Source organism: Eulemur rufifrons, chromosome 30 (assembly GCF_041146395.1).
Source record: "Eulemur rufifrons isolate Redbay chromosome 30, OSU_ERuf_1, whole genome shotgun sequence".
NCBI lineage: Eukaryota > Metazoa > Chordata > Mammalia > Primates > Lemuridae > Eulemur > Eulemur rufifrons.
Genome location: NC_091012.1, coordinates 62,708,444 through 62,852,622, shown reverse-complemented (window position 1 = coordinate 62,852,622; position 144,179 = coordinate 62,708,444). Strand labels below are relative to the sequence as shown.

At 47.0% G+C, this 144,179-nt stretch overlaps 1 protein-coding gene and 1 pseudogene across 1 annotated transcript; both read left to right on the top strand.

Moving 5' to 3' along the window:
* The first annotated feature begins 65,853 nt into the window (after window positions 1–65,853).
* On the top strand, window positions 65,854–124,872 carry FRMPD3 (FERM and PDZ domain containing 3). Its single transcript, XM_069464041.1, has 14 exons — window positions 65,854–66,008; window positions 69,202–69,304; window positions 72,368–72,413; window positions 83,354–83,458; window positions 87,592–87,699; window positions 90,150–90,281; window positions 91,738–91,857; window positions 97,136–97,272; window positions 97,606–97,732; window positions 100,124–100,213; window positions 101,888–102,067; window positions 110,309–110,453; window positions 119,140–119,961; window positions 121,796–124,872. Exons 1-14 carry the CDS (start codon window positions 65,861–65,863, stop codon window positions 124,870–124,872), a joined length of 5,340 nt encoding a protein of 1,779 aa, XP_069320142.1. The 5' UTR covers window positions 65,854–65,860.
* Window positions 124,873–130,541: 5,669 nt separating this feature from the next.
* On the top strand, window positions 130,542–130,641 carry LOC138379303 (U6 spliceosomal RNA; annotated as a pseudogene).
* Window positions 130,642–144,179: the final 13,538 nt, after the last annotated feature.

Here is a 144,179-nt window from a genome sequence, read left to right as displayed (position 1 = left end):
AGGGGAGTGCAGCGCGTTCATTATGGAGCCTTTGTGTGCGCGCCGGGGCTGTGGGCACAGTTGGGAGAGCTGGCGAGACGCGGGGCCTGGCTGCTGGGAGGTGGCCACTTAGCCGGGGTGCCCCGCGAAGCCCGAGCCCCAGGGCTGCCAGAAACAGCTGTCTGAAGCATGTGCGTGGTTCCCGGGGCCATGTTCACAAGCGGACACGGACGCGCACACACACGCACACACAGCCGCACCACATACTCGGCGCTCAGCCACACAGTCACCCCCATCCAAAGACAACACACACACACACACACACACACACACACAGAGCTACACTTGCCCCCTCCCATCAGGATGCTAATAAAGCAGTCACCCAAACATATATACGGCAGCACGCACCTCCCCCCAGCGCTGCTAAAACATGTACGTACACACACATATACACACTCCTCTACTCCCCAGCCTGGTGCTTTGGAGCTTGGAGAGTGTGTATGGGAGAGTGTGTATGTGAGGGTGTGTGTGTGTTTTCTCAGAGTGTCCCTGAGAAACTACATGACAACTGCACATTACTGCAGATCCAGTACCTGCTGCCGCCCCCCCCCCGCGCCCCCTGCCCCAGCAATCCCCCAAGCTGCTGTAGACACCTCTGCCAGGACCCTTAAGAACTCCATTCTGGCAAAAAGCATGCCCAACTCTTGTAGTCGTAACCCTCCACACCAGAGCTCCTGGGCTTCCTTCACATACACACACACACACACACACACACCCATACACACACTGAAACCACTGCACTAGCAAATGCTTGACACCTTCCCCCAGAAGCAGGTGGCACCCCCACCCTGGAAGCTGCCACTAAACAGCCCTTGGTCACAGCGAAGGAACGCTGAATTCTGCCAGACCTGCCCCCCACCCCCACCCCGACCCCCACCCCGGTTTGTATCTTGGTCCAGCTGCAGAACCTTGGAGTCCTGGGGGGGGGGTGGTCTCAGCATCCTGCAGCTCTTGCGGAGGGTGGGGCAGTCTCTGGACTTCTGCTCCTTGGAGAAACTGCTATAAGAGCAAGATTCCCTTGGGGGCGCCCTTCTCGGAGTGGAGGGTAGGGGGCTCTATGCTGACTCAGAGTGAAGCCCCCAATGAGTTTTCTCAGCTGGAGACTGGGGTAAACATCGGCACACACCTGGGCCTAGAGGGCCTGGGGCAGTGTGGCAGTTCAGCCACCCAAGGTCCTCCACTGGGAGGCCCTGCCCCTCCCTCCCCTAACCTGCCCGTCAAGCTCACTGCAGGAGAAGCAGGGGGAACCCAGTTGGCAGCTTCCTGGGAGCTGAGAGAGGCTTCCCAGGAAGCCCTTGCTATTTCCACTAAGCAAAGGGCTCTCCGGCTCTCCCTCCGGAGACCTCAACAAGACTTGGCCATGCCCATGAAGACATGCCGGTGTCTACCCTATTTCGTGGCTGATTTTTTTCGTGTGAGTGGACCAATTCAGCCTCTGCAGCTTGGCATGAGGGTACCTCTGAGGTGAAATAAGGCATAATTTGTGTGTGTAGAGGGGGAAGCAAGGTTGGGGGGTAGCAAGGACTAGCAGGTTTGACTGGTTTAAGTAGAGGCTCTGCAGTAGTCAGACTGTAGCCCTCGGTAAAATCAACGTCAGAGCCCCTTCCCTGCTCTTGCTCCTCCCATCAGCTGCTCCTGTCTCCTCTGGGTCCCCTCCCCCACTCCCTTAGACCGGTTAGGTGGGGCTTTGCTCCCTGCTTGGTCAAATCTGACGACAGAATCCCTGGCAGGCCAAGTTGTTTATAGCTGATAGTGGTTTACTGCCTACACCTCACAGGTAATGTTTGCATTTTTTAAAGGAGGCAGAAGAGTGACTGTTGGTGGGGCTTCCAGGCACCTGTGGCAGGACCCAGGCAGGAGCAATGGGTGGATAGTGTCGAATGCCTACCTACTATGTCTGGGCCGGACTTATACGCGATGTGTGTGTGGGAGTGGGGATGTGGGAAGGTGGGATGTAATTATGGAGGGCTTTGAGGCCCACAGAGAGAAGGTTTAATTTGATTTGAGAGGCAATTGGGAGCTACTGCAGGGTTCTGAGAAAGGAGGGGATATGATCTAAGCAGAAGAGAAGCACTCATTGCTTCCAGTGGAGAGATCCTCCCCTCTCTCTCTCACTGACACCCACTGTCACAATTGCCTTGCCAGTGTGGGCTGAAGGCCACCAGAGAGAGGAGGCCAGCCAGGGCAGAGTGATGGGAACCCCAGGCTCCTGGCTCTGAGCCTCTTCCAGATATCCAAGGTATCCTACAGAGTGGCCAGGCTATTGGCCTGTAGCCAGTAAGTGTCCCCCAAAACATAAGCTAGTGATGCTGTTGGTGCTATGGTTTTGGAACGTGCAATGGAGTTTCTGCTCCCCCTCCACCCTCAGAGGTCTGGGGACTCCTATGAGGCTGCAGGCTTCATTTCGGGTAAGTCAGGGTACTTCTCCTTCTGGTAAGTGGCACAGTCCAAGGGTCTTGAGAAGTGATCTGTGTGGCCTAATTGGGAAATTTTGTCACCAATGACATCTTTTGGGAGCAACAGTAGGTTGAAAAAGTGTAACAAAATCTTGGGATTGGTGGTGGGGGGAGAAGGGAGTACAGGGATCTCCGGGTGGGGTGGGTGAAGGAGAGGCACTGGGCCAGCACTGTCCCACTGCAGTAATCCTCACTTCAGCCCTTGGGGGAGCATGGGTGGATGCAGGACAATGGAAGCACTCTGTACCCCACCCCCACACTATACATAAGCAATTGAGGTCGCTGGCCAGCACCGGACAAGGCACCTGGAGAGGGCAGCACCAACGCACCAGAGGAAGGATCCCTGTTTTTGTGGAGCCTGCAGGCTAGCTGGGGCCATAAGAGACACACGCACACATACAAATCACTCACAGTACATGCATGCTTCATGCATACCCTCACACATACCTGGGTTGTGGCAAATTTTGAGAAACGAGGCTCGTGCAAACAAGCTTGGCTTCTGGGGGTTTATGCCTTCACATATGGGCCCTAGCGATTACTTCTAGGGGGGCTGGGATGGTACCTATTGATGCTGGGTGGAGACCCTTAGCTTGGTCAGGCCCCCTGTGAAAGAAAGCATGCCTAAGTCAGCTTCAGCTTGTGGGCTAGCCTTAGGGCCATTAGCATTCCCAGCTGAAAACTGTTCTGGCTTTTCTCTCAAGGGCTTTTGTTTTCTTTCTTACCATAAATTCAGAAAGAAAAACATTCTCTTGCATTATCGGCAGCCACAATGAAGGGCTCTCCAAATGGGCCAGACCTGGCAGTCTGCTGAGAAATCCGAGGGCTAGGAGCAAAAGGGTAGGGTAGGGTAGAGAGCACATGGAGAGAAACATGCCGTCTTCCCTCCTTTCCACTCCCCTTCAGCTGAGCTGCTAAGAAAAGGGCAGCGATCTTGGAGTTCTGTATTATTTCCCACCTATGACAGGCAGTGCCCCCTTTTCTGAGACCAGAGGCACCATGCTTACAACGGAACATTAACAGCCCAGTGGCACACTAGTGCACATTCCCTGATAGTCAGAAAATGAGCCTGGAAGTGGGAATATGTGTATGACATGGCAGTGGAGGAAGGAGAGAAAGAGACAGAGAGAGACGTGTTACCTGTGTATATGTAGAAGCAAATGTGCCTGTTGGTGTGTGTTTGTTAAGGAACATGAGAGCGAGCAGGTGTATGCACTCTAGCAGCTTTCTCAGTGTGCAGCCATAGCCAGTAAATGGCCTTTCTCGGAGCTTCAGCCTCATTTTGCCATTAGCCACACTACTAGCCATCCCTCACCCTGGCAAGAGCTCTCTGCCTGGTTTTCCCATTTAGGTCTCCTTTCACCCAAATGACCCCTGCTTTTTTTTCTCATGTTTGCTAGTTTCTCGTCTCACCCCTCAAATCTGGGTGTTCTCCAGCTCCTCTTGCTTTCTATTACACTTTATTGACAAGGACACATAGCCGTGTTGTGGCTTCCCCTTTCACCTCTTTACTGGCCATTCCCACTTCTCTAGCTCAAAGTTAACCCTGCACCTGAGGTTCAGTTCTATATTTCCAGCTACTTGCTAAACAGTTCCCCTTGGATAGTCTGCCATCATCTCATACTCAACATTCACAAACCCATCTCGTTATCTCTCAGAGATGACTTGCTCTTCTAAACTCTCTGTTACTTCAAGCCTTCTAGTCTCCCAGACTGGAAACCTCAGAGCCATCTCTGACTCTACCCCTATATCCCAGTCCACCCTGCCCCCTGTCACCATCTCATGTCCACACTGCACTAGTCTCCTTCCTATCCAGTCCATAATACACCCACTTGCCAGATTATTGTTCTGGAATCTCTTTTATTCATGATGCTTCTGATCACCATCCTTGGAGAGTGGATACCTGATTGCCTGTGGGATAAATCTCAGCCTTCTTAGCCTGGCATTCAAGGTACTCCTTGAGTGGGCCTAACCCTGTGTATTCTTCCAACCTTATTTCCTACTCTTGGGCCACATTATTGCTTTGCAAATTTTAATGTGTCTCAAAATCACTTGAGGGAATTTGTTATAATGCAGATTCTTGGGTCCCACCTCCTGAGCTTCTAATTCAGTAGGTCTGGGAGCTGGAGTCTAGAAATAAGCATTTTAACAAGCTTCCCCAGGTGATGTACTTGATCTATTTGAGAAACACAGCCCCACGTGAACCCTCTACTCCAGCGAAGTTTCTTTCCTTAGGATCTTCTAAACATGTCTTGTACATTTTTTCATCTGTGCTTTTGTCCATGTTATTCCATGTACCAGGAGCACCCTCTCCTCTCTGCCCATGCTCCTCTCCTTTCTAATAACCACTATACCTATCCTTCAACTCTACATTCAAACTCTCCTCCTCCGTGAAGTCTTCTCTAATCATTCTAGACTAAACTCTCTCCTCTGAACTCCTGTCTCTAAAATACATTTGGCAAGTATATCATGTCTTTTTTATCCCCGTAGCATACAATGCCTTACATATGATAGGTGCTCAACAAGGGTTTGTTGAGTTGAACTGAATATTTGTTGATTCGTATTAGACAGAAATTCTATCACATCTCTTCCTGCACATTAGTTCAATAAATATTTATTGAGCACCTATTATGTGCAAGGCACTGTGCTAGTTGCTGTGGAGAATATAAAGATGAAGGAGGTTCCTCGTCCTCCTCATGCTGAGCATGCTTGTATTTGCAGTGCCTAGTGCATAGAAGAGGTACTTAATTAATATTTGTTAATCAAACAAATGAATGAATGCATGAGTAAGTGAAGGAATGAAGTTCGGACACGAAAAACTTGAGGGAGAACATAGCACAGCTGTGTCATAGAGAACTAGGGTAGGAATGGAAGATAAGGCTGGGAAGGTAGACTGGGGTATAATGGATGACTATTGTTTTTTATTCTTTATTTTCAACATATTTAACCTCAAAAAATAGAGAAAATAATATAATACCCATATGCCCATTATCCACATTAAGTAATTATATCAAGACTATGCCATATTTGCCTTTTCTATCCTTTTTTTCTTTGCTCAAGTATTTTCAAATAAATGCCAAACACAAATCATGCCATTTCATTCCTAATGCTTCCTTATGCATCTCTTAGAAAATGCACATTTTTCTCACATAACCACAGTACCATTAACACATCTAACAAAAATAACAATAATGCTTCTATACTACCCAGTCCATAATCAAATGTTCTCAATTGTCTCAAAATATGTTTTACAGTTGGCTTATTTGAATTAAGATCCAAAAAATTCCACAGGTTACATTTGATTGTTATGTCCCTGAAGGCCTTTTCAACAGCCCCGTTCTTTGACTTGTTACAGAAATCAGATTGGTTGTTCTGCACAATGTCCCACATTCTGGCTTGTCTTTTATTATTCTGGTTTTCCCTTTTATTGTCATTTAGCTTGTTCTCCTATCCCCTGAATTTCCTGTAAATGGAAGTTAGCTCTGGGCTTGATTAGATTCAGGTTCACTTTTCCTTTTTTCTTCTTTTTTTCCCCTTTGGCAGATTGATTAATAGGCAGTAATCACAAGGGCAGGAAGATCAGTTAGGGGGTTGTTACAATAGCTGTTTGGGGATAGAAAGAAGATGGGTGGATGGATTTGAAGGTAGGGCAAACCTGATTTACCTACCAATTGGATGAGTGGGGTGAGGGAGGAGGAAGAGTCAAAGATGATTCCAAGGCTTTGAGCCTGCATAATGGGTAGGGTAACAATGCCATCATATGTGAAGGATGTGTTTTTAATGAGAGCAGCAGGCATCATGGTTAGATTAAAGGAAGAACTTTCTCACAGTAAGAAGCCATCTGCTCTGTTTTTTTCCCAGAAGAATTTTGATTAGTGGTATAGGTAGATATGTGGGCCCTCCAGAAAAAAATTCTGAAGGGGACTAATTTTTTGTTAACTGCCAAATAATTCAATTTCCAGCCCCAGAGCCTTAAGAAGAAGGATAGTGTGTACAACTCTGGATAGAGAGAAGGTAATGCTGATACCTTCCTTGCAGATCAGCCTACTGCCCCATATCCTCATGGGTTTCTGAGTCATCATGCTCGGTGGAGGAGTAGAGGATACAAGAGCTTGGGATTTCTGTAGACTCAGCCAACAAGCATAGCTCAAGACCCAAGTCTTTCCTTGAGGTTCCTTGAAGTCTGCATCCCACACCCACTTCTCCATTCAGTGTGGAGCCTGTGTGGACCCTCAGTGGATCATGGCAACAGTGTTCTTGCCAAGGTCAAAGATTGCCCAGCAGCCCCTGTGATATTCACTGGACTCTGAGAAAGCCTCAAGATTGTTTAGTCACCTCGGTAAGAAGAACTTGCTTAAGCTGTTGAATTGGATCAAGTGAAAACTACTCTCAGCTCCATCCTATCATATCCTCATTCATAAAACCTTCTCTCCCTCTTCCTTCCCCCAGCTCATCTTTCTTCCTGCTTTCTCTTCTGCTCTCCCTCCCTGCTCTGTCTCTTCCAGCATACATTTATTCTCTCGAGTTAATCAAACACTGGCCCCTGCAGCCCATTGTGTCTCAGATTGATCACTTAAGCAGCATTATTGATCGCCCAGAAAACCTTAGGAGGTGGGAGTGTTCTGAAAGCTGGGATCTGATGCAGATTGGCTCCCTCTGCCTTGCTGGGCAGCCTCAGCTCCTCTGCCGCCTGGAACATCTTTTGAGAAAGGGGAGGGAGAGGACAGAGGAGATCCTCAGAGGGTCTTCATTTATCTCATTCTTCTCTCATTCTGCAGTTCAGGCATGGGAACAGGAGTCTATTGAGCACTCCTGGGTCTAGCGCTATACCAATGTCATGGTGAGAAGGGGAAAGCAAAAGCCCTGCTCTTTAGAAATTCATAATTTAACGGAAAAATAGTACTTATTCATATGAAGCAACTAAGAATAATACAAGATGGAAAACAATTACGTGCCACATTATTTGCTCTAAATAGTAAGCACCGTAGGGGCTCACAGCACAGAGAGAAAGAGAGTGTGGGCCGGAATGGAGGGAGAATTTTTCCCAGAAGAGGTTGAACTTGAGTTAGGTTTTGAATAATGTGTGAGATTGAGATTGTTGACTAGAAAAAGAGCAGGCTTCCAAGGGGGAGGCATAGTATAGGGAAAAGCCTAGAGGTGGAGATGGTCAGGGAGTGATTGAAAAAGGGTCTGACTAGAGAAGAGGCTGTATGTAGAGGCAAAGTGGAGAAAAAAATGATTGGCTGGGTGAGGGGTACCCAGATTTGGAGGGTCTTTCATGTCAGAAGGAGGATTTTGGACTTGGGGAGACCCTGGAGGTCTGTTGGACAATTACACACAGTGTTTTAGGATGTTTAGCTGTGCAATAGGAAGCAAAATTGATTAGAATAAGGAGAGACTTGAGACCAGCATGTAAGATACTACAGCAATCCAAGTGAGAGGTGACTAGCGTGGGGCAGTGGGTATAGAGAGGAGGTGAAAACCAAAAGGCACTTAAGGCATTGATGTGGCTGGTAAACCACCAAGTTGATTCTCTTAGCTTGTTTTTGTCTTACTCCCTCCTTCCTCTTAGCCTCAATACTTACATCTTCTTTTTCCCAGGCCCCCAGGACCTTCAGGTGGCAGAATTCACTGTAGCTAAGATGAGAATGGGCTAATCAGTTAACTATTCCAAGTAAAGTAGATTTGCATGGGGGGCCTTCAGTGCCGTGACCCGAAAGAGTAAGCAATGAGGAATCTGGCTGCAGAATGTGGCTGAGATGATAGCCAAGTCAAGGTGGGGTGCTGAGTGCTCCCTTCCCCAACAGGGAGGCTGGAGGCAAGCGATGCCATATTTGGTCTGTTTCAAGCCCCTAGGACTTCTGAGCACTGCTAGAGTGAGGAGACACCTTTCAACTTCCCTGGTAGAATCAGTTTTGAAAACTCCTCTGAGCACATAGGAAGCATCCCAGTGGAGGTCACACCTGTGCCAGGGCACTTTGATGCCAGCTGGAGCCTTCTTATTCCAGCTGGTATGAGAGAACAAAGTGAGGCATCCACAGGTAGGTGGGAGGGTGACAGTCGAGGCCTCTGCCTGCTCACTTGCCTCCCCCACCAGCTCTCCCCTGCCCACCCAACCTGCTGATTGTCAGTCTTGGACAGGTATCTGGGCCAAGTCTCCCATTCCTGGGTTAGAGGGGAATAGAGGACTGTAGATAAAGAGATATTTGTAAGATTTTCATCCTCTTTTACTGGTTCTTCTTGTGGGAGGGTATGATGCCTTCTAAAGATGAATGAGTAGAGGTCTGCCCAGGGTATGGGCTCCTAACTGCCAAGGGAGCTCTGCTCTGGGGACAGGACCACCCAGTCAAACAGCCTCTCTTTGCTTCTAATCCAACCCCACTGGGAAAACAGAGGAACAGATGGCTAGACTGGTGGATGGACACACACATGCACACACACACACACACACACACACACACACAAGCATAGTCTGTCAACCAGTGGCCCCCAGCACTTCCCTGCTGAAGATTTCTGTTTTGATTTCCATTTCATTCAATCTTATGCTTGTAGATTTGAGGTAGGGGTGGTGGCTGGGAGAAGGATGACTGAGAAGTGGGCAAGTGTCCAGAGTGGAAATGCTTATGCAGGTGGAGGATTGGGAAGAGAGAATGCAAGTCGCTGACTAGGGTGATTATCGTATTTACTCCCCTTCTCGTGGAAAAGCTCATTGAAAGCAGAAAGCAGCTGGCGTGGTGGCAACAACTGGCTTAGGAATCAACCAGGTAAGTGTCAAGATCTCTCAATTTGGAAATCCTGCTGCAATCTGCACTCACTGTTTCTCTCCCAAGTTTTGTATTTGGTCTATACACTTTTCCCTTCAGTAATTGTTCTCTTTAATCATTCCAACATCTATTAAATAACCTAGACCCATGCAAGTCAGTTTCAGATGCTTTGCCAGTCGGCACGGGGGAAACTGAGGTACCCAGATGATTTTTTAAATGAGACTTGCCTCTGATCCTGCGTCAAGGTGGCTAGAACTCTGGATCTTGCTTTTGTGGACTGGGGCTCTGAAAACCAGCCCCCTCGCAAGGCTGGTGATGGCGCTGTGTGTCGCACTGGCTCTGTTGCCACCATCAGTGAAATCGCAGAGAATGCAGATATGATTAATAAAGCGAGTGTTGTTCCATATTCATCTCATCACCTACAGTCAAGCCGTAATCTTTCTAATATGTAGGGAAATCACTCACTGACAGAGAAAAAGGAGGGGGATCTTTAAACAGACCCACTAGTCTGCTGCTGCCACACCATTCAGTGTCTGTCACCTGCAAAGTCCAAATCAGAATTGGCTATTGGGTCTGCTTTTTTTCCTCCCTCCCCCCACCTTTAGAGGTTTCCACATTTAGTCTAAATATAGCTTGCCCTGCTTTGGAATTCTAGGTGATTGCTGGAAATGATAAAGCCTGGCCTTTAACCTGAGCTCCAGTTCCATTTCATTATTACCTTTAAGGACATTTTCTCTTTGGAGTTTACCATCATTTTATATTCACCACAGCTAAAAACCAAACTCTGGATCTCCTCTCGAACCTTACCCTCCCCTCCTGCAACGTTCCCCAGCCTCTGCCCATTTTCGGCTGTATCTCTGTCTCTATCAATGACACCATCACTCTTTCATAGCCCAAGGGCTGAGCCTTGGAATCAATCACCCCCTCCCCACTGCAGTAAGTCACCACTTGTCTTGCCAGTTCATCTCTCACAGGTGCCTCACGAATCCACCCCTTCTTGACCATTGGCACTGCCACCATCATACCCCATTACCTCATGCCTGGAGTACTGCAGCAGCCTAACTGGTTTCTCTGCATTCAGCCTCCCCATCCCTGCTGAGTGATCCTTCAATGCTGCTGCCAAAGGAATCTCCTTAAAACATCTTTCATCATGTCACTCCCTGCTCAAGAGCCTATAATAGCACCCTTTTGCTTACTATATCAAATAGAATAGCTCCTCTCCCTGGTATTTGAGGCCTGCCTTCCACAACAGCTGGGATTCACTATATTTTCTATATGTACGTGTATCTATTTTATATATATATATATATATATATATATATACCATCTCTCTCTCTCCCACTTCTTCCCCACCCCCAGGCTCCCTTATTCTTTTTACACTCTCTGCCCCACTGAACGTCACTCAGTGTTTACTTTTCTTTCTGAAATCATTTTTTTTCTTTGCTATCCCCCCAGCCTGCAGTGGTCCCCTTTTCTCCACCTCTGCAAACCCCTCCATCACATCCTCTAAGTAACAAGCTCAACTCCAGCCTCTGCTGTGAAGCCTTTCCTGATTATTCTAGCCCTCCTTGGCTGCCCTTGTTTTTTAAATTATAATTTCCGTGATTATAGAAGAAATACCTACGCATAGTGGAAAACTTTCAGAATACAGGAAAATACAGAGGAAAAAAAAGGTACCCACAATTTCACCTCCTCCTTTTTGGAATCTGAACAGTCTTTCCACCATAATTCAGCACTTACTTCCACCGCCTCTTATTGCTTTGACTTTCTATGGGTTCACCTTTTTCCCCAGCTAGGGAGTGAGCACTTCAGGGGTCTCTTTCATCAAGGTATCCTCCAGGGCCCAGGGGGACACACCTTGCAGGGGCTCAACAAACACTAGTTAGTAGATGATGGGGAGATGAGCTATACATCATCCAGGCTGTAGCCACCCCCCAGTCATGGCCTAGGGGAGAGGGTGCATGCTTCGGAGGCATGGCTTGAAGTTTCATGCCCCACACAGCCATGGCTCTGCTACTTCCTCTTCCAGGTGAGGAATGCTGCACCTGGAGAGAAGGGAATGTACATCAAGAGAGCTGAGAGCTCTGGGTGCATAATGCCCTGGAATTCTGCCTCCTGTGGCACAATCCCTTTGCAATTTTTGCCCCTTTAGGAAGCCCCCGGCTTTGAAGCTGAGAGGTTTAATTCATCCTAGTGGCCAGAATGAGCTTTTCCTCATATGTTGGCATTAACTGGCAAGAATTCACAATTTCTCCCCTCTGCCCAGCATATTAAATGAAAATCTCTCATTCTGGCCTTCAAAGATTATCTGCCAATTCACTTGCCTTCCCTTTTCCATCTCACTAAAGTGTCTCTCCTGGTTTCTCTAATTAACCCCTTCATTTTAGCCAAGCCAGCCAGTGTGCCATCTCCTCCAAAACTGAATTCCATACCTCACAAATCTAGATCTTTGCAAAAGTGGGAAAAAACAAACAAACAAACAAACAAAAAAACCCTGAATGCCAGAGTTATTTGCTATCTGCCATTTCTCACCTCAGCCCCAGGCCCAGCTCAACCTAGTCCCTCTCCCATAAATACTGTCCCTTTTTCTCTCCACCACTGAGGTTCATGACCCCCACCAACATGTTCTGCCATTGACCTCAGACAGTGTGCAATCTTCTGGGTACTTGTGTAATCATTTTGTTTTAAAATATTAATGTGTACTTGCTATTATATTATTATATAAAAATGTTCCCCAGCTATTTCCCATCTGGGCTCTATAACCAGCATTAAGCAGAGTGTATACTCTGGAGTTGGACTAGCACTACTTATTGTATTTCATAGTTTTGAAGACACATTTTTTAACATTTCTGAAACTGAAATGCTTCTTACAATCCATGGTGCATTGTAGTTAGTTGGCAGCATTTTTTCTTTCTTAGGGAAATCTGAGAAAATGCTGCCTCTTACCATTGACAGCATCTTAGAGTCAATGAAATGCAGTACCAAGTTACTTAACCTCTCTGAGACCCAGTTCCTTTATCTGCAAAAACCCTGTCAGAGGGTTGTTGTTGTGAGAATTCAAAGATAATATTTATATTATCGAAGTGCTATACTCCACACTCTCATGAAGGCTCAATAAATGTTAGCCATTGTAATCCCCCAGCTATGTAAACTATAAACCCCTCAAGGGCAGGGACATGTGTTTCCTCTTCTAGCAGATGGTCTGACAGTGAAGGGTGGAAAAAGGTTCCCTTTCCAAAAATATCTCCTTTGCTAGACTGCCAAACAGCTGAAATTTCAACATTAATCACTCCTTTGAGTTAAGGCATTATCTCCAGAAGACCTCTGTTAAAATGCAAATATGTCACTTGGGAAAGTAATGCATTAATTCATTAGCATTCCTGATCCCATTAGTGCAGATTAGTTTATCAGATTAACTAGCTGTCACCCAGCAAACCCTGAGAGCCCTGGTATGGGAGCTGGCAAGATGTGATGACTTCAGGTGCGGGTGGAGTGAGGGGACCAAGTTTTCTGGAGCTTGGGGCCACCTCTGTTCTGCTCTTGCCTTTTGGGGTTTGTCAGTAAGATTGTGACTCTGGTCTGCAATAAACTAGGAAGGATCTCGGTGACATAGACAGAAATACATGGGTGGGAGGAAATGTGAAGTTGGAAGGGTTGTCAGACCTTAGAGATCATGTAGTCCACTCTTTTCCTCAAATTTTTAATTCTCATCACCAAGGCATTTGTCATCTAAGGTAGTCCATTCCATTGTTGAACAACTCTAATTAGAGCATTTTTTTATATCAAACTGAAAGCAATCTTTCAGTAACTTCTTTCCTCCCTCTTCCTCTTGGCAGCCCCTTTAAAATATCTGAATATAGCTATCACGTTTCCCCAAGTCTATCTTTTGACTTTTCTTTATTTTCTTTTTTTGGCTAAATCTTCCCAGTTTGCTCAGTGATTCCTTTTGTGATATGGTTCCACAGCTGAGCTTCTTAACCTGGAAGTCCGTGAACCTCCTGAAATTTTATATAAAACTTTGGCTTTTAGTACCTACGTGTCTAGAAAATGTCCTAGCCTATTGACCTAATAGCATATTAGTCACTTTCCTTTGGCAACACTCCAATTTGTGAGGCTCCCTCTTAGGGGTCCTTCCCAGAACTAAGCACAGTACTCCTGGGGTGCTCTGACCAGCACAGAGTACAGTAGCCACATTGCTTTTATTAGCAGCCTGATATTGCACAGTTGTCACCTTTGGAGAGCTCTCAGTTTAATAGGTGAGAACTTCTTATTCTCAGGTAGCTGACCCTTCCCTAGATTAAATCACCTGATTCAAAAAAGCACCCTGGTGCCCACCCTGCTCAGCTCACCAGGTTGAAGAGCATCTCAGCTATTTCGAGGGGAGCTAGTGGAGGTCCCTTTCAGGGACCTATCTAGTCAGGCCACCTAATAGGCTAGCAGAGGAGCAGTGTAACTGGGTACACGCCTCAAGTTCTCTCCAATGCCTCCCATTTTTCCAATTCCGTGCACTGTAAAGAAGTGATCAGCTCATGCACTTATATGAGAGAACCCAGAGAAAGGACTGGTGCTTACAGGTAGCCCTTCTTGAGGCAGCAAGCCCAAAGAGCTTTAGAGAATGGAGTTTGGGGGACTGGTGGTGTCAGTGGAGTACAAGGTCACAAATGTCAGACGCTTCAGGAAGGAAGCTATCAAACATGAGTGTGTCAACATGAGAAATAGACATGCCTTGGGGAGACAGGCTCCTTCTATTCCTTCCATACTAGTCTCCCAGACACAGCACAACAAAGCTAAGTATTAACACATTAACTGCCATGAGAGTTGTATTTAACTGCCTCTAGTTTTGAACCCAGGGCCATGGGAAGCATATATAAAATCTTACTTGTTGATGTTCTTATTGTTACAATCAATATTGATAATTTAATTCTAAAAATGTGGATGAAATGAATAGAAGTCAGTAAATTTCATTTTTATATCTATGTTTACCTTTAAATTGCACTCAAAGTTTTTATTCTATTTTCATAATAATATACTGTGGCCCCAAGGAAAAGTTTCTGATTTTTTGTGTGGCAGTCAATGTGTTGAAAGCACTTGGGGCCGGGCGCGGTGGCTCACGCCTGTAATCCTAGCACTCTGGGAGGCCGAGGCACGAGGATCGCTTGAGGTCAGGAGTTTGAAACCAGCCTGAGCAAGAGTGAGACCCCGTCTCTAACTAAAATAGAAAAATTAGCCAGGCGTGGTGCACACCTGTAGTCCCAACTACTCAGGAGGCTGAGGTAGGAGCATTGCTTGAGCCCAGAAGTTTGAGGTTGCAGTGAGCTCAGATGATGCCACTGTATTCTACCCAGGGCAACAGAGTGAGACCCTGTCTCAAAAAATAAATAAATAATTAAATAATTAAATTATAAAGGCACTTGGGACTGTATGGGTTGGTAGCAGGCCAATAGGGAAGTGGCAGTCACCTATGTGTGACATGAGACAGCCATATCACCATGCTCCTCTGGTCACTACTATCTCCCCTATGGCCTGGTGGTTGACCCAGTCTAACCATCACTGCCTTCCCTAACTGTAAGGGTGCCTGGCTTTCCCACCAGGGCGGACACTCTTTTAGGTTTAGTTAGGCATTAAGAACTGTTGTGAAATACAGCTAAGTCATCTGAGAGGGGAAATACATTGAAGAAAAACTGGTCCTGCAAGCTGCTCTACCAAAAAAAAAAAAAATCTGTGGCCAAATAAGTTTAAGAAATGCTGTATACCCCTCTTAAAGCTTCATAATGCACATTAGCATATTAAAGGCTCTGAGAAGTCCTGCAGTAGAGAAACCTGCTACAACATTGTAGTTTAAAGCTTTCAATACTTTTTTTTAAGAGACAGGGTATCACTGTGTGTGGCCCAGGCTGTAGTGCATTGGTGCAATCATAGCTTACAGCAACCTCAAACTCCTAAGATCAAGTCATCCTCTTACTTCAGCCTCCTGAGTAGCTGGGACTATAGGCATGCACCATCATGCCTGGTTAATTGTTTTTTTTTAATTTTCCGTAGAGATGGGGTCTTGCTGTGTTGCCCAGGCTGGTCTCAAACTCCTGGCCTCACGCGGTCCTCCCACCTCAGCCTCCTAAAGTGCTGGGATTACAGGCATGAGCCACCACGCCAGGCCATAATACATATTTGACCATAGATCACCATCCCCCTCTTTTCTTCCTCAAACACACCCTAGTAACAGCCATGTAACAGCTGTGGGGAATGAAGCTTTCAGCCATGACCCACCATTTCACACTTGGGTGCACTGAGGGGTCCTCAAAATGGAAATGAGAACAAGACAGAGGATGCTGGAGACCAGCTCCCTCACCTCACAGTTTTGCCACTGGCCATTCCTGGTAAATGCTGTGTTCTCAGCTCTGAGCCAACAGTGAGCAGAGCAGAGCAGCTTTGGCTGGGCCAGGACGCCGCAGGGCCATTTGTGGCCATGGGCCTCTCAGCTGGGCCCTTTCCACTTTCATTCCCTGCCCCGCTGCTCTCCATTTCCCTCCCTGGGGCTCTGGCGCATTTTCAATTTCTCAGTCTACTACTTGATTCATTTCATTTGGGTCTTGTTCTTTCTTCTTACTTTCAGTGAGACTGAGGAAGCCTTTGAGTTTGCTGCTGCCAAAGGGAAGGAGAGGATGGGGTGGGAGAAAAGACAAAGAAAAGAACGTGGCTTCTTCTGCAGGGTGTGGAGCAAGTCTGTATTTTCCCTGGCCCCTCAGAGCAGGAATAGGCCCTGCAATAGCCATCACTGGGCCTTGGGGAGGTACCGTAGATACCTCTGGAGGCAGAGAAAACTCCTGCCTTTAGCCAAAAGAATCTAGAAGGGGTTCAGTCAGAAAGGCCAGGGATGGCCCTTTGGGAACCAGAGGGATGTGAGGCTGAAGAATTCCAGCTGGTATCTATTGAAATTCACTCAGGTTGGAGGTGTGTGTGTGCGTGAGAGAGAGAGAAGTATACATGTCTATCTCTGCATATGCCTGTGTGTGTGTAAGGGTAAATCTGCAGGTTGAATTTTTCCTGACTGGGAAGGCCTAGGGGACATCTGGACCTTTGCAGGGGTACATCAGGATCACAAAAGTGACTTGTCAGTAGAGAAAAGGGATACAATCTGTGTAGTACGATAGCCCTTTCATCATCAAGGTAACAGATGAGCCCCCGTTTGACGGAGCATGGTTATTTCTTTCCATTCAGGGTGAGAGAGAGAGAGAGAGAGACAGAGAGAGAGTGTGTGTGTGTGAGAGAGAGAGAGAGAGACAGAGAGTGTGTGTGTGTGAGAGAGAGAGAGTGTGTGTGTGTTAGAGAGAGAGAGTGAGTCTGTGTGAGAGAGAGAGAGAGAGTGTGTGTGTGTGTGTGTGAGAGAGAGAGAGAGAGAGAGTGTGAGAGAGAGAGAAAAGGGTGGAGGGAGGGAGAGAACGCATATGAGGTGGCCTCTGAGGACTGACCCCAGCACCTCCCCCCTCCAACCACGGATGCAAAAGGCTTGCTGCTACTGAAAACCCCGCTAGGATCTGATCCTGCCTAGTTTGAATGCCTCTAATACCAATGACTCAAGATCCTCGCTAGGCAGTTTATTCCGCCCCCTAACTGCATTAAGGTTAGGAAATATTTTCCCCCTCTCTCACTAGATTCTATTTTTAGATGTGAAGAACCTAGGCTCGGTCTCTCTCTCTCTCTCTCTCTCTTTCTCTTTTTTTCTCTGTCTCTCCTTTCTCTCCTTTCACTCTCCCACATCAGGGTCACTGAGGCCTATAGTAGTAGTCTACGTTCCTGTTCAGAGACTCCCAGAGTTTACTTTGCAGCCTCAAAATGTCCTGACCACCTTGCAGTTTGGGTACCAAATGCCCCCTCCTGTTTCAGGACCAAGATTTCCTTTTCTCCAAATATGTGGATGGGCTTCAGCGTTTGCCTGTCAGGATAGGCCCTTCTATCTTTCCTTTTGACTTCCCTGTGCCTTCCCCCTACAAAGACTCTCTCCACTACCCAGAAACTGCAGAAAACCTGCCAACTCCCCACTCCGACCTCAGGCTCTTGCAGGTCACCCCTTTGGAAAGTTCAAGACTAGAACTTTGTACAGTCAAAAAGCTCACCCCTACTCTACTTCTCTGCATCCCTGGCAGCCCAGTAAGGCAGGGTGGGTGGTTAAATAGATGGAAAAACTGAGGCACGGGCAAGACATCCCAACCCTTTTACTCCCCAAGTATGGTCTCAGGATTTACTAGACTCCACAGAAGACTGAAGACAATGACATGGGCCTTGCCCTTAGAAAACTTGTTCTATAGCTAGGGAAAATCACACCAACGAACTTGCAGGTGAAAATTGTTTTTCATTCAACCAACATCCAACATTCATCGAGCACCTCCTATGTGCCAGGCCCTGTTCTAGGTATTGTGGATACCGTGGTGAACAGGACAGACAAAATCCCTGCCCTGCTGGAGCATGTGTTTCAGCGGGGACACATATTTAAAAGTAAACAAATAAACAATCACTACTTGTATTGATACGCTCTAGGAAGGACAAAAACAAGTGGCTGTGAGGGGAATTACAGGGAGCTACTTCAGCTAGGGCAGTCAGGAAAGGATATTCGGAAAAGGTGACGTTTGAGTTAAGTGAGCCCATGTAGGTAAAGCACCAATAAATGGTAGCTGCCCTTATACATCCAGCTCTGACTTGGGGCACTTACAGACCTAGCTCAGCCTGTAGTCTGTTGCCACTACACTACAAGTGTGCCTCACACTACAAGTAGTGTCAGATTTCAGAGATGAGAAAAATCACATGGGCAGAAAAAACTGGGGAGAAGGGGTTTGGCCAGGTACAGTGCATGGGACAGAGCTTTGGTCACTACCTTTGCAGCATTGGCCTCACTTTGGCCAAACTGAGAGATACACCTTCAGTTGAGTAGCGGATTCATAGTCTTCTCTTTGGAATTTGAGACAACTACTGTACAAGGAAGGGCCTTCAGCATTTCTCCAGATGATCTGACTATAAAACCCTTTTGTATGTCATGCCTAATTATTTCCAAGAAACATTGAGGCTTTTCAGGTGAGACAAAATCAGAAAGATGGCTTATGGGTGAGGGAATCTGGGGATTATTGTAGCTACAGGGAGAAGTTATGTGGTGGAGAATAAAGTTGTGTAGGATGCGGCCAGATTATGATAAGGATTACAAAGAGGACATTAGGCTTGATCCAGTAGGCATTGAGAAACTGCTGTAGGTTTTTGAGTGAGGAAATGAAGGGAAGAAAAGGAAAGAAAAGGTCCTGATACCTCTTCATAATGAGAATCCTTCCTCTGCCCAATACCTGCGGACTCCCCTAGAGTAACATGGTTATGAGCATGGGCTCAAATCCCAGCTCTGCCACTTACTGACTCTGAACTTGGACAAGTTACTTAACTCGCTGTGCCTCAGTTTCCTCCCCTGTAGAATGGGGTGGTTATGAGTATTAAATGAGTTAATAATTGTGAAGTGCTTAGAACAGTGCCTGATATTTAGTTAGTATTCAATAAACTTTAGCTATCATTATCCAAAGAGGAAACTGATATGAGGGGGTACAGTTTGGATACTGCCGAACTTGGATTATTTTGATCAAAGTTTTGTCAGCTGAGGATTCTAAGAAGCCATGAGCATTGCCTCGACTCAGGACTCAGTGTATGCAAAGTAAGTATGGGCCCTTTGCCCCAATCTTTTCCATTAACCTTCCACCAGCATATACAATCCTCACTGTTCTTTAGTAGAAATCCAGAGACTTAAGCATTTTTAACTGAATTAAGGCATCCTCTTATCTGGCAGTAAAAAAAAAAAAAATGGACATTAGATCATTGGGATAAAGCAGAGCTTTGAAGGAATGGGTACAGGGTGGTATATTAGTTATCTATTTCTGTGTAACAAAATATCCCAAAATTTAGCCATTTACAACAATAAACATTTATCATCTTACAATTTCTGTGGGTCAGGAAACAACTTAGATGGGTGGTTCTAGCTCAAGGTCACTCATAAGGATGTATTCAAGTTGTGGGGGCTGTAGTATCTGAAGGCTCAACTGGGGCTGATAGATCTGCCTCCAAATTTACTCATGTGGTTGTTGGCAGGCTTTGGTTCCTCATAGGTAGTTGGACTGAGGGTTTCAATTCCTTGCCATGCCATGTTGGCCTCTCTATTAGACTGCTGACAACGTGGCAGCTTGCTTCCTCCCACATGATTGATAAGGGGGGAGAGAGAGAGTGAAAGCACGAGCACCTAGGCCAGCCCAAGGCAGAAGCCACAGTCTTTTTACAACCTTATCTTGGAAATTATATCCCATCGCTTCTGCAATATTCTATTCATTAGAAGTTAGTCACTAGGTCCAACCCATACTCAGAGGGGAAGGGAAACACAAGGATGTGAATATCAGGAGATGGGAATTATTTGGGGCCATTTTAGAAGCTGCCTACCACAGATGGATAAGTACTGATGGTAGGAGGTTAAAAAAAAAAAAAAAGGCCCTAGTGAAGTGGAAAATTAGAATCCTCTGGCAAGTTGGGGGCCAGCATCAATAATTACTGGACTTACTGGTAGCCAAAGATGTTGGGTACCAAAAGGGCAAACAGAGGAAACAAAAGGTGTGGTGGATGGTCGTTGAAAGGTATTTGATCCACATCTGGGGTTGCCAAAGTCCTGGGACCCTCTTCAGATCCAAGCTCAAATTTGCTGTGCTGAGGTATCACCTGTCCTTGCTCACAAGGCCCAGCCCTGTGGGTGTGGCCAGGGAAAGAGAAGGGAGCTGGGAGGAGGCCCAGGAAACCCAGTGGCAGCAGAAGCAGGAGTGGGGAATGCAGGTTCAGCAACTGCATTTGTTTGCAGTTGGGAAAGTTGTTAATTTTAGCTTCACACAAGGGGCTGAAGCAGGAGGGTTTGTCATTTCTGCTGAGCTAGCCCTTGGCTGCCTCCCACAGGCCACTGCCGCCGTGTCAGCTCCCAGCCGCTGTTTGCAGGGGGTGAGCTTGGATAACAGTAATGAAAGGCTGATTGGGCTGCGTTGGGCCTGATGGGGCTGAGGCCTTGGGTAGAGGGCCCAGCCAGCCCTGGGCAAACCAGTGCAGTAGGCCAGCAACTGCCTGCTGCCACCTCCTTTTTCCTTTTATCACTCCTCTGTTCCCATCCTGGCTCTACCACTTGCTGATTTTGTGACCTAGGGCAAGTCACTTTATTTCTTAGCACCTCCATTTCCTTCTCTGCAGAATGGAGATAAATAGTCCCTAGCTTACTGAGTTGATGGGAATAATCAGCGAGCTCATGTAGGTAAGGCACCAATAAGTGGTACCTGCTCTTACTTTCATTTCCAGCCCTGACTCGGGGCACCAAGCCCAAAAGAGGCAGGTCCCTCCCAGCACAGGACCCCCTTTCCAAACCAGTCGGAAACGCTCTCTGAGTGTAAGTGTCTTCTTTTGCTGAGGACTTTACATGAGTCAGGCACTCTAATGATCTCCAGTTTATGTAAGAAGAAACTGAGGCTCAGAGAGGTGAAGTGACTTTCTCAGGGGCACACAGCTAATAGTAAATGGCAAAGTTGAGACTGTGACTCAGATCCGTCATAGTCCCAAATCTGACCTTTTTCTAGCCTACCCCACAGTTGGTTGGCTCTGAACATGATTTCAGGATGTGATGAGGATAGACAGCAGTGCCAGAGGTTGGCTACAAAGGTAGAAGGCTTTTGGAGCCCCAGAAACTTGACTTCACAGGGAAGTTTCTACTCCACTTCCACATGGCAGAGCCAAGAGTAGAGGTTCTAATTTGTGTAATGGCATTCTTCCCCCTCACCCCCAACACATAACACACTTTTATACCAAATGGCCAATTTCCTTTTGAACATGTTTATGAGTCCAAGAAACAAGGAAGCAGATGTTGAGTGTATTTGAGGGTCTGTTCAAAATGCTAAGCTCCGAGAGCACAGTCTTTCTCTCAGAGATGCAGGTAACCTCTCCCTGTTACCATGGGAACCTCAGTCTCTGCAGCAGGAGGTGGAGGTTGGGGGTGGATGCTGGCCACAACTTGCCCTGGCCTTGCAGCTTTGGGCAGCCTCTCCTTTATCTACAATAGCTGCAGAGAAGGAAGAGCTTGAAATCCTTGGAGCTTGAGGCAAGGAATTCAGAATAGAGAAGATTCCAGAATTGAGGCTTGGTCTGGAGAGAGGGAGACTAGGTGAGGAATATATGGGTCTGAGAGGTGGAAAGAGAATGATGAAGAAAAAGCACAAGGATTGAGAGGTAGGATAAAGGAAATGGAAGAGGAAATCAAGGAAGAGAGAAGTTTGAGAGATATGAAGGAATGGAGGAAAAATAAGGAGGGTAACTCAAAGAGCAAAATGTAGAGAAATGCTAAAAACTATGAATGGCCTCCAGAATTGTCATATAGGAAGAACTTGGGGGCAACAATCTCACTGGCAGCAGTTTAGGAGACTTGTCTGGAAGCTCCCTTTGCATGTGGTTTTTACTTAGGTTGCATATTTATTAGGAGTAGCTTGTAGGGGCACGTGGGGGCAAGTGATGGATTAATGGGGGAAGACTGATTCCTCCCCAAGCCACCCTTGCCACCATTACCACTAATGAACAACATTGACAAAGTGCCTACTCTGTGCTGGAAAAGTTGAGATTGAAGAAAGGTGGAATAGCAGAAAGTAAAGAAAAAGAAAAAAAGCAAAAGGCTGGAAGGCTGCAACAGATTAAGCTGCTCTGGTAGGGTTGGTGATGGGGGGCTTTGTGCTCTCCAGCCCAAGGAGGACAAATCGACTAAATAGAGGCTTGGTATGGGAGACTCCAAGAGGAGAAAGGGTGTATATTCCAGAATCTTATTTTAGAGAACTATCAGGTCCACCACCAATGGCAGGACTAGCTGTGAATTTAGAGTATAGGACACGAAATGTGTCTGCATGTGTTTGTGTATGTGCGTGCATGTGTGTGTGTGTGTGTGTGTGTGTGTCTTCACAGAGAGGAACATTTTCTCTCCTGGTACACAGATGCATTACACATCTACATATAACACATGTCAGTGTGTGTGTTAGCTCTCTGTCTGGTGTCCGGGTATCAGTAGGTCTTCATTTCGCCTGTAAAGACCACCTTAATCCCAGCTCTCTTCCCTCCTTGAGCTATTTTCAAGTGTCTCCTCCGCTCTGTGGAAAGGGGGCCCTGGCTGGGGATGTGTTTTTGTTTTCTGCGGTTCCTTTTTCTTCAGCCCCAACCTAAGCCTGAGCTGCTATTTCCTCAACAACATCCAAAGGGGGAAGCAATCATTGGTTTGAGAAGAATCTCTGAGCCAATGAAATGTCAGCTCAGCTATTGTTTCCAGATGCCTAAAGGAGAGTTATCCATAGATGGAACAAAACCTCTGTTGACCAGAATATTCAAGAATGGGCAGATAATAACAGTTTTCTGGTGAATCGAGGGTTTTAATTTTGATTCATTGTTGAAATTCTCTCTACAATATGAAACCTCTTTCTTGCCATAGGGGGTCAGGCCCCAGTGAAATGGATTCTGTGTTTGATGACTAAGGACCTTGCTTTCTGAATATCAGCCCTAATGTTTCATTTCATAGAAAGGTGGTATAGCAGTCAGAACACTGAATTCTGAGAGTCAAAGGATGTGGGTTCCACTTTGAGTGTAGCCACATACTAGCAGGCAATTTGGGGCAGTGGCTTATCCTTTCTGAGCCTCTATTTCCTCATTTGTAAGATGGAGTGGTGTTATTTTTATAAGATGGAGAAAGTATAGGTGAAAATGTGTACTGCACACAGACCATCCCTTGGAAATTACTTACTTGAATTATTTCCTCATGCAGGCTTATTTCATTATCCTTTGCCTCTTTTTCCAAACAGCTAAGTGCAGAAAAAAAAATGTACATGACCAATTGATGGATTGGATAGATTGGATGTTTGTTGGCTGTATTTTTACCATTTATCCCATTTCCTCACTAGAATGTTACCCCTGAGAACATACTGTGTCCACCCAAACAATTCAAACCCCTTAGCTCCTGGTTGCAAACACCTCACTGAAGCTTAGTCATGTTCGGTAATGGGGCCAGTGCTGACGCCTTTGTCACCCCACCACTGGGCTGAGCTGCAGGCTCAGACAGGATCCTCGCTTTAACATCTCTAGACTAACACAGTGCCTGGCATTCAGTGAGGGCTTAATAAATGATAGCTGCTTTTCTTGGTATCATTATTCTTTTGGGGCTACCCCAAAACTGAGGGAGACAGTAAAAATGAACACAGGATGTCCAATTCCATTGCAATTGCTGGAGTCATATGCAGAATCATGGTGAGAGGAATGTTAGATCTGGAAGAGACCTTACAGATGAAGAAATGAAGGCTGGATAGTCCTAAATCAAGCCATATGCAAAAGGCAAGTCGAACCACTCTCTCTTCAGAGAGGAAAAAGCTGAAGAAGTTTGTTACCTTAGTCCAATCCCCTCCCCCAGCCCTTTCCCATCTGCCCATTGGTTGAGATTACTTCACCTGGTTAGGCTGAGGGTTTGGGATAGAGGAGGAACTGGCCTCTGGGGTAGGATTCCAGACCTAGGTGACTTAAGGGAACTTGGGGCCTTGATAAAGGAAAGCAGGGATGAGTGGGGCACCCAAGCTAGAAGGACAGCTAGAGGGCATCTAGCCAGGGACTGGGGCAGGGGGTGGTAGTGGTGGCACATGTGTCTCTCCTTAAAGACATCCAGCCTACTCCCCAATTTTGCCTGAGGGTATAGGGTGCTGGCTTTGCCCCAAGGAATCCCTTTGGGGCCCCAGGAAACATGAAAAGTCAGCTGAGTGCCCCAGGGCTATTGGCATCCTGGCTAGATGCCTCTGCAGGCAGAACTGAGCTGGTGGCGGGGAGGGGGGGAAGCACCTACTGCAGGGAGAACTGTTGGGGGAGAGGCCAGACAACTGGCTCACCCAGGATAGGACTGTCATATAGAAATATTCCCATCTGGATAGTTCTAGAGAAGCAAGTCTGGGTAATGATAAACTATGAATTTTATGCATGAGCTGAACATTGAAAAACTTCAGCCCCAAGCTCCCGGCTAGCATCTGAGCCAAATCCCACTCGCACAGCATTTAATCAGCTTCCTGACAGATCCCAGTAAAAGGGAGATGAATTTACGAGATTGATTAGCTAATACCCAAGTGTTATGCTTACTCCGTGATCCAGGAGCACCAGGCTGGGCCTCTAGACTTTCTGCTGCTCAGATTCTGCAGCTGCTATAATGGTAGGTGGGCCTGGGGGCTGCCCCTGGAGAGGGGGGACTGTTCCTGCTCTCAGGCTCACTCCCCAGCCAAGGATGCATCTGGGCCTTGGGAAAGATTTATTCTCATCTTTGCCCTCCACCCCCTGTTATAGCCTCAGCCAGTTTATTACTCATCTGCACCTTATGCCAGAGATGCCCTCTCCTCGTCTGTACCAATCCAAAGCATGCCTTTTCTTTAAGACCCACCTGGAGCCTCACCTCCTCCAGGAAGCCTTCCCTGACTATTGAAGTCTTCAGTAAGCTTTTCCTTCTCCCAACTCTGAAAGCTCTGTATCGTCCAAACCACAGATAATCACAGACCATGGTAACAGCTAAACAAGAATTTAGCCAGTTCCATCCATTCCCATTTGTAAATACTAGATTTATTTAACCACAAAAGTAATATATGCCCACTATAACAAGTCAGAAAATACAGAGAGGTTTAAAGAAGAAATTAATCTCCCTCTCAAGCCCCTCAATTCCCATCCTCTCAGAAAACCAATTTTACCAGTCTCTACACTCTGTCTCTGTGCTCAGACAGACTTGTATACAAAGCCCCTTCATTTTACAGGTAAGGAAACGGAGGCCCAGAGGGGTGAGGTGACTTTTCCAAGATCACACAGTTGACTGATGTCATGTTTAGTGTCTGAGCTGGAAGTAGGACCCATGTGTCCAGGCTCCCAGTTCCCAGGCCAATTCAGTTGTAGTTCAGTTGCCTCCTCGGAGAGTCTTGTCTTCCCAAGTGAATTGTAAACTCAACTGATAGTTAAAAAAAAAAAAAGAAAAGAAAAAGCCATGTGTTCTCTCATGCATTTCCCACAACACCTAGCACAGTTTCGAGCATCTGGTCCAGGGTGTTTACTAAATGTTTGTCTCCTCGTTTTAAATCCTTTCTGAAACAAGACACAGTATAAATAAAGAAAAAGAAAATGTTTGACTCAGTGCCTGGTTTCGCTAGACTGTAAAGCCAAGCCATGCAATCATACAGAAATTGATTGTTAAGATGGCTGGGGAAAAAAAAAAAAAAAGCAGCTGTAAACTCAAGTGATTAGTGACTGTGCGCAGATATCTGGAGGCAGAGATGAATATGGAGACTCAGGAGCTCAAATGCGTGAGGGGCTTGTGCTATGTTAAGCTAACAGAATCAAGAACCTGGCATGGGGATGGGGTGGGGGCAGTGCTGGAGGTGGGGTGTGAGGCCGCTCAGCACCCTACTAAGTTCTTAGGTGCCTGTCTCTCCACCCCACCCCCAAACCAATGGCCAAGTTGACTGCTGCAGTCCTCCCAGAGTTGCTGAAGCCCCCCCTTGGCTGTGGCCAAGTACTTAAGGCTCCTTTTGTGTTTCCTTTTGATTCTGGAAAACCTGCTTTATGGCCTTTATACTCCTTTGTGGAGTCAAAGTGCTGGGATTTGTGTGGATTTATTTGATGTATTTGTTTATTGCTAATCAGTTGTGAGGATAGAGGAGGCTAGGCTGGAATTAAGGCCATTGGTTCCATCCATAGGGATTGTCTCCCGTCCTTAGGGAGCCGGGGAGGGGTTGAGAGCAGCCTCTGGCCACATCAACTGCTCTGGAGGCGGAACCCTTTGGAAAATCATAAACACTAATTGAATTTTCGAGCTGAAACAAACTTTCAAGATCATCCAATAAGATTATTAATACCTCACATTTATATGGCACTTCATAGTTTATGAAACGACTAAATGTGACTCATTCTCCTCATTTTAAGTGTAGAAACCTTTGTTTATTTTAAGAAGACCCTGCCAACTGGATAGTAGATTGCTGTTAATTTCTTAGGTGTGAGAATGGTATGTATTGTGGTTATGTAGGAATGTTCTAATTTTTAGGAATGTTCTAAATATGTGGAAATGATGAAATACTTAGGGGGTGAAGTGTCATGATGTTTGAAACTTTAAAATTGTACAGCATTTAAAAAAAGATATTACTACAAATAGGGGATGGGGGATGGGAAGTTAATATTTAATAGGTACCGAACTTCTGTTTGAGATGATGACAAAGTTCTGCAGATGGATGGTGGTGATGGTTGCACAACAATGTGAAGGGACCTAATGATACTTTAAAAATGATTAGAATGGTAAATTTAATGTTAAGTATATTTTACCACAGTTATACACACACACACACACACACACACACACAGAGCATAAAACTGGCAAAAATTTTAATAAATGTTGAGTCTAGGTGATGAATATAAAAGTGATTACTGTATTTGTCTTTAGGCTACTTCAGCTGCTCTGTATATTTGAAAGTATTCATAATAAAATGTAGAGAATAACAGAAACTCTTGGATGTGGGCAGGCTTCTGGAGAAATGGAGACCCGGCTATCTGTAACTGCCAAAAATTGTGCCAAAGATGAGTCACAGCCCCCAGGAGCATGTGGCAGATTGGAGCGTTGTGATGGAGAGGAGGCAATGGATGGGTTGCTGTGTTGTTGAGCATTGTTGGTCTATCGACAGGTAAAATGGCAGAATGTCTATTCTGGCTGATACTTGGGGTGAGTGACAGAAAAGTTGTTACATGGAGGGTACTTAGGTTGTGACATAACTCAGGTCATAGTTAGGGCTTTGAGTTACTCGGAGGCTGACTATCCAGTTTCTGCCTTGCATCTCCTACAGGCCATGGTGGTGCTTGTGACTTTTCCATGAGTGAATGAAGCAGAGAAACAGACATTGCTGAACTGTCATCAGTTCACTTAGGTTAGTTTTGTGCCACCCAGCTCTACTCTCGAAATCTCATCAAACTGCACATCCTCTAGGTGGGAGTCACATGGGCTTTCTGAAAGGTAACCCATAACGGCTTAATAGCCCAAGGTTTGGTGAGAAAAGACACCAAATGGAAGGACCTGTGACTCAGTCATGCAACCCTACCCATGTGTGATCTATTGGCCATTTGAGGCTTTGCTGATGAGGGAGAAGGGGAGGATCTGCCCCAGCACTGGGGCCCTCCAGATGTTCTTCCCTAGAAAACATGTGGAGGTGCCATCCATCTCATTGCTGGCAGGGCCTGAGGGTTAGTTCAGAATTCAACAGTCATTAAATTGGGGTCCAGCCCCCCGCCAACCACATGATGAACCAGAATTTATGGGGATCACTTTGTCCCTGCTGTTCCTTTGCTAGACCTGCCTAGCTTCCACCCCACCAGGGCCTCATCCCTCCTCAGCAGACAGAAAGGCTTTTGACCCTCCCAGTGCACAAGGGAAAGGGACAGGGACTTAATTTGCATTTTCCCTTGGCCAGCATTTGCCTGGTGTCTACATTAATCACCATAAAGGATAAATGCCACCAAGAAAATGAAGCAAGCCAGAGAGAGAGAGAGAGAGAGAGGAACAGAGAGAGCAGGAGAGAGCAAGAGCGAGCACTTGAGCAAACAGTGGGGCCCACAAGGGAAGAGCAAGCTGGTCTGGAATAGAGCAGGCTAGAATGAAGCTTTGTGAGCTCTCACCTCATCTCCTGGACCTCTGGGACTTCAGCCTTCTTGAAAATTAGATCTCCTTCCGAGTCATGTTTGACAGCCATGTTCCCAAATAATTGAGGTTGGGTTTAAAAGAAACCAGGCTCTATGCAAGGGCTAATGCAGTGTAGTTATAACAAATGAATGTAGGTGAGAGTTTGGATAGACTAGGATAGGCTAGAATGTTAGAGATTATTTACTAGTCCAATTCCCTCCCTAATTTTGCACATAAGTAAACCAAGACTCAGTGAGGGGAAGGGACATACCCAAGGCCACCCAGCTAATTAGTCCAGGCAGAGCCCCTGAATCCCAATCCAGTCCTTTTTAATAAATCATAAGACACACTGTGCTGGCAAGCAAAAACCCCATGAGCTGAGAGTTCTTTTTCTCTCAAACATCCTTGCAAGGCGGCACTGACTGAAACCCTGTCTTGGAAAAGGCTTCCGCCTCCTCCTTCCCTGTCTTACCACAGCAAGGTGGCCGTGCTCTGGAGTCAGGCCAAGCTCCAGTAGGTCCTTGCTCTCTCTCCAGCCCACTCCCCCTCCCTCTCCTTTGTCAGCAGAGGCTTACTGGAAAGGCCTTTCTGAAATGAAGATAATGTCAGTGAAGTGCTTGTTAGTAGGTAGCCGCTGGCTGACTACAGGCTTGGCCATTTCCCTTGATCTCAGTCCGAGATTCTTGATCTGTGTTGCACCCACTCCAACTCCTCTTACCTTTGACTTGGAGAACAGGGGTCACCAGATTCTGCCTTGCGGCCCATATTTTTCCTCACCCCAGCTTCTAGGACCACATGATCCTCTGTTGGGTCGCTGGAAGGGAGGACCATGGAGCAAACCTTGGAGCAGGAGTAGTGTAAGCTTCCCAGAGTCTCAGGACCCCAGAATAGAAAGAGACCTTAAACTGTGTCCAATGTATAGATAGGGAAACTGAGGATCACTGTTGCAATAGTATAGCTTAATTTTCATTTTAGAGCAGTGCATGAGGGAACAGGGTCCCCAAAGAATTTGCCTGAATAAGAGTAGTACTGACACTATTGGGCAGGGAGGTTAAGTGGCAGCTCTTGAAGAGGTGAGTCCAAGGGAGAGGTTGGAGGATGCAAAAGACATGCATTATTTTCCTTATAAAATAAAACACAGTAAAAACGAAAAGTTGCAAAGTTGTTGATGGGCAGAAGGCCCTGGAAAGTAACCACCTCAGAAACAAAAAGGCATTTCTGGGCTGTGTGCAGTGGCTCACGCCTATAATCCCAGCACTTTGGGAGGCCAAGATGGGAGGATTGCTTGAGTCTAGGAGTTTGAGACCAGCCTGGGCACCACAGTAAGACACCATCTCTACCAAAAAAAAAAAAAAAATAGGAAAGAAAGAAAAAGGCATTTCTACCTTAGCCGCACAATGTAGCTTCCCACAGGTCTGGTGCCCCAGCCGGGTTCAACATTGTCCCTGTCCATAGACCCAGCCCTTTCCATGTTTGAAAACCAATGAGGATAGGATGCGGGCAAGGCCTTGAGCAGCTCAGTCTCCCTGAGCCTCAATATGGGGGGAGGGGAGTTATTTGCTGCAGTCAGGGCTGCCACATACAGTTGTGCAGGTTATGAGCTGCATCAAGGTATTTGGCTGAGAGGGTAAATAGGAGTGGAAATCCAGCCCTTGCCCTGCTCCCCAAACCACGTGCCCTGGTGTAGCACTAAGTCTACCTGGATGAAGGGGTACATTTTTTCTCTGACAAAGCCATACTCCTCATGGGGCTGCAATCACCCAGAGGGAGTAGCTTTTTCTAAGCTTTTTACACAAAGACACTGACTAGATTACTTGTGTCTCTGGCTGCCATGGCTGCCATTACTTGTGTCTCAGGCATGGGTTCCCCGTGGTGACCCATCTCTAAGCTCCTAAGTTCTGCACTGAGGCTCTCCCCACTGTACCCCCTGGACCCAGGCCGAGGCCTTTTGTTCTTGCCAGCCACCTTCTGAGCATGAGGGCAGAAAATCCAGTGAAGCAGGTCTCTTGGATCCGGGGCCCTCCCTCATGATGACGTCTAGATTTCTGAGCTTTCTCAACCCTGGATTTTCTGCCCTTGTGCTCTGCCCACCTGTTTAGCTCAGCCATCACATCTTGGATGCCCATTTCCTTCCTGGTAGAATGGTGCCAACTGTTTGTCTGCATCGTGACTCTGACTGCTGTGTCCCCTGTTTTCTGTGCCCTGCCCTCCCAGCTGCCCCTCTCTAATCAGCCGTCGCAGCCAGAACACATCCTGGGCCGGTAGGGCCCTAATGCGGGGGTGGAGTGAGGGTGGGGCTCACCGAGCTCCCTGCTCTTGCTCCCTGCCTGCCTGTCTGGATGGAGGTCTCCTGTTGGTGCTTTTCACTGCAAAAGAACATACACACCGGGTGTGCAGAGAGAACGACAGTGGCCAGGGGCTCTTAGCTGGAGAGCTTTGTCATGTCCATGCCATGACAAGAGCCCACCAGACACCCACCCATCCTCCCTCGGCTGCAGGGGAGGGGCTATGGAAGGGCCAGGAACAGGCTGTAGAAACCTGTGTAGTGAGAGTGGAGGGTAGGGGCAGGTGAGTCCTCAGATCAGAGTGGCTCCTTCTGGCTATGCTCAAGCCCCCCCATCCCCAACCTTCCTGACAGCACAGGCCCAAGGCTTCCAAACGAGCTCCCAGAGGCCAGTGGATTATGGTGCCATATGGACCTGAAGCAAATTGCCCCACAGAATGCTGCTGGGGAAGAAAGGGGCCTCAAGTCAGGACGAACTCTGCGCCAGCCAGTGGGGAGGTGACCGGAAGGGGGCCAGATTCGCAAAACCTCTCCACCCTGAGAGGGAGGCCAGCATCTTCTCAGCTGAGCCCCTTCAAGTGAGGACTAGCAAAAGCCCTTGAATAAAGAAGAATGTGAATGGAACAGCTAAGCATTCTCCCTCTCCGCCTCCTCCCTCCTCCCCAAATCCCAGAGTGGGAAGGAGCCAGACAGTGGAAGAAGGGGCGGGGAAAGAAAGCAGAGGGCCTGCCATCAATCTCCTGCCCTGACAAACTGCGTCATCACTGGCTCCAGCTGGCTCCCCTGGGGCAAGGGGGAGGGGAGCTTGTGTGGGTCTTGGCCAGGAGGAGCAGGGGAAAAGCGAGATGCAAGGCAATCCAGGCACTGGGTCTTAGAGCCACGGCAGAAGGCTGGGGTATGCATCCAGGGGTAGCCAAAAACAGAGAAGTCCGGTAACCTGGGGTCCGTTAGGAAGTGCACAGACCAGGGCAGGTCCAACTGAATGGATACTGTAAGGACAGCCAAGCTGTGTAGAGTCTCGCAACAGTCTCTCTGCTGTCTCTGAGGAATAGCAGCTGCTGGTTTCCCCAGTGCCTGCTTCACTACCACCCTCCACCTCTGGGACTTCTAACAGCTGAATCGACCTCCCAGAGGTGGGTGCCAATCCCAAAAGATATGATTAGCTAATCAGGAAGGCCAAAGATCTGATCATGCCAAGATGTGAGGCTTCTAAAGAAAACAGAACCCCAGATTCTGTTTGCTCTCAGTCAGAAATGTCTGCTTCCCAGTCCTTCTGAACTCTCTTGGAAAGAGCCACACACCCTAAAAGAATGTTCCAATTTAGTCACACCAGTGGGCTAAGCCAACCAAGTAATTTGGTAAGGGGGACGGAAAGGGGCAGGCATTATGGAATGGAAGTGAGCTTCTTGTGCATGGAGCTTACGTTCCTCTGCTGGTCAGGCAGTTCTTTGGGAAGCTAGTTTGGGGCTGTGTGGGTCTTTGCAGGAGCCCCACTGTGGGAATTTGCTGGTTGGGGTTTTCTTTTCAGGAGGTGGTGTGGATCGGGGCGGGAGGTGGGGGGAAAATCTCCCGCTACTGAGAAGGATCCTGGACCAAATTAAATGTTTTAGTTCTGTTCAGATGTAGTGGCTGTTTAAATTGTGCCCCTTGCATTAGAAAATATGGAAGTTTCTCCTTGGATTTATTAATAATTGGCTTACTAGGTTTTAGGAAGCACCTCAGTTCTGTGTTTGATGAGAAAGATATCTGTGAAGTTTGGTGCAGCAAATTGACAGGTTTCATTCTGATTTAGAATGTCCAGTCTGCTTGATTTTAGCTCCTGCCTCTGAGTAAATTATTCTGGGCAATGGGAGCTGTGTCCACTGGGTCCCTGCCGGTAGCGTCTGAGGCCCCGCCTTATCTCATCCCCCCTGAAGCCAGGCCATCGCCCCAGTGCCGAGAGCAGGAATGGAGGGGAGCAGGGGTATAGGGGAAGGAGAAGGGGCCCTCCTTGCTTGGTTCTGTCCCACTTAATGGTTTTCCCACTGAAGAGCACTCATTTTTCACATTTAGCTTCAGGAGGTGAGGCAGGATGATCCATCCCTGAGGCCTGGGCCTATAAAAACCAGGGAATTGGCACCCGCAATCTGCCATTCTCTGCCTTTGCCTTCTCTGGCTGTGGCTAAACTGCTGCTAAAATGCTGACTCCTGCCTTGTCCATGATGGAGTGAGCTTTTAACTGGTAGCTTGGCCTGCGAAGCTTACTTTATTCAGTGCTGCATAAAATACTAGAGAGGTAAAGAGCTCGGAGGGACTGTGGAGGAGTGGGGAGGAAGACACTTGAAGTTGGATGCAAAAAGAGTCCCAGGAGGCTGTGGCACGCCTGGGCCTTTCCTGGGTGCCATCTCTAGCGACCCCAGAAGAATGGACCCAGCTGTTCCAGATATTTCTCTGACTTGGATCTTCAGTAATCAGCTTTATGGTTATCTACCCACATGACAGCTCCTCACACAGTGTGCTTTGAGGACCTCCACAGGTCCCTTCTGACCACAAAATATTTTCTCCATGTTTTGCCGTGATCCCTGAAAATTATTGCCTTGGGTCAAGGCATTGTCTTCCAAAGACCTTGCTAAAATGTATGTTTTTGTTTTGTCTGCGAAGTTTTCATGTATCAGGTTCACTGGCTTTCACCTGTCAAAGAGCAAGTTCACAAAGAAATGGGATTTAGGGCAAATAATGCTTGATGGGAAGGAGAGAGAGATGCTTGCAACAAGGTGAGGCATATGGCTTAGTTGAGTTGGGAGACATAATCGCTCGGGTGGGGAGGGAGGTCTGGACAACCAAGAGGGAAGTTGGAGACAAAGGCATCAGTTATTCCTGTTATCCGGGTGTCCACGTGGTCTCCCCTGTCCTTCAGGTTGAGAGAAGGCTCCTTCAAAATTCATGCCCTCCTAGATCTCTACATTCCCAGGGAGGGCTTCCCTTCTTCTTGTCCACTACCCTCACTCCAGGCTACTAGCACCTGGTTCTCCCGAAAGAGTTCCACGGAGACCAGTGGTTCTAAATCTCCACTTGGGGAGCCTTTACGGTGTTGATGTGTTGCCCCACCCCAGACAATGGCATCAGAATCTCTGATGGGAGGCCCTTGAGGGCATCTCTAGGTTTTAAAAACTTCCCCAGGTGATTCTAATGCATAGCCAGAGTTAGGAAGTGCCAGTTCAGATGATCCATCTGTTGCATCTTTTCATGTCAACCAAAATGTGGAACTTTGCCCTCTTCCTTAATCCCACCCAAATAAGCATTCACCCAAGGAAATGTATGTAGGAGGCTTTAGGAAGACAGGATTTACCTTGCAGCAGCACAAACAACTGAAACTTTAAAGTTAGGAGTCCTGGGCCTAAGAAGTCCCTTGGTCATTTTCTCAGTCAGGTTCTAGCCTTACATCCTGTTCCTCAGTTCCCCTTTTCACAGGCCAAGCTACCTTTCTCTTCCATTTACTCCTCCCCTCTCTGTTCCCCTTGCAACCTCAAAGTCCTGTCCAATTTACCACACAGCATTAAGCTCTTTCCTCTGTTGCCTTGGCTCCTGCCTACCCATGCTGTCAAGGCAAGCAGCTTATCAAAATCTTTTCCTAAAGACAGTCCCGGTTCCCTCCCTAAGAAGGATTCTGGTGCCAGCTGGTGAGATGATTGAAATTTCACCCTAGATCCACATGGTTTTGACAAGGACCCTGAATGGCCTCATCATTATATCTCCACTGGCTCTGAGAACCATCACAGATGCATGCTCTGCTATTTCTGTCCAAAGAAGCAGGGCCCAGATCTTGCAGGGGAGGCCCAAAGTTGGCAAAGCATTTGGAGAGTGACTGTCTGTGTATCCACTTGAGGGAGTCTTTGTGTACTTGTGGGTGTCTAGCCCTTATGGCTAATATTCAAATTTGGCCCATTTGCAAACTGATAGGACTTTCCCAAGTGCAGAGAAAAGCATCCTAAAAAAATATAGATACTGTCACCACAAAAATACTTTGAGATGAAAACATGACGTTTTATTCAGTGGATATTTGTTGTGCACCATCATATGCCAGGCACTGGGCTAAGTGCTTTGGCGACCCAAACCTGCATGCCTGGCATTTACAGTCTAGTGGGTTTTATTAATTTCTTTTTTGAATTCTTCTTCTTGAGCTAAAAGGCACTCTCTGAGAAAAAAAAAAAAAAAAAAACACTTTAAGCCCTGAATCAAGAATTTCTGCGCACTGGAAATTCTCCTCAGCAAACAGGCAAGTTTCTGTATGTGGCCCTGAACATGTTATTTCTGTGTGTGTGAAATGGGAACATGTGGAAAGGCACGTGGTATGTATGTAAGCCTTTCATGATCCTGTTTATGACTCTCAGACTGGACTGTGAGGGCACCTTTACCCCTGAAACTTTCCTTCCCGGAGCTCGTTCAAGTTCTCTGATGCTGCATCACTAGCTAGCTAGTCAACAGCTATCGGTGCTTACAATGTGCCCGACCCCACACTTGCCACTTCACAGGCATCATCTCGTTTCATCCTCACAATGGTGAGCTTGATAAATTATTATCTGTATTTTACAACTGGGAAAACTGACCACCTACTATTAAGTAGTAGAGCCAGGATTCAAACCCAGGACTATCTGACTCCAGAGCCTTCCAAAGCATACCACCTGATGCCAACCTCCAAAGCAGGGCTGAGAGAAAGCAAGCTCCCTCATCATCAGTAACATCATCACTGTCATGGTCATTGTCATCATGTCATAATATCAGCTATCATTTGTCAAGTACTTTCTTTATATTAAGCACTGTACTAAAATGCTTTTAATAATAATAAATAATATTAATAGCAGTTAATAGTTATTGAGTTCTTATTATGTGTCAGGCACTGTCCTAAACCTCTTATATGGATTACCGTAATCATTCCTTACCATACTGCTATGAGATAGATACCATTCTTAGCCATATTTTAGAGAAGAGAAAACCGAAGTTATAGACTGGCTAATTCACCCCATGAACTCACAGCTAGTGAGTAACAGAGATGGGATGTGACCTCTGTCTGACTCCAGAACCTTACTTCCTGTGCTGTACTGCCTTTTATGTTAGGGGTTCTGCCTACAAAGAGGTTTCTTTCTCTCCCCTTTTACCCTTTTGGGAGCACTGTCTGCCACTGGCTTCTGATAATTGGAGAGCTCTCTCAGACCCATCTGCAACTGGGAGAGGGGCTGGAATGGCGGGCCACCATGGGCATGAGCAGATGCCTTCTTGATGAACTGACAACCCACACCCTTTCCATCTGGCAGCCGGTGCCATGAGAATAAGAAATCTGCCCAGAGAGGGCCTCCCGGCCAAACAAATTGTACAACAGAACAAATGTAGTAGCTGAGACCCATATAGGTGGAGGCCAGGGTAAACAACACAACTCTTCTCTTTGTGTTTTCTTCCTCTGCATTTGATAGAGTTACACTTATTCCCTAAACTGTCATATTACTTTTCGGAGTAATTATTCTTTCTTCATTACACCCCTAGGATACCCTGTCCACTAGCATCTCTTGCTGATGCCTACTTCTTCCTCCTTGCCCTTTTCTAGTTTCAGCATCATTTGCTCTTTGTGTCTCATTTAATTCCTCTTTCAAAAATGTCCTCTTTCAAGAAAGGCTCCTCTCGGCTCCAAATCTCTTCATTTTTTCCTGCTTTCATTTCAGTTCAAGCCACATTAAGGTTGTAAAGCACTTTGGAAAGTAGTGAGTGTGGTAGGATGGTAAATAGAGTTTTATGATATTTTGCTGTCATTGAGTTTGGAGTCTTTGAAAACCAGTGGCAATTCACAGCCCTGGCATACCTGTGTCTCTGCAGAGTTATTAACTAGCTGTAGATGAGGTTTATGGCCATGACCCAAAATGTACATTTTGCAGATGATGTGAAGTCACTCCAGGTGGAGTAGTATTAGCTTGACTAGCATTTTCCAAATTGGCTTCCATCATACCCTGAGTGTGAGGGATTAATAGGTACCCTAGGGAGAAAAAAGTTTCTGGGTACCAATGAGTTTGATAAATGCCAGGTTAGATAAACTAAACTTTACTACAGGATTTCACAGAGCCTTTAATATACTAATAAGAATTGTGAATCACCAAGAGGGCATTTAGAGCCTTGCCATTCAAAATATGATCTGGGGGCTGGCAACAAAAGCATCACCTGGGAGCTTGCTAGAAATGCAGGATCTCAGGCCTCCACCCCAGACTTTCTGAGTCAAAACTGGCATTGTAACAGGATCCTCAGGTGACTTGTATGCACATTAGATTTTGAGAAGCACTGATTTAGAGTACACAGCATTTCTCAAACTTTTTTGTTCATTGATCCCCTTTGTGAAGCCTTTTATAGGACTGGTGTTCCCTGGAACATGCTTTGGGGAAATACTAACCCTAGAAAGCCCTTTGTAGGAATGTTATTGATTGGAGAGCTTATAGAAACACATTAGCCAGAGCAACATTTAGAAATTGGGGGATTGCTTCATTATATGTTACCCAAAGATTCGTTTTACAGACATTCCAAGTCTTCTAAGTCTTGTGTTACCAGAAACTCTTCCCATACCCCATTGCTCCCAATTAACTCATTTCCTGGGGCATTTTTAAGCAGTGTCATAGCTCTGCTTCTTGGTCTGTTCTCTGGTCTGGATTAATCTGTTTGTTTCTTAAATCCAGCAGCTTCTCCGGAGTACTAGAGCTCAGGATCCGAACATCCAAAGAATGTTGCATGGTCCCCTGCTGTAGACGTTATAAAGACGATTTTATAAGAGCTGGACAACTTTTTAGTCCGGTGTATTGTAATTGTTTTTCTTTTAGGCCTTTAAGCTATTGTGCCAAACATCAAAATAATGCTGGCTATTTTGTATTCAGATCCTGCAACTCATTTGGGGGCATTGTTAATATTTTATAAGAAAATTCTCATTTTTTCCATCCACTTTATGGTTTTCAAGTGTGTTGCTACATTGCATTCATAAACATGATTTTTATTAAGTCTTGGGGTCCCATTTTTTTTGCCTGCAGAGAAACACATCTCCAATTTTATGTTAAAAGTTAAATGAGAAATAGGCTTTGATATGTGAAATTTTGATTTGTGAGAAAACTGTCCAGGCTGTGTCCATTCTGTACAGTAAGGTGCTGCTATGCCCAAGGTCTGGTTAGGACATGAGCAAAGCTCTCTCAGCAAGATTTCCTAGAGGTTGTCACCAAGCACCTTCTCAGTGGCCACTTTCTATGGCTGGCCAGGATTGTCTGTTCAGAGTGCAGGTAGAAGAGGTGAGATGAGCCATCAGGATGGTACCTAGTGAGGAAGACCACACCATTAGGCACCTAGGGCTGGAAGATCTGCCAGCCACTGAGGTTGCCTGCTGTGCATTTGGAACAGTGATTCTGGACTTTCCCACACTCTCATCAGAGCAGAAGCAACAGAGTAAAGGTGAGAGAAACTATGGAAACCCTTCCTCACTCGATCAGGAGATCCAAGGCTTCATTTGAATTTCCCACCTGCTCAATGATGCTAGAAATACTATGGTTTAGAGCTCCATCAGTTTGAAGCTAAATGCAAACCCATCTGGAAAAGGTAACCATTGATGCCAATAGTTTCTAACCTTCCTAAGTATCAATCCCCATTTATAATGTTAAACATTTAGGATACGTTCCACAATAGCAATTCTACTTGATTTTTTCACTGTACTGAAAATCCATAATTGGTGTATTCAAGAATTTTCCTTGTAGGAAATCCACAGGCCTTTCAGGGGACTGAAGGCACACAGGTTGTTCTCTATAACTCATACCTGGGTGTGAATGAATAATAACAGCTACCATTTCTTCAGCACTTATGATGTACCAGGCACTGGGCTTAGCACTTTACATGCAGTATCTTGTTTAATCTTCACAATACCTTATGATCACCCCCATTTTACAGATAAGGAAATTGAGGCTCAGAGAAGTAGATGACTTACCTACCCAAAGAAAGTTGCACAGCTAGTAAGAGGTGAAACCTGGAGGCCAGCCCAAATCTGTGGAAATCCTCAGTGCTCTTTATTCCTCAGACTGGGAGTCTGGCTTTGATAGCAGACAGCACCGCAGGGGCCCAGAATTCTGAGGGAGCAAATGGGCTTCTGCGGAGGCAAAAGAAAGGACTAGAGGGTTGAGGATTGGCAGACACATATGTTTGCCTCATAATTTTACCTAGGACTATCCCTGCAAGCAAGTGAGGTTAAGGTGGCCCTCATAGCCCACTTGGAGATCTAATGACAGACCCCACTCCTGAATCTCTACATGTACAACCAATCACATACATTGTCACAGACAAACTCTTCCAGCAACCCTAGCCTTCTTCACAGTCTTTGCACGTGCCACTCCTTGTGCGTGCCAGGCTCTTCCCCCATATATCAATGCAACTTGCTCCTCTCTTCCTTCAGCTCAGCTGTCACTTTCTGAGTGGGGCCTTCCCTGACTACCCTATTTAAAGTGGCAGCCACTCATCCCCAAACCTGTATCCCCTTTCCTTGCTTTATTTTTCTCCAAAGCACTTATTCCCTAAACTATCATAGAATTTTGCCTATTTATTTGTTTATTGTCTGTGTCTTCTCACTAGAATGCAAGCTCTGTGAGGGCAGCAATTTTTATCTGTTTTGTTCACTGAATATCTCTGGTGTCTAGAACAGTGTCTGGCACATAGTGGGATCACAGTACATATTTGCATAATGAATGATTGAATATGCAGATAGCCATAGACATAGCCTCCCACCCCTGCCATATCTACAGAGACACACAGGGCCTTTGAGATGAAATAGAAGGTGAGCAGATAAGAGAATGTGTGACTTTGTGGGTACAAAGACATGGGGTGGGAGTACTTTATGCACAGAATGCCTATGGTTCCCAATCTGGCCAAAGCCAAGAACCTATATTCTGGATACTTCTTGACAGCAACTTTACTCATGGTATCCATTGACTGAGAAACACATAATGACCACAAACTAATATGAATGTAATGATCTTTTAAAATGAACATGTATTTTCTTAAACATTATGACATCTGCCTAATGTTTGGAAAATAGTCATACAAACACGTATGAGATGTTCCAGGATGGTGCTTCAATGCCTAGTCTCCGGATATGTCAGCTAGGGTTTGATTTCTGGCATTGCCACTTATTACCTTTGTGATCTTGCACAAGTTGCTTAAGCCTTTGCCTCAGTGTCCATGTCTGCAAAAGGGGGCCAATGATAGTACCAAGATCACAGAGTTGTTGTGAAGATTCAATGAGGTACTGCATGTAGAGCTCATGTAAAGTGGCTGGCATGTAGTAAATGCTCCCCAAATGGAAGCTGTTCTTATCATCATCATCACAAGTTATTGTTTGAGTCCACAGGAAATGCTTTCAGGTATATGGATTTGCATCCCTTTTGCAGTACTATACTCTGCAGCCCCCGGGGTCATGGGTCTACAGTTCTGGGAATGGGTGCAGCAGATGCTAAGTGTTGTTGGCAGTCACAGAAGATGGGCTGGAGCCTGGGTGGATAGGGGCATGTGCATTGTGAGAATGGGAAGGTAGACAAGAGTGAGAGTGGCCATAGGCATCATCTTGGACTGGTGGCTAGATCTATGCATTCAGAGAGGAAGCCAGCAGCTACACTGGAGGCCTTCTAACACTGAAATCCTAACTTAGCTACAGGTTGCCCAGGAAGACAGATAAAGACAGTTATTACCAAATGGCCCTGGTATAAGTTTTAAGTGATTCATCACCTCAGAGTGTTAGCTCCTCAAGTGTGTTGAAGCTGCTCTGATCATCATCCTGTTTGCCTGTGCATTCCAGGAAGAACTCTGAGTTCCAAGTGGCAGTCCATTAGTGGAAGGTTTGGGTCTGGGTGACCTAAACAGTTTCTCTGCAGTATTTCCCTGCACGGAGAAATTTCCCTGCAGCTCTCCCCCAACCCCAAATGGAAACTCAAGAAATCTGTTCTGTGGGGGCTGCGGCTCAAAGAGCAACCACCTTAGGTCCCTGGGAGAGCTGAGCCAGGCAGCAGCCGTGGGTAGCCAGCGGGCAAGGATGTTCCCCTCTCTGGCACTTCATTGCTGTGCCATGCAGAGCAGGAAGCACAGGGTGGATTTACCAGGGATTTCAGTGAGCCCTGGTGGTTTAAGATATCAAACAAGAAAGAGGTCAAGGATGGAGCTCAGTGGGGGGAGGGAGGAGTGGCCGCCCCCTGAGGCTACACATTATTAGACAGGAACCAGTCCACCCGCAGAGAGAGCACACAAGCTGTGCCCATAGGCTGATTGATTTGATGAGGGAGTTGAGTACGTTCTGTGATTTTTGCTCAAAATGGGCAATAGAGCCAATTAAACTTCACCTTCCCAGGGAAGAAACTGGGAACCCCAGCTTTTGGGTTTATTTTAGGAAGCTAATCTTTCTGGAAAAATAAAAAACTCTAATGGCACTTGGCAATATGCCACAAAGAGGCTGCTTCTTCTTGACCTTCAGGTGGAAAGCCCAAACTCTTGTGCAAGTGAGGAGTTTTCATCTTCAAACCATGGACCTTAAAAAAACAGCTGTCAGTCCTGTAAAAATTGGCTGACGCCCCTCCCCATTTCTCCTGGAAGCCTTGACTCCATTCTCATCACCATGCAGCAGACCATTTGTAACTGCCCAGTACGTTTCTGGGCCTGATGGAGAGTTCTGCTCGGGGGCTTCATTTGCATAGACAAATGCAGACTGGCATCTGTCAGCCTAGCACCACAAGCCAACGATCTTGAGCAGCGACAGGCAACCTTCTGGACAAATACCCTGGATATTGGATTCAAAAATGACAGTGTCAAATTGGGACTAATTTGCATAGGCTTATCAGGTTAATTACTACAATGTCTCCAGGAACTTAAAAATCCTTGAATTCTTATGCAACCAGAATGCTCAAAGTCTGTTGCTATGAAACTTGGAGTGTAAATTACCATGAATACCATTAATCTGTTCACTAGGAGGTTAATTTGCAATTTGTTGGCAAATCACATGTGGGTCTTATAGCAAGAGTGTAGGTGGTGTTTTTGTGCCAACGTGTGGCCCCGCCTGTGTTTCTGAATGTGTGTGTGTGTGTGTGTGTGTGTGTACTCGTGCACACGCGCATATGCCACCGGGATTGGCACTCTATGGGAAGTCACATCCTGGGTTTTCTCACTGCTCCCTGGATCTCACCTGGCTCTTCTGGCACACCTTGGGTCTGAGGGCATGTGTTCCCAGAGTTGGAGGGCTGCTATGCAGAGCACTTCTCGGCCCAGTGCCAGCCAGCTTACGAGACATTAGTTCCTCCTGAGACAGAATCGCAAAGGTGTCCGTTAATGCCTTAGAATCATCGGATTTTTCAAAAAGATGCACTTTCCCGGTAATGGCTCTTGAGTTGTTTTTGCACACAGGCAGGCTGCTTCTGGCAAAGGAACTCAGATCATAAAGGAAACAGGACAGGAAAGTTGTCATGAGATAGGAGATGGTGACCAGGACCACACTGGTTGCGGGTGGGAGGAGAAAGACCGCTGAGCAGGGCTGAGGGGCTTCCATGGCTACCCTGTGGTACCATTAATGGAGGTGGCAGGGTTGGTGATACAAATCTCACCCAGCTGTATTAGCCTGCTCTTCCACAAAAGACTAGTACTTACAACAAATTGAGGAAAATCCCCTCCTGATTTAGGAGGCAGACTGTGAAGTGTGACTGAAGGGACATCAAAATCCCACTCACCCAGAAATAGCATCCCAGTGCTGGAAATCTCCTTTGAATGGAGGCATTGGAGATTCAAATATGTTGTCCAGGAAGGAAGACCTAGTGGAAAAGTAGCACCTGAAGGGAATGAGGACATAAAACATCTAAGTTTTGGCCCTCTTGTTATGACAGTGGGGACTGTTCGTCGTCTATGGAGAATGTATCTTGCTCTTGCGCTGTAAACCTATCTTGTCCTTCCTCAATAAACTCTGTTTCATGTTTGCAAAAAAAAAAAAATCTAAGTTTTGATGCTCAGGAGGGATCCCCAGGAAATTCTCAATGCTTTGGGATACCCTGCATAACCTAGGGGTGGGGAGCACATGGATCCATCACAGTGAGGGGCTGTTCAAAGGAGTAAGAGCATATTGAAAGTTGGGAAAGGCTCTGAAAACAGTCACATCCACCTACCCTACAGGAGAGGCTTATTTTTATTATTTTATTTTATTTTATTGTTCTAGTTCTCTACAGGAGAGACTTAGAATAGGCTTGTGAGGGGCATAGAGATTTTATGATGTTAGTTTGAAGAACTTGAGGTGTTAGGCAGAAGCAGAGTTAGGAGTTAGGAGGTCTGCTGGGAGCCAGAAAGCCCCAGAAAATGTGGCTGCTAAGGTATCCTCTCGAACGCTTTTCTTCCCCACATCCCCCTCATCCCAGTTCACTCAAAGAACATTTACTGAGAACCTATTCTCATGCTAGGCTCTGGGCAGACAGTGAACAAAACATATGCCCTACCCTGCCCTCAACTGGCTCACATTCTAATGGAAGGTACCCTTTTAAATTAACTCTACCTAGGGAGGCAGATGAGGTTCAGAGACAGTTTCCCAGACAAGGTGACTCCTGAGCTGAGTCCAGAAGGATGAGTAGGAGGTTGCCAGGTAGACAAGTTGGTGGAGGGCATTCTGGGTAAAGAAGCAGCCAAGCGTAAAAGTATAGAAGTATGAAAGCCTGGTATGGTCTCCATGAAAAAGGCAAGACAGCTTTCTCCCTAGAGTAGAAAATGCCATCTTCCTTAATAAAATGTCACCCAGAACCTCCACAATTGGCCCTAGAAGAAGACTGTTTCAGTGAAAACAAGCATCTGTAAGATCCCCCATTCCCTATAACATTGACTCATCATCAGAGTCCTTTAATACTCCACCGCATTGTTTAGATCAGACTGAAACTTTCAACAAAACCATATTTTAAAGGCTAGGGGATGAGAACAGAGAAATGAACATATAGAGTAATAATAATAAAAATAGCTAAACATCTGTTGAGCACTTCCTCTGAGCCAGGCACTATTCTAAATATATATTTACAGATACACATGCATATACTCATTTAATACTCATAATAACCCCATGAAGTAGACATGGTGCTGTTCTTATCAGTATGCCTATTTTACAGATGAGGACCAGGAAGCTAGGCTAGACAATTGGTCTTAGAAGGCATAATTCAGTTATCTTCCACTACTGGGGTCCCCTGGGGGCCCATTCGTCCTTCCCAACTCCTGGCTTGTCTCTGTGGGCCAGAGGCCATCTCTAACGCTAGCCACCCATATGTGCCCTCCCAAACACTGAGACTCTGGGAAGGCCAGGCCAAGACCAAAGTACCCAACTCTCCCTCTCACCATGTTAAAGAGGCAGTGGAGGGGAAGGATTGTAAACCCAGATGCCTCTGGGGCTACACCCAAATGAGTCAATGTACTCACTAGGGGAAGATCAGATGTATGCCCAGTGTTCCACTTTCCTCTTTATTATTCTTTTAATAAAAACAGCAACACAACAGTACAAGCACGATATGAGGGCACTAAAGAAATAACCAGGGGCTCTCATCCCTCATCCAAAAGGGGTTGTGCTATTTAGCTCCATCTGATTATTTTGGGGTAGGCCCTTAAGGCCCAAGGTTGCCAGGTAGGATTTTTCAAGACAAGAGTGAAATCCGGATTCTTATATCAAATCTGAGGATTTTAAAGGGTTAACAATGAATTTTAAAAATGCTTTGAAAACATCCTTGTATCCTAGCTGGGTGACCTTTGGGCAGGTAACCTCTTAAGCCTCAGTTTCCTACTATGTAAAATAGAGATAATTGCAATACCTACTTCAGAGGGTAATTATGAGGATTAAATGAGGTAGTGTAACTGAAATGCCTGTCACATAGTCAGTGATTAATACAGGATAACTATTAGAATAATTATTATTCCTAGGAGTTTCAATTCTTACCTGAGGAACCTCTTTTTCTAATTGATTGACAGGAAAGTCTCTACCCGTCACCTCCAGATAGACCCCATGCCCTCCCTTAGTCAGGGCAATTTAGCTTCACCCTTGCAGGCAGAAAATACTAAAGATACACTCACACAGTAATTGACAAGTGTATGCCTAGTGGTGAGGGAGGTACATTTCTTTCTTTATACCCCTTCTCACAGCAAATGCAGTGCTGATGGATTTACAAAGCCAATCCAGGGCTGGGGAGGGACTGAGCAGGCCTGTAGAATGATATCCTCCAGGCAGAATGGGGGAAACTGAGGCAGGAAGCTAGGCCATAATTCACATCCACTTTACCTTCTTCTTACTGGGAACGCCCAAGGTTTTTAAGAAAGCTCTTGGCTGCTACAGACAATTCTCTTGTCTCTTATTTCTCTGTCTCCCTTATAGCCAGTGGCGCTCACCCCTGGCTGCACAGTAGGATCACCTGGGCAGCTTATAAAAAAAATACTGATGCAGGGGCCTGACCCTCATAGGTTCTATGACCCCTCACACAATCACAAGCAAAATTGTATATGCACGTGTGTGCATACATACACTTTTCTGGGGACTCTGTTGGGGCCTCAAAGGACAGTCCAGAATCGGAATGACACAAGCATGTGGGGTACTACAGGAAAGAACTGGGTCCAGGTCTGTTTGGCCACCACACAGCAGCTATCCACGCAGACAGGCCCTCTCAGCTCTCCTCACCCACCCTACAGGGATCAGTAATCACTCCCGCTCAGGCTCCTCTGGTGGTTGTGAGGATGCAACGAACTACTACATCATGCACAAGAAAGTGCTTTGAAAAAGCCCAGCCCCCTCTCCACAGGGAAGGGCCCGTTATTACAAGGTTAAGGAGGGTGTGGGTGGGGAGGTAACAGAGGCAGCAGGGAGCAGCGTTACACATTGAGAAAAGGCCATGCGCACATGTTAACAAAGCAGCTCACAAATGAGAGCAAATTAATACCGGGCCCAGCGAGAACAGAACATTCGCACGGCAGGGGCAAAGCACCCATTGGAGCAGCTAGGTCTTGGCAGGGAGAAGGAAGTGGAATAGCAGAGCGAGGAAAGAGAGAGGAAAGAGAGGGGCTGAGTGAGGGGGGTTTTCAATGCTAGGGAGGCTTGCTCTGGCTAAGAGCAGAAGGAAAGGGGTCGGCTACGAAGGAGGGAATGACAATAGTGAATACCCCAGGTGGGCCGGGGGAGCACCCTCAGGGGAGGGGACCGGTGTTGAGGGGGTAATAGCTGGAAGGCGTGTTCCTCCAATTTCAACACGTTTGGCTTCATCCTCTGGCAACTAGATCCAGACCATAGGACAGAAGGTCACCAGGGCAGTTGCTACTAACCACAGAGCCAGTCCTCTCCCCGCTGCCACTCCTGCTGCCTTCTTTTTCTTCATTCTGTGAAGCAACCAGGGCCCACCTGACTCAGAGGCAGGGAGTCAGGCATTCCTCCATTCAGAAACACCCTTGACAAATCTTCATACAGAAATGGCCTGGGAAGAGGGAGGGACATTGGACTGGAGTGGAATCCTAGACTAGGGTGATACTAAAAATCTTATATCATTTATATGGCCCAGCCACTGACCAGACGGAATGAACAGCCCTTAGAACCGGAGCAGTGTTCTGCAGGCCCCCTGACTGGGCCAGGCATTAACCCTTTAGTCACTGGATTGGAAATAGGGAGGGGCAGGACAGTTGGGGGCACTCAGAGGAGCTTGGGGCAGCAGCTGTTTACCCATTGCTAAGTAAGGAATGTGAGATGTGAACCAGTGGGATGGTGGCACAGGTGTTCACTGGGGAATGTCAGCCCTGATGCTGGGGCAGATGGAGTCAGTCCTAGAGGAGGGCATAAGGGATTCGCAGGCAGATAGCTACTGCTGGGAACCTGAGGGGTGCAAGACAGGTTGGGAGGCAATGAACAAATTCTCCCTCTGCTCTCATAGCAAAGGGTGAGTCAGACACTGGCTGCATCATTGAATAGCAGCACCAGGCCCAGTGTCCTGGAATCAGGCCCCACTCTTGGAGGAACATTAATTGGTTTCAGTGTCAAAGAGCTTAGGATCTAAGCTTATTAAAACAGGACGGGGGCTGGGCGAGGTGGCTCATGCCTGTAATCCTAGCACTCTGGGAGGCTGAGGCAGGAGGATCACTTGAGGCCAGGAGTTCAAGACTAACCTGAGCAAGAGCAAGACCCCGTCTCTACTAAAAATAGAAAAATTAGCCAGGTGTGGTGGCATGTGCCTATAGTCCCAGCTACTTGGGAGGCTGAGGTAGAAGGATCACTTGAACCCAGGAGTTTGAGGTTGCTGTGAGCTAGGCTGACGCCACTGTACCCTAGCCCAGGTGACAGAGCAAGACTCCATCTCAAAAAAATAAAATAAAATAAACCAGAAAGGAGCCCTGAATATCAGCTAATTCAGTGTTCTCTTGACATATGGGGAAACTGAGGCCTAGAAAGGGAAAGTGGAGGACCATACATCTAATTAGTGCCAGAGCTGGGATGAGCAGCAAGATGTCCCTGCTCCCAGCCTGGTGTATTTTCTATTGCCTTCTTTGCTATTATCCCAAGTCTTCATTATATTTGAAGGAAAATACCAGAATATCCTCAGGGCCAGCCTTACACATAGGTAAACATGATGTGATCAAATATGTCTCCTCAATTGCCTGTCACTGTGCCTGCAATTTCACCATCGGTGATTCATTCCTTTGGAACTTGAAGCTTTCTGGTCTTTCAGGGGGATATATTGAAAATTGCTGAGAAGAAGGCTTTGCAAATTAGACCCAGATTGGGGGAGAGCAGTGGCAGCTGGTCCGGCGAAGAAGATATAGGCCAGGGTAGGCATGGGAACTCAGGGCAAGAATCAGAATCCAGGTCTCAGGCCATCCTGATGGGGCAAAAAAGGAGTATTTGTTACACCCACACCCAGAGCATCCGTCAAGCCCTGGCTTGAGTGCTCGGGAAGCATTCCCCCCGGAGACTGTACCGTGACCTGGGAGGCCTGAATCACTGCGGTGTGGCCCACGCTGGGGAGAAGGGCGGGAGAGTGAAGGATAACATCAGCCTGTCTGGAGTGGCCGCGGGGGTACTTTATTAAGAGGAGCAGCCTGGGAGAGATGGATGTGACAAGGGAATCTATGAAGACATTGAGAGGAGCCTCAGCCGCAAGAGAGATGGGTTCTGAGACTGCCAAAGGAGGCTGGGTATGGAGTCCGTCTGTTCTGCACTTCCCCCAGGGACCTGCTGGCTGCAGGTGCCCGGGCTCAAGGCTGGGGTGCTTTCTGTTGCTCTCTCTGACTTCCCTTCTAGTTCTGATCCAGAGCTGAGCAGTACAACTCTGGGCTTGCCTGTGCTTCTCAGGTTTCTGAGCCATCCCTGTTTTGCCATCAGTTCTAGCATTTTTATATCCAAGGGGCTTCAGAGTGACAATCTGGTGTTGGGGGGAGGGGGAGGGAAGAGACTAGTGGATTTGTCTGGAAACTGGTTTTGTCTGGCGAGACCCTCTGTTTCCTTAGAGTGTGTGTTTACTTGGGGTAATAGAGGGTAGGGGAGAGTGCTTCTGGAAATTTGGGAACTTGTCTTGAAGCCGTGTTTGCATAGCAAGTGTAGTATTGTAATTTAGATTGAAGGTATATTTGGGGTGGCTTTTAGGGGTGAGCTGGGTAAGCTAAAGATCCTCCCAAAGTCTCCACTAGTTCTGTGGAGCCCAGAGTTGCACAGATGTCATTGTCAAGCTATGTATGCAGAATACAGAACCCCCAGCTTCCAACAAAATAAAGCATACACCCTCATGGACAACCTCTGCCATCTGACATGAGCCCTGTGCTTCCTGAAGGGGGTGTTTTGGGGGGCCTCACGAGGTTTCTACCCAGACACCTACAGTCCTGGGGTTGGGTGGGCTCAGGTAGGAGGAGGAGGCTGCTATTGCCGGGAATTAGAGACCCAGAGCCAAAACTGTCTCAGTGGTTCTATTCAGGTCCTCAAAACAATCTCCCCGGCTTAAGGCCAGGTCATCACTAACTCGTGTGTCATGAGCACTGCTGAAGGAGAATGATATTTCACAGAGACTCCCACCCAGGTGCAGGCTCAGTGATTTGAGGAAGATGGAATTTAGTGCTATCAATTTCAGAGAGGCAGCCAGGATTTCTTTTAAGCTTTACTTCCCAGCAGCCCCCTCCCACCTTGGAGACAAACTAATCCCTGACATTTGTCTAGTGGCCTTATACTTTTCAAAGCTCCTTCACATCCATTATCTCCATCAAGCCTCACAAACACCTCTGTGAAGTAGGATGAGAAGGTATTATTAGCCCTGTTTGACCAACAAGAAAACTGAGGTCCCAAAAGGAAGCATGACTCATCCAGGGTCACACGGCTATTTAGTCAAAGAACTATGACTTGAAATGTGTTTCCTAAATCCCAGCCCTGTGATCTTTCCACCTCCCATGTGGACTCTTCCCACATAACTGTGGCGGTCTCTGCCCCTAGCCAGTGCCTAGCTCACAGGAGATGTCAAGAAATAATTGCTGAATGAATGAATGGATAAGTAGTGGCAAGGCAAGAAGAAATACAAGTTCTAAAACTGCTCTTTTTAAAATGATAAGAACAGAAGGACAGGAATGCTGTGTTATTTCATCATTTTGACCAGTAAGGAAGAAGAGATCATTCCCATTTCACAGATGCCATTGTCAAGGCATGAATCTTAGGGTAGCTCCCATAGGAAAGCCATGAGGCTCAATCTCCCAACAAGGCTGCCTTCCACTCATAGATCCTTTAAAGAGGAAAGGGTGGTGTGGGTCCTTATTCCAGTAGTAGGAAGGAGTCGGAATCAGCCCTGTGGGAAATGTTCTCCCTACCTTGTCTCTGCAAGCCCCTTCTCTCCCTATGTCCCCTCCCAGTGGCTCCCGGAGGAGGGGTGTCTGGTTGCCCACTCCTTTAGGACCTCTGCACCACCACCTCCTTGACACTTTTAGCAGAAGTCAGACCTCACAGGTCTGTGCCTGTCTCCTAGATGGGCACCTGGACTAAGACTTTTCCACCTCCCTCAGGGCCTAGCACATAGTACATGCATAATAAATGTGAGAAGAATGAATTGTCTGAGGTAAAGGGGGATGGCCACTCCCTGGCTCTAGGAACTGCAGTCAAGATCCGCCTCCCGGGGCCCCACCTCCACAGGCAAACGGACCTGGGGTTGCCATTTGTCCCTAGTGCGGTCAGAAAAAATGGGGAAACCTGAAGTGGAGGCTCAGGTATTCGAATGCTGCTTTGCAGTAGCACCAGGTGGCTTTTGAGGCAGGCAGCCCTGAATTTAAGGTCCTCAGGTTTTAAATCTTGGCCCTACCACTTATTAGTAGTTCATATATGGGGGCTATTTGCTTTGCTCCTCTGAGCCTCAATTTTGTTTTCTGCACAATGGATTGGATGCTGGAATGAGAAAATGGATGTGAAGCACGGTGCCCGGCACTTAGTAAGTGCTCAGCAAGCAGTAGCTGGATTATCTGAACATCTGTGTCCTCCGAGCCTCCCCCTCCCCAGCTCCCCGGCGGGGGGGGGGCGGTCCCCGGCGGGGAGGGGAGGCGTCCTCCGGGGGCGACGAGTGCTCGGCGGCTGGATTGCTGGATTGCTGGATTGCGGGCGGGTGCGAGGCAGCAGACGCCGTGTTTACCAGCTCCTTCGCTAGTTCGCCACCTCAGCCGCGGCTCTGGGGCCGAGCCAGTCGCCTCCTTCTTTAAGATTCTGGTCACAGCAGGGGCTGGGTTTCTAAGGCAGGCGTGATCTTTCTCTTCCTACAGACGCCGCTGCCGCTACCGTCGGCGCTGGCACTGGCCACAGCCGGGGGCAGCACGAGAGGGAGACTGCGAGAGGGTTCCCGGGCCGGGCAGTCGCCCAGCCCCAGCCCCGGAGAGGGCCCCGACAGTAAGTACCGCACTCCGAGCAGCCAGGTTGGGGGGCGCCTGGGCAAGAGCCAGAAAGCCGAGAGCCTGGCCCTTGAGGCAGGGGTTTTTGAGGTGGAGGGGTCGACAGCCGAGTGCTAGGGTCCTCGCCGGCCCCTTAAAGTGACTTAGGGTTGGCGCTGGCATGGGTCCCCTCCTCCCCTGTGCGCACCCGTTGGGCGCCTGCAGTCGTTGGACGGAGTTGGCGCGTCGCGAGCCGACATCCCTCTCCATCCTCCATCCCGACCCCCCCAAAGATTCATTCTGGTCGCCAGGCAGCCCGCAGGCCCCTTCGCGGCGCCACCTAAGAGGAAATTGGAAGGCAAGATGCGAGGGGATGAGGTTTTGACGCCGGTGGAAAACTGGCGGGCGCGAGCGGGAAGTTTTCCGCCGGTGTGGGGGAGAGGGTCGTGGAGAGAAAGGGTGAAGAGAGCCAGAAGCTGGGAGAGAAGCCACCAGGGTGGGGCGGGGGCGGCCCCTCCAGGTGCTTGGACCCCCTCTCTTCCCTCTCCGCTGTTCTGGCCCGCTGTTCTGCCCTGGGCCTGAGACCCGCGTCGCCTGTGGCGTAGGAAGTGTGGGGGGTGGGGGCTAGGGGGGTGGCGGGAGGGGGCTTCTAGCCGCCTCCCCCCACCCTCCAGCGCCTCAGCTTCCCCAGGACCCGGTACCCTGGCTGGCCTCCCGGGGATGTGGTGGGGGGAGGTGAGGCCTCAGCATTCACGAAGCTCTGTGGGGCTGAGACGGAAGACCACCCTACCCTACGAGGTGGTGCATTAATTGCAGAAACGTTCGCAAGTGGGAAATATGCAGGAGCACACCTGTCACTTTCTTTTCTCAGGCTGTGTAAAATTCATGGGAGAGAGGGGGCCTGAGATTGCAAAGGCGCTTTTATCCTAAATCACTTAGTCCCTTTTCGGAGAACACCCAGATCTCCCATGTGTTCTTCCGCCCCTAGTCATTCATTTTATTGAGCGTACTGATGATCCTAGTACCTACTATTACTATGTGCCCAACATTGTGCTAAGCTCTTTACCTAGTAGTAAGAATTCATATACAATAAGAACAGTAGTTGGCATTCACTCAGCGCTTTGTGTGTGCCAGGCAGAGTTTGTAGTGTTTTACATGCATCATCTTATGTAATCTTCACAACAACCCTGTGAGGTAGACAGTAAATATCATCCCCATTTTACAGATGTGGAAATTGAGGCACAGAGAGGTCTATAAGCCCAAGGTCCCACAGCTAGTGAGAGGCAGAGCTTGGATTTCAGTCTCACTTCACCACCCACCCTCCCCACCCCCGTTAACTACTAGAAATATGATGAGAGGTTGGCTTTAATGAAGTAGTAAAATAGAGTTTGATTTCTCTATGGCAAAGCTTATTTATTCTGTAGATCTGAAGTCAGGGCCCCAGGTCTGAAGAGTTTTGAATCAATTTTCAGATCACCCCCATTACATCCTGTGAAGAAAGGCAAACTGAGTGGACCATAAGAGGACAGCAGATCCTCTTATAGACATTAGTATGTGTCTACTAATAATGATAGTAATAATTGCTAATAGCCATTATTGAGTGCTTACTTTGCACCAAAACTTCATGTATATTTAACATTCTTGTAGGTACTTTGAAGTAGGTACTATCATCAGCCCCATTTTATAGATCAAGGAACTGAGGCTCAAGAGGTTAAGTAACTTGCCACAGAGTTGGGATACCAGCCCAGATCTCTTAACACCAAAGCCCAGGATGGGGTTACCCTTTGGCAGATTTGTGCATGAGGCAGAGGTTTGCCTTCCCTAGGGTCCTCTCCCCCAAGCCAGTTCCCAGAGCTCTGCACTGTCCTCTTCATTCCCCAGCTCCCCTTTGCACTAAGGAAGGGATTGTGCAGTTTGGCAGAGAAAGGGCTTCCTAGACAAGATGGAGTGTTCTGCATAGATTTGGGTTTTGTTGTTGTACTAAGTGCTATGCCTGTAACATCAATAAGTTGTTCTGCTTTATAAGTTTTATTAATTAGACAAGTGTCTGGTCTGCTGGCTTGGAGTTGTTAATCCGATATTATGGCTTTATCTGAGTACCTCTATTAGGAATTATTTTCTGAAAAGTTTTTAGAGCCTTGCTTGCAATGCTGGGCAAAGCTGTCTTCCCACCTCCTGGGGAGGGAGGGGGACTTGTTTCTAGGCTAGGACTTCAATAGCAGGAACTGCAACCCATACATGAGTATTAGTATTGCTGTGCCCATTGATATTCCCCCTTCCCTCCCCCCCCCCCAGCTTGGCCTCTGTGAGCTGACACCTGAAACCGGAACATGGCCAGGTCCCTTGGGGCTGTTCCTGTGTCACATCTGGCCCTGCAGTTGGCTTATTTGTAATTCCTCACTGTTGGCCCTGACCCATTCATAGAGCTGATTTCACCTAGGCCCTCTTCAATGTGGGCATAATGGAGTGTGTGAGCTTGGCTTTGGTCTCCATTACTATGGCTGGATCTCAGTGCATCTGCTGGTGGTCCACCCTTCCCGCCTCCTCCCACGAGAGGAGGGCCTTCCATGTGTTAGCTTTGGGGTTGTGCATAAGACACGTGGCTGGCAACCCCGGTGCCGGGCTGTGTCCCTGGTTGCCTCTGTGGCCTCTTCAGAGTGCACTGCATCATTTCATAAAACCACATGAAAGGAGTCAGTGGGTAACATCAGTCTTCAAATTAAGGATTCCCTTCAGTTTTGCCTGAATTTATTCTATGATTTCTTCTTTTAATTGCAGTGACTTAAATTCCTAGAGATTTCTACTCTTTACTGAATCTTCCTAATTATTCATTTGCTATCATGTTTGATATTCCTTTCCTGGAATGTCCTCAGCTTTACCACTCAGCTGGGGGGGTCTCCTGCTGGGAGTCACAGCACAGTTGGGGGCACACTGTCCTCTGTGCTTCCATGGCATCCCCTGCTGCCTCCTGTGGTGTCAGGTGACACATGGTTTTATTTTTGTCTGTTTACATACCTGCCCCTACCTTAGACTGCACCCTCCCTGAGGGGAGAGACTGGGTCTTATTTATCTCCATGTCTCCAGGACTAAGTACCATGCCTGGTGCATAGAAAGTGCTCAGAAAATTTTCATTGCATACGTGAAGGAAGGAAGGAAGCAATGAATGCTATCTAAAAGCTGGTGGAGAGAGCCCTTGACTCACACAAGGAACTCTGCTATTATTCCCTTCATAAGAAGGGAGAGATAGGAGCAGAGCATGCATTATTCTGCAACAGAGAGCCCCAGCTCTATAGATTTTAATCATTGAAAAAAACCAATTACACTGTAATGCCAAAACCTGAATGCTTGGGGAAGGGCTTTTCTGATTAATAGAATGTTTCTGGGTAACTGAGGGTTAGGTAAAAAAAAAAAAAAATCATTTTTCTTTACCCTTTTTGATTCTTTCTAAAATGCCTGCGTTTGCTTTTCTACCTTAGTGAGACAAGGCTGGGGTCCATCATCATAGAATTCATGTTGCCAAGCAGGGAGCCTGTGGGTTCTCAGGATTGCCTAGGATTGTTTCCCCTAAGCCTGCTTGTAGAGTAGGATACAATCTTCTTACCTTCCCCCACTCCTGCCTGTCTTTGCTGCACCCAAAGACAAGCCCACAGGCCCTTTGAGGTTTGTAATTTCACTGTCACTCATCTCTAGGAAACAGACAGGAGTTTCCCAACTGACAACATGGAGGAGGTGCAGAGTGTCGGTGCTCACTCACGCCCTCTGAGCTAGTAATTCAGCATGAGCTCTTGCCCTTGGCTTTTATTCTTAGGTGGAAGGTTCACCGACCTCCCTCCCCCTTTTCTAAGTCCAGTTTAGGAAAGACCTTATAATTCCTTCCTCCTTCTCAGCAGGAAAGATGCGATTAGGCAGAATAAAAGGTGTCTTATTGTCCTGAGGCTGTGGTTTGGCATTTCTGGACACCTCTACACGGGGTGACGTGAGTTTACCAGGCCTGTGTTCACATACCCTCCTTTGACTCAAGGCTTCTTGGTCTAATTTCTGCCCTGCCCCTGGGCTGTGCTCCTAATTGGACAGCTCAGAGATGGTATACAAGAAAGAGCCAAAGTTGCTCCTGCACAAGAGGTCAGCCTGGTGCCTGCTGGGTGTAAGGCCTGGGCTTCAGACATACCTGCATCATCGCGGGCAAAGGTAGCAGATGTGCATCTATGTAAAGCTTCGAGGTAGATGTGCCTTTCTCTGTGCAGCTCTGACTAGACTGGCCTGCCTCTCTCCTCACAAGCTCCCCAAAGGGGCATGGGGATGGAGAGGGGGAACTGATGTCCCAGCAGGGCCAGACATGAGAGAGGGAGTGAGGGAAAGACCTACTCACTGTCTACCCTGGGTCAACTACGGCCTCTTGCTTCCCAGCTAACCTCTCCCCAGCAGCCCTCTCCCCCACCCAGGCTGTGTTCATGCCTCCTGCCACACGCCCCTGCTCTCTTCTGTCTCTGGGCCTGTTGTCGGTGCCTTCCCTCTCTATTTTATCAAATCTGGCCTTTCCCATAGTACCCAGGTGCAGTCCTCCTCTAGAAAGCCTCCTGCTGCTTCCGGAAATCAGCAGAAGACGACAAGGGTGAACTAAATGACTTCCAAGGTCCCTGCCAACTCTTAAGACTCTCCAGGAGTTTAACCAGAAGTCAGGAGTGGAGGGCATCAAAGGCTGGTGGCCCAGGCCATCGAGGTCTAGCAGCCTCACAGAAAGGAGGGAGACAGCACAGCCAGCAGCCAAGTAGACCCTTGTTTGGCTTCAGGAGGCTGTGCCCAGAGGCCTGTGCAGCCAGCATCTGCCAAGCAGCCCCCAGAGGGGTACTATTTGAGCCCTGGGTCTTTGGCTGCTGGAGGCAGCTACTTGTTGGGAAGTTCCCAGAAGCTCCTGCCCACACCTGCTCCCCCTGTCTGCCCTCCAAGTTTTGTTTACAGTTCAGCCCTTGGCAGACTAAACACTGGGATCCAAGAGGGGAGAGAGATCTGGGTGGCCAGGGACCCTCTCCCGGCTTAGCATTCTGTGCCAGAGCTCTGCAGCCCTGCCTGGCCTCAGAGAGATGTGTTCACTGAGGGGAAGAATTCAGGCCTGCCGCTCCTTTCCCTGCCATCTCCACTTTTCCCATTGTGATCATCCCCTCCTGCCTCCTGGAATTCTCTCCCCTTCCCATTTGCTCCTTTCAGTCTCCTTCTCTGGATCAAAACTACAGTCTCTGGTGACTGAGAAATTGGCCAAAGTCAGGAAGGTATCCAGGATCTCATCCTCATGCTGTTTCTGATTTGCATAATAGCAGTCCCCTCCCCATGAGCTTCATCACCTAGGTCTTCTATTCTCTACCTGAGGCTCTCATTACCATGTGGCCCTCCAGCTGCAGTAGGAGCCCTGAGGGCAGAGCTGGGGGGCAGCTCCAGGGTGTTTAGAAGGGAGCAAGTGAGGACCTCCAAAAATCTGAGGCATCCAGAGCTGGTGGCACAGCTTCTCTGTAGTGCTTGCCTTCTCCAAGCCTGTTGTTTCTCCTTAACTGTCTGCCAGACCCTCTTCTTGTCTCATTTCTCCTCTCCTGTCTTATTTTTGCTGCCTCCCCTCACCTCTCCCTCCTGGCTCTGTCTGGCCCCTTTCCTGCTCCGCTGTCTTCCCCTCTTGCTTGTCTTTCCCTTTATTCCTCATCTCCCCTCTGGCTCTTTCAATCTCTGTCTCTGCCGCCTTCAGAATTCCCTGGTGTGGTGCATGGAGGGTGGGGGCGGGGGTGCCCAGGGCTCTTTGGAGTGACATGACAACTTCTTCAAGGGCCCATGAATATTTCATGGCTCCAGTTCCCCCTCACTGCCTTTGCCAGTGACAGGTGAGTGGGGGCTAAAATACAAGGATCTCCCCACTAACTCTGCCACAGCTCAGTGGCAGCAGCTCCAGACCTTGTGACCCAAGGTGCCATATGGCATCAGCCTCACATCTGGCACAGCCCTCACATCTGTCACCAGGCTGGCAGCCCCAGCAGGGAGGGTTTAGGAACGTGTCTGGGCCTATTAGACAACATGTCTGAAGCTATTGAATGTGTAGCCCCTGAGGGGAGGAGTGGGGAGGGGAAGGGCAGCTGTAGGGAGGGTCCTCTGCAGTCCCTCTCAGAAACACTATAGGGTTGGTCTTTTGCAAGGTGAATCTAGGGTTTCAGGTATTTGTGGAAGGACAGATGACCTTGGTATCCCTACCTGCCTCCCTACCTGCTAGAACAGGTGACTGATGTCTCCATTCCAGCCCACTGGGAGAAAGTAACTGGATAACCAGAAAAAGAATCCAGAAACCAGCAGGTTTTCCAGAAGATGCCTCTCCCAGCTCAGCTGAAGAGGAAATTATAGAGCCATGAAGACCTGGAAGGGAAAGAGGAAGGCAGCCCTGGAGGGGTCACACATCAGCTATCCAGAGACTCTCAGGAGTGGGAAGGACTAGCCAAAGTCATCCTGCCCACCCCCATGCCTCTTGCCATTCTAAAAGGACAGTTGTCTACCCTTTAAAAAATATTCTTTCCCTGAGAAGGAACAGCTATTGGGTTTCCCATCCTTGTACCCCTACAAGGGCTGGAGCCATGCTGTCCCCCATTTCTTCTTAGATTGTAGCCCTCTTTGGTACTCTTCCTTTGACTCCATTCTCTGCCTACCTTTTTCTTTGGCCAGAGATGTTGAGGGGTTTCTCCCATGGACCAGACTTCCCATGCAGAAACCTGCCTGAGGCTGAGATACAAACAGTAGGCATTTGATAATGAATTGCATGGAATGGCCAGAAGATTCTGATCTGTACGCCTCAAAGTCAATCCTATCCTTGCATGGGTTCATTTAGAAGATATTTACTAAGTGCCTCCTATGTGCCAGGTATTACAGTAAGTGGTAGAGATATACTGTTGAACAAAAGAGACATACTCTCTGTTCTTGTGGTGTTTACAGCCAGATAGTCACAGAAAAGAATATATAACTACAAATTGTGATGGGTCTTATGAAGGAAATGAACAGGTTGCAATAGTAGTAACCAAAGCAGAGTTTCCAGGGAAGGCCTCTGTGAAGAGGTGATATTTAACTGGAGATCTAAAGGATAAAAGATCAGCCTTGTGAAGAATGGGGAAAGAAGTTTCCAGGAAAAAAGGAATGCCACGTGGGAAGGCCTTGGGGTGGTGTGTGTTGAGAAACTAAAAGGAGGCCAGTGGGGCCAGTTGTGGTAGGAAAGAGTAAGAATAGCATCAGCGGGGATGACAAGGAGGACGGGAGATCACACCGGGCTTTGTGAGCCATGCAAAAGGAATTTGGATATGATTCACTTGCAGTGGGAAATGTCTGAAGGGTTTTAAGCAGAGAAGTGATGGGATCTGATCTAGACTTTTGCAACATCTGTAGAGACCCGACTTAGAAAGGGGCAGCAGTGGATACAGGGAGACCAGGAAGGGGGCTGCTGCAGTGATCCACAGGAGAGATGCTGGCGGCTTGAACTAGCCATGGAGATGGACAGAGTTGGTTAGATCTGGATGGGTTTTAAAGCGACAGCTGACAATACTTATACAATACTCAGGGATTAGACGTGGAGGGTAAGGGAAAGGGAGAGACAGGCCTCAAGAATGACTCTCAGGTTTCTGGCTTGAGTACTTGAAGAGACAGTGCTATGTACTGAGATGAGGAAGGCTGAGGGAGGCCTAGGCTTGAGGGGGAAAAATCAAGAGTTTGGTTTTGGACATGTTAAGTTTGAGATTCCTGTGAGGCATAACGTAGAGATGTCAGAGTATGAGTTTGGGAGCTCACAGAAGAGGTGTGAGAAGAATGCAAATTTGGGAGTTGTCTGAATATAGATTGTATTTAAAGCCGGGGACTAGATGAGATCACCTTGGGAAGGCAAGGAGAGAGAGAAGAGAAGGCCCAGGACTGGATTCCAAAGAATTCCAATATCTAGTGATTAAGTAGGGGAGGAAAAGCCCACAAAGGACACTAAGAAAAAGGTACCTGGCCAGGGGCGGTGGCTCACACCTGTAATCCTAGCGCCCTGGGAGGCTGAGGCGGGAAGATCGCTTGAGGCCAGGAGTTTGAGACCAGCCTGAGGAAGAGTGAGGCCCCATCTCTAAAAAAAAAAAAAATAGAAAAATTAGCCAGGTGTGGTGGCACGTTCCTGTAGTCCCAGCTACTTGGGAGGCTGAGGCAGGAGGATCACTTAAGCCCAGCAGTTTGAGGTTGCAGTGAGCTATGATGATGTCACTGCACTCTAGCCCGGGTGATAAAGAGAGACTGTCTTAAAAAAAGAAAAGAAAAAGTAGAGAAGTAGGAGGAGAGTCAAGAGCTAGTCCCAGAAGCTAAGAGAAGAGAGTGTCTCAAGAAGGAGGGAGTGGCCAACTATGTCAACAGCTGTTGAGAGGTTGAGCAAGTTGAGAACTGAGAGATGACTGTGGAGGCCAGTGGGGACCTTAACAAGAGCAACTCTGTGGAGTGATAGATATGGAACCCAGATGATGGTGGATAGAGGAGCAAATAAGAAATGGAAGCATGGTGACAGGAGCCATATTAAAAATAAACAAACAAACAAAAAAAAGGAAATGGAGGCAATATGTGTAGAAAACCCTTTTGAGGAATATTTGCTGTGAAGGGGAGCAGAAAAATGTGGCAATAACTACAAGGGGATTGTGGAGTAGAAGGAGGTGGGTTTTGTTTGTTTTCTTAAGAATGGGTGATTTTCACTAGCATGGTAGCACGATTTTTGAGAGGTGGAGAGATTGATGATCTATCTAGTGAAGACATTGAATGTCCAAAGGAGCAGAATCCTTGAGAAGATGAGAGAGGATGGAACCAGAGCATAAGTGAAGAAATTGGCCATTGATAGAAGAAAAGAAACATTCTCCATCTTAATAGAGAAAAGGAAAACATGGGTACAGATGTAGACAGGGTGATGTGGAGATTTAGTGGTGGTAAGATGAGGGAGCTCTCATCTGATGGCTTCTGATTTTGCAGTAGTATATTGGGATGAGGTTATCAGCTGAGATTTTGGGGGACAAATGGGAAGTTGAGGAAGATCGAGGAGACAGGGGAAGCTATGAAATAGTCATCTTAGAAGTGAGAAAGTGGTGACCAGAAAGCATTGAGAGCCCATACCAGGGTTGAGATTGTGAATTTTAAAGCAAAAGCCAGCTACCCAGTTGTATGATTTTTCTCCAGCTACCTTCAGCTACTCTGATGCAGACATGGAGAATGCATATGGTTGAGTTCACCATGGAGGAGTGAGGTTCTGCAAGGTGATTATACCAGAGGGAGGGGAAGTAAGGGAGTTGAAAGTGTTTGCAAAAGAATGATCATAATGATAAATAGACCAGGAACTCTAATCTGGACATGAAGGCAAGTGAAGATAAGAAGGAACTCAAAGGAGAATAAGAAAGTGAATAACTGGGGGTAAGTACTTGGAGGTAGGCCTCTCTGAAAAAGTGACATTTAAGCTGAAACTTGAAGGATGAAGAGTCGGCCCTGCAAAGAGTAGAGGAAGAGATTTCCAGGAAAAGGAAATATCAAGTGGGAAGTGAATAGGTGATCATGACACGTTCAGATGATTCCTGCAATGGGAGCCCTTGTGGCGGTAAACTGGCAGGATGGATGGTGTAGTAGAGGGTGGGACGTTGAGGATATTGATTTGCCAATGGTATCAAGAGTTGGAGTGGGCACATCCGTTAGGATGGCTATTATAAAAGCAAAACAAGATAACAAAATAACAAGTGTTGGCCAGGATGTGGAGAAACTGGAACCTTTGTGAATTGCTGGTGGGACTGTAAATGGTAGTGCCACTGTGGAAAACAGTATGACAATTCCTCAAAAAGTTAAATGTAGGCCGGGCGCGGTGGCTCACGCCTGTAATCCTAGCACTCTGGGAGGCCGAGGTGGGCGGATCGTTTGAGCTCAGGAGTTCGAGACCAGCCTGAGCAAGAGCGAGACCCCATCTCTACTAAAAATAGAAAGAAATTATATGGACAGCTAAAAATATATATAGAAAAAAATTAGCCGGGCATGGTGGCGCATGCCTGTAGTCCCAGCTACTCGGGAGGCTGAGGCAGTAGGATCGCTTGAGCTCAGGAGTTTGAGGTTGCTGTGAGCTAGGCTGACGCCACGGCACTCACTCTAGCCTGGGCAACAGAGTGAGACTCTGTCTCAAAAAAAAAAAAAAAAAAAAAAAAAAGTTAAATGTAGAATTACCATAAGATCCGGCAATTCCACTTCCGAGTATGCACTCAAAAGAAGTGAAAGCAAGGACTACAACAGATATTTGTACACCCGTGTTCATAGCAGCATTATTCACAATAAGCCAAAGGTGGAAACAATCCAAGTGCCCATCAACAGATGAATAAAATGTGATATATACATACAGTGAAATATCATTCAAACTTGAAGGAAATTCTGATATGTGCTACCACATGGATGAACCCTGAAGACATTAAACTAAGTGAAATAAGTTAGTGGCACATAATGACAAATACTGTATGATTCCACTGATATGCCATACCTAGTATCAAATTCATAGAGACAGAAAGAAGAATGATGATTGCCAGGTTCTAGGGAAGAGGAAAGGGGGGTTAGTGTTTAGTGGGTACAGAGTTTCAGTTTGGGAAGATAAAGGAGCAAGATTTTTTGCAGAAAGAGTAATGGCCTGGAGGCACCATTGGCAAGCTGGGGAGACACCTACCCCACCTGCAGGTTGTGGAGGACTCGAGACTTGAGAGAGAAAAACAAAAACAAAATAAAAGGGTTTGTTCTGCAAAATTTTGGATTCAGTCAAAAGGCCACACTTAAGGATCTAGAAGGCTACATGTGGCCTTGAGACCACAGGTTCCCCACCCCTGGAAGAATGCTCCCTCTTCCAGATCTTTTCTCTCTTTCTTCCCAACGCAACTGTACCTCTCTTATTTCATATTCCTTTAGAGCCTTCCCTGTTCTCTCCTGGGGTAAGTCTGACTCAACCAGCGAGTTCTTTGTTTGCATGAATTTATGTGTCCACAAAAGATAACATTTGTTTTAACGGGGGCCTGCAATGCCATGACCCAACGGAATAAAAGTACCTCAGTCCTCCCACCTGACTGTGACTCTCTCATTGTCTAAGAATAGCATTCTTTTAAATCCTTGCTTCTCAAAGTGTCATCTGTGGTCTAGCAGCATGGGTACCACCCTGGAATTTGTTAGAATCTCAGACCTTGCTCCAAACCTACTGCATCAGAATCATTTTAGCAATACCTCCAGGTGATTCATATGCACTTTAAAGCTTGAGCAGCACTGCTAGAATAAGGAACAGCTAGCTGAAGTAACAGGTGAGGGCTTTTTTACAGGAAGAAGGGTTTGTGTCCAAGCTCCTTACAAGAGAGCACCCAGAGCAGCTACTTCAGAACCCCGGGGGATAGGGCTGCCATCTCTACTACCAAGAGAACATGGCATCTCATGGGGGCCCAGCTGCTAGCCTGCCATGCTGGATCTCTGGACCCTCCAAGAGAGTGAGGCTCCTGTTACTGAAAGCAGAGGGCTAATTGGCCCCACATGGTTCCCATCCTGCCAGTCTCGAGGGGGGTGACAAGACTCCCCAAGGAGTCAACCAAATGTAAAGAAAAAGGAGCCAAAGGTAAGGAGGGGTGGAAAACTAAAAGCTATGCTTGGAAATTTAACTGTTACATTTTTATCTTCCTGCCCAAAAGTGCAAGGAGGGAGAGCATCGGCTTAGAACCATTCCATATTCTTCTCGGTTCATTTGTCCTTTAGCCACATCCTGCCTAGCAACAGTTGTTAACATGAGCCCAAGCCACCAGTCTGTCTTTGGACAGTGAAGAAGGGATCAGTTTAGCCCACAGAGTAGTCAGGGCATCCAGAAGGAGCCAGGTTGTCTGACAGTTGGGTCAGGGAAAGAGCTGCCTGGAAAATGAGGGGACAGAGTGCATTGTGAGGCTGTCTCCTAAAAGCAAGGAATTAATGGGGGAAGAGCCTGGGCTTTGTGAAGCAGGTGAAGATTATCGTTGGCTCCCTTTATCTGCTCCTCTGGCCACCCCGAATAATGCTGCCAGTAATATCGCCACTTCTACATTTATGTGATATGCTTAACCTTCCGAAGTGCTTCTGTAGTCATGATCTCATTTTATTCTCCCAACATTGTGGAGTGAACGGGCTCAGAGACAGGTTAATTATCATGAGGGCTGAGCATCCAGGCTGGGCCAGGATATGAAGTGCTGCTGGCTGTAGGGTTGGGGCAGCCCTGCAATGGGGACCCTGGATAGCCAGTGGGTGCAGGTGGGGGTGCTGTGATTGTGGGTTCTGTCTGAGAGATTTGGCCCCAGCCAAGTCACTAATGTGCTTAGCCTCTATGAGTCTGTTTCTTCATCTCCTGCTTCAGAGGCTGGGATGGAGGAGGAGCTGTCACCTAGCCGATTTGGCAGGACAGTAAGAGGCTGTGAGGAGATAATGGATGTGAAAGCACCTTTTCTCAAATGAGGTAATGGGTATAAAAATGACAAGAACCACATGGATATAAAATGTTATTATCATTAGGCATAAGAGAAAGGCTAGAGGGCAAGCTTGGCACAGGGTGAGGGGTACCTTTGGGGACCTTGGGTAGGAAGGGGACAGAGTGAAGGCATTGCATGCTTTGAGGCAAACAACAGAAGAAAACAGCAGGTCTCAGAAACAAAGCTGGAGGGGGGATGAGCTTTGGCTGCTTCATAATTTTGTTCAGGGTTGTCCTGTTTGAAGGGACCAGAAGCCAAGCATCTTTCAAAGTCAAATTGCATGTCCCCCAGGAGGGTGGTCATGTGACCCATGGACAGCTGAGCTCCTGTCATCCATCATTGCTTGCCTTCAGTGTCACTCCCAAGTCTCCAGGCACTTAGCAAATTTCAGAGGGACTGAGCTGCCGACACTGGAAGATGTAAACCCCAGGAGGGAAGGAACAATTTGTATTTGAATTGTAAAATGGCCTTCTGGTCTGCTAATGGAGGTGTTTCTTCCGTGTCCCAAGATGCCTGGGAAGGCCCAGGCAGTGTGAGGAAAGGACTGCTTGCAGAATCGAGGGAGGATGCAGTTAGGGACAGTTAGTCCAGTTTAGTTAGGGACATCCCAGGGATGAATGTGTGTTAGTCGCATGTGGAGACATACCTGTGGCTGGGCCCCCTGCAGGAAGACGGGGCACACTCATGGACAGAGCTTGGGTTATTGTCTCTCTCCCCAGCTCTGCCCTTTCCTGGCCAGGCAGCACAATCCCCACTGCCTCCATGGAGCCTTCTCCATGCCTTCCTCTGAACACCCAAGTTGGAACTTATAGACCTCATCTACTAGTTTCAGCACTCTAATTCCCTTGTTCAGTGTACACTTGTCTGTTCTCCCTCCGTTAAACTGGAAGATCTTTGAGGACAGAAACCTGTAACTTCTCTTGGGTCCCCCAGAGCTCTGGACCGTCTGAGTAGGCACTCCATAAATACTTGTTGATTGATTAACACAAGTCAAAAAGAGTAAAGCAAAACACTTGTGTCGCAAAAGGCTCTTTGCCCATTGGTTCCTGTGGGTCGAGGAGTGCCCATTTTCATCAGAAGTGGAGGCACCTCAAGGCCCACTGGAGACTGAAGTGTTCCTAGCTTCAAAAAAAAGGCGCAAAGCCCTCCACTGCAGTGGTGCTGAGTGCAGGACAGTGTCCAGAGTGCTTCTGCGGCACACCTGCGTCTTTCTTGCCGGTGTTCCTGCCCCCCACAGCCACATTCTGCGCAGCCTGACAGGCTCTCATCCTCCAGCCTGCCCTGGCTGGTGCCCATGTCGGAAATGAGCTAGTGTCATCCCAAGAAGAGGCCCTTTTAGTGCCAATGAGGTCTGATGGCAGGAGGCAAAAGGCTCATTTTGGAAGCAGCCCCAGGGGTGAGGCAAGACAGCAGCTGCAGGAAGATGTTCTCTGGCTCCCTTCAAGGCCAAGCTCCTGCCTGCCACCAGGAGCACAAATGAGAGAAGCATCAGCCTGTGGCCGCCCTCACGAGACCCTTATCCTGGAAGGGTCCCCGTTCAAGACACTGACCAGCCACATTCCAACTTCTGAGTGACTTTCCGTTGCAAAGTGACCATTTGTCTTACCAATGTGAGAGGGAAGGAGCCAGTTTCTGAATTTGCCTTCTGGAGGCTTGACCACATCCTAGCATCCCCTTCTACCTCCCTAGGGGGCAATAGCCTCCAAGCCGATGTGGGCGCAGCCAGAGCGGATGTGGCTGAATTCAAATCAGCCATGGTCTGTCTTCCTTCCCAAGTTCTTGTATGCTAGAGACAAGCTCAAGGTTCTTTTGCTGGGCTATGAATTTCTCTTCTATCCAATTACTCTAAATCTTCTCCCCCCCCCCCCACCCCAGTAAGTTCTTAAGCTCCTCTCTAATTACTGAATTTGTGTCCTGATAAACAACCTAACTGCTTGAAACCGTTTGCTACTGATGAATTCCATAGTCTTAGCTAATCAACAATTGCATCACTCTCAAAGTGTCAAAACCTCTTGCTTCTTTTACAAACCTTATACTAGTTTGAATAATTAGCTTCTGGCCCTCTGTATCTTGTTCTAAAGGGCCCTGCCTGGAACCTTAATTCTAGAGAATATACATACAGAGGCTGGAGAACTTAAGCCCATCCAGTAGGTCTGAAAGCCTGGGGCTGTAGTGGTGCCAAGTCAGGGGCTAAGGCTCTAGGTCCCTCGGCTCTGGCCTCCTGTCCTCCACCTGCCGTGCCTTTCCCCTGGACTTTCCATTCCCTCTTTTACCTCCTTCCCTTCCCATTACCCTCCCAGGCTCCACTGTCCCTACACCCTCACGCTTCAGGGCTCTTCAGTTGAACACTACACTCAGGCGCATTCTTGCCTGCAGTATGCCTCCCCCTGGCCCCTGATGGATAACATTTATAAAGCTCTTGTGGAACTCCTAAGCTTCAGTAACTTAAGTTGTGGGCATCAGGAGAACAATCGCTAATCTCTCCCAGGTGTTAGGGCAGCAATTTCTCTTCTCCTAGCTCCTTTTGGTTTCAGGTTTTCCGGCAGCCCCAGGACGCAGCTCCCTTTCTGGCCCCCAGGAGCCATTTTCCAGGTGTCCCATTAACTGAGATAAGTTGGCATCATGTACAATTTCATAAGGTAATGGGCCTAAACAGCACATTTGTTTACATATGCCACCGAAATAGTTTACTTTTATATGTAACCTAAGAGATATCCAAGTTTAAAATTGCGTAAGGACTTCATGAAGATGCTCTACATTCTGGAACAACTTCACATTTCTTGCCCACTCACTTGCCTGTTTTGTTTTCTATTCCCCTTGGTTTCCCTTGGGAAGTTCATAGCCAATTCAATGGGTGATACCAGTTACCTTCTGTAGAACATTTACATTAGGCTTCTTCTGGAATTCCAATATCTTAGAGGAAGAGTCCGACTCGAATTTCAGGCTCATGGCACCGGTTTCTTCTGTTGGCTCTAGCCCCAAAGACAGTGGCTTCTGCTTTCTAGATCCCTCTTTCTCCAATCTGAAAGATGAGGTAGTCATCACCTCTGTTGATTCCAGAGGATGTAGGAAGCTAAGCTGTGAACTTCTGGGTGCCAGGGCCAGAACCCTAACCAATGTCCCTCCCAGCTGGTTCTGAGGCTTAGTTCCCTTTGCATCTTGTTTTGCTCCCATCTTCCCTTTCCCCCAGTCATGTGATGCAGGAAGAGAGCGCAAATGATATGGAATGTGAGCAGCTGCCAGCAGAGATACTGCGACAAGTGATCATTCACCGAGACCCTATATATGGCTTTGGCTTCGTGGCTGGCAGTGAGAAGCCTGTGGTGGTTCGATCTGTGAGGCCAGGTAGGTGTCCCTCAGAGTGTCTCCTAGCCCTGACTCTTACCCCCCAACACCCACATATCTTCCCAAAGAGCGGAGCTTCTGAGTGTTCCAACTGTGTTGCTGAGGAATTTATGAAAAATGGGTGAAGACTTGCCCACCAATAACTGTGTGGGGGAGCTGGCCTCTTAAGACTGACAGACCCAAACCATTGAGGATGCTTGGGGCCCTAGACAGAGGCTGCAGTTGATTGTTTAATAGGGTCTGGGCCTTAATAAAGCTTCCTTTTGCATAGAACATTCATAGAAGAGCCATAATGCCTTGGATGAGAAAGTACCTATTCAATTCAATTCAACAAGTGTTTATATATCGCCAACTCTAAGCCCAGCAATGTTGTAGGGAAGTGTAAGACACAGTTGTTGTTCTCAAGATTCAACCAGCAGGCTGTGGAGGCTTGGACTTATTCATTAAACAAGTCAGCCATTGAAGACCAGAATCAGGAGACAGAGCCAGAATCAGGAACCAGATCTGTCCCCTGTCCAGGGGAGAGGAGAATGAAACCTCTGAATGCCAGAGTGGCAATAACAACATCTACCATTGTTTAAGCATCTGCTATGTGCTTTACATCATCTTGTTTAATTCTCACAGCCAAACCTACAAGGTAAATAAATAATATCATTCCCATTTTACAAATGAGGAAACTGAGGCATAGAGGAAGAAAAGTGATTTGTCCAGAGTCCCTCAGCTAGGAAACAGCAGAGCCAGGGTTTGTACCTGGGCCTGTCTGATGCTATGTAGTGGAAGTAGGGCTTGAGTGGGACCATGTGGGCTGGAACGAGCAAGAGCCCCACCTAAGCTATGAAGCCCTGGCATCATGAATTAAATGGGAAAGGGCTGAAGCACTGTTTTGTTTTGAGTCTGCTAGGCATTGACAGAAAAGACAGACGGAAAGGAGCTTTATTCCTGACTTGCTGGGCCTGAGGCTTTAGATGTTTACAACAGTTTCTCGCTCAGTCAAGAGGAGCAGCCGGAGTACAAACTGGTCTTGCAGAAATTTGATGAATTTTGCAATCCTCAAAGGAAAAACCTCTTTCTTCAACTAGAGGGCACAGAGGAAAAAATAATAATTCAGTACAGGAGTTCATGGCTGACCTAAGGCTCCGGAGTCAGTCATGCAGTTTGGCAAAAGGGTTTTGAATCTCTGATCAGAAATCAAATTTATCCTGGGAAAGATAAAACTTAGTAATAGACCACTGGGAGCCCCTGCTTTAACTTCAAATGGGACATAATTTGCATGGCTGAAGGAAGGCTTCAGACCTAGAGAGGGTCAGCTGCAAAAGGTAGAAGAATGAAGAGGAAGGAGTTGGAGGGGTGAAGAGAAGGAGAAAACACCAGGCAAGAGGCACAGAAAGCCATGGGGCTGGCAGACGCAGCCCTATAAAAGACTCGGCTGATCCACATTGCTGCTTCTGGCCCAAGTGGCTCCTGAATGCAGAAGACTTGTTTCGTTCTGTATTTGAGGCCCTAAGGAAAGACAAAGAAGCATCCTACAGAGGAGCAATTATGGTTGAGCAAGCCAACAAGCCATTCGTGAAAGCACTAGTAGACTGATGTTACCAGTGCCATCAGAGGGCCAAGGTCCATGCAGGAGTTCCATGAGGACCTCTTCCATTAGAAGGAAGAAAGGGAGGAAGTGAAGGAAGAAGGAAGGAAGGAGGGAGGAAGACAGGCAAGTGGGAAGGAAGGAGGGAGAGAGAGAGTGGCCCCCACCTAAGAGATTGGCGTTTTTGGCAGAAGTAGATAGATAGAAGAGATGAAATGAGTTGAAGGAATTATCCCTTGGAGCATATAGTAACTGCCATTTATTCAATTCTTACCAACACCAATCAACTATTTTAAGTGCTGTACATTCATCATCTCATTTATCCTCCCAGCCTTCTTCTGATGTATAGGTACAGTCACTTCCCCATTTTACAGATGAGGTAAGAGAGACTTAGAGAGATTAAATGTCTCACCCAAGGTCATGCAACTAGTGAATTGCAGATTCGGGGTTAGAATCCAGGTCTGCATGGCTTCAAAGAGTGTACTCTTCACCACCACATTCTTCTCCTAAAGTCACTGTGCTGTCAGGAGACTTGGCCTAGTGTGTTTGGGGCCATTGCTGCTTGAGCCGTGAATCCTGCTGGCTGTGCTGGCATAGATAGCCATCCTCAGCACACGGCCCCATACTCCAGAGCCATTGAGCTGTGCTCAAGTGACATATTTGCTGTGTATGTTCATGTTTTTGCAATTTGGGCAGTGTACTTCTTTGTGGAGAGTGGGAGAAGTTGGGATCTGGCCCTTTAAAGTGGACACAAGCAAGAGTCAAGGCCGATGAGGGAGTGGGACATGTTATTAAACATTTCTTTTGAGACTGGATCTGACTTTTCAGTCTCCCTGAGTCTCTGAAAAGCTCTTCTCCAAGAAGATGTTGCATAAATACCAGAAGCGGCGCACAGACTTGTGATAGCCCTCTAACCCCCACTCTTTACCCCAGCCAAGAAGGCATGGCCCTCAGAGAGGTCTGCTTTCTTTCTTAACCTTGGCAGTAGAGATGGGAAGGAGAGAAAGCAAATATCCAATTGCCCGGGGATATGTACCTTGTTCCTCTCATTTTTTGGACAGTGACATTTCTCAGTGTTGAAAAAATAAATAAAACCCTTTAGGTCTTTTAGTCCATCCCCTGTCTCCAGACAAGTGAATGCCTAAATCATTCCAGACCAGTAAGTCTGAGTAATATTCAAGTAAGAAGATTCCTCCACCTCCTCCTGTTACCTGTACCACCTCCAGTAGTCTGGAAGTCATTCCTTATGCCTAAGCAAATCCCTCCTATGAAATGAAGTCCCATGTTCCTTTTTAGAACCGAGCCAGTAAAGCATTTATTGACTTCATCTGAGTATGAGGCCCAGGCTTGGGTCCTTTTGCTTCCATGCCACACCCAGCTAAAGGAGGTCCCCTCCATTCTCTTTCTTCATTCCGCTGCCCTCTGTCTGCCCTAGGCAGCAGTGGCAGTAGCAGCAGAGAGCTCGCACAGCACCCCCTCCACCACTACTCAGCCTGCATCATCTCCCACAGGCTGCAGCACCCGCTTTAGCTCTCGGGCATTGGGGACTTGCCCAAACTTGTGCTTTCCCAGCAGTAGCCCTAAGCCCTCATGCCTCTCTCCTCTCCTCTGCAGGAGGCCCCTCTGAGGACAAGCTCCTGGCTGGTGACCAGATTGTGGCTATTAATGAGGAGGATGTGAGTGAAGCCCCCAGGGAGAGGTTCATAGAACTCATCAGGTAACAGGGGCCTCTCGGGCCTTGGCAGAAGCTGAGTGGTTCCTAGCTCTGTCTCATCAGTGGCATAGGGCTGTCACTGTCCTCCCTGACCCTGAGAGAAGAATCTTCCCAGGCACAGAAGCCCCAGACAGGGCTCCTGGCTACCCAGAAACTCAGAGGCCAGACGTTCAGGGTCACCAGGGTCCCTCAGACATCCTGGCTTAGCCTTTTCCAATGGTGTGAATAGACACAAAGAAGAACCTCCTAAAGCCTCACCTCCACCTCCCTACACCCAGCTAATCTCACCCAAGCCCCTTGGTTTTTGAGTTACTGTGCAGTGGGACAGACCAAGTGGCCGATGAGAAGCAAACAAGCCAGAACACTCTGAGATAAGCAAAGAGCAAGCAACACATTGTTCCCGCTTCCTCCTGATCCTCTCCCCACCCCCCTGTAAAAAAACAAACAAACAAAAAAAAAAACCCACACAACACAAGAAGTAAATCAGAATCCCTGGGCAGCGGATTGAGGAAGGGAACTTGCCATTTTGTATTCTGCCCACAGCGTTTGTGACCCCTTAATGCCCTCCCCAGATGGGAGCAAATGAGAGAGAAAGGGAGTGTTGGAGGACCACCACCATCTGTACATGGAGAGTAATCACATTGTCTTTGCCCATCCCTTACCCCTACACACATTGCACATACACACACACCCCATACACACCATACACACCATACACACTCCCCTACCCCTCCCTACACCATACACTCACATCATATGCACACATCCTGGCATAGATTTGTTGATAAGGAATGAGAGAATAGAGGTGAAGGCTCTAAATTCCACAGACTAACCTGAGTTTTGGGTACCTTGGCTATCTCCCTCCAAATGGAACCATGTGCATGTGCGTGTGCTCTCTCACCCCCCACCCCACCCCTGCTGGCCTTGCATAGTCTGGCTCCATCTCTGCCTCCATCCTCTTCAATCCCTCTTGGTTCAGAGTGTTTTCATCCCACTCACCTTTGTGAGGCCCCCAAAAGCCCATTTGATCTCAGAGCTCCTCCTTTGCCTTCAAAGGTAGACTTTATATTCTGCGTGTGGAACAGCGCCCTCTTACTAGCTCTGGAAGTGTTGGAATGCTCCTTCCCTGAAGTCCAGAGGAGGTCTTCTTGGCGTGCTTCCCCTCCAGCTCAACACCTTGAAATGTGTCTGGTCCCTAATGACCTTTACTTTGTCTCTTCTCCAAGTTCAGTTGTTTACTGCATTTCCTCACCCTCTGCCCTCCACCTTTCACCCTTCACCCTCCACTACCACACCAATATGGGTGAGTTCTTTCACCTCCATCAGGGCATGTTAGGGCTTTTCCAGCTTGACCTCTCAGAAGTCACCGCTTTGCTTCTAGTGGATATCTTTGCGCCCTAGAACAAGGTAGCCTGATTTTGTGAGGGATTCTGGAGCTCCCTCAGGGTTAAACATAGCTCACTCTTTTGATAACCTAAGGGGCCCAGGGGTCATTCCTTTATTTATTCATTCATTCAATAAATTTTTATTATTAAGTGTCTACTATGAAACAGGCACTGTTCTAGGCACCAAAGATACAGCAGTAAATAAGATGGACAAAAATCCCTGGCTCATTGGAGTTTACATTTTAGTGAAAAAAGACATGCCATAAGCAGTAAACATGATAAATAAGTAATTGTATGGTATATTAGAGGTTGTTAAATGTTATTGGGGAATGGGAAGTAGATACAGGTAAAGAGGATCAGGGGTGCTGGGCATAGGGGTGCAGAATGCAACTTTAAACAGTAGGGCTAGCATTGGCCTCATTGAGAAGGTGACATCTGAAGAAAAACTTCAAGGAGGAGAGGGTGTTGGAGAAAGATAGAAGAGCCAGTTCAAAGGCTCCGTGGCAGGAGTGTGTCTGGCATGATTGAGGAACAAGGGAGAAGCAGTAGGACTGGAGTCAGGTAAGGAAAGGAGAGAGTTGTAGAAGATAGGTCCATATAATGGAGAGCGCTGTAAGCCATGACAAGGACTATGGCTTTGTTCTAAATGAAATGGGGAGAATGGCAAGGGCTGGAGCAGACAAGTCACATAATGCGACTTATGTTATGCCCCTTCCCTGTTCAAGATAAGGGATTTTCCTTGGTGTTTTCCCTAGAACACAATTCCTCACTTCTCCTGGGAACTTCCCAGACTCTGGGGCTGATTGGTCCCTGTAGTTTGCCTCGCCAAATGTGGGAAATGTTCAAAGTCCTTGAGCAGGGGGCCTTGGCATTTCTTGAATACCCAGAATCAAAGGTACTTGATTCCACTTCTTGAATGCCTTTGTTCCCGTGAACATTTGGAAAAGGCCAACAAGGAGAGGGGAAGCTCCTTCAAGGCAAACTATTTCCATTTCTTTTAGTTCTTTTAAACAATTATGTATTCCTGGGAGAGCATTTTCATTCCTCACAGCCTCTTTGATCATTGGAATAATTTTTGCCGGAAGAATTTCAAATTCTTCATCCTTTTGAATATTTGCTATCTGGAGAGTCTTGGCTTCCATCTGTTGCTCCCTGGCTCTCAGTTTTTGGTCCCTCAATTAAAACAAATCTGCTGAGCATGAGTCATGATGACCAAATGACCTCCTTTGGGTTTTTCCTTTGAATTTCTCCTCTTGCTTAAATACCAAATTACCAATAATCATCGTACATGGTTCCCAGGACTCTCTGACTTTGAGTTCCATAATTCAGTCCTTTAGTTTTCCTTGAGAATTTTCTGGTCTACAGATAAAATTGCTCCTAAGGTTTGGGGATTTCTGCAGATAGAATGTGAGAAGGAATACAAAATGAAGACCTGAAAAATGACAACCACAGAGGTAATGGTAATGCCATCTTCGGATGCCTCTGTGAACCAATATGGATGGTTTGTGTCAGCCTCCACAAATGATGGGAGGCGAGGCATCTGTGCAGATTCGCATATTGCCCTCTGTCCTAATCCATATACCTGAATGCAGCCCAGGAGAAAATTCTGGTGTTGCTTCTTGTACTAGATGAATACCTAGTGCATGATACACTACTCTCCTGTTCCCTCTTTTCTCTGTAGGAGCGCTAAGGAATTCATCGTTCTTACAGTTCTGCACACTCATCAGGTGAGTGAGCCTCTTTGCCATCTGTCCTTCCTCCTGACCGAGAAGAGATGACCTTATATTGGAAAGCAACAGTGATGGGGCAGGAGGGGAGTCAGAGACTAGGACCAATATGTGATCCAAGGATTTAGGAGTGAACTCAAAGAATACCTTTGCAATATCATGTCTGTTCTCATGTCCAAGGCTGAGGATTTTGAAGGGCTGTGTGGTGCTATGTTCTGTCCTGTGCCCTCTGCTTTACCCACTTAAGGTGTACACTGCCTCAGTTCCAAATATATTTTCCACCTCTTTTTAGCTGTGTCCCATTAAAATTTACCTATCCAGTGTCTAGCTTTCACAAAGTCCTAGAAGATGGTGGGTGCTAATGTTATCCATTCATTCATACAAATATTTACTAAGTGACCTACAATGTATGAGACACAGCACTGTATGTGAGAAAATTTAACAGAAAATTGCTGGGAGGTACAGTTGGACAAACAGGTTCATCTTTGTCCTGTTACAATCACTGACTGTGTGACCTTGGGTGAGTCAGTTCTCTTTTCTGAATGTATTTTCTCATCTATGAATTGAGAGGTTTAAAGTAGAACAGTGTTTCCTAAGCAAGCCTGATCATAGTAGTCACCAGGACTACTTATTAAGAGTAAATATCTCCAGGCCCCTCTTCTCAAGGGTTGGATTTAAAAAGCCTGGTGTCCGTTACTAGGGTACATCCTTACAGCAGTCTTAATTCACATGTGCAAAACTTCCACGTGCAAAACTCAGAGCCCTCCAGCCTATCTGTCCCTTCCTCGCATCTCCAGCACCCCCCTGTACCCCAGCACTGATGTTCCACCCTCAACTCATAACCACAGGAGAGGTCACATCTGTTGGGGGCAGGGACATGAAATCAGGGGAGGCTTCATGGAGGAGGCTGCTCCTGAGCCAAACCTTGAGGAATGGGACAGGATTTCCCAGGCAGAGACAGAGGGAAGGATTTTCCAGAGAGAGAGAGATGACGTTTATGTGCAAAGCCAAGGATGGAGCATAGGTGTGGAGCATGGGCTCACCAGTCAGGGGAACGGGGTTCAAATCAGGCCTGGTTCAAATAACTGCCTCTCCCCATAGCCCCCAGGCCTATTCTGTGACAGTGTGAACTTCACACACATACTTGCACACATACACACTCACATGCATACATAAACACACACAGACACTCATACATGCACACTCATATACTCACACAATACATTCACACATACACCGAAACACATGCACCCACACGATATGCTCACACATGTATATACTCACATACACACACTCACACATACATTCACACACACACACACACACACATACTTACATGCACTCTCTTGTACACATACACACAATGCTCCCCGGAAGGTGGGCCTTTCTCAGTTCCAGTTCTCTGTCTCTGGATAACACCTCCATTGGTGTTACTGAAAGTCCCCTCATCCCCATTTTACTGGGCATTTGTGGTTGCCTAATGGGCAGTCAATCCCCAACTCCCCCATCTCCTGTCTCCCCCCAAATCATGCTTATTGTATGGTTAGAATTTACTACTCTGGTCAGAGACCCAGTGTAGGTTACTCTGTTAATCGGGCCTCCTCACATGTCACTCTTTGCAGAAGCCTTCCTTGACTACCCTTTCTGAGATAGCATCTACCTGTCACTATCTCCTGATACTGCTTCCTTTTTCCTCAGAGCTGAAATATTATATTTTTTTAACTTTTCTTTTGAAATCATTGTAGATTCACAGGAAATTGCAAAGGTAGTACAGAGACATCTCATGTACTACCCATTCACCCTGTTTCTCCTAATGGTTACATCTTACATAACTATAGTGCAATATCAAAACCAGGAAAGCAACATCAATTAAATATATGTATATAGTTCAATGTGAATTTATCACATGTATGGGTTTATGTATCCACCAACACAGTCAAGACACTTGACAAGTCTATCACCTAAAGGATCCCTCATGTTGCCCTTTTATAACCTCCCTACCCACCCCCAATCCCTGTCAACTACTGATTTTGTTCTCCATTTCTATAATTTTATCATTCTATAATATTATATAAATGGAATAATATAGTATGTGACCTTTGGGACTGGCTTTTTTCACTCAGCCTAATGCCCTTGAGATTCATCCAACTTATCGCAGGTATCAGTATTTTGTTCCTTTTTATTGCCGAGTGGTATTCCATGGTATTCCATGGTGTGGATGTACCACATTTTGTTTAATCATTCACCAATTGAAGGGCATCTGGGTTGTTTCCAGTTTTGAATTACTACAAATAAAGCTGCTATCAATATTCATGTACAGGTTTTTGATGAGCATAAATTTTCATTTCTCTGGCAAGAGAAATGAAATGCCCAAGAGTACAATTGCTGGGTCATATAGTAAGTGTATGTTTAGTTTATTAAGAAACTGCCAGACTGTTTTGCAGAGTGGCTGTACTATTTTACGTTACCATGAAATATTATATTTATATGTTTATTGTCTGTCTCCCTCATTAGAATGTCAGCTCTATGAGGGTAGGGACTGTATTTTGTTCCTGCCACGTCTCCAGCACCTGGCACAGAATAGGCATGAATAAATATTATCGAAGGAATGAAGGAAACTCAGCTTCTATCCATCAAAGCAACCCCAACTAAACTCAGGTGTCCAAACTTAGGTTTAGAATAAGAGCCTGACACTCCCCCCAATCTCTGTCCCAACTTTCTCATCCCAGTGCCTCCAACACTCCCTTGCTTCCCAGTTCTGATGCTTCCACATGTCCTATCCCACGGCCCTTTGCCATGGCCAGGCTGCTTTCCTTCTCCTCCTTCTTAGGTACATTTCCTTCTTCTCCTCTTTCTTAGGTAAATTTCTTAGATTTTACTTCCCTGTGGACTTTTGTCCTTGTACTATTCCACATCTCTTCTAATACATATCTATTTTCTTTAAGACCTGGCTTGATACTCATGTCTTCCAAACAACTTTGCGTGACTACCCTTAATGAGAGTTTCTAATCCATTCATTCATTTATTCATCAAGCATTTATTGAATGCCTACTATTCTAGGCACTCTTATAGGCTGAGAATATAGCAGTGCACAGGACAGAAATGGTTCTTGTCCTCACAGAGCTTACATTCTAGTTCTTGGCCTTGTGCTGTCTAAACCCTTGGAGCATAGAAGTGGATGAACACATATACACAGGGAAGACAGTGAAAACACTGTACCATAAGTGCCAATCAGTCAGAATATGTCAATGATAGCATTGGAACAGAATCTTGGAGGCCACTTGACTGTGTAAGGTGTTACCCCTTTATCTACATTTGTAAAGAGGTCCAGGGGAGAGGTCAGGTGGTGCCCAGGAAGCTTAGGGCAGTGGCTACTTACCAATCAGTGAAAGAATCTCTCAATATTTTACAACCAGTATGGCCAAACCAGTGCATCCTGACAGAATGTCAGCCTTACATCCAGGTACAGTCCATCCTCATTACTTGCAGATTCCATGTTTGCGAATTTGCCTACTCCCTAAAATTTCTTTGTAACCCTCAAAATCAATACTGCACTTTCCTGGTCATTTGCAGACATGTGCAGAGTGTGAGAAATTTGAGTTGCCCAATGTACACGTTCCCAGCTGAGGTCAGACAAGGCAATGCTCCAGAGGGTCTGCAACCAAACCACCCTGAATGCACCCAATCTCATCTGATCTTGGAAGCTAAGCAGGGTCAGGCCTGGTTAGTACTTGGGTAGGAGAGATGACCAGAGGATGGAGACAATAGGGGCAGTGCCATGTAGTACAAGAAACAAGCACTCGGTAGGGGGCCAGTTAGAAGGGGTCTAACTCTGGCAACTGTGAGTGGGGCAGCCTCAGGCAATTTACTTAACACTTGTAAACCTCATTTGCTCCTTGTGCAATAAATATAGACTCTCCCAAGATGAATTGCCTTTGGGATTTAAGATTATAATCAATGTGAAATATTGGAGCCACAGTTCAGTGTTCACTAATTCAGTGTTCACGGTGACTGTATAGAAAATAACTACCGTGAGTAACAAGACTCAACTGAAAGAATCTTCTCTCTCAAGCTATAGTAAAAGCTTCTTGAAGACCTCCAACATATGTTCAACGTTATACCCCCTGCATCACAGAGAATTGCAGTGTTCACAGCAGGCACTTGGCATCTCATGGGTACAAGGAGACTGCTGCCTCTTACTGAACTCTTGTCGTATTAAAGCTTGACTAACACTTCTTCTAGAAGACAACCTTCCAGTAGGTCAAGGGTGTGGTCCAGGAATCTGTATTTGTAATATGATTCTTTTGATTAGTACAATTTAGGAAACATTGGACCAATCTCTTAGGCTCCTTCCGACTTCTGCATTCTGTGTCTGATAATGGTCTATACCTACTCCTATATACCTACTCCTATATACTATGGCTGATAATGGTCTATACCTGCTTCTGTATACCATGGTTCTTGACCCTGTTTATACATTTGAACCACCTGGGAAGCTCTTAAAAATATTGATATTTGTGCTCTAGTCCTGACTAATTGAATTAGAAGCTCTGGGGATGGGGCCCTGGTGTTGCTTTTTTGAAAAGGCTCCCAAAATGATTCTGATATGTTGTCTCTTTCAGATGACATTTTCCTTTTAACAGAGGGACTCATATCATGGCAGACAATTGGGGAGGTATTTTCAGGGGTCACAGGAGTCCTTTCCCAGGGCCCCTCGAAACATACTGCATAGATAGCCACTTATTAAGCTTCTGTGTATTTAAGGATGTTCATTAATCTTTGAATTACTAATTATTCCCCATGATTGACTGAATATTTGTTAATTTTGGTACCCTTAGACATTGGCACATATTAGATCCTCAATAAATATTTTAAAATAGATAAAGTACTGGGCTATGACCTAGAACGGTAAAGCAAGCCCAGACAATCCCTTCAAATGAAACCCTAGTTTTCTGGTTCTGAAAGTTTAGCCTGTACCCAAAGAGCCTGAATCCCCTCTGCTTGGAGTCACCTGCCCAGAAAAAAAAAAAAAAAAGCCAAAATAATGGGAACACCTGCAGAAACACTGGTTTTCTACAGAGCTTCTTGGGGTGGAGTGCTTGGCAGATGGTAGGTACTCAAACCATATTTGCTGAATTAATGAACTAATTATTAATCTTAGTAATCAACTAATATTTTATGTTGTGCCTACTATGTGCTTGATGTAGGAGAAGGCATACTAATATAAAATGTCATTTCTGCTTGTACAACTTTGTTGGAGAGATGAGCTATGACAGGGTGGATTAACAGGAGTACTGTAGGAAATCCAGGGAGGGGAATGGAAGAGTTAGGGAAGGATGCACGATAAAGGTAGAATTTGAACTGGGCTTTAAAGAAGAGATGGCATTTGGCTCGTCAAAAGGGACACTGGGGGCCCTGAAGGGTGGGGATGGGGAGGAAACAGCATGACATGAGTCCAGCAGTAGGAACAAGCCCAGTGTGTGCGGAGAGCCGTAGACAGAACCACCAAGTGCAACAGAAGGTGATATTGGAGATAGGCACTTAGAGGGTCAAGTGTGGCTTGTGTGGGGCTTTAGAAGTCAGCAAGAGGACATGTTCATCTCTAGGCAGTTTTGACTGCAGGAAGGAAGGCACAAGGCGCCCTGGTTCCCTTATCAGTGATCTGGTGAAACCAGGATAGCCCTCTGTTGTCCTAGGCGTCCACAGTGGTTGCTGGGGGAATTGATTATGAGTAGGCTCAGGTGTCAAAGACAACGAGCTAGCAGAAAGGTGAATCAGGAAGCAAAGCTTCAGGAACGTGAGCTTCATCCTTTCACAGTTATCAAAGTAGGGCCCTACCTTGTACTAAAACGTTTGGCCGTTTGGCCGTTTGGCCATATACCTGCCTTTCATCAAGATATGAGTGATCACAACCCTGACATCTGTACCAATACAGCTGCCCAATTAAAAAATCACCAGCTGCTGAATTCAGCCCTGAGGGGTAGGCAGGCTCTCTCTTCTATTCCTTATTCCACCTAACTGCTTCAAGGGGCTTACAGTGGCCCCAGAGGTACTTAACAATTCTAGTCCTGTGTTTCAAGCCAAAATTCATTTTAGCCAGCAAGGGTGCCTATTGCAAAATGAGACTCCCAGCTGCTTGAAGGCAAAATAGGGTCAGTGAAGAGCTCAGATGTCTGAGGCTTAAGGTACTCAATTAATCTATGTTTTATGAGTCAGGACATCTTCAATAATGTAGATTTTTGGGCCCCACTCTCCCAGAGACACTTGCTTTTCAAGTCTGGTATGGGCCTAGGCATCTGTGTTTTAACAAGCACTCTTCAGTGATTCTTACCATCAGACAAGTTTTAGAAGCAATGGGTTAGTGCACGCTAATGAGTTAGTGCAGGGATCAGCAAACTTTTTCTGTAAAGGGCCATATAATCAACATTTTAGGCTTTGCAGGCCATATATGGTAGCACAAAAGCAGCCATAGGTAATACATAAATGAAGATCATGGCTGTGCTCCAATAAAGCTTTATTTACAAAAACAGGCGGTGGGCAAGATTTGGCCCATACAGGCCTGTAATTTGCTCACCTCTAAAGTGTGTTTCTTACCCCTCCCTGGTACCACTTTCACATTTTGACCAGAGCCCTCCCAATTCTCAATATTTTATTTCAAAGGAATTACCCTAATATTAAGAACTTCAGGCTCCACAGCTGAGATTTGAAAATGCTTTGGAACAGGGAGACCTTTGGGAGCCCCCTCATATCACACTGCAAGGCAGGCCTTACCTGTGTCTAAGCATAAGGCTAGACATGACTCTGTAACATCTAGCAGAGACCAGCTGGCAATGAGTGAGTCATGATCAACGATCGAGGCTGAAGACTGAGAACAGGATGGAGTCTTAGAGACCAACAGGACAAGGGTCAATGAGGAATGAAGCACAAACAAGCTGAAAATAACTCTGAAACAGACACCTGGAAATGATTGTAATCCCTGAAAACAATGGCAATTCCACTTCCTCCTTTGTGGTTTGCTCCTATAAATATTAATATCAGAATCTTGGTTTGCAGTGGTATCAAGAGTCTCTAGGGCAGGATCTAATCTTGGATCTGGGGTAGGGATACCAAGGATGCTGTCCCCTCCACTGTGGTAAATACATAAAAGAATACCAGTTGAGGTTCTTCATTTGTTGGAATCTATCACATAGGACCAAGGTAGAACCAGAACCAGTGGATGACAGATCAGGAATGGACTCCTAGCTTCAGCTTGCTGTGGGGGAACAATCACTCATTCAAGACTCAGGAAATCTGGGTTCTGGTTTTGGCTCTGCTACTCAATTATTTTGACACTTTGGGTAAAGTATCTTCCTAGGCCTCTGTTTCAATGTAAAAATGAAGGATAGACTGCATGGCCCATTTAAGTCTCTAGAAATACCTCATTCCACACACTGTGCCATGGAGGCATCTGAGGGCAGATGATCACAGAGAAGAGAGAAGGAGACTGTCAGGTAGAATGAAGATTCCACCTGCCTCATGTTTGTGGCGCACTGGTGGAACTTGGGATGACTGTAGAGATGGAGTCAAGCAGAGGTGCCTCAGCATAGATATAGATCTTTCTATCTTGCCCCTTCCTCTTGCTCCTGCCTCAGCCTGCAGTCCCTGCCCAGTATTGGAGCACCAGGCTGTGTAACACACAAAGGCATTTATCGAGTCCATGAACAATCAATACTGTAATCACTTTCTGCAGGGATCTCCAGCACTGGATTTCATTGTGCTATATCATCTGCTGCCAACAAATTGCCTCCGTGGCTCAGGGTGACAAGTCTAGGGTTCCTTTAGCTCAGTGGTCCTTCTTCTTGGCTGCGCTTTGAAATCATCGGAGGCTTTTAAAAATACCAATGCTCAGGCCCCACTCCCAGGAATTCTGATATAATTGATCTGGGTTAGGGCCTGGGCTTCAGAATTTTGAGAAGCTCCTCCAGTGTTTCTACTATGCAGCCAGGACTGAGACCCACTGCTTGAGTTCCTGCTGGACTCAGGTGGAACACGTGGCTTTTTGCAATCTGCCCTCTGTGGGGAATGCGATTGCTGGCTCCGATAGAGAACACAGCTGGGACCAGGGCCCAAGATGTGATAAGGACGTTTGTTTCTGATGTGTCTTTATCTTCGGGCCCTGCCCTCCTGTGGCTGATCTAGTAAATGAATCTCAACTGCAGTGTAAATGGACAATAATAGCTTAATGCATTGCCTTCCCAGCTGGCAGGGACCTTTGGGGCCTTAACACAAAGGAATTCCTGATTGTAGGACTCACAGGCTCCACGGCAAGGCCCACAGGGGGAGGTGGTTTTAAGTAGTCCCACCCAAACCTGCTTCGCTCCCCAGTCTTCCTCATCTCAGTAAATGGCAGTTCCATTCTTCTGGTTGACCCCTCTCTTTTTCTCACCCCCACAGCCAATCCATGAACATATCATCTTGATCCAGTCTTCAAAATATATCCAGAATTTTTCAACCTGAGAAAGCTGATTGAAAAACACTTTTTTTAAAAAAACAAAATATATGCAGGATTCACTCACTTTTCATCTTCTCCATTATTACCATCCTAGCCCCAGCCTCCATCATATTTTAACTGTATTATTGCAGTTAGACTTTTTTTTTTTTTTGAGACAGAGTCTTGCTCTGTTGCCTAGGCTAGAGTGCCGTGGCGTCAGCCTAGCTCACAGCAACCTCAAACTCCTGGGCTCAAGTGATCCTCCTGCCTCAGCCTCCCGAGTAGCTGGGACTACAGGCATGCGCCACCACACCCAGTTAATTTTTCTATTTTTTGTAGAGACGGGTTCTTGCTCTTGCTCAGGCTGGTCTCTCAAACTCCTGAGCTCAAGCAATCCTCCCGCCTCGACCTCCCAGAGTGCTACGATTACAGGCGTGAGCTTCCACGCCCCGGCCCCTTCCCGTTTTAATAAGCTGAGATTCTAAGCTCTTTACTGTTCTTTCTGTCCAGAAACCTTTCTCCAGATAGCCTCATGGCTGTCCCTCCCTCACTTCCTTCAGGTCTCTGCTTAAATGTCACCTTGTCAGAGAGGTCTTCCCTCGCTATCCTGTCTAAAATAACATCCTGCAATCGAATTCTGAGTATCCAAAGGAATTGAAATCAGTATGTTGAAGAGATGTCTACACTCCCATGTTCGTTGCAGCACTATTCACTATAGCCAAGATATGGAATCAGCCTAAGTGTCCATCAACAGATGAATGGATAAAGAAAATGTGGTACATAGACACAACGGAATACTATTCCGCCATAGAAAAGAAGGAAATCCTGTCATTTGTGACATGGATGAACCTGGAGGACATTTAAATGAAATTAGCCAGGCACAGAAAGATACACATGACCTCACTTATATGTGGAATCTAAAAAAGCCTAACTCAGAGAAGTGTAGGGAGTAGAATGGTGGTTACCAGAGGCTGGGGTAAAGGAGGGAATGGGGAGATGCTGTTCAAAGGGTACACAGTTTCAATTAGACAGGAGGAATAAGTTTTTTGAGATCTATTACACAGCGTGGTGAGTATAGTTAATAATAATGTGTATTTCAAAATTGTTAAAATAACCCCCCACCACTCCCATCCTCACTCACTCATTCTCTTGTGTGGTCTCTTGCCCTGCCTTATTTTTCCTCGCAGTCCTTAATTGCTACCTAAAATATATTTGTTTATTGTCTGTCTGCCCCTGCTAGAAAGGACACTCCATGAAGCCAAGGAGTTTTGCTGTCTTGTTCACTGCTCTATCCCCCATCACCTGGAACAGTGCCTGGCATATAGTAGGCTCCCCTCAATTTGTCAAATGAGTGAATAAGTGCCCCCAAAGACGTGAGGATGCCCCTCAGCTTGGCTCCTGAATTTCCTGGCTGCTAGGCTGTATGGAGCTCAGCAGGGGCTTGGAATCCAAGGAGCACCCAGGAAAGGCTTAGTTTCTAGTGATTGCTAATCATGCTTCCTGCTGAATTTGTGGGCAACATTTTTGTTTTTATTTTTTCAAGACAGGATCTTGCTCTGTCACCCCACTTAGAATGCAGTGGCATCATCATAGCTCACTGCAACCTCAAACTTCTGGGCTCAAGCGAGCCTCCTGCATCAGTCTCCCAAGTAGCTGGGACTACAGGCACGCACCAACACGCCTGGCTAATTTTTATATTTTTTGTTTTATAGAAATGGGGTCTCCCTCTTTCTCAGGCTGGTCTCAAACTCCTGGCCTCAAGCAATCCTCCTGCCTCGGCCTCCCAAAGTGCTAGGATTATAGGCACGATGAGATACTGGGCCTGGCCTGTGGGCAACGTTTTAAGAACTAAAGAACCTAGCTGATTATTTGGGCATTTCTTACAGAATTGGATAAACAAAGTGGTGCAGAGCCCAGAACTAGAAAGCCAGAGGACCTGGATTAAAGTTCCCATGTCTCTATTCCTGAATAGTGAAGCAACTGTAGGTAAATCATGTTCATGTGCTAGGTCTCCTTTCTCCCACATCTAAAATAATAACTGTTATGTGCCTTCTTTTTAGGAGCAGGGCATATCTGTGAGATAAGACCATTTCTGTAAATTCTTTGGGATGCTTATATTCAGATGTAATAAAAACCACCATTTAGATATATCTCACATTAAGAAAACCAAATATATAAAAATTCAATATATGTCATTACTAAAGATTTTTTTGCAAACTCTCCTAGTCATAGAGCATTAATAATAGGATTCCATTTACTTCAATTCATGCCCAACTTTTTCAGAACACACCAGTCGTATTAGGAAGCACTTAGCATTGCCTTATACCAACTAGGCAATCAATACTCACTTATTGACTCCTTAATCAGTAAGGCAAAGTGTACCTGTACTGGGACATCTTAACTCTGACATGACAATGGTCAGGTTTTCCCCATGGATGCACAACTCACCAGCTCTCTGTTCTTTTTTCAGTCCCCCAAATCTGCCTTCATCAGTGCTGCGAAGAAGGCCAAGCTGAGGTCCAACCCTGTGAAGGTTCGATTTTCCAAGCAGGTGGCAGTTGGAAAAACACATGCAGTAAGTGCAGCTTTGGCTCTCTCCACTCAGACCTTGGCCAGAATCATCCTGGCTGTTGAGGTCTCCCTCTGGGGTTACTCATGGTGCACAGTGGCGTTCCGAATGGGTGGGGGTGGGAGGGTCCTGGTGCTGTGGGTGGGGCGGGGGTAGTGAGGGAAGAGGAGCACGTGAGATCCAGAAAGGCCCTGGGCATTGAGAGGAGAAGGAATACTATCAGTTCAACCAGGATCCTCCTGGTCCTTAGAGAAATTTCCATCCCTGACACAGTAGCTTACACCCAGAGCAAGTGCTCCATAAGCATCTTTTGGCTACTTGATAGAAGCAGGAAGGAAGTGATGGTTTTCTGAAGTTCCAGGAAACGAGTGGCTACTGTAATCGAGCTCTCTTCACATTTAAGTGATCCTGCAACCCCATATCTTGACTGGAGAAGACTACAGTGATGGGTGAATCTGCCTAGGGCAAATGATACAGACTCTCATTGAAGCACCAAGTTTTTATTAGGCACCTACTGTTTTCCCAGTGCTAGAGGGGAGGCAAAATAAATACCTGTTCCTTGCTACAGGGTACCTCTCAGCGATGTTGCGGGGTACCAGTGGTTCAGATCGAGACAATATAGAATCCATCACTGGGTGGTGTGGTTTTGAGGAGCAGGCAATGTTTGACAGCCCATGCCATGCAGCTAACAATGTTGTGGGGGGGGGGGGGGTCCTGGCCAGTCGTAGTCTTTCTCAGTGCTTTGTGGGGTTTACATTCAGCAAGCTGTCTGCTCCAGATGTGCAAATAAGAAGATGTGGGTGGACAGCAGAAAGATGTGTGCTGAGCAGTCATGGGTTCCGGCCCAGAGTCCCCCAGGAATCTGCAGGAGTTGCTGACATCCCTGTGGGGGTGGAGGGGATAGCTGGAATGAACAGGCACTTGTGTGCTTTTGCAGGCTGTGGCAGGCACGGCCGTCAGGGGGGCCCTTGGCATTTACGTACTGAGGCACAGCTGCAGTTGTTGAGAGAAGCTAGCAGGCCCAGATTGAGCAGGGAAATCAGCAGGATGCCAGGCACTTCTGTAGTTCTTTGAGGCAGAGTCATTCAGAAGAAGGGATGGAGAACACAGGTGTCTTCCATCTCTATTTCCCTGACTCTCATCCCCAAGCTCAGCCCATGCCCTCCTCCTTCTCTGTATGGAAGGCTGGCAAGCCCAAGAACTATAGGACCCCACTGGGCAAGCTGTCTGAATCACTGGTGGCTGGGATCCATGTCAATCGTAGCAGAAAAGGTTGAAAAGAAGCGGGGGTGGTGAGCAGAGAGGAAAGGGAGCAGTATGGAGTCCATGCAGATCAGGGTGAAGCAGACCCTGAATTCCAAGTCACCAAAGGGGACGTTTGTGTCCTGAGCCCTTGAAAAGCCAGAGGACATATGACTTGAATTTGGGAAGTATGTACAGGTGCATCCTATCCCATCCCAACATTGCAGAGTAATCAATGAAGGCCTGGCCACCCAGTGAGGAACTCCCTCCCCTCCCCTCCCCTCCCCTCTCTTCATCTCTCTTCCACTCTCCCTTCTCCACTCTCTCCTTCCTCCACCATGGCTCCCCTCTCCATACATCACAGCTGGGCCACAGGCAGAATCAAGCTATCACTGCAGTCTAATCTGAACACAAATGCCCCAGAGGAGGTAGGACCCACCCAGAGTTGCTTCTCTTTCTCCTGGTCAGGCCACCAGGCATGGTACAAGGCTCTTGTCTGGGAGAGAGACAGACATCAATCTTCCAACTCTCACTGTGCTCAGGAAATTACCTGATGTTACAACAGCACCTCTGCTGCCAGCGTGGACCATAGCAGCCTCATAATTGGTGAGGACCTGCGGGCCTCCAGGCCCAGGTGACTCCGGGCTGTCCTATCATCCCTTTCGCTTTGTGTTCCAAGGCTTTATTAAGCAGCCAGAGCAAAAATAAATCCTGTGGGCGTTCCTTGCCAACTCTATTTTTAAGCAAAATCAATTAAGTAATTATCTGAGTCCAACCCAGTGTGCTAAATAAAACTTGCCACCACTGCACGTCATCAGCCTGGGGATCCAGGGCCTCTGGGCTTAGCAGGAGCGAGGTATCTCAGGATCAGGGAGAGGACCAGGGAGTCACACTCTTTCAACTTTATATCCCATCACTTCCCACCTTGGCTTGACCCCAGCCAAGTCTGACTCCTGACTCTTCACCACCAGCAACTATACCCCAATCCAGGAGGGACTTGCTTGTTCCTATTTCCATGCTTTGTCCCTGATCTGTGACAGTCCCTAAATCTGGACTGTTCTTTGCTGGCTTCTCTAATAATCCACATCCACCGTCTCCTTCAAAATCAAAATCTAATTTGCCTTGTCTAGGAAACTTTAGCTGTCTTGTACCTGTTGGTTTGGTTTTCTAATGTGTGTGTATGTCAGGTCACTATGACATGAGTGCAAGACTGGGCTTGAGTTCTCTATTTCTGCTGTAGCCCTCATGGGGACTTAGTAGCTCTCATGGGGACTTAGCACAGTGCTGGGTGTACAGTAGAGGCTCAACAAATGCCCAGAATTAAGGATTCTGGCCATCTATGTAGCTTTCTAGTTCCTGTAGAACTAATGGTGTCAACCCAGGGAAATGTAATCATTCAAGTAAGTACATACTAAGCACCTGCTGCTCATTCATCAGCAGCCATTTATTGAGCACCAGCTATGTGCCAGGAACTCAGTTTAGTATTGGTACTACGAAGATCAATAGGACATGGTTAGGGCCGGGCATGGTGGCTCACGCCTGTAATCCTAGCACTCTGGGAGGCCGAGGTGGGAGGATCGCTCGAGGTCAGGAGTTCGAGACCAGCCTGAGCAAGAGCGAGACCTCGTCTCTACTAAAAATAGAAAGAAATTATCTGGACAGCTAAAAATATATATAGAAAAAAAATTAGCTGGGCATGGTGGCACATGCCTGTAGTCCCAGCTACTCAGGAGGCTGAGGCAGAAGGATTGCTTGAGCCCAGGAGTTTGAGGTTGCTGTGAGCTAGGCTGACGCCACAGCACTCTAGCCCGGGCAACAGAGCAAGACTCTGTCTCAAAAAAAAAAAAAAAAATAGGACATGGTTATTGTGCTCTGAGTTCACCATTTGATTCTGAAAGACAAATATTCTTCAAAAATATGGTAAGAGCACTGTGAGAGGTTTGTATAAATTGCTATAAGAATGCATGGGAAAACCAGGTCCATGTGTCTGACAATCAAGTGGGATTTTGAAGGACGAATAGGAGTTTGCCAAGGAGTAAAAAAGAAAGGCAGAGGAAATAGTCTTTATTAATGAATTTTTACTGAGAACTTAACATGCACGACTCTATAAATCAAGAAATCTCTGAGCCAGGAAAACTTTTGCTAAGGAGTTGTCAGGTGCTCAGAAAGAGGCCTTACCAGTGATCCTTAGTCAGGATTGGTACTGCTCATGTCTAGAGACCTTTTGGAAATGCCTGAGGGTGTTTTGGATCATCCCAAAGATTTGGTGTGCTACTAGCATTCTATGTCTTAGGATCAGAGATGCTAAGTGTCCTGCAGGGAGTGGGACAGTCCCTGAATGATGAAGACTTGTCAGAGGTATGAAGGCATGAAAGAGGCGTGGGAACTGGAAATGGCAAGATATGATTCCGGAGAGGTAGGCAAGGGCCAGGTCACAAAGGGCCTAGGATGCCATGAGGGAGGGGGAATGGCAGAGCAAAGGCATCAATGAGGAAGTGATCTTGGCTTGCAAAAGGCCTGGTGGGAAAGGACGTATTGGAGGTTAAAATCAGATGAGTGAGGTGTGCTCTGAAGGAGGCCCTTCATCAGCCCTTCAGGGGGTGTGTGATGGTCTCTGTAGGCCAAGCACTGCTCTAAGCTGGGGCGATTTGAACCACAGTGGGTGCACCATGATTTTAAATGAAGAGCGAATTTTTGACATGGCCCAGTGTCTTCTTGGGGAATTTGGTTCTGGTCCCCATGTAGCATTATTATGGATCTGCCCTTTGTCTCTTTGTTCTCCTGCATCTTTGGCTCCCTGTCCCTTTCACTTTTTCTCTCTTCCTTTCCACACTCTTCCTCTTGCTTCCCTCCTCCTCAATAAGCCTCTCTCCTTGTTCTTTTCTGCTTGTTCACAGAAAATGATGAAGAAGGAAGCTCTCCTCCTTATCCCCAACGTCCTGAAGGTTTTCTTAGAAAATGGGCAGATCAAGTCATTCACATTTGATGGCCGGACCACTGTTAAGGTACATACAGAGTCTCCTCTCCCAGGCCAGCATTGACCCCTCCAGAGTACACACGGCTGTTTGTCCCGTGTTCCTCTGAGTCTACACATGGCTGCTTGCTGCCAGAGCAAGAAGGCCGTTACCTCCCAATGCTCGTGAACACAAGGCTGCAAAAACACAGTCCTCAGATGAGGACGGTGGTGGAAAGCTGCATGCCCAACTGTGTGCTAGTCACTGTTAAAACTGTGTGTGCACACATGTGGGCACATGGGTGCACATGCACTTGTGAACTGTTTTGTATTCATATTACATAGGGTCCTTCATGAACTTAGGAACTAAGGAGTGTGAAGATCATTAAACCATTTATAATAAACAAAAGTAATTTATATTGATACAATGACATCTACACAGAAATAAATAAACACAATGTCTTGAGAGATTAGCTTAGCCAGGCCTTCCTTTTTAAATAACAACCAGATCTTAAGCACTGAACCAAGATTTGAAAAGTCCAGCCACAGCCCCTTTGACTGTTCTTTTCTCAGGAAGAACAGTTACTGAGCTGTGATTCTTAAAAGCTCAGCCTGGCATCTGAAAGTCGTAGTGATTCTCTTAGTCCTGAGGAGTAGAGGTGATGATACAATTAACCCCCCAGATCCACTCTGCTCTGGGACAGAAATATCCATTCCTGCTTCTTCTGGACTCTCTCCAGAAAGACAGTGGGTGTTTTGGGTCATCCCAATGATTTGGTGTCTCAGAGTCAGAGATGCTAAGTGTTCTGCAGGGAGCAGGGCAGCCTCTGAATGATAAAGAATTGTCCTGCCCAAAGTGCCAGTAGCACCCTCGTTGCAATACACTGTGACTAAACCATGTTGATTGAACCAAGAATTTCTTTGGAAGGCTTGGGCCTGGGTGGGTCCCCTAGGGGACCTAGGATGTTCTCCTTAGGGTGCCATGGGATGGTCTCTTGGTTATTGAAGGTCTCAGGCTATGGGAAGGGGCATTGAAACAGAACAAGGCTACCCAAGGGGTGTCCAAATGTCCCTCCTCCAGATGTGGATACCTCTATGTCAGAATCCTCCTCACTGTTTATTCATGGACTGGTCTGTCCACTGTAGATTCTGTCCCCACACTGGACTGTTTACTGCCCTCTCTTTCCCCTTGGAGGCTTCTCCTAGATTCTCTCACTTGATGTCATCACTGCCAATTGTGGCTTCCAGGTAGCCCCAGCCTTCTAGGACAGCAGTGTTCCCCTCTCTTGTGATCTCTCTCTGACTTCAGGAAGGGTGTGCTGGCTATTTATTGGGACTTTGACAGGCTGCCAAGCCACTTGTCCCAGAGAGGTACCTGGGTGAATTGACAGCCTGGCACAGGGGCTGTTACACTTGTAACACCAGTTGGCAATCACTGGCTTGGCTGTCCACAATCCCAATGCAGCCGAATTGCAAAGAAAACCTCATCTGTCCCTGACAGAGCTCCAGCAACACTGGCGCCTCTGTGACTACTTGGATAACACAAAGAGATGCTCTCAAGTATTCACCAATTTCCAGCCTAACATTTGAATGGCTGAACGTCTTTCAGTGTTCACTGGGGGCTTGTTTGGCAACCCTGGTTGTAAAGGAGTTTCACACTCCCAAGCCTGCTTCTTTCCAGCCTTTGGGGGCTGAGAGATGCGGACTCCATGAACACACACACACTGGATCCCAGTGTATAAGCCAAAGTCACAGCAAATAGGTGACAGAAGTCTCAAAACTGACATTTGGGCAGCCCCCACCAATATGTTTCCAGACACCCTAATATTAAAAGTGGGGCAGCAGAGCAGATGGAGCGAAGAAGTAGTCAGATTTATGACTGTACACAAGATACATGACATAGTTCTTCTGCATGGATACATTTTTCAAGTTGCTAAATTGATCGTCTATGAAAGCCAGATACGGTCACAAGTGAACATTTTGCCAGTAACTCAAGTCATTTGACTTAGATTATGAATCCAGAAATAGTACACTTTTTAATCATATCAATGTAGCTTTTGCTTTTGTTAATTGCTAAGTAAATTGTTGACAGACAAACCTGAATGGACGTTCTGACTTACAAGAAAAGGTGAGGGAAGAACCAACACAGTGCCTGGCACTTAGTAAACATTCAGGAAATAATTTGTGGAATGGAAGGAGAGAAGGAGGGAAGGAGAGACATGACCTTCTTTTGCCATATGCCTGGCCAGGTGGAATTCAGAAACCCCTTCCTCTATCCTCTGCACCTTTGGTGTTCCCAGGGCCCAGGCCTCCGAGCAGCACTTACGGGTCACTTTACTCATCCTGAAGCACAGTGTTGGGGCTGCCGTAAAGGCTGGTATCTCAGGCCTTCTCCCCAGGACTGTCTTTCTTGTTGTTCAATTCCCCCCTCCCATGTTTGGTGCTTAGAATAGCTTAGAGCCAGAACAGATCTCCCTCTCAAGGCTCTTTTCTCTTCCACAGGATGTGATGGTAACATTACAGGACCGTCTTTCCCTGAGGTACATTGAGCACTTTGCTCTTGTCCTTGAGTATGCTGGGCCAGAACAGAATCACAAGTTTCTGCTTCTCCAGGACAAGCAGCCCCTAGCTTATGTAAGTAACTCCTTTTTCCTGGCTTGGTAGCTTTGTGTGCGGCCTCTAGTATAAAAGGGGACCTAAGGCACTCCCTATCTGGAAACATAATGATAAGCTCAGACAGCTCCCAAAAGTCACAGTTCTCACCCAAAGCTGATACCACCCACCTCCAGAGGGCTTTTGACAATGCCTTTTGTGACCTGAGAAGGGCATGAAGATTATTAGTCTCAGTGTCTAGTGGGAAGAGTGTGGGGCAGGAAATCACTGCAGGGCATCCAGAATGCTGAGTTCCAGAGCAGTGGCAAGTCTCTTGTGTCCTGCAAACCCCACCTGCTAAATTTTTCTGCTTCCAGGGAGGAAATTTGACCTTTTGAATGAAGGCTGTAATACAGAAGGGTCAGGGAATGTAATCTAGTGCGAGTAGGACTAGTGGGAGTTAGGAATGGGCTGAGTAGGGCCAAGAACAGGCAGCATGCCACCCACATCACCTTCCAAGGTGGAGTGGGCAAAACTGTCTGGTCTTCCTGGCCCTCCCCATATGGAAGAAGGCTGAGAAAATCCAGGATTGTTGGACAGCATTTCACTAACGGTGAAGCACCAAGAAGTGTCAGAAAGGCAACCAGTCAATATTCCCAGGTAGGGTGGGACAGAGTTGAATAGGAACAGTTGGAAAGAAATATCTTTCAGAGCCTACATGGAAGCCAAATAAAAACCAATATCAGACATACACACAAAAAAAATGAAAGCTAAAAGGATTTTTGGAAAGAAAGATTCTTCAAGTTTAGTTCTCAGCCAAATGCAATCCAGAAACTCCCAGGTGGGAAGGAAAGGTAGTGGGTGCCCTCCTTGGAGGGAGGCCTAAGTGCCTCCCTAGCTCCTGTGCAGCCCTTTGAATACAATTGGTCTCTTGTTCCAAATAGGGTTTTAAACTTTTTTATTATGAAATATTTCAAACATACACAAAAGTAGAAGGAATATAGTATAATGAATCCTATTACCCATCCCCAGCTTTGACAATTACCAATATATTGCCAACTTGTTTCATCTATATTTTGACGTGGGATTTTCAATCTTTGATTTGGCTTCATAATCAGCAACTTCCTCTGCTCGAGGCTGAGCTCTTCTGCAAGGTAAAGGCTTGAGTTCCACAGCAAGAAGAGAGTCTGAGAAATTCCAGGAGCCTTCTCTTTCTACCTAGTGTCTTGGGCCTTAGATCCAATTGTTGATAAAGGTCATGTCCTGGATAAGTGATTTTAAAAGTCTTGTTACTTTGGGTCAGAAGTGTGGAAAAGACCTGGGTCCTCATCACTTTCCTCTAAGGGGAATTGAAATCAGCCCAGTGGGAGACAGAATGGGAAACAACAGCCTGGCTCTGCCCCAAGCCCCAACTTAAGGAGCCACTGAGCTGACTACCCACCACCCTGGCCATTGATTCCAGATTTCTTTTTCTCTCCTTTCTCATCCTGGGATTCAGGTGGTACAGCGGACACACTATCACGGAATGAAATGCCTCTTCCGAATAAGCTTCTTTCCCAAAGACCCTGTGGAGCTCCTGCGTCGGGATCCTGCTGCTTTCGAGTACCTATACATCCAGGTAGGGTCTGGCTTGGGGACATACAGACAGACCGACCAGTGGACAAACAAGCAGGCAGGCTGTTCTGCCATCACACTGCAGTCACTATGTAAGTTTTTCCAACCTCCGGGTATCTCTGAAGCTCCTTTCCATTTCTGCTACCATTGTAGCCCATGACCAAGTTGGTTAGCCTGGTGACCTGAGCTGGCTTTGGCTCAAAGTCGTATTTATTTGTCCACTCAGATCTCATCAGTTTTCAGGAACAAGTGACCCCAGTAATTCTGGCATCCTCACAGGATCCTAAGGCTTAACAAGCCCATGTGGGTTTCCAGGGGTCCCAACCCCTAATACCCAGCTCCAGTAAGGAAACGATTCCCAATTCAGTTCATCCAGAAACATTTACTGAACACATACTCTGGGCCAGGACTTACGCTAGCTACTGGCAATCAGAGGTGAACAAAGAGCTGTCCTGGCTCACTAGAGTGCATTTGTGCACAAATATGGATGACAGCAGCAGGGAGCAGTGTTAATGAGGGCATCCAGGAAGCATTTGTCCAACTCTACATGGGGGAGAGACAGTGAAGGCTTCACAGAGGAAGAGCATGATACATGCATGCTCTTAGCCTTGAAGGATGAACAGAGGTTTGCTGTGTAGAGTGATGGAGTGCAGGGGACATACTCTAAGCAAAGGGCCTTGCATTACAAAGGCATGGTGGCATAAAATATCATGGCATGGTGAGAGCACTGTAGTGATTTTTATTAAAATTATGGCAGGAGTAGAGATTGTTAGGTAAGGAGCAGTTGGAAGTGAAATTGGAGAGACAGGAAGCAGGTGGCGAAGGGCCTGGTAGGTCATGGCAAGCATAGGCTTTATGATTGAGGCCAGGCAGTGGTTCTCAAAGTGTGGTCCCTGGACCAGCAGCATCAGCATCAACTAGGAACTTACAGATGTAAATTCTTAGGCCCAAGACCAGTCCTACTGAATCAGAAACTCTGGAGGTGGAGCCCAGCTCTCTGTGTTTTACCAAGCCCTTCAGGGGACTCTGATGTCCAAAAGACTACTTTGAGAATCACTGTTTTAGGACAGTGATTCTTTTTTTTTTTTCTTTGACACAGAGTCTCACTCTATCAACTGAGCTGGAGTGCTGTGGCATCAGCCTAGCTCACTGCAACCTCACACTCCTGGGCTGAAGCGATCCTCCTGCTCAGCCTCCGGACTAGCTGGGACTGTAGGTGCCCGCCACCACACCCAGTTAATTTTTTCTATTTTTAGTAGAGACGGGGTCTCACTCTTGCTCAGGATGGTCTTGAACTCCTGAGCTCAGGTAATCCTCCTGCCTTGGCCTCCCAGAGTGCTAGGATTACAGGCGTGAGCCACCGCGCCCGGCCATAGGACAGTGATTCTTAACCCTAGCTGTATATTAAAATTATCTAGGAAGCTTCAGAAAAATATTCTCTGCCCCACCCGAGACCATTTAAGTCAAAATTTATAGGAGTAGGGTCCAAATACTGGTATTTTTTTTAATTCTTCAAGTGATTCTAATGTGCAGACAAGGTAAAGAAATTCTGCTGGAAGGTAGGAGCACAGAAATGATGAAAGGAGAATAGCCTGGTCAGGTGAACAATTTCAAAAGATCACTCAGTGCTGAGGAAGTACACCAGAACATTTCTCAGGGGTGTTGTTGTTGTTGTTGTTGTTGGGTTTTTTTGAGACAGGGTCTCACTCTATTGCCCAGGCTGGAGTGCGGTGGCATGACAGCTCACTGCAGCCTAGAACTCCTGGGCTCAAGTGATCCTCCTGCCTAAACCTCCTGAGTAGCTGGAACTACAGGCATATGCCACTGCGCCCAGCTAATTTTTAAATTTTTTGTAGAGACAGGTCCTCACTATGTTGGTCAGGCTGGTCTTGCACTTCTAGCCTCAAGCAATCCTCCCACCTCACCTCCCAAATTGCTAGGATTGCAGGCATGAGCTACTGTGCCCAGCAGGAACATTTCTCAAACAGCCTCAAGTTCCTTTACCAATCCTCTAGGGGATAACATGTTTTGGTTGCTCTATGAATTTTATAAGTCTGGTTCTCATTTGTTTGCCCTGAATTTTTTCATTTAAGTATCTTGGGAATTGCCTTGGTTCTAATATTTTAGAATTTAGGGACAAGACCGTGCCTACCCTATCTCTCCCCTTCATGATGATATGGACTTCTGCTGTATTCCTTCTTTTTTATATTTAACAGCTTTATGGAGGTCTAATTGACACACAACAAACTGTACATGTTTAAAGAACACAGTATGAGAGTTTTGTCTCAACATAGTATTCCAGGCAGAAAAAGAAAAAAAATTAAAAAACATAAAATAGTAAGTTTTGACATATATCACAATCAAAATATTGAACATATCCAACTCCCCCAAGTTTCCTCAGGCCCCTTTCTAATTCATCCATTCCAGCCCCAGGCAACCACTGACCTGCTTTCTATCACTCTAGATTAGTTTGCATTTTCTACAGTTTTATATAAACAAAATCATACAGTATGTACACTTATTTTGGTCTGGCTTATTTGGCGCGACATAATTTTGAGATCCATCCACGTTGTTGCATGTATCAACAGTTCATGCCTTTGTATGTCAAATAGTAATCCATGGTATAAATGTGCCAGAATTTATTTATTGACTCACCTGTTGATGGATATCTGGATTGTTTCCAGGTTTTAGCTATTGCAATAAAGCTTCTATGGACATTCATGTACATGTCTTTGTATGGACATGTGCTTTCTTTTCTCTTGAGTAAATACCTAGGAAAGGAATGGTTTGATCATACAGTAGATCTTTCTTTAATTTCTTAAAAAGAAACTCCAATACCGTTTTCCAAATTGGTTGTACCATCTTTCATTCCCACCAGCCATGTACGAGAGTTTCAGTTTCTCCATATCCTCGTCAACATTTGGTATTCTGCATATTTTTTTTTACTTTAGTCATTCTAATAATGTGTAGTGGCATCTCATTGTGGTTTTCATTTGCATTCTTCTAATGACTAATGATGTTGAGCATCTTTTCATGTGTTTATTTGATGTCGTGCATCTTCTTTGGTGAAGTGTCTGTTCAGCTTTTTTGACTTCTTTTTTATTGGGTTGTTTGTTTTCTTATTATTGAGTTTTGAGAGTTCTTTATGTATTCTGGGTACAATTTGTTTGTTGGATATGTTATTTGCAATTATTTTTTCTCCCAGTCTGTGGCTTGCCTTTTCAGTTTCTAAACAGTGTCTTTCACAGAGCAAATGTTTGAATTTTGATGAAATCCAATTTGTTAGTTTTTTCCTCTTACAGACAGTGCTTTTGGTGTCATATCAAAGAAATCTTTGCGTAACCTAAGGTCACAGAGATTTTCTTTTGTTTTTTTTCCTAGAAGATCTATCATTTAAGCTTTTACATTTAGGCCTGTGATCCATTTGGAGTAACTTTTGTATGTGGTGCAAGATACCCATCAAAGTTTTGTGGGGTTTTTTTTTCACATATAGATATCCAATTGTTCCAGCACCATTTGTTGAAAAGACTGTCTTTTCTCCACTGAATTGCCTTTGCACCCTTGTCAAAAATCAATTGTCTATATATGTGTGATCTATTTTTTAACTCTGTATTCTGATCTATTGATCTATTTGTCTATCCTTATGCTAACATCGCATTCTTTTGTTTACCGAAGCTTTGTAATAAGTCTTGAAATCACGTAGTATTTGTTCTCCAACATTGCTCTCCTTTTTCAAAATTGTTTTGGCTATTCTAGGTCCTTTGCATTTCCATGTGAATTTTGGAACCAGCTTGACAATTTCTACCACAAACCTGCTGTGATTTGGATCGGGATTATGTTGAATAGATCAATTTGGGAAGAATTGACATCTTAACAATATTGAGTCTACCAACCCATGAACATATATTTCTATATCTATTTAGGTCTTCTTTAATTTTTCTCAGCAGTGCTTTATAGTTTTCAATATATGGGTCTTCCACATATTTTGTCAGATTTGTCCCCAATTATTGCATATTTTTGATGCTATTGTAAATGATTTTGATTTTTAATTTCAATTTCCAATTATTTGTTGCTAGTATATGAAATACAATTGGTTTTTATATAGTGACATTATATCCTGAAACCTTGCTAAACTCACATACTACATTTGGTCCTCTATATCCACAGGTTCCACATTTGTGGAGTTTGAAAATATTTGAAAAAAATCAAGAAAAAATAATAATACAACAAAAATAATACAAAATTTAAAATATAGTATAATAACTATTAGTTACAGTTCATAACTATATTAATATAGAATTTAAATTGTATTAGATATTATAAGTAATATAGAGGTGATTTAAAGTATACAGAATGATTTTCATAGGTTATGTGCAAATACTATGCCATTTTGTGTAAAGGACTTAAACATCCATGAATTTTGGTATCTACAGGGGTCTTAGAACCAATCTCCCCTGGGTAATAAGAGACAACTGTAGTTCCAGTAATTTTTTGTAGATTCCATTAGATTTTCTACATGGATTATCACTGGTGAAGTATGCCTTTTCCACCCTCTCCTATACTATACTGATACCACTGTGGCTCCCTAGTCCTTTAGCCTTTCCTGGTTCCACGTCAACAAAATAGGCAACTGGTCTAACCAAGGCTGACTCATTGATAGCTGGAGCTGTGACCCTCAGGGTTTAGGGGTTATCATACCCTTGGCCAGCAGTTCCAGGGGACCCCCCCCCCAGGATAGCATAGAGAAGATTGACTCATCAATGTTTTTGTCCTTTGGACCCCAAGGAACAGAATATCTGCCCCATCCCTGCAATCCATTTCTCACCCTGGGCTTCTGGACCAGAGCCCTGTGGAGAGTCCCATTCAATGTCTTTCTTCCCTGTGCACATCTGAGCTAGTAGAGAAGGCTTGTATGGCTGGGGGGTGAGTATAGACCCCCAAGAATAAGTGGGAACATTTTTTGTAAGAGGAGGAAAGATAGGGAGTGGTCCCATGTCTTGCTTTTGTGGTGAATTAAACTTTCTGCCCACTTGTGCCTTGCCATTGTGTGCACCTGTCACTGAGAACAAGGCTGTCCACTGCCTGCTGAATAAAGCAAATAGTGTCTCTGAGACCCAAGGCTCCTCTGTCTCTCTTCCCCAAGGGCAGCACCTTCCTCTATCCCTTGATCTAGCATGCCTTACTGACACCATGATTCTTTACTGGGATGTAAGGGAGTAGATCAGGGGATGGGGAGGAAACGTCTCCTTTAACTGATGGGCTTGGACTGCCCTCTCTCGCAGAGTCGGAACGATGTTATCCGAGAACGCTTTGGAATGGACCCCAAGCCAGAGATGCTTTTGGGCCTTGCTGCCCTCCACATCTATATCACTGTCTCAGCCACTCGACCTAGTCAGAAGATCTCGCTGAAGAATGTGGAGTGAGTTGTGCTGGGGCCTTTCGGGATGGGGGCAAATAGTTGTGCAGGGAAACGATACACTGGTTGAGCTGTGCTGCGCTTTTTCAGAAGCGTAGGGCACGGGATGGGAGTGAAAGTTGGAGTTCCTCACACCTAGACCGTGAGGCCCTAGAGCTACAGCTTCTACTGGGGAACAGTGACCAATGTTACTCTCTGGTCCCCATCCCTCCTTCTCTTTCTCCCAGTCTCTTGTCCCCCACTCCACCTCTCACTTTCAATTTCTGTCCTACCATCTTCTTCTCTCTGCCCCACTGTGTCTCTCTCACTAATCTCTTACTTTTCTTCTGCTTTTAGGAAGGAGTGGGGCCTGGAACCCTTTCTTCCCCCCTCCCTCCTGCAGTGCATCAAAGAGAAGAACCTCTGGAAATCTCTCTCTCAGCAACTGAAGGCTCACCAAACACATCCTTCCTGTGGCACCAAGGTACCCAAAGTAGGCCACTGGGCACACAGTGCTACTACTGTGGCACTGCTGGCCACAGGGGGATCCTGGGAGGTTTTCAAGCAGGGTCTGATCCTCTGGGGATCCTCACCACTGTTTTTGACTTACGTGCACATCCAGCTTGGCCAGGTATGGGAGCAGTTATGGAGAGGCCTGAGCCTCCCGCAGAGATAGCTCAGTGGCACTCAATGAGAGAGCTCAGGGCCCTCAATGCAAAGGGGCTAAGGTGTAGGAGGAGATAATTCTTGGGTCCTTTCACCAATTAATCAGTGCTGACTGAGCACTTGTCATGTGGAAGGTGTTGAACCCTGGGGAGGCACGTGTTTTCTATGGAAATGACTGCTCTGTCCCTCAACAGCTTTCTGATTTATCCGTTTTGGAATATGGAATTCTGGGAGATAAAAACCCAGCTCAGGGGTCAGGGGAGAGTTAAGGGACAAGGCCTGACCTGGAGAATGGGTCACCACTTAGTGTCAAGGGCACAGGTCACTGCTTCCACCTTGTAGTGCTCTGAGGGCCTCCCACTCCCTGCTGCCCAGAGCCCTACAGGCCCTGCTTAGGCTCCTAAGGCTCAGTCTGCTTGTGCTTCCTGCCTGAGAAGCAGGAGGGTGGCAAGAAGCACGAGAATCAGCATACAGATGTAGACACGGGACACAGTCGCCCCCAGATATTCCCACCCATTTCAGATTCCTCCTATTCCCAACTAGCTTCTCTTTTAAGATGCAAATTTCCCCTGGGAGTTAAGCCATTCCCACCTTGCTGTGCATATTTAATCAGATTGTTTTCTTCTCAGCTGAGAGCACCAGTGCTCACCAACGTCTCCTCAGCTAACATTTTCTGAGGTGCCCCAGTGCTCCAGCTGGAAATACAAAGATAAAGGGGGCCTGGGCTTGGTCCTCAGTCAGGCAGTCTAGTGGGGAAACACAATAGTCAATCCCAACACAGTGCGATAGGCGCGGGCACCCTGGAAGCTCAGAGAAGGAACACCAGGCCCAGCTCAAGGGAAGTGGAAGAGGCCAGGAATTGGTGTATTTGATGCCAGAGCTGGGTCTTGAAGGACAGACAGGTAGGAGTGTGTCTAGATGAATTGGTGGCCATGGGTAGTAAGAGGAAGACTTTCCCAGGCAGAGAGATCCATCTGTACAAAGGCCCAGAGATATCAGAGACCCTGGTGCAAGAAAAGAAATGCAAACGGTTCAGCCTAAGCAAGTACAGAGAGTGCAAGGGGTATACAAGGGGTGGGGGTAGGAGCAAGAGAGGAGGAAGGAGCCAGTCCATGCAGGGCCTTGTGTGCCAAAGAAAGGGCTAGTACTTCATCCTGTAGGCAGCCTGGAGCCATTGGAGGGTTTAAGCAGGAAGCTGATGGGGCATGGTGGCTCACGCCTATAATCCCAGCACTTTGAGAGGCTGAGCAGGGAGGATCACTTGAGGCCAGGAGTTCAAGACCAGCCTGAGCAACATAGTGAGACACCCCGAGACCATGTCTCTACAAAAAAGTAGAAAAATTAGCTGGGCATGGTAGTGCGCACCTGTAGTCCCAGCTACTGGGGAGGCTGAGGCAGGAGGATGGCTTGAGCCCAGGAGTTGGAGGTTGCAGAGAGCTATGATGATGCCACTGCACTTTTGCCAGGGTGACAGAGCAAGACCCTGTCTCTAAGTAAATAAATAAATAAACGTATGTTTTAGGATGCTCCCTCTAACTGTGTGGTGGCACTGGAGGGAAAGAGTGAAAAGAATGTCAGTCCTGAAGGTAACCTGGCGGTCACCTTGACACAGGTGGGAATGTCGAGGCAGTGACTGTGTGGCTAGAGAAGAGAAGAGGGATAGATAGGTGTCAGAGGGTAGAATCAAGATGATTTGGTGACCAGTGGCACACAGATGAGAGGAGGAAGGAGGAGTCCAGTGTGACTCGCAGGTTTCTGGCTCAATTCCCTGGGAGATGCTGATGGAAACCAGGAATGCTAAGTGAACAGCAGGTTTGGGATTTTGGGTGCTCAGTATTAAAGGCTTCAAGTGGGATCCCTGGTTGGGTATGGCCAGTATCTAAGTGACTCTAGGAGTCCAAAGGGTCTCAACAGGGAGGTATAGATTAGGTAGGGTGTCACACTTGCAGAAAGTGTCGGAATGAACCGAAGAACAAAGTGAGTCAGCTGGATGCTTTAGGAACGAGAATCAGGAGGAAGGAGCAGGGATGCTCAAGGTAAGAGCTGTGCACACTGAAAGCTTCCTGCGGTTTTTACAGAGGGTATCCTCACAGTGTGGCTTGCTGATTAGTGCCTGTCCCAGGATGCTGAGACTCCTCTTTGAGAACGTGGGTTTGCTTTTCCTGTGCTCTTCGGGCTTCTCATATTTCTGGGTGGGTTGTTTCCACAGGGCTCTGCAACTCAGGCAAAGCTCCAGTATCTTCGAATTCTGAATGAACTTCCGACCTTCACTGGCGTATTGTTCAACACTGTGGGCCTGGTCAGTGTGGCGGGGTGTGGGAAGCGGGGAGGGAGCCCTCTGTTGGCTCTTGTCCTTGGATGACAGGGCAGGAGGAGCAGATATTTCTAAAGACCTTCCTTCCACTTCCTCCTCCTTCTACCTTTCCCTCCCCGTGGTGCTCTGGCCCTGCCTCTGGTAAAATGATAAAGTAGGAGGTATTTGCTTTCAGCATCCCTTCATGGCCCTTTTGTGTCCCCCTTCCTGTATTTTAGAGGTCTGCAAACTTTTTCCATAAAGGGCCAGACAGTAAAGATTTTAGGCTTTGCAAGGCACCATACAGGTCTCTGTGGCAACTACTTGGCCCCGCTGTCACATCGAGAAAGCAGCAGTAGACAATGAAGAAATAAATGGGCATGGCTGTGTGCCAATAACTATTTATGGACATGAAAACTTGAATTTTCACATGTCACAAGACATGGACCTTCTGATATTTTCCCCCAACCATTTAAAAATGTAAAAATTATTCTTAGCCTGTGGGCCATACAGAAACAGGTAGTGGGCTAGATTTGGTGTACGGGCCGTAGTTTGCCAACCCCTGCTCTCTTTTGTTTCCCTTCCACTTACTCCGAAAGTCCCCGCCCCAGCTTTCCTGAGTCCTTATACTTCCCCCTGCTTGGCCTGGCACTAGGCTGCGGCAAAAACACCCTGGGGCAGGCACAGCTGGTCTCACCCTTAAGACTGTGCCCCAGGCTAGTTTACCCTGCAAAAAGGAAATTCAAATCATCTTGCTGATTGGATCCAGGTGCTTGTCTTGCTCCCAGGAGCACTGTCATGCTAGTGCAGCACACGGATGGAAAGCCACTTATCAAAGTGTTTATAGGCAGATGCAAGAGGTTCCTCAGGGTGATGTTAATGCCAGGGAATAGGCTGACAGAGGGCTCAGGCCTGATCGCTCCAAGAAGTCTGTCAGGACCACTTAAGGAGATCCAGTCTACCAGGCCTAGAGGCATCCATTTACATACTGGGATTTGCAGAACACTGAGAGCCCACCGTCCCCTCCCTCTACCCCCACACACCCTCAAATCTTTCTTCTACCCACCTGCCACTGCTGAAATTCCTTTGGGCCATTCCTTTCAGTTCAGACTGCTGGAGTGCCTATTAAGGACAAATGTCCTGTTAGGGAAAGAGGCCCCCATGAAGTGCCCAATCACCCGTTAACACCTTAGGCAGAGTTACTGGGCCAGTTTAGCTTTTGGCACGGGGTGAGACGTGCAAGTTTGAGTGGCTGTTGGTGGGGGGAGGGTTAAGACCAGGATGCTACCTGGTCAGGTAGAGCACTGCGTGAGGGGGATGGCCTTGAATGGCCTGCAGCAACAAATGGAAAGTCCCTGGGGCTTGGTAGGGGAGGGTGCTCTAAAGACACCCAAACAAACCTCACCTACTTAATGATATTGCTAGAGCCAGCCCTGCTGCTGAGGCTAAGGTGTCCATCGAAACTGATGATCTGGGGCCCTACCCTGGGAACAGGGGAGTCCCAAACCATTTTCCCCTCAACGTTGTCCTCTTGCCCTGGCACTGAGGCCCAGATATTTCCAGATCCCCCCAGTAGAACCAGTCCAATGCATGTTTTCTATTTCCTCCTCCTGCCTCTTCTCCCTACCTCCTCCACCCCTTCTTTCTGTGAATGCTGCCTGCCACATGCTTGCGAATCAGGACGAGAAGCAGTCAGCCACCACTCTCCTGGTGGGACCCCGTCACGGCATCAGCCATGTTATTGACCTCAAAACCAACCTCACCACTGTGCTGTCCGAGTTCAGCAAGATCAGCAAGATCCAGCTGTTCCGGGAGAACCAGGGCGTGGCCCGGGTGGAGACCAGCATCATGGATGCCAAGGTAAGCCCTGCTTCGAGGGACTCCTTCTGTCCAGAAACAGGCCTAGGGAACAGGGGAAGAAGTAAACTTGAGAAAGAGAGTTTGAGCCTGTTAGGTGAGGTTCAGTGATTCTGAAGAGGTTCAGACCCTGGACCCTTTGGGGCTCATCTTTCTTTCCCTTCTCAACCCTCTGGGACCTGCTTTGACCACATAATAATTCCACCAGCACTAGGGAAGGCTAGGGAGTGTCAGATCAACCTGAGAGGTCTTCAGCACAGGGCAGGGGACTTGGAGAACTTGGAGCTAGCCTCAGGCCATTGCTTTCTGATCTTTCTAGTGTCATAGCACACATAGAAAATTACATTCACATGGAACATTGGAGCGAGTGGAGTAGCCTCAGAGACTCTATCCACCCCAGGCCCTGCCTGGCTGTCCCAGAGGCTGAAAGGATGAATATCTTGGCTCAACTCTACCTATTCTTTGTGCACACCGATGGGGGGCCCTGCCATAGGTGCACACACACCTGGAATCATGGAGGGGGGTGTCTGAACACATGGAAACAACACCCTAGGGCACCTGTGGAGACGGGGAGCAGGCGGAGCTTAGTCCCTGTTTCACCTCCTGGAATCCATCTCTTCCAGAACCTTAGAACCTTTCCCATAGACCAGCTCCTTTGGACTGGCAAGCAGCTGTCGCCTGCGCAAAGTCTGGCAGCCGTGGCCAGCCACCCCCTCCACAGCTCTCCTGTTTGAATACCAGTGACCAGTGTGGGCTGGGGGCAGGCCTGCCTGCCAGCTGGCGGAAGCTCTTAGAGGAGGTGCAACTTTCCTTTCTTAAAGGATTTCCCAGGGGGAGATGTTGTTAGCCGATTAAGAGGTGGAGTGTTTGCTGTTTCTAAAAGACCGAATTATTTGCTTTATTTTTGTATTGGTGAAACCCAGAAAGTTTTAATATGTTAATTTCTCCACCTGTGATTCATAGGATTCCCATTGGTTTAGGAACCTGCTTGGAGCCAAGTTTAATTGGCTTTTGGCTACCTCCTCAACCAGTGGTGACCGCCCTCCTCAGATGTTGTTGAGTAGAGGCCAAATGGACTGGCAGGGAAGGGGGAGGAAAGACAAGGCATGCAGGGGACATATGGATTCCTGAGAAATAAAAGGGGTTTAAAACAGAAAAACGGCTTTCCAACTGAGCCGTCTTCTGTGATTCTCAACATTGGCTGCACAATAGAATTTCCTTGAGAGCCTTAAAAAAAACAGATGCCTGGATCCTACTCCCAAAGATTATGATTTCATTGATCAGGGGTGCAGCCTGGGCATTGGCATTTTTTTTTCCAGTTTCCCAGGTGATCGTGCAGTGCAACCAGTTTGAGAACACACAGGTTTGAGATCTATATGACCAGAGCTCTGAGAGGAGACAGGATGACCAGGGGATCGGTGGGTGTTGCCTGAGTGAGGAGCACTGTGCTTCTTTCTGGGAGTAATCCAGACACAGTTGTGGGCATGAATGCTGCCCCAAAGAGGCTACACTCTTATTGGGGAGACTGGACTCACAGAGACACATGGCCTGCCTTAAAAACAGCTTTAGAACATCTATAGAACTCTAGAATCAGATAGACCAGGTTCAAATCCCAGCTCTACTACTTCCAAGTTCTATGGCCTTGAGAAAGCATCTTAACCTCTCTGAACCCTGATTCCCTCAACTGCAAAATGGAGTGCCTATCTCAAAGGGTCATTGTCAGGGTAAAATGAGAAAATGTACATAAAAACGTCTTAGCACACTGCCTGGCACATCCTGAGTACTCAACAAATGAGACCTGTTATTTCTCCAAAAGCAAAACAGCAGTAAAGAAAAAGTAATACGAGGTAAATGTTATACTTAAGTGTGGTGTAGAACATGGAAGAAAAGAACAGGAAGGAGTTAACCAGACTGGCTTCCCACAAGAGGGTGTTTTAAGCTGGATCTTGAAGTGATAGGCATGAATTAGCAGGGAGAAGTGGGATGTGTTCAAAGGCAAGGAGCAAGCACAGAAATAAGCAAGCCATATGTGCAGGTCGGTAAGCATAGTTGCTTGACTAGAGAGAATACCGAGAAAGGAGATTAGGGAGATTGGGGATGGGCAGAACAAGTTCATTAAAAGCCTCGAAGGCCAGTCTGAGGAATTTCGAGTCAATGTGGTAGAATAGTGGGATTCCACGGTAGGTCCTTGAGCAGAGGGGTGACTGAATGAAAGCTGGCTTGGACCAGGGTGCAAGGTGGGTGGGAGCAAGCCTAGTGTGGAGCCAGGGCAGCAAGGAGAAGACCAGGGCACTAGTTCAGGAGTGGAGGGATAAGGGCCCGAGCTGGAGGGACAGCAGTGGTAATGAGAAAGAAAAAGCAGATGCAAAACATGCAGAATCAGTGAGATGTGCATGCACATCCTCTGCCATGCACCGCTCTTGCACAGACACTGCACATGTCTTCTCACATCACACCTAACCCTGCTGCCTACTGCACGGATCCCAAGTGCACCGTAGAATGGTGCTATGTGCACAACAGAGGCAAGATGGATGATATCGTGGTAAAAGGAAAAGAGGATGATTGAGGGAGGAAAAAAAAAGTCAAGGTTTCCACTTGACAGTCATTTAGTATGAACTTATTAATACTATTGCTAGGAAGCATGCTAAACACAATAGGGATACACAGATTTTTTTAAAAAAAGAAAGGAAAAAAAAAACACCCATGGTTCCCTGCCCTCACGAAGCTTACCATCTTGTAGGAAAGAAATGCACAAATACATGACAGACCAAAGGAGGTACCATAGAAGAGGTATAGCAAGAGAGTGTTAGGGGAATACAGAGGAGGGTAAGATTCTGGCTGGGGGTGTTAAGGAAAGCTTCCTGGAGGCAGTTTATGCCAGTAATATTTGTGGCTACTGAGAGATGCCCTTAGGAAGGAGTTGGGGGAACAGGGTTTGGGAAGCTTCTAGTTGGAGAATGGCTTCCCTGGGCTTAGCAGGAGTCTGCCCACGGTGTCAGTGGTGCGCTGGAGCCAGTTCACACAGCATGCCACAGCCAGTTGGCCACATCTCTCCCAACTGTGCATTCAGTGCCATCACATTGATAGCTCGAAAGCTCGATAGCCATGGAGGGAGCATGTACACCAGGGAAATTGGCCACCGCTATCAATCAGGACTTGAAAGAACTCATTGGGAGATGTTTAGCAGCCCCGACTGCATAGGTGCCCTGAGGCATGGCTGCTAAGCATCCCTAAGAGGAGACGTGGAAGTTACAAACCAGACTTGGCCCACTTCCCCTCTGCTCTGGGAATATTCCGGAAGGGCCTGGTGATAATTATTAAAATTATTCATTTAAGCCAATTCTCAGCTCTGACCACACATTATAATCATGTGTGGAGATTTTAAAACCACTAGACACCCAGGTTCCTCCAGATCATTTAAATCAGAATTTCTGGGGGTGGGCCCAGGGGTATACAGGTCTTCCCTGCTGATGTGTATCTGGCCTGAGAACCACTGCCTTAAGCGACATTCTGCCTTGCTCCCAAATTGTCTGCCTGTGCCCAAATACCCTTTCCCTGTGGTGCGGAGGCAAGAAAGCAAATGTGCTGGCCCTCTAGGTCTCAAGGACCATCATCTTGTACCCTTACCCCTCCAGGGCCCTGGAGTCCCATCCTTTTCCTGTTTTCAGGGATGCTAGAGTGAGCCGAGGCTACCCCAGGGCCAATCCCCTCCCTAGTTGGCATCACAAAGTGCTGGGTGCCTGAGAGTGCCCAGGGCACCCTGGGAAGGAGATATGGCTGGAACATGTCAAATCAATCCCTGCTGTACCTTCTCCTGGCTCATTCATGCCTCAGACTCCATTCTCCTTTTCCACTGGAAGATAGCCTGGGCATAGTTATAATTTTCACTCAGCTTACTTGCTCTTAGTGGAGCAAACGATATCTTTCTCCAAGAGACGGCACCCTGGGACTGAGACACCACTGGGCCATTACCATACCCCATTACCACAGAATCACATGGCGGGGAAAGAAGCCATCAAAGGAATGTCCCAAGGGATCTCTCGTGGCCCATTGTGTCTCCTATTCTCACGTTTGAGCTTTATTGCTCTAGTGCTTTCCGTAGGGCCAAGCATTCCATTGGATGCCGAGATCATTAAAATCCTATTTAAAATAAAATGTTGTTTTTGAAGGTTTCTAAGAAACCTATCCAAACTCTTGGCTTGCCTGCCTTTGGTTTGATTTTTACCCCTCCTGGCAAAAAGTGCATCTGTGTTGCTTTTACAAGTGGCATTTGGCCCGTGCCAGGGCCTAGTTAGCCATCTGGGGACGCTGAGGAGAGGTTCCTGATGTGCTCTGCCATGCTGTGCTGAGCCAGCTGGGGATGTGCTTGGCCCTCTCTGTGTGCAGGATTTTGCCTTCTGCTGTTTTATTACCAGCATTGGGCTATATTGGGGGTAAAGGGGGAAACCGAAGTCAGACAACTAAGCCAATCGGCCAGTTAATCTCCCAGCTTCCAGTCAGTCAGTAATTCTGTCCATCAGCCAGCCAAGCAGCCAGCCAGGTAGCTAAGCCGCCAGAATGTGAGGCCCGTAGGCATTGTGCCTACCCTGCAGCACACTCGTCAGCCTGGGCAGGAGTGAGTCTTGCAACCAGCCAGCCTGCCGGCCTGTCCTTCAGTCAGTCAGCCACTCAGCCTATACTTTGGTCAAATGGTCCCTTATTCTATTTGTCAGCCAATGTCATTTCCTCAAAGCTTTCTCCAGCTTCTGAAACCAAATTAGTCACACACACACGTCCACACACACACACCCACCCACAGAGTGCTCCAGAACGTTCTGTGTTCTTGTAGCTCTCCCTTTGTTTCCTTCAAAGTGCTTATCACACCTTGCAGTCATAGTCATTTGCGTGATTGTTTGGTTCATGTCTTATTTCCTGCTAGATTGTAAGCTCCATGAGGGCAGGAACTGGGTTGGCCCTGTTCTGGAAGGAACGGATGCATCTCTCAGTCATTCATGCTCTCCAGAAGGCACTAGCCAATATGTAGCAGCTTGCTGGGTAGAAAAAGCAGGGCACAGGAGCCTTTCAGCCAGAGGGAGCGGCATAGGTTAAGGTATGAAGGTGTGAAAGATCAAGCGAGCTGTAAATGTCCTTGCTGGAGCATAAGATGAGGGACAGACAGGAGGACAGCACTGGCAGCGCTAATGGGAGATAAGGTTGGAGATGGAGGTTGGGTCCAGGTCCTGAAGGGCTTGTGTGCCATGGTAAGGCAGTTACATTTTATCCTATAGGTGATGAGCTAGTGAAAATTTTAAATGACAATGAGACTGTACTTTAGAAGGACCCCTCAGGTAGCAATTTGGAGGTGAAGTGGAGCTAAGTGGGCAGAGACTAGAAGCAGAGAGCCCAATCAGGAGGCTATTGGAGGTCTTAGGTTAGTGTGTCCCAGCCTTTTCCATATCATGAGTAAATGTCACAATTTGTATGACAAAACATACAAACAGAAGAGGCATATAAACACACACAGATAAGGCAGCTTATGGCCAGAGGCAATAGGACCCAGAGGCTGAGGGGCTCAGGATCTCAGCACACTTGTCACCCATTCACACATACCTTGGGAAGTTTTGGTCTGGGAGGAAGATGATAAGGTCTGAAATAAAGCAGTGGCAGTAGGAATGGTGGTGATGTCTGTGAATGCTCCTAAGGCCTAATGAATCTTGGGCCTTCGTGGTAATGGTGTTAGCAGCCATCCACACCCAACCTCTCTGTACCCTTCTGCCAATTGGTGGCAGGGGTGCAGTGGGAAGGGGTATCTGACTCTCTTCCCACCCCCAAAATCCATCCCCTTTCCATCCCTTTTGTTGTATATAAGGTTGACCATTCTTTTGTGACTGAGAAGTGTTTATTAGCTTGAGATATAAACATCTCCTTTGTCACTTCCTAATAATGACTCAAAAGTAATACCTCATCCCCAACCCCTTTCTTGCTGGAGAAAAGAGCCATTGTTCCTCAGGGTAGAGACTGTTCCTTTTGCCTCACAGTGGTATTGCATCAACTCTATAGGAGCATCGCTTACTTGTTTCCTGTGGGGCAGAGTCCAAATGCCTTACTGTGACATGCATTGTAATTGGATGTACAATAATTATTATACAATTCAAGATAGTATTTGATCCAGCACAAAATTGTGTGATATAGACATAGCACCATGTAAGTTTGGAGATAGGAAAACAATTCAAGGGAGAAATAGGCTGGAATTTTGGATTCGCCACCATAGAGGTGAAAACTGCCGCCCTGAGGGAGAAGAATTGAGGTTGTAGACTGAGCCTGGGGTTCCACAAGAAGAGGCGGCCAAAGATGGTCAGAGATTACAGACCCAGAACACAGTGTCACTTCACAGAAACAGAAGCCAAGAGAAGAATTTCCAAAAGAGAAGGCTGTCTGTCAGCAATTTGCTGTCTGTCAGCAAATGTAACAAGTTGAGATGTGTGATGAATAAATGCAGTTGTATCTAGCTGGAAAGAAATCTCACTTCTAGATCAGGTGGCACTAGCCCATAAGCCAAATCCAACCTGCCTGTGTCTGTAAATATAGTTTTATTAGAACACAATCATGCCCATTTGTTTAGTTTACAGATTATCCATGGCTGTTCTCACACTACATACAATGGCAGAGTTGTGACAGAAATTGTGTGGCCCTCATGGCCTAAAATATTTATTATCTAGCCCTTTATAGAAAATGTGCGTCGACCCCTGATCTATATGAACTACATCAAAAGCAAGTATCTCACGGTTAAAAGAAAAAAAATAAGAATATATGAACTATAAAGAATTCAACTCAAGCTGTATGTTGGGATCCAGGGAGACAGCAAAGAAAACTGGTACAGCTTTATCTAACAACTGAACTGGTTTGGATTCCGAATTGTTCCCCAGGTGATAATGATTCAGCCAAAGGAGGCTAATCTAGTTGGTGGCCAAGTTCTATCAAGTCTGTATGATGTCCCTTCCTTTTTACTGGAATGGCCACTACCCTAGTGGAGGCCCTAATCACCTCTCCTGTTGCAGCAGCCTCCTCACTGGTCAGAGAAGGGTCTCATTCCCTCTGCTTAATTCTTTCAGCTCTTAATGCCTGGTCTGGGAGCCCCAGGCCTAGGCAACCTGTAGCCCCATGGCTCCCTCTTTAGTCAATCATCAGGGGTCTTTATCTGGAGCCCACTGCCCTATTCCAAAGAGAACACCCCCATAGCTGACTTCAGTCTGACCCAGGCTTAATCAAGCCACACTTTTTAAATTCTAGTACAGATATTAGGAAGTTTTCTTGAAAAGGTGCTGATTTTTTTGTATAGCATTGCCCGGTCTTTGAAGCAGTTAACCCCCGGGCTAATCTGACTGATTTAGAGTTAGGAACAGAAGTCAACAGAGTATACAAGTATTTTCCAAGGTGGGTTAAAAACAACTACAACAACCCTGTTACCATGAGATGTTCTATAAAAATAAATAGATGTTTGTGGTCAAATAAACTTGGAATACTAAAGCCTTTCTTTTGAAGTTTCACAGTGCACATCAATATATTAAAGGGTCTTAAGAATTGCCATGGTAAAACTATCTGCATAGCTTCGTTTAACTCTGTGTCACAAACACTTTTAACCAAGGAGCTCTTTTAAGAAGCACCAGTTAACATCATGAGGTGACGCTGGGAAACAGAGGAAAGGGGATAGAATATGAAGTTCTGAGCAGGGCGGGCCAGAAACACTTTGGCCCAAAAGACGCAATTAGGACTTGATTCCAAATAGTATCCTCTATGTCCAGGGAGCTGTTCTGGGTATTGTAGGGGGCATGTGGAGGTGAGCAAGAGATTGTTCTTACACCCAAGTAGCTTAGAGTCAAGAGTGTACCAGGCCATTCTGCAGTCTAGCCTAGACTCCCAGCTTCACCCCAGTTAGCCCACACATCTGCCAAGCTCTGACAAACACACATACAGCCAACACAGTAGTCACATGTTATATAATTTTAGTCATTTGCAGTAAAGGTGGTTCATTAAATGTATAATTAAAGGTTGATTTAATTTCGATACCTGGGTAAGAGTTTACTACAAAGAAATTCCCAGATCAGAAGAACTATTTGTTAGGCCATGTGCCTCAATTTGGGGTTCAGAAAGTATGGTTCCCATAGCTAAGCAAGCCATCTTTTCTTTGCTATCTATCATCCTTCCAAAAATGTACCTACCTCCCTCCTTTCCATGTCTTTATGTTTCTTCTCAATTCTCCTGCAGCCTCTGGTACTGTTGATGGAGTGGCCCGAAGCCACCAACTTTGCCTGCCTGATTGCAGGGTATTGCCGCCTCCTGCTGGATTCCAGGAAGATGATCTTTTCCAGGCCTGCCAACCAGCCTCTTCCACCTCCAATGATCAAGGCAGGTAGGGCTCAGCCTCTGTTTTCAGAGTGCCAGAGGCCCTATGGACCCTGGAGACATAGAAGGAGGAACTTCTATGCCTTACTGTTCACCCATGCCAGTGGTGCCTGGTTACCAGTAGCAGGCCTGTAGCACTGCGTCCTACCTGGCACACGGAGTGGGAAAGACACCTGACCTTCACATGTGTCTGTTCCACAAAGGATGCCTGTGATGACACATTGTGCTCAAGACAGTGAATGAATGTACAATAAAAATAGCAAACAAGCAATAAATAGAGCCAACTACAGAGTTCCATTGGCTCTAAAGCAAAGTTTTTGAGGTACAGAGATCTCAGGGAGATTCATGAGTGTTCTGGCTCAGTTGAAGTGGGGTTGAAAATGAAAATATAGCCGGATGTGGTGGCTCATACCTATAATCCTAGCACTTTGAGAGGCCAAGGTGGGAGGATTGCTTGAGGCCAGGAATGTGAGACCAGCCTGAGCAACATAGTGAGACCTCATCTCTACAAAAAATAGAAAAATTAGCTGGCCATAGTGGCACACACCTGTAGTCCCAGCTACTCAGGGGGCTGAAGTGGGAGGATCACTTGATCCCAGAAGTACGAGGCTGCAGTGAGCTATGATCACACCACTGCACTCTAGCCTGGGTAACCGAGTGAGACCTTGTCTCAAAACAAGATTTTTTAAAAAAGTAAAGGAAAGGAAAAATAAAAAGAAAATGGAGATATAACCTTTCTTTTTGTTCATCGTGGTGAGGATCAACAGAGCTGCCTGAAATAAGGCTTCTCCTGGGCCCATGGAAGGCTCAGGCGGGGAAAGACTGTGAAGGCCCAGAAGAAGGCTTAGGGATAAGAGGGGATAGTCATAAAGAACAAGTTCAAGTGCAGCCTACAAACAGAAAGCTTTCCAGTTAGGCAACTTAATGCAGCCACCTCTCTGAGCTATCCTGGTCATGGCACACACAGGGCCCTTAGAAAAAGCCAGCCCAGTGCAGGCACTGCTGCTCAGAACTGAAGCAGGAAGAGGAGAAGGAGGTGACTCAAAGGGCAGGTGCTCCACATATCAGACTTAAGGCTGACGTATACACAGTAACTGCTCCCCCACCCCAGCACCCACACATCATAGGCAAAGCTGAGTCTGACACCCAGTAGTCACCCTCCTCACACGCTGAATACTCTCAACCCATTTGCTCTTGCTGCTTGGCTATTTCTTCTCTCTTCAAGGCTGTCTTGGTTTTGAGTAGTCACATCTGATGGAAATTGAGGTGTCTGAGAGTGGAAACACACTCCCAATGGATGACCCAGCACCCAGAGGGCTGTGGATCCCCACACACATCCTCTCACCTCATTGTCTCTTCATCACAACCATCATGACAAGCCCAAGTTTACATCTCATGACATTGTCTGCAGGAATTAAATGGCAATCCACCAACACAGATTTGGGAAAGGATAGGTGGTCCCCAGCCATGTGAAGGAAGCTCCACATAGAAAGGCAAAGGAATGGACTGAAACTAGGAAGACAGCAGGGGGCGAGTTGCTGCGAGTCTCCAGGTGAATAGCTCTGAAGAGGTAGCCGTGCTAGCAACCCTCCGGATGGCCAAATGATGGAAAAGCCCATGTTAGCATTATCGGTGTCACCTGTGGCCCTCCTCTATACTCGCATCCAAGTAAAGTATATGTCTTACTGAGAAGGGTAGAGAAGGAGAAAGGGAAAAGGGAGGGCAAAAGGAACAACCTGGAGCCCAGTCAAGGACCACATGTGGCAGTGAGGGTTGTTTGGCGGGAACCGCTTTCAGAAGGCACTGGGGGTGACTCTGTAGCCCCACGCCGCCCAACAAAGGGTTTCTGTCATCTCATCAGAACCCTAGCCAATGCGGGCCCCAAGCATTCCCCTTGCTCTGGGGATAGTGGCACCAAGCGAGAGACACAGGCTTCCTGTGTGCCCTGCAACCTCTCTGAACACCTTCCATGTTGCGCCCCTGTTGCTTTTCCAAAGGCAGATCTGTTTCATTGGATTCTCTATGGACTGGCATGACTTTAGAACCCACCTCCATGATTCCTGAGAGCCCCCTTGGGCCTGCAGAGTGATGGGGCTCAAGCTGCCTCTACACAGGGCCTCTGTGTCTATGCAGGAGCCAGATGGACCACTATGGTGTCTCCACTGTTTGTAGTGCTTTTCCTTCTTGGGGTGGAAACAGTCAGCTCAGGGGCAGAGGCATATGGAAAGCCTCTGCTCTTCCTTCCTCATCTCTTCTGCCCAGAAACACGAGAACTTAAACTTGCCATTACTTTCCCAGGGGCTTGGTTCAATGCTTGGGCCCAGTTTCTTGGCATTTGAGACTGTTAGATGCTCTTGGTGGGTGGGGTGAGGTGCAGCGAGCCTCACAACTCTGCCCAACTTCACTGAGCTGCCACAACCCCAGCAAAGTTCTAGGACTGGCGGGCACATCTTGTCTCATGACCCCTAGGAAGGGAAGGGCACCACTGAAGAGACCTCAGCTCAGGTTTGAGTGTAGGAATTATCAGTTCCAGGTCCTGTAGACCATTAGGACCCAGGTCCAAAGTTAAGATGTGTTTCTTCCATCAGCCCTCACGTTCATCCCAGAACAGAAGCCCCAGTGACAACTGTTGTGCTTTAGCAAAGACCCATAGGGAACAGGCATCCTCCCAACCTCATCTGGACTTTTCCCCCAGGGTCCAAAGCCCCAGCCCACTCCAGGCCTGGACTCTGTGGAGGGAGGAAGAAGTCTGGCCAGCTCTATATTATTGTTCCACGGTAGCTGCTGGCTGCCAGCCAGCCCAACTCAGCACTCAGCCTACTGGACCTAAAGGATGCTATTAAACCAGCAACTGAGAAAGAGAAAGCATCACCTTCCTTCAAGTCCCAGGAAAAAAGGAGAATAGGGACATGGTGGGAAAGTGATTCCCTCTTGGGCTTTATCAGTAGCTTCACCGAAGTAGGTACTTCACTTACTCATGCAGGAATACAGATGATTAAAGGGATAGTGCCAGCACAGTACATGCCCTTGCATTTATATAACAGAAATTCAACAGATAGAGCAGCACGTGGGTTTGAGGGCCCAGAAAGGCTCTGAGCTTAGAGAAAGGCCCAGACAAATGCCAATTCTCCATCTGCACTGAGGCAGTGGGATACTCAGAGGCAGCTACTATCTCTCTGTGGCCCTGAGCTCCCTGTATCCTGGGGGAATCCAGGAAAATAAAGCTTTGGGGGCTCCAGCTGGGGGCTCTGTTGGAGGAACTCACTCTATATTTTCTACCATGGTTAGAAAAGAGTTTGATCTGGTGAATTGAGCATTCTGGTTAATGGCTAGTATATATACCATGCATGGCTTATCAATTTTCATGTAGTTAAAACCCAGCAACATGCACAGAGTACTAAAGTTCCACTGAACATAATGGACTTTTTTTAGGATTCAGAAAGAGCATGTGGTCCTTGTCATCTTTATGACCAATGATCAGTGAACTACAGAATATAGCAGGGCCAAGTACTAGAATGCTGGTTGAGTCCATGTCGCACTGACTGTATACTGCATATATTTTCAACCATAACTCCAGTAGGATCACCGTCCTGTTCTTTGCAAGCATTTTTTCCTAAAGTCAGTCTTCTGAGTGGCTGAGTACAGAGGGATAGTCTAGGGCAACCTCCTTGGGGGAAGCTGATGAGTAATTTACAACATATTTGCAATCTGGGAAGCACACTGTCCCAGCCATCAGCCAGCTGCGCCTGGCATCACTGGCATTTTTAACCTTCTGCCAGGAGGAGATTTGGGCTTCTCCAGACACACTTTCTCCTCCGATCTGGAAATCACAGTACTAAACGGTGGGCTGGGAATCACCTGGCCTTGATAGTCTAGTGTAAGGAGATATTTCCATCTTGTAGGGAGGGAAGCCACCCTTAGAACTCCTGCCCTTAACTGAGAAGAGTTGCCACCTACTGATTGTACATGCCCTGGGGAGCAACCTGCAATGGCAGCTTATTGCCAGGCTGATAATTCAGCTGTCTCATAGGTAGTTAGCCCTGGTGCATCCCCAGGACCTGAGGACAATGCCTTGGGGTAGAGAGATGACATGAACCAATAGTTCATACTCCTGGCTTGGTGCTCCCCTGGAGCACTTATTCCCTAAGTCTCAGAGGCCTGGATAGAGGGTCATTAAATACTATTCCCCCAACTGATCCAGAATTCCCTAGAGACAGTAAAGCCCAGTAAGGCCTGAAACAAATCCACTCAATGTAATCACACTCAATGTATGTTTAAAGGGGCAACATGGTTTATGGAAAACTACAAGAACTTGGGATCAGAAGTCAAAAAGACTTGGCGTCCAGTCCCTGTTCTGCCATATCTTAGCTGTGTGATCATGACTAGGTGCTGGAAACTGAGTCTCAGTTTTCTCATCTGTAGAATGAGGACAATACTACTCATGAGGGATTTGACAGGACTGTGTCAGGTAAACCACATAAAGTCATTTCACGATGCAGAGCATTTTTTTTTTTTGCTCTTTTTATAAGGATTGAGAGTTCATCATGTGCATATTCAGAGCTGTGCTTTTTTTTCAAATAAACAGCTTTATTTAGATCTAATTTCAAAGCCATACAATTTACCCATTTAAAGTACACAACTTGGTGTTTCTTAATATATTTAGTATAGTCACAGGGTTGTACAACCATCACCACAATCTAATTTTAGAACATTTTTGCTTATCAAAACAAACTATACCCATTAGCAGCCACTCCCCATTTCCCCCCTAATCACCACCTAGCCGTAAGCAACCACTAATCTACTTTCCATCTCTATAGCTTTGCCTATTCTGGATGTTTCATATAAATGGAATCATACACTATATGGTCTTCTGTGGCTTGCTTTTTTTCACCTAGCATAATGTTTTCAAGAGTCATCCATGTTGTAGCATGTGTCTGTACTTCATTCCTTTATATCAATGAATAATATTCCGTTGTATGGATATACTACATTTCCTTATCCATTCATCAGTTGATGAACATTTGACTTGTTTCCACCTTTTGGCTATTATGAATAATGTTGTTATAAGCATTCATGTACAACTTTTTATGGAGACATATGTTTTCCTGTCTTTTCAGTATATACCTAGGAATGGGCTTGCTGGTCAAATGGGAAAGTTTTCAGTATTTCATCTGAATCAAGTATGATGTTAGCTGTGAGTTTTTTATAGATAACTTTTATCATGTTGAGGAAGTTCCCTTTTATTTCTAGTTTGTTGAGTGTTTCATCATGAAAGGGTGTTGGGTTTTGTCAAATGGCTTTCTGCATCTATTGAGATGATCATGCAGTTTTTTTCCTCTAGTCTGTTAATGGTGCATTACACGAATTGATTTTTAGGCATTAAACTAACCTTGCATTATTGCAATGAATCCCACTTGGTCATGGTTGAATCTCTCTTGGTCATGGTATATAATTATTTTTATATTTTGCTGAATTCAGTTTGCTGGTATTTTGTTGAGGAACTTTGTGTCTATATTCATAAGACATATTGGTCTGTAGTTTTCTTGTGATATCTTTGTCTGGTTTGGGGATCCAGGTAATACTGGCCTCGTAGAATGAGTTGAGAAATGTTCTCTCTTCTGTTTTTTGAAGGAATTTGTGAAAGTTTGGTATAAATTCTTCTTTAAGCATTTGATAGAATTCACCAGTGAAGCCATCTGGGCCTGGGCTTTTTTGGGGGGTTGGGGAGGATTTCTAACTACTAATTCAATTTATTTTCCTGTTATTGCTGATTCAGATTTTCTACTTTCCCGAATCAGTTTTGGTAGACTGTATATTTCTAAGAATTTGTCCATATCATTTAGGTTGTCTAATTTGTTGATACAACCTTATTCATCATATTCGCTTATAACCAATTCTATATCTGTAGGATCAGTAGCGATGTCCTCTCTTTCATTCCTGATTTTAGTAATTTGAGTCTTCTCTCTTTTTTGCTTGGTCTATATAGCTAAAGGTTTGTCAATTTTATTGATTTTTTTAATTAATTTTTTTCAAGGAACCAAATTTTAGTTTCATTGATTTTCTCTAATTTTTCTCTATCTTCTATACTATTACTTTCCTTCTGCTTGTTTTGAGTTTAGTTTGTTCTTTTTCTGTTTTCTTAAGATGGAAGATTAGGTTATTGATGTGAAATCTTTCTTCTTTTTTAATGTAGGCACTTATAGCTATAGACTTCCCCTTTAAGAACTATTTTAGCTAGATCCTATAAGCATTGGTATGTTGTATTTTCATTTTCATTCATCTCAAAGTATTTTCTAATTTCTCTTGTGATTTCTCCTTTGACCTATTGGTTATTTAAGAGTGTTTTAACTTCCACTTGTGAATTTTCCAAAATTCCTTCTGTTATTGATTTCTAATTTAATTCTGTTGTGCTCAGGAAACATACTTTGTATGATTTCATTCCTTTTAAATTTATTGAGGCTTATTTTATGGCCCAACATATGGTCTTTCCAGGGCAATGTTCCATGTACATTTAAGAAGAATATATATTCTGCTGCTAAGTAGAGTGTTCTATAGATTTATATTAGGTCTAGTTGGTTTACAGTATTGTTCAGGTCCTCTATTTCCTTGCTGACATTCTGCTTAGTTTTTGTATCTATTATTGACAGTGGGGTATTGAAGTCTCCAACTATTGTTACTGAATTGTCTATTTCTACCTTCAGTTCCATTTTTACTTCATGTATTTGGTGTTCTGTTGTTAGGTGCCAGCATTGTGCTTTTGTCATAGCTATAAGCTTTGGTGAAGGGCAACACTGCCACAGTGACTCGGTCAAACTGGAGTTTGAAAGGCATTTTGAAGTCTTGCTTTCCAGCAACTTGACTGCCATGATGAGCTATCAGGGTAATGGTTAAAATATGGCTTTTGAAGTCCCTCAGACCTGGGCTCAAATCCAGACTGTCACTTATGATCCATGTGACCTTGGGTGAGTCACATAACCATCTTGGTTGGTTTCTTTCTCTGTAAAATAGAGATAATGCTAATACCTATTTCATTAGGTTGTTGCAAGGATTAAATGGGATCATATATAAGGAGCTTAGCCTAAGTTAGTGCTTGTTTGTCATCTATCTGCTGATAGCAGAGTGAATTGGCATAGTCTGAGTATATTCTCATAGATAACATGGGGAGGGGCTCCCAAAACAGAGTGAGAGAGAGAGAAGCTATTCAAAGATAAAGCATTTACTATTGATAGTTCTCAGATGCACACACCTATCAGCATTAAGAAAGGTTGATAAGAGTATTTACCACATGTATGTATAGCAGACAGGGCTGGCATTGCATGAATACAGAAAAGGAATAAGATATGAGGAATTATAAGAATGTTCCCAAAGCTGGACGTGGTGGCTCACACCTGTAATCCTGACTACTCAGGAGGGTAAGGTGGGAGGATCACTTGCGGCCAGGAGTTCAGGACCTGCCTGGGCAACAAAGTGAGACCAGGCCTCCTAAAAAAAAATTAGCTGGACTTGGTGGCATCCACCTGCCTGTAGTCCCAGTTACTGGGGAGGCTGAGGTGGGAGGATCATTTGAGCCCAGGAGTTCAAGGCTGGCTGCACTGAGCTATGATCAACCTATTGCACTCCAGCCTAGGTGACAGAAAAAAAGAAAGAGGGAAAGAAGGAAAGAGAGAAAGAGGACAGAGAGAGAGAGAGAGAGAGAGAGAAAGAAGAAAGAAAGAAAAAGAAAGAAGAAAGAAATAAAGGTAGCTCCCCTCACCTTCCTCCCACACATGTACCTCTTGTCTGTCTCCTAAACACTTTACACATTCTGATGTGGGGAATTCTAATAGAGTGTTCTCATTTTTTTTTTTTTGAGACAGGGTCTCACTCTGTTACCCAGGATAGAGTGCCATGGCACAATCTAGCTGACGGCAACCTCAGACTCCTGGGCTCAAGCGATCCTCCTGCCTCAGTCTTCTGAGTAGCTGAGACTATAGGCACACACCATCTGCTTCTATTTTTTGTAGAGATGGGGGGTCTTGCTCTTGCTCAGGCTGGTCTGGAACTCCTGACCTCAAGGGATCTTCCTGCCTCAGCCTCCCACAGTGCTAGGATTATAGGTGTGAGCCCTAGAGCATTAGGGCGTGTCCCTCGATCAACAGTCCTCTTTGAAATGTAAACACTTGGGCATTCTGTGTAGTCTGCTTAAGGCTTTAGTGACTTGTCAGATTTATTTCCTCCTGCTAGAGGAAATCCAAGGTAACCCAAAAGCAGCAGAGCACTGGCAGTTGGAAGGGCTCTGAAAAGGGGTGGGGGCGGGGCAGGAACAGTTTCAAGGGGGACAGAAAACAAATCTTGCCTTTTTAAGTATGTTTACAGCTGACAGTCAGGCCAAAGGTGTCCATGTAAGAGTCCAGCTGTGCCCACGTACCAAGGTGTTCACCCCCACGCCCACCTCCCCCCATGCCTTTTCCCATTTCACAGGTGATGGGACTATTAGCAGCTCAGATCATTAGATTCTACTCACTCCACTTTCAGGGTCAGCAGTGACATGGCTCATCCACTCCCCTTCCCCTAATCTCTAGCAGCCAGGTAATGCTTTCTCTTGGTACCTGCCACCCAACTGTGCTACAGAGACATGGGCCAGAGATGCCAAGGGAACTCAGCTACAATCCTCAGCACCAGGGCTCAACTGTCCATTCTCTTTCTGGGTTTAGATTACATGCACGGCGCCCACCGCCCTGTCACTGGGGGCCACCTGGGGAAAAAGGAGAGTAGTTATGTGGGCAGCATGGGCACCAGCCCCAGGAAGTCGAGCCGTTGCACGCCCCCGCCTGCCGACTCTGAGCTTGTCAGCTTCTGCTACCTCCACATGCGGGAACAAAGGAAGGAGCAGGAAAGCCGGACGGATGTCAACGAGAACCTAATCTTCTTTGAGGAGACCAGGCCCCGGACCAAGTCTGACCCCACATCCAAAAGCTCTGGCCAAGGTTACGATGTGATCCCCGATGACTTTGATGCAGCCAGCCTAGACCACGAGCCTTGTGCCAGCAGGGCCCGGTCCTACACCTTGGACAATTCCCTTGGGGCTGAAGCCCTGAATTTCTACTGTGACTCTTGCAAAGCCAAATACCAGGAGCAACGGGGCCCGCGCAAAGGTGGAAGGCCTGGCTCCTCTCGTGACAATATTGTAGATTTGATGTCCCTCCCACCACCTGGGAGTGAGGAGGAGGAGGAGGAAGAAGATGAGACAACTTCTCTGTTGCCTGCCATTGCCGCCCCACCCCCTGGCTTCCGAGACAACAGCTCTGATGAGGATGACCCCAAGCGCCGGGCTGTCCAGAGTCAGGAGCAAGGACGCCACCTGCGTGGGCTCTTGTATGATGAGATTCCAGTGACACTGATTGACAGTGTGCAGACCCGGACAGTTCGAGATCATGCTCAGGAGCTAGATGATGCCCTGGTTTCCACTCTGCAGGCTCTGGAAGCCCTGGCTGCATCAGAGGATGGAGCACACCCCCCAACCCCACAGACTGCAGGTAACGACCCATTTCTCTTCCCTCTTGACTCCCCCTCCTCCCTGCCAGAAAGGGCCAGCAGGTAACATTGTGTCTTCCCAAGCAGACGTCAAAGTTACCATGGTGTGTCAGGGCAGTGGATGGGCCAGGAGTAGTTCAGATCGGGTCAGGGGAGCAGTGATGTTGCAGCAGGGACCAGCGACTCAGCTCTAGCTAGAGCTCTGGCTCTCGCCATTGCTTCTCTTTGGAAATGTCTTGCAGATGGATCCCAGGGATTGGGGCCATGACAGCTACTGATCCAGGCCAGGATGGAGGATCAGAGAAAAACTGTGAGAGATCTGGAAGACAGGCAAAGAACATCCAGCATGCACATGATTGGAAGAAAAATGAAATGACCAACTCACCACCTAGGGCCCTGGGATGAGGGGAGCCAAGAGCTTTCACTGCTTAGGGATGAGTCTTTATCCTGCCTAAGAGCATGGGCTCTGAATCAGAGACACCCAAGTCCTGGTTTCTCCACTCACTGCCAGTGTGACCTTTGGCAGGGCACTTACTCTTACTGAGCCTCACTTTTGTCGTCTTAAGTGGGTTTGATAGCAATAGTTATATCACATATGGTTGTCATGAAGACTAAAGGAGACCATTCGTGCAAAGCACTTAAACACTGCCTAGCACACAGTAAGGACTCAGTAAGCAGTAGCTATTGTTATTAAGTATTAGTTGGTAGGAGAACCATCTAACATGCATGTAGACACATGTACATCCATCTTGTACACACACATCAGACATGTACCCATAGTCACACATGCATCTCTCCATATACATACACCTTAAGAAAAAGAATAGGTAAATGACACGGCAACAGAAAAGGAATAGGGAGGAAGGAATATGAGAAAGCACGTGAGGCAGGGGAAAGTGTGGACAGAGACAGTGAAGGGATTGGGGTTAGAGGGAACCTGCCTGTATGTGAGGACAGCCTTGACATTGATCAGCCCCCATGTGTTTGCCCTTTCCCCCAGGGGCCAGCATTTATCTTTGCTTAGAGCCCAGAGCGCCAAGCCCTAGCTGTTCCAGGCTCAAGGCCCACGTGGCTGCCAGAGAGAGGACAAGCTTGCTAAATGGCCTCAGCTGCAAGAACTGTAGGCAGGCCTGGCCAGATGAGGAGGGATAGAGAGGGACCTCTCTTTGCCAACTCCTCTTTAGGACAATTAACAAAAATTTCCTAGCTGTTGAATCTAAAAATAGTGTTGATTAGCATGTTGTTTTGCATGTGATTTGCATGGTAATTTGCCATCAAACTGCCCAGATCTTCTCCTCACCTATTTTGTTTTTCTTTTGGATTCTAGCCTTTCATACCCCTTCTCACAGCGTGCCCCTCTTTGTCCCCTCCACTCCTCCCACCCTCAGCCCTGCATTTCCCCCAGGTGTTCCCCAGCTTGAAATACGGCTGGCTAACCCTGGCCTCCATGCGCTGTTTATACAGCCGGCCCTCCATATCTGAGAGTTTCACAGCCAACCTGAAATAAAAAATATTTGGGAAAAAAATGGATGATTGCGTCTGTACTGAACATGTACAGGTTTTTTTTTCTTGTTGTTATTCCCTAAACAATACAGTATGGCAATGATTTATATACCATTTACATTATATTAGGCATTGTGAGTAATCTAGAAATGATTTAAAATATACAGGAGGATGTGGGTAGATGACTTGCAAATACTACACTAGCATCTGTGGATTTTGGAATCCTTAGGGGTCCTGGAACCAATCCCCTATGGGTACCATGGAACAATTATATATGACTGGGAAAGAACCTAATCTTAGTAGGTGTAACAGGCCCTGTCCCTGTTCCTCCAGGTCTGATTGTGCTGGCCACGATCACCCCTGAATCATCGCTGGACTCGGGCCATGAAACCAACTCTTCTGAGCTCACAGACATGTCGGAGATGATGTCGGCCATGAAGCAGCACCAGAACACCACCTACTTCCTGGCCCAGCACCTCAACAAGGACAGCCTCCTTGCGCGCAAGGACCTGCCCTTCCGGATCCAGAGCTGCGCAGCCCAGGCCGTTCTCACGGCCCCTTACTCTCTCGGGCGCCCGGATCCCAACCCATCTCTCCAGCCAGTCATCTCAAGCCAGAGCCCCGGCCCACCAGGCGCGAGAAGGAAGCTGCCCCCGCCAGATAGCCAGGCACAGGGAGAGCGGTCCTACTCCCTGGCAGTGCACCCAGCACTGTCCCCACAGCTTAGTGAGCAGAAGAATCTGAGCCTGCTGTCCCCAGTTCCTGAGGACAAAGGGCCTAGCCACACCAGGGCAGGCCTAGAGATGTCACTGAGGGCGACCACACCATCTCTCAGTGAAGAACAGGTCTCTGAGCTGAGGGAGAACCTGCCTAAGGAAGTCAGGTTGAGCCCCAAGCTCATCCTGGACCCAAAGGGCAGTGTGACCCCAGCCATCATCTCAGCCGCCCTACAGCAGGTGGTTCACAGTAAGAGTCTAGCCACCCCTGCTGGGGCTTTGGGGAACCCCTCCAGCAGAGGGGAGAGAAGGCTGGAGGCCAGCGTGGGGAGGCCAGAAGTTAGCATGATGAGCAGCAGTGCCAATAAGAATCTGAAGTTCAAAATGAGCCCTGGTGCTCCAGAGACCTCACGGAATTCCCAGCAGCAGCTCTGCCCAGAGGTTTCTCCCAGCCCCAGAGCGCTCACAGGCAGCCGGGCTGACAGCCTGCACCTCTCCCCACAAGAGGACAGGCTGCCTGTTCAAAATTTTCCTCCCAAAAGCTATCATTTGCGAGCAAGTCGAGAGTCAGTGGGCAAGCAAGCTACAGGGGAGGTGGCAGCCAAAGGCGGGCCAGAGGGTACTAAGCCTACCCTGCACAAGCAGGGCACCATCTCCAGCCAGGGAGAGAAGGGGCACCTGGAGAGCACCCCCAAAAGCAGCAAGCTTGAGGAGACGAGCCTGGTCCCCAGAGCTGGCTACCCCATGGTTCTACAGAGCCCCAGCTGCCAGCCACGAAGCCACAGCCCCAGCTTCCAGCCGCGAAGCCACAGCCCCAGCTTCCAGCCTCGAAGCCACAGCCCCAGCTGCCAGCCCCATGGCCACAGCCCCAGCAGCCAGTCCCGAGGCCAGAGCCCCAGCTGCCAGCCTCGAGGCCAGAGCCCACTGAGGCCTCAGGCTGTGAGCCGCCAGGTGAGCACCATGCCCTCTAGGAAACTTGAGACAACGCTGAACGGCGCCCACTCGGCTTCTGAAGGCCCTGCAAAGCCCAAGTCATCCCGGGGTCCTTTCCGGCTACGCAATTTATTCTCTGCCACCTTCCCAACCCGCCAGAAGAAAGAGACAGATGAGCGGCAGGCCCAACTGCAGAAGGTAAAGCAGTATGAGCTGGAGTTCCTCGAGGAACTTCTAAAGCCACCAAGCCAGGGGGATCTGCCAGGCACTGAGTACCTGCAACCTCCGGCACCTGGCCGCTGCAGCTGCCAGCTCCGCAGCAGCCCTGTGCAGCAGGGGCCTGGCATGTCCCGCGAGCAGAGGCGCAGCTGCGACTGCAAGCGCATCAGCCGTGGGGGCCGGCCCCAGGCCGCCCAGACACCGGTGCCCAGCGTCCGAGGGAGGGAAAGGGACAGGGTCCTCCCTACCCAGAGGCAGCCAGAGGCCGGCCTAGGTTTGAGCCTCAGCAGCCCCAGCCAGGTCCGGCGCATCCGTTCCGACAGCCTGGAATCCCGAGAGTGCCGATCAGACCCTGAGAGTGGCATCTCGTGCCTGTCCACGTGTGCCTCGGGGGGTGAGTGTCTGGCAGCTCCCAACTACAGGAAACTGATGCGCCGCTACAGCATCAGTGAGCTGGACCAGGGTGACAGGGCCTCACTGACCTCAGACATCTACCCACACCCACCCCTGGGCATGCTGCCCAGGGAGGCCAAGGAGGTAGAGGCAGGCCTCCCCCTAGGCTTGGGTCCCAAAAGCAAGTCTCTGGAGTCACCGACCCTGGGAGACCCATCCTATGTCCAGGTTGCCCCTGAGACCAAAGGCCCCAGACAGATGGCCGTGTTCTCGCTGCCTGAGGAGGTGTACCGGAGGCCTGCTGATTTGGACGAGGAGAGTGAGACCACCCAGTGCTGCTCCATCCGCTACTGCTTCTACTACCGCAAGTGCGACATAGGAGATGATGCCAGTGATGGCAAGGACGAACTCTCCTACTCCATCCCCATGAAGATTCTGCCCGGCATGAAGTTGGATGAGCAGGTGGTGCCTGTGGTGAGCAGGACCCTGCAGGTGCTGGATGCCGCCACCTGCAGCAGTCCCAGCCCCGAGGCCTCCCGCACTCAGGAGATCGACCTTCGGGTGTCCACCTTCGAGGGGAGCCTGGCCAAGATCAATGCCCTGCGCACCCATGCCTACGGCCTCCCTGATGGCTTCCTGGCTGCGCGGCTGGACACTAATGAGCTCCTGACAGTCCTGCGACAGTGCGTGGCCAGCCCCGAGGCCCGGGCCCCCAAGCCCTATGTCTCTCAGATCTCCGAGTACAAACTCGAGCTAGCTCTCAAGTTCAAGGAGCTCCGGGCCTCCTGCCGCCGTGTGGCCAATGTGGACAAGAGCCCGACTCACATGCTGGCAGCCATCACGGGCAGCTTCCAGGTGCTGAGCAGCCTCATTGAGACCTTCGTGCGGCTGGTGTTCATCGTGCGCTCCGAGGCGCAGCGCCAAGAGCTGCTGGCCAAAGTAGAAGAGGTGGTGAGGAACTACACCTTCCTGCTGCGCGCCGCTGAGGAGTCCACAGCCCGGAACCTTAACCAGCAGCAACAGCAGCAGCAGCAGCAGCAGCAGATGGCAGCAGCTACAGGGGCAGCCACAGGGCACCCACCAGGCTCCCCCACTTCGGCGACTGTTATGAGCACATTCACCCGCTCCTTAAAAACCTTTATTAAGTAGGGCATCTGCCCAGCCTGTCCCCCTTCCCCAACCACGGCCCCAGGTTTGAGCTTTGTGGTCCTTGCATCTCGTGGTGAGTGTGTGTGTGTATGTGTGTGTGTGTCTGCTGGGCCAGTCAGGGTCCAAGAGCCCATCAGTCTCCAGGGAGTGAAAACTTCCTTGACTGAGGCTCTCTCTTAAGGGCTGCAGGCCTCGCTGCCGCCCTGGGTGTCTTCACCCTTTCTCTGGCCTCTGGGCCTCACTGTGAGGGCAAAGGCCCCTCGTCACTCTGCCCACCGCAGAGCTGTTATTTTATCTCTTCTCCAGGACTGAGAGGTGACATCAGGTTCACTTCCTGCTCCGCACTGGGCGCCAGGGGAGCCAGGGCCTGAATCAAGCAGACCCTCAGGCCTTGAGCTCCTCCTGGCATCTGCCCCCCTCCCGGGAGCAGTAGCAGTGGCAGCAGGCCACAGCGCCGAGCTGAAGGGAGAGGGCACTCTGCCTAGATGTGCCCGCCCACCCTGGGCTCACACTCACCTGGCAGGAGCCTCCCCCGAGGGTCCGTGCTCATGCTCGGGTGGGATGTCTGCAGAGAACAGCTGTGCTGAGCTGTTTGTGGCCAGCCCAACATGCTGGCAGGCTGGGGAGCCCTCGCCCCCAGGTCCAGTAGCTCCACACCAGCCATCCCCAAAGTGCCCTGCTCCTCACTGATGGGCAGGGCAGCTCAGTCCACTAGGGAACAAGTCTCTGGGATCACCCCACTCGTTTGGGTAAGGTACCTGCTGAAAACGTCTGCCCTGGGGTGACCCAGCACAGGCCTAGGAGCCCGCCCGGCCCAGCCCTGCCCAGTGCAGGGGCTGTCGCTGCAGGCATGAGGCTCCTCTCTCAACATCTCTACCAGACAGACTGTCCTTAGGAGTTGACTTAGCTGTGGATTGGGGTGGGGGGTGGGGGGAGGGGGGCAGGGGCTATGGGGTGGGGGGTGTTGATGACTATATCTTAAACTTCTGGAAGCTAGCGTGATATGTTAGTCCTGAGTATATGCTTTTGGCTGTGTATTTGACCCTGTGGATTTGTCTCTCTAAAAAAAGAAGCTGAGCGCCTTACCCGGTGCAGTCCTGCACCTCTTTTTCCCTCTCCGGAGCCATCTGGAAGGGAATTCACACTGTTTAGCATCCATCTTGACACACACCTCCTATTGCCACCACTGCTGCCGCTGCTACCACCACCGCTGCCACCCCCCACCCCACCCCACCCCACCACCTTCCTAGGAGTGAAGACACGGAGTCCCTACCAACTGTAACACTGTAGGGAACAAAGAAAGCCAATGTTTCTTCTGTATAGATAGCTTGTCATCCACCTCTCCAAAGCTCCCCGTTCCCCACACCCTTGTGCCCTGCGTATGCCTCTCTTTTGTCACTGTGTGAGAGGCCCGTGTGGTATCTGCCATTCTTATGTGAGTTTTATAAAGTTGTACACTGTGCTTAACCCCGACCCATCCTTGGTAACCCCTAGGGCAAGGAAGCGCCCCTGATTGGCGAGCTCTCCCGGCAAGGGCCAGGGAGCTCCTTCTGCAGATGCCAGCCCCCCTTCCTTGTCTCTCCTCCCATAGGACCAAGTTGTTTAATAGGCCAGAGATGCAGCCAGTGGGGAACCCTGTCCCCCACGGCCACTGCAAGCTGGAGCGCTGACGTGGTCTCCCTCTTCTCCCACCTTGATCCTGTGCCTTCACCACTCAGACCCTGCCTGTCATTCCAGCGCCATCCTTCACCTCTCCCTCAGCCTCATGGAGAGGGAACATTTTCTAATGTCTGTATATAGTATATATACCACATAAAATATATAAATTATATATACTAATTTATGTCTTGTTTTTCAAACAAGAGTGATTAAATCTATTCATCTGACTATCCCAATAAGTCTTTGCAGTGCCTCTTTGTGGGTGTCCTTGAATTGTTGGGTGGTGGCGGCCCTTAAAGTGCTCCCCCTAGGCCTGTGCTCCCATGTACCTGGGTTCCAGGGGGGTGATGGGAACGGAGGACCCTGTTCCTCCTACCTCCTCAACACGCAGAGGATTCCTTTGCTCCTTTTAAAAGCCTCCTGTTTGTTGCAGGTGTTAGATATTATCTGCCCCTTTCTCTTCACTATGGGGCCTCTGGCTCACCTGGCCACCATGGCTGTGACCTCAGAGCTGGGGTGGGGGAGTGGCAGAAACACAGTGTGTTCTGTGCCTAGTGTACCGGATGGCCTGAGAATCAGGAGGCAGGGTTTTAGACCAGCTCTCAGATTGGGATTGGGAAATGGGGTCTCCCCCTCTGAAACATGCCTGGCAACCTCAGTGTGTAGCCTGACCACATAGTAGTTTAGGCTAGCGGAGTCCCTTGCAGTGGCCTCTGGCAGTTTGGTGGGGGCCGGGTTGGGGGAGGTTGTTTCCATAGGGTAGAAGCATCAGAACCGTAAGCAGGGCCAACTCTCTCCAGGGCCCTGGACTGACCTTTTCTCCCACTCCATGGAGGACCTCCTCCTTGCTCAGGATGCACACCCACAGCCTGGTTTCCAGGCTGCAGGATGGGGAATGGGTTTGCTTTTCAGAGAGTTACCTAATGGTGATGTTAACGGCTGGTGGGGGGGGAGGAGGAGCCAAACAGTAAAATAATTTTAAAGAGGTTTATTCTGAGCCAAATTTGAGGACCATGACCCCAGAGCCACACCCAAGAAGCCTTGAGCAAATGGACTGGCTGTGGTTGGGTTACTGTTTGGTTTTATATATTTCAGAGAGACAGGGGTTACAGGTAAAGTCATAAATCAATACGTGGAAGGCATACATTGGTTTGGCGGGAAAAGGTGGCCATCACAAAGTGACGGCTTACAGGTTATAGGTGGGTTTAAAGATTCTTTGACTTGTAATTGGCTAAAGACATGAAGCTTTGTCTAAAGTCTGGGAATGTTTTAACACGAGGAGCTGTTAATCAGAGACAAGCCACATAGATTTGTTGTGTAAATTGAGGGCCTGCAGGTTTGTGTTGCATACCCTTAGGCTTGTTAATGGGTTACAAAGGATGTCCCCAAGAAGGGAGAGGGGCATGATAAGGCATGTCCCACCTCTCTCCTCGTGTCCCCTTGGCCAAGAGGGGACCCATTCAGTCAGCTGGTGGGGGGTGAGCCTTAAGATTTTATTTTAGTTCACAGTGAGAAATTATTTTGTTTCTCCTATTCTCTTATTTCCTCCTTCTGGTAATCACAGGTCCTCACTAGCCTATGAGGTGCCTTTGTGCAAATTAGGAAAAGGTTCTCTCTGCCACCCCTGCCCCATGATGAATTAGAGAAAAAAAACTCACTCTCTGGGTGATGATAGCCCTGTCTGCACATGGTGTGGTAATTTCAGCCCCATCCAGCCCCACTTGCCTCCTTGGCCAGGTCTACAAACTACATGATCATGTACAGTGACCCTGATTAGTCACTTCCTCCCAAAGATAGATCACAGACTCTGTTTTTATGTCTGCAAAGGTCGTGGCTAATGAGGTTCGGAAGCAAAGCACTGAGGAGGAGCCAGAGGCAGCACAGTCAGGCTGGGCTGCTCTGCATGTTCCCCAGCACCAAACCAGAGTGCCACTCCACACCTGGGAGGGAACCACGGGTGACAGCCCCAGGACTGGTGGCAGAGTTCTTCTGGGTGCTACCTGCCAGGGTTACACCAAGGTTGGGATTCAGTGGAAGTCAATGCCAGTGTAAAGTGAAGCCTGCTTCCTCTCAAAATGGCCCCCAACTGGACATTTCAAAAACTTGGGCCCCTTAAGGCCCCGTGCTAACTACACTGGTAGCTCCTTAAGGTCATAAAGCATTCTTACTCAGTTCTGTACCCTGGGTGCCCACCCACACAGTTCCTGGCACATAGTAGGTCTTCAAATAAATATTTGTGTAATGAATGAGTGTTGAATGAGATGATTGTCATGAGAAAGCCCTCCCAGACTTCTGTGGAAGTGGAAAGGGCCCTCTCTCCTCTGCGAATGGTCAATCCAGGGCAGTGCAGTGGGACATGGCTAGGCAGCCTGGTATCCTCCTATTAAAAGATAAGGACTTGGGACCGTCATCCAGTTTCCCACAGACTCACCTGGAGTTTCACTAACCACTTTCCGAAAGCTTCTGAAACTCTCCTGAGGTGACTGATGGCCTCCCTTTCTGCAGACCCAGGGCCCTTCTCTGCAGTAGCCGGGAGCTCAGGGGGAGGCCACATTCCCACCAGCATCTTCCTCGCCATCCTCAGCCTGTGCCTGAACCTGAGCTAATGCTCTCCAGCCGCCCCATCCAAGCGCCCCAGAGCCTGACGCCTGCCTTTCTGGCTTCAGCCAATTAAAGGAAAATGGGTTCATACTATTGGCATAGGCCCAGAATGCCAGCGGTGCTGGCACAGTCACATTTTTTCAAGCTGTTGTCAAGGCACTGTGGATAATAGGCAATTTCATCAGCAATGAATTCAAAGGACCTGCCTCAGCCAGAATTTTTGCTGCCAAAAGGGCAGGGGAAGATCAACTGCCAGCATTGGGAAGTGGCATACATTTATGTCCTAGGACCAAATTCCCCCAAACAGCCAATAGGATGAGAGTAATAACTGCAAGCCATTCCCCATCCTGCAGCCTGCAAGCCAGGCTGTGGGTGTGCCTCCTGGGCAAGGAGGAGGTCCTCCATGGAGTGGGAGGAAATGACCTCTGAGGGGTCAGTCCTGGGCCCTGGAGAAATGTCCTGCAATCGAACTCTTGGGTCCAATGTCCTGATCTGCTGGGAGCCACTGTTAGGAGGAAATGATGAAGGCCTGCCTCCCCACAGGTACAGAACCGCTTGTTTCGCATCAGCCTTCCTAGTGATCCCTCCCACAGGGGCCCGGACACCCACACACCAAGTCCTCGGATTGGCACGCCCAGTGTCCTAGCATCATGGAGACATGCCCCGGTGCCAGTGCTGATGCCTTCAGCCATAGGTTGTGGACCTACCACTTAGGAATGAGCTCAGTTTTAGCCTCCCTACTCGGCTGTCCGTGTTGTCCTTCCCTCTGGGTGTTCATTCCTCATTCTTACTTTCAAGGCTTTGGCTAAAGGGAATATGCATCTGTCCTATGTTGGGAGCCTTCCACAACACAGAAAAATTGATCCTTGCCCTTACATCGACCCAAAACTGTATATGAACACTTGCCACACATGCCAGGCACTCTGCTAAGTACTTTACACACGTGATCTCATTTAATCTTCCCAACAATCCTTTGAGAGAGGTACTATTATCATCTCCATGTCTCAGAGGAGGAAATTGAAGCCCAGAGAGGTTAAGACACTAGCCCAAGGTCACACAGCTGGTAAGTGGTAAGCCACTCAGTTTTCAAACCCTGCCCATGTTTTCAACCACTACCCTATAGTACTCAGCCCAGCCCCACCTTTGAAGCACTTCCCCTGGAAGCAGAAGCATGGACACAGCCACACATCAGAAGATGGCCTGTCATTGCTGCGCAGGGTCCAGGCAGCCTGTGGGTGACAAGTGGGTAACATTGGAGTGTGAAGTGAGGGATACCACAAGCCCACCTGCCTGCTGACCTCTTTTCACCACTCCACCCTTGTGCCACATGCCTCTTGGAGCCAGGGGTGAAACAGTATATGTGTATGGAAATTTGTGGATAAAGCATTTATGTTCAAAAAGCTACCCTTGTGCTGGCTTTGGCAGCACATACACTAAAATTGGAATGATACAGAGAAGATTAGCATGGCCCTTAAAAAAATTAAAAACAAAGCTGCCCTCAAAATATACATGTAGTTCCCAAGTGGCTCCCTCACCCTCTCCCATCAGCCCATTGCTATGAGACCCTTCATACTCCTCACTCTGGGGTCTGGGTCCCCCAGGGTACATGGAAACGTTGGACACACTCAGGGGCCATCACACGAGCTAGTTGGTGGCATAGGCCCGGAGAGGTGGACATCTAAGACCAGCTTATTTCCATGGGTCTGGGCACAGGTGGGGAGGACAGGCGCTTCTTCAGGGATAAGGGATCTGGAGTGACATGGTGCCAGGAAAGGGTGCCAGGAGGAGATGGGGCAGCATTATCCAAGCCTCCCTCCCCTCCCCTCCCCCTGCCTGTCCCCCCATCCCAACAGAGACTGAAAGGAGCCAGGTTCCCTGCAAGCCGGAGATTTCCACTCTACAATGGGCCAGCAAAGCAGGGAAGCGTGTGGGCTAAGCTGAGCAGTGCACCCCAGAATGAGAGGCCCAGCCGCTGACTTGCCACATGATGGGGCCCAAGCCATTTCACCTCTTTGGGCCTCTTCTCTAAGATGAAGCTGACTGAGTCTTCAGCCTCCCTCTGTGGCTGTGAGGATTAATGAGGTGGTGCCGGAAAGGCAGCTATAAAAATCCTGAGTCCTAGCTGTACAAGCTTAACAAGTGCAAATCGAACTGCCCCATTGGCAGCTGGTCCACAGAAACTCATTAAGCTTGCACTGAGGGCCTGGAACTAGAAACTTGGCCAGCAGAGCTTTGGGGGCCTGTTTCCTCCACAGATCTATCGCTCTCAGGCAAAACCGTCTTCCATCAGTTCCTCTGAAAAGGGACATGCGAGGCCGGGCGCGGTGGCTCACGCCTGTAATCCTAGCACTCTGGGAGGCCGAGGCGGGAGGATCCTTTCAGCTCAGGAGTTCGAGACCAGCCTGAGCAAGAGCGAGACCCCATCTCTACTAAAAAAATATAGAAAGAAATTAGCTGGACAACTAAAAATAGATATAGAAAAAATTAGCCGGGCACGGTGGCGCATGCCTGTAGTCCCAGCTACTCGGGAGGCTGAGGCAGGAGGATCGCTTGAGCCCAGGAGTTTGAGGTTGCTGTGAGCTAGGCTGACGCCACGACACTCTGGCCTGGGCAACAGAGTGAGACTCTATCTCAAAAGAAAAAAAATTAAAAAAAAAAAAAAAGGGACATGCAAGACCTCCTCCCGCTAGGCCGCTAGGCCTTTCAGACCCAAGACTATTCTTAGCCTCTGGCCAATACCCTAGCTGGTTTCTCTGACAGCCTCCTACCCTTCCAGCATTCTCATCCTCCTTGCTAGAAGCAACTATAATTAAAGAAGACTTGAATTTCTCATTTTCCCTCAACACTTAGACTTAACTAATAGGAAAGGATTTGGGTTCACTTTGGGGTGGTTTTTTTTTAGAGAATAGTCAATTTTCAAAATTTTTACTAACTACAGTCGTCATGTTGTACATTAGATCTCTAGATTTCTTCATCCTATATATCTGCTACTTTGTATCTTTTGAACTACACCTCCCCATTTCCTCCCCTCCACCCTGCCCCTGATAACCACTGTTTTATTTTCTATCTCTGTAGAGTGAGATCATGCAGTATTTGTCTTTTTGTGCCTGGCTTACTTCACTTAGCATAATGTCCTCCAGGTCCACCCATGTTGTGGCAAGTGGCAGGATCTCCTTTTTTAAAGCTGAATGACATCCCATTGTGTATATATCACATTTCCTTTATCCATTCGTCCATTGACAGACACTTGGGCTGTTTCCATATCTGGGCTATTGTGAAAAGGCTGCAATGAGCATGGGAGTGTAGATATCTTTACGAGGTGCTGATTTTATCTCCTTTGGGTATATATCCAGAACAGGGATTGCTGGGTCATAATGGGGAAAGGGTTTTAAACGCCAAATTCTTAGCCAGCTCCCCAGTGGTGGCTATAGATGCTGTGGACAGTTTATCAGCTATGCCCAGTGTCCAGTTCCCATGCCTCCCACTCCCGCCCTAGCAGTTGCCAACCTATGGCAGCATGCTTAGGGCAGCAGGAGAAATGATTTTCAAAGACCCATGGCACAGAGGGCATCTCAGTTCCCAGGATCATGGCAAAATTGCCTAGAAGGTAAAATTGACTTTGATTCCCATCCCCTGATTGCCCTCCCCACTCCTATCTTGCTAGGACATTCTGGGTCGTCGTGTGTTCCTCTGGCTTGTAAATGCCCTACATAGTGACAACTCTCGAGGCCTGGTTCTTCTATTAGTCTACTTCACGTCACTATAAAGGAAATACCTGAGACTGGGTAATTTATAAAGAAAAGAGGTTTATCTGGCTCAGGGTTCTGCAGACTGTACAAGGAGCATGGTGCCCTTCCCTGCTTCTGGCGAGGACTTCGGGGAGCTTCCAATCAAAGTGGAAGGTGAAGGGGGAGCAGGCATGTCACATGGTGACAGAGGGAGGAAGAGAGAGAGGAGGGGTGCCAGGCTCTTTTAAACAACCCCCTCTCTTGCAAACTAATAGAGCAAGAACTCACTCATTACAGCAGGAAGGCACCAAATGAGGGACCCACCGCCATGACCCAAACAACTCCCATTAGGCTCACCTCCAACACTGGAGTTCAAATTTCAACATGAGATTTGGAGGGTCCAAACGTCCAAACCATATCATCTCCCCTCAAAATGACCTCCTGCTCCTCTTCCTCTCCCCAGGCAAAAACTGGTATCATGGGCGTATGTTAGGTTTTGAGCCATCTAATTAACTGAATAACCACTGTGTGCTGGGCCTAAGAGCTTCCTACAAAGTCAGAAATACAGTCATAGCCAATGCAGGCTGCAATGAATCTGATCTTTTAATTGATACGCATGCTATGTGACCTTGGTAATGTGGCTGTCAGAAATTTCTCCTCTCAGTTATGGGATTATGACAGTGGGGAGTGCCCAAGCCACTGAGGTAACATCTGTTCTCTTTGCCTTCTCTAGAACCCTAATCACTCAATCCCTCAGCCTGCCCCCTTGCAAACTAAAGATCCCATCTGCCCCTCCCTCTCTCATATAAATTTGAGAATAAATCTGCAGTATGGGCAAGCTGTTTTTGCAGTTTCTTGGAAGTGAATGCAATTCCCGCGTCCTAGTTTGACTTATAGGCCAAAAAATGCTATATGGCCTTGGCCACCAAGGACGGAGGAATTGGTAGTAAAGCCAGAGTGCAAGGACAAGCCCTCCTGCCCCTTTCCTAACCTGGCACAGTGGGAATGTACAAGGCCTCCGGGGATCTGAAAAGCCTCAAAGAACCAAGTGGAAACTGGAGAGATTTTCCCCTGCTGAACAATGAAAGAGACTTTGATTTGATTTGCAGTTCTGCAGCCCTGAGCCCATGCTAGCTTGGCTCTGTAACGGAGCTGCAAGCAAGAGCCCTACACCAGGAGCCAGAAGACTTTAATTCTGTTTGCAGTTCTTCCAAGAACTAGCTGTGTGACCTTGGCCATTCACTTCCCCTCTCTGGCTGTCAATGTCTTGCTATATAAAATGAATGAGTTGAACTAGAGGGCCTATTCATTTTTTAAAAATATTTTTCTCTACATTATTTCGCTGAAGCATTTTTAAGCAAAGGCAAGTACTTCTGGCACCACCCAACAGTCCCCTGGTCAGTAATTAAACTGGGAGAACTCCCCAGTTAACAAAAGTTAAACACCAGAACAAACTACAAAAAGCCCACTTGTCCCTGCTGTTTTCATCTAATCACCTTCTGTCAAGAAGGATTGAAATCTGGCATATTTTAAATCCCTACATGATTCTAGCTCCCTATGACACTGACCTTGTACAATAACACCTACATTCACAAGAAACCTACTCACGGGAACTCTAGAAGAGTGAAACACATCTAAAGATTTCAGCCAAATCCTACCTAAGATAAAACAAGCAAACTTTGTTTTATGAGATAAATCTTCCCGAACAGGATTCATTTTAAGACAGAGTTTTGTTAATAAAAACCATGATTTATATATAAGTCCTTTGCTCTTTCAAAGGGCTCCAGTGTTGAATCCTTTTGAAAAGCCATTAATAGTCACCTCCTAATATATCTTTGGTGTCAGTCCAGCTTTTCAGTCCAAATCCTTAAGTGTTATCCTTAAGTGTTTAAAATGTGTCCACACCTTGTCTCTACAAGAAAAAACATTAACCAGGCATGGTGGTGCTTGCCTGTGGTCCCAGCTACTCGGGAGGCTGAGGCGGGAGGATTGCTTGAGCCCAGGAGTTTGAGGCTGCAGTGAGCTATGATGACACCACTGCGCTCCAGCCTGGGCTACAGAGCGAGACCCTGTCTCCAAAAAAAAAAAGAAAGAAAGAAAGAAAGAAAGCTAACTAGCTAAAATAAAATGCATCCACTCTGAGGCTGACCTATGTGAGGCTGGAGGAGCTACGTGGCCTCTGCCTCCAGACAGCTTACATTCTCGCTGAAGACAGACACAGAGAACATAAGATTGGCAGCCCAGGGCCCAGTGGAAGGGCCGACTCCTGAGAGCTGGTGAGCTCAGCGTGGGCTGCAGCAGGTCAGGCAGTTTCTACAGATGTGACAGGCTTTGTGGTGGCTTTTAAAAGCTCTCTGGTGTGCTTACAAAAATGAAACACCCACCTGCTATCACTTCGGCATTGAATTGGGAGTTGGCTGAGAAGGCCAGGGCGGGGGAATATGAACAACCAGGGCAGGTCACGCTAGCCTCAAGAGGAAAAAAATTAAAACAGACACAGACAGGAGATAGAAAACAGAAAATATTCTGAAAGAAATGCTGCCCAGAAGGAGTGGGAAAGGTTGCTCGAAGATGACAAGGAAGCCCAGCTAGTCAAAGCTGATGCTGGAAGAAGCTCAGTGCACTGGGTTCAAAATGGCAGGCCTAGAAAAGGAAGATTTTGCTGCAACTACCTCCTTCTAGTCCTGCAGGGAGCAGAGGAGGGGGCTTCTTTCTCTCTGTCTGCTGTTAAAGTTAGTCATCTACAAGTCTGTTTGTAAAGTTTCTTGAGGATAAGGGCCATATTTTATTGATTTCTATAATCCAGAGGCTGAGCATTTCTTTTTTTTCTTTTCTTTTCTTTCTTTCTTTTTTTTTTTTTTTGAGACAGAGTCTCACTTTGTTGCCTGGGCTAGAGTGCCGTGGTGTCAGCCTAGCTCACAGCAACCTCAAACTCCTGGGCTCAAGCGATCCTCCTGCCTCAGCCTCCCGAGTAGCTGGGACTACAGGCATGTGCCACTGCGCTTGGCTAATTTTTTCTATATATTTTTAGTTGTCCAGCTAATTTCTTTCTATTTTTTAAGTAGAGATGGGGTCTTACTCTTGCTCAGGCTGGTCTCAAACTCCTGAGCTCAAACGATCCTCCCGCCTCGGCCTCCCAGAATGCTAGGATAACAGGCGTGAGCCACCGCGCCCAGGTCAGAGGCTGAGCATTTTTTACAGTACTTTGTCCATAGTTGCTGCCCAAGAAATGCCTGCAGAAGAAATGACTGATTGGACAAATGGATGGATTTAGACTCTCCTAACATGCCTGGTATCTCAGAGGGAAGCAAAACCAGACAGGCAGAAACACCCAACAAGGTGGGAGGAGAGAAGGAGCCCTTCCAATGAGGAGAGTGTTTACATAATTCTCCCAGAGGCCCTGTGCTTTGGAGCTAGTTGGAAATATGAAATATGGGCAAGAGGGCATACCTCAGCATTTTCTAGAAAAATAAGTGCTCTTCCCTTCCCTTTCCCTCCAGGTCATGGATCAGAGCTCCCCTCATCAGGACTCCAGCCCTTACACTCAACACCCTCAAACTGGTATTCAAAGCTCTCCACAGTCTGGTTTTTTATCAGTCAAGGTCAACTAGAGAAAGAAAACCAGTAGGAGATGCATATTAAGGGATTTGTTGTAAGGAATTGGCCTACATTATTGTGGGGCTGGCTAGGCTAGTCTGAAATCCATGGGGAAGGCATCAGGAAGGGCAGGCTTGGCTGGGCATGGTGGCTCACACCTATGATCCCAGCACTCTGGGAGGCAGAGGCAGGAGGATCGCTTGAGGCCAGGAGTTCAAGACCAGCCTGAGCAAGAGCAAGATCCCATCTTTACAAAAAACAAAAATTTACTAGGTGTGGTGGCGCGTGCCTACAGTCCCAGCTATTTGGGAGGCTGAGGCAGGAGGATTGCTTGAGCCCAGGAGGTTGAGGTTGCAGTAAGCTATGATCATGCCACTCTAGCCTGGGCAACAGAGTGAGACCCTGTCTGGGGAAAAAAAAAAGTGGGGGGAAAGGCAGACTGGGACTCTGGACATGAGTTGAAACTGCTGTCCACAGGTGGAATTTCTTTTTCCTCAGAGAAGCCTCAGTTCTGTTCTTAAGGCCTTTTAGCGGATTGAATCAGGCCCACCCAGATGATCTAGGACAATCTCCTTCATTTAAAGTCAACTCATTATGAATATTTAATCACATCTACAAAATATCTTCACAGCAACACCTGGACCAGTGTTTGATTCTATAACTGGGACCAAAGCATGGTAAAGTTGACACCTAAAACTGACCATCGCAGGCTTCTAGTTGCCTTTCTTGCCTGAGTGCACTCTCTCTCTGTCTCTCTTTAACTCCAGAAAACATTGTAAGGATCTTGCCTGAGCTCTTAACACACTCTCATCTCATCTCACCCCATACATACATTCACTTGCCCTTGCCTTTGTTAAAGCATTTCTCTCTGTTCTCTATACTCAGGTTGTGATCCTTGATCCTCCCTCAGCCATTTCCTGCAAGACTCTTCCCAGGTCCTCTCAATTTGATTGCATTTCCCATGCCCCCATTAATAACCTTATTTCTGTAAGTATTAATACCTGTCTTGTCTGCGCAAAGGAAAGGATAGCGTATTGTAAATTCTCTATGCCCACACTCAAGAAGATCTGGAATAGAGGACCTCAGCACATTTCTTTTGAATTACAGTATATCAAATTTATAGAACCCACCATGATTTACACAACCTAGCCACATTTTTGTTTTTGTTTTTTGTTTTGGAGACAAAACTATGTTGCCCAGGGTCTCGCTATGTTGCCCAGGCTGGCATATAGCGGCTATTTCATATGTGCAATCATAATACACAGCAGCCTCAAATTCCTGGCCTTAAGCAATCCTCTTGCCTCAGCATCCCAAATTGCTAGGACCACAGGTGCATGCCACCTCACCTGGCTTTAGCCACGCTTTTTAAAACCTCATCTCCTTCTCTAGAGTAAGCTGGCTGATGATAAAGTAAAAAAAGAAAAAAAAAAGAAAACCTCAGCTCTTACTACTTAAAGCAATCTACAGATTCAACATAATCCTTATCAAAATATTAATGACATTCTTCACAGAAATAGAAAAAAAAATCCTAAAATTTATATAGAACCACAAAAGACCCCAAATAGCCAGGCAATCCTGAGTGAAAAGAACAAAGCTGGAGGCAATACAGACTTCAAAATATACCTCAAATCTGTAGTAACCAAAACAGCATGGGGTGGCATAAAAACAGATACATAGACCAATGGAACAGAATAGAGAACCCTGAAATTAAGCCACGTATCTACAGCCAACTGATTTTTGACAAGGGCACCAAGAACAGACATTGAGGAAAGGACAGTCTCTTTAATGAATGGTTCTGGGAAAACTGAATCTCCATATGCAGAAGAATGAAACTACACCCCCACTTCTCAGCTTATACAAAAATCAATGCAAAATGGATGAAAGACCTAAATGTAAGACTCAAAACTACTAGAGGAAAATACAGGGGGAACATTTCAGGATATTGATCTGGGGAAAGATTTTATGAATAAGACCTCAAAACACAGGCAACAAAAGCAAAAATAGACAAATGGTATTACATCAAACTAAAAAGCTTCTGCACAGCAAAGGAAACAATCATCAACAGAGTGAAAAGATGACCTACAGAATTGGAGAAAATATTTGCAAACTATTCATCCAACAGGGGATTAATATCCAGAACATACAAGGAACTCAAACATTTGCTGGCAAAGAAACAAACAATCTGAATAAATAAATGGGCAAATGATCTGAACAGACATGTCTCAAAAGAAGACATAAAAATAGCCAAAAAAATATATGAAAAAATGTTCAACATCATTAATCATCAGGGAAATGCAAATCAAAACCACAATGAGGTATCATCTTACCCCAGTTAGGATGGCTATTATCAAAAAGACAAAAATTAACAAATGCTGATGAGGATGCAGAGAAAAGGGAACTCTTATGCACTGCTGGTGGGAATGTAAACTAGTACATCCACTATGGAGGACAGTATGGAAGTTCCTCAAAAAACTACAGATAAAGGCCAGGCATGGTGGATCATGCCTGTAATCCTAGCACTTTGGGAGGTGGGAGGCCCAGGCAGGAGGATTGCTTGAGGCCAGGCGTTTAAGACCAGCCTGAGCACCATAGCAAGACCAGGTCTTTACAGAAAACATTTTTAAATAGCCAGGTGTGGTGGCATGTACCTGTAGTCACAGCTACTAGGGAGGCTAAGGCAGGAAGATTGCTTGAGTCCCATAGTTTGAAGTTGCAGTGAGCTATGATGACGCCACTGCACTCTAGCCTAGGTGACAAAGTGAGACCCTGCCTCAAAAAGGAAAAAAAATAAACCCTGCAAATAAAACTACCATAGGATCCAGCAATCTCACTACTGGGCATTTATCTAAAGGAAAGGAAATCAGTATGTTAAAGCGATATTTGCACTCCCATATTTATTGCAGCACTTTTCACAATAGCCAAAATACGGAATCAACCTAGGTGTCCAACAACAAATGAATGGATAGCGAAAATGTGGTATACATACACAATGGAATACTATTCAGCCATGAAACACTGTCATTGACAACAACATGCGGCCGGGCGTGGTGGCTCATGCCTGTAATCCTAGCACTCTGGGAGGCCGAGGCGGGTGGATCGCTCAAGGTCAGGAGTTCGAGACCAGCCTGAGCAAGAGCGAGACCCCGTCTCTACTAAAAATAGAAAAAAAATTATATGGACAACTAAAAATATATATATAGAAAAATTAGCCAGGCATAGTGGTGCATGCCTGTAGTCCCAGCTACTCGGGAGGCTGAGGCAGGAGGATCGCTTGAGCCCAGGAGTTTGAGGTTGCTGTGAGCTAGGCTGACGCCACGGCACTCACTCTAGCCTGGGCAACAAAGTGAGACTCTGTCTCAAAAAAAAAAAAAAAAAAAAAAAGAGACAACAACATGCATGGAACTGGAGGATATTACGTTAAGCAGAAAGTAGAACGGAGGATATTAGAGGCTGGGAAGGGTAGGGGGAAGGGAGGGATAGGGAGAGATTTGTTAAAGGATATAAAATTATAGCTAGATAGAAGGAATAAATTCTAGTTTTCTATACCACTGCAGGATGACTATAGTTAAGAATAATATATTATACAGTTTCAAATAGCTAAAAAGAGGATACTGAATGTTCCCAATGATAAATGTTTGAGATGATAAATATGCTATTACCCTGATCTGATCACTATACATTATATGTATCAAAAGATCACTGTGTGGCCAGGCATGGTGGCTCACGCCTTTAATCCTAGCTTTCTAGGAGGCCGAGGCGGAAGGATCGCTGCAGCTCAGGGGTTGGACACCAGCCTGAGCACAGTGAGACTTTGTCTTTTTTGTTAATTTGAAAATTATAAAAAAAATAAAGAAAAAAATAGGGAAAAAAGATCACCATGTATCCCATAAATATGTACAATTATTATGTGTCAATTAAAATTTTTAATAAAAAACTTTTTAAAAAGTTGAACATAACATTTACAAAAAAAAAAACCTCACCTCTTATGATCCTAATGCCTACCTGACACCTACACTGTCCCTATTCTGATGGTCTAATTTGTCTGTGCTCTTTCATCCCTAAAGGTTTGAGGACATTTTTTTCTAAATTAATTCAAATCTCCTCTCAATTCCACCGCCCCAGGACTATTGTGCTATAGATATTGCCTAAGAAGGTCCACCTGCCCCCAAAGACTAATTCTTTCCCACATACGCCGACTCTGTTTACCTTTCCAAAGAGGAATAAGGGGCAAAGATAACAAACAGCACTGTTTCCATATCCATTTACATTCTGGAATACCAATCAGATGACAGTACTTACTTTTTGCCCTAATGGGATGTTTATTTTAATCTAATGAGTCCAGGTTTCTATGGTCATTTACAGGCATACCTTGGTGATATTGTGGGCTCAGTTCCAGATCACTGCAATAAATCAAATGTCACAATAAGTGAGTCACACAAATTTTTTGGTTCACTATACTGTAGTCTATTAAGTGTGCAATAATATTATGTCTGAAAAAGGAATGTACATACCTTAATTAAAAAATAGTTCATTGCTAAAAGATGCAAACAGTCATCTGAGCTTTCAGGGAGTCATAATCTTTGCAAACGCAATGTCTGTGAAGGGTGTAGGGTTTTGCCTTGATGTTGATGGCTGCTGACTAATCAGGTGGTGGCTGCTGAAGAGTGGGGTGGCTGTCAATTTCTTAAAATAAGACAATGCAGCTTGCTGCATCAATTGACTCTTCCTTTCACAAAGGATTTCTCTGTAGCATATAATGCTGTTTGATAGCATTTTACCCACTATAAAATTTCTTTCAAAATTGGAGTCAGTCTTCTCAAATTCTGCCCACTGCTTTATCAACTAAGTTTATGTCATATTCTAAATCCTTTGTTGTCATTTCAACAATGTTCGCAGCATCTTCACCAGAAGTAGATTCCATCTCAAGAAACCTCTTTCTGTGCTCATCCATAAGAAGCAAATGCTCCTCTGTTCAGATTTTATCATGAGATTGCTGCAATTCGGGCACATCTCCAGGCTCCACTTCTAATCCTACTTCTCTTGGTATTTCCACCACATCTGCAGTTACTTCTTCCCTTGAAGTCTTGAACCCCTTAAGTCATCCATGAGGGCTAGAATCAATATCTTCCAAACTCCTGTTAGTGTTGATAATTTTGACATCCTCCCACGAATCACAAATGTTCTTAATGGCGTCTAGAATGGTGAATCCTTTCCAGAAGATTTTCAATTTACTTTGCCCAGATCCATCAAAGAAATCACTATCTATGGCAGCTATAGCTCTACAAAATGTATTTCTTTAAAAAAATAAGACTTGAAAGTCAAAATTACTCCTTGATCCATGGGCTGCAGAATGGATGTTGTGTTAGCAGTCATGAAAACATTAATCTCCTTGCACATCTCCATCAGAACTCTTGGATGAGTAGGTGCATTGACAATGAGCAGTAGTGTTTTGAAAAGAATCTTTATTTTTGAGCAGTAGGCCTCAATAGTGGGCTTAAAATATTCAGTAAATCAGCTAGGCATGGTTTCTCACACCCATAATCTAGCATTCTGAGAGGCCAAGGCAGGAGGATCACTTCAGCTCAAGAGTTCGAGACCAGCCTGAGCAAGAGTGAGACCCCCGTCTCTACCAAAAATAGAAAAAATTAGTCAGGTATGGTCATGAGTGCCTGTAGTTCTAGCTACTCAACAGGCTGAGGCAGGAGGATCACTTGAGCCCAGGCGTTGGAGGTTGCAGTGAGCTAGATTGTGCCACTGCACTCTAGCCTGGGTGACACAGTGAGACTGTGTCCAAAAAAAAGTTCAGTAACCCACGCTATAAACAGACGTGCTGTCATCCAGGCTTTGTTGTTCCCTTTGTAGAGCATAAGCAGAGTAGATTTAACCTAATTCTTAAAGACCTTGGGATTTGGGGAATGGTACATGAGCATTGGCTTCAACTTAAAGTCACCAGCTCCAAACTTGGTGTTTGGGAGGAAAAAAAAAAAGTCACCAGCTGCATTTACACCTAACAAGAGTCAGCCTGTCCTTTGAAGTTTTGAAGTCAAGCACTGACTTCTCTCTAACTATGAAAGTCCTAAATGGCATCTTCTTCCAATAGAAGGCCGTTTCATCTCCACTGAAAATCTATTGTTTAGTGTAGCTACCTTCATCAATTATCTTAGCTAGACCTTCTGGATAACTTGCTACAGCTTCTATCTACATCAGCACTTGCTGCTTCACCCTGCAAGTTTTTTGTTTTGTTTTGTTTTGTTTTTGAGGCAAGACTCTCACTCTGTTGCCCGCACTAGGGTGCCATGGCGTCAGCCTAGCCCACAGCAACCTCAAACTCCTGGGCTCAAGCAATCCTCCTGCCTCAGCCTCCCCAGTAGCTGGGACTACAGGCATGCGCCACCATGCCCTGCTAATTTTTTCTATATATTTTTAGTTGTCCAGCTAATTTCTTTCTATTTTTAGTAGGGACAGGGTCTCACTCTTGCTCAGGCTGGTCTCGAACTCCCAAGCTCAAATGATCCACCTCGGCCTCCCAGAGTGCTAGGATTATAGGCGTGAGCCCTGTGCCCAGCTCCACCCTGCACTTTTATGTCATGGAGATGGCTTCTTTTCTTAAACCTCATGAACCAACTTCTGCTAGCTTCATACTTTACTTTTGCAGATTCCTCACCTCTCTCAGCCTTCCTGGAATTGAAGAGAGTTAGGGCCTTGCTCTGAATTAGGGTTTGTCTTAAGGGAGAGTGGTGACTGGTTTGATCTTCTATTCGGATGATAAATCTTGTGATTTTTGTTGGTTTGTTGTATTTGTTTGTTTGTTTGTTTAGGCTGGTCAAGTGAACCAGTGGGAATGGAGAAGGAACAAAGGAATCTGTAACTTGTTTGATCAATTAGTTGTAAACACCACTGTATTTGGACCAGCCCCGATCACTAAATCTTTCTCCATATCAGCAATAAGGCTGTTTTGTTTTCTTATCATTTGTGTGTTCATTGGAGTAGTACTTTTAATTCCTGCAAGACCTTTTCCTTGGCCAGGGATGGTGGCTCATGCCTATAATCCCAGCACTTTGGGAGATCAAGGTGGGAGGATCACTTGAGCCCAGGGGTTTGAGAACAGCCTGGGCAATAGTGAGATCCTACCTCTACAAAAAAATAGAAAAATTAGCCAGGCATGGTGATGCATACCTGAAGTCTTAGCTACTCGGAAGGCTGATGCAGGAAAATTGCTTGAGTCCAGGAGTTGGAGACTGCAGTGAGCAATTATTGTGCCACTGCACTCCAGCCTGGGCAACAGAGCGAGACCTTGTCTCAAAAAAAGAAAATAAAGAACTTTTTTCCTTTGCATTCACAACTTGGCTAATTGGCAAAGAGGCCTACCTAGCTTTCCACCTGTCTTGCTTTTTGACATGCCTTCCTCACAAAGCTTAATCATTTCCAGCTTTTGATTTAAAGTGAGAGAAACAGAAGTCTTCCTTTCACTTGGACACTTAGAAGCCATTGTAGGGTTATTACTTGACCTAATTTGTTTTTTATTTTATTTTATTTTTTTGAGACAGAGTCTCACTCTTGCCTGGACTAGAGTGCCGTGGCATCAGCCTAGCTCACAGCAACCTCAAACTCCTGGGCTCAAGTGATCCTCTTGCCTCAGCCTCCCAAGTAGCTGGGACTACAGGTATGTGCCACCATGCTCGGCTAACTTTTGCTATATATTTTTAGTTTTCCAGCCAATTT

Bases quoted from the DNA above. Each gene is read 5' to 3' on its own strand.
- FRMPD3 (XM_069464041.1), top strand. From the start codon at position 65,861: ATGCAGGAAGAGAGCGCAAATGATATGGAATGTGAGCAGCTGCCAGCA. The intron at 87,700-90,149 runs GTACATACAGAG...TCTCTTCCACAG, and splicing joins ATGGCCGGACCACTGTTAAG to GATGTGATGGTAACATTACA. The intron at 110,454-119,139 runs GTAGGGCTCAGC...TTCTGGGTTTAG, and splicing joins ACCTCCAATGATCAAGGCAG to ATTACATGCACGGCGCCCAC.